The sequence below is a fragment of the Ascaphus truei genome, chromosome 2 (assembly GCF_040206685.1).
Source record: "Ascaphus truei isolate aAscTru1 chromosome 2, aAscTru1.hap1, whole genome shotgun sequence".
NCBI lineage: Eukaryota > Metazoa > Chordata > Amphibia > Anura > Ascaphidae > Ascaphus > Ascaphus truei.
In genome coordinates, this window is record NC_134484.1 from 194578412 (window position 1) to 194720788 (window position 142377).

At 43.5% G+C, this 142377-nt stretch overlaps 3 protein-coding genes across 6 annotated transcripts; 1 reads left to right on the forward strand and 2 right to left on the reverse strand.

The window, feature by feature from the left end:
* Window positions 1-24699: 24699 nt before the first annotated feature.
* On the reverse strand, window positions 24700-29722 carry LOC142487064 (tubulin beta-2B chain). The gene is made up of 4 exons (XM_075585754.1): window positions 29418-29722; window positions 27340-27448; window positions 26591-26701; window positions 24700-26075 (listed from the first exon to the last, which is right to left on the reverse strand). The coding sequence occupies exons 1-4, from the start codon at window positions 29472-29474 to the stop codon at window positions 25015-25017; spliced, it is 1338 nt and encodes a 445-aa protein (XP_075441869.1). The 5' UTR covers window positions 29475-29722; the 3' UTR covers window positions 24700-25014.
* A 36085-nt stretch (window positions 29723-65807) lies between these two features.
* ACD (ACD shelterin complex subunit and telomerase recruitment factor) lies at window positions 65808-106580 on the reverse strand. 4 transcript variants are annotated; one of them, XM_075585755.1, is made up of 15 exons: window positions 106241-106580; window positions 104075-104199; window positions 99266-99390; window positions 96732-96822; window positions 96003-96082; window positions 90483-90527; window positions 88286-88341; window positions 87131-87291; window positions 86292-86370; window positions 84554-84631; window positions 81297-81422; window positions 75100-75144; window positions 72941-73956; window positions 69041-69120; window positions 65808-67823 (listed from the first exon to the last, which is right to left on the reverse strand). In XM_075585755.1, the coding sequence occupies exons 2-15, from the start codon at window positions 104180-104182 to the stop codon at window positions 67757-67759; spliced, it is 2157 nt and encodes a 718-aa protein (XP_075441870.1). In that variant the 5' UTR covers window positions 104183-104199; window positions 106241-106580; the 3' UTR covers window positions 65808-67756. The 4 variants fall into 4 exon arrangements, with proteins under 4 accessions (XP_075441870.1, XP_075441872.1, XP_075441871.1 ...); XM_075585757.1 differs by lacking the exon at window positions 75100-75144 and having other exon boundaries at window positions 81354-81422; window positions 106241-106579; XM_075585756.1 differs by lacking the exon at window positions 75100-75144 and having other exon boundaries at window positions 106241-106577.
* Window positions 106323-118932, forward strand: PSMG4 (proteasome assembly chaperone 4). The gene is made up of 3 exons (XM_075585760.1): window positions 106323-106818; window positions 114978-115053; window positions 118291-118932. The coding sequence occupies exons 1-3, from the start codon at window positions 106657-106659 to the stop codon at window positions 118410-118412; spliced, it is 360 nt and encodes a 119-aa protein (XP_075441875.1). The 5' UTR covers window positions 106323-106656; the 3' UTR covers window positions 118413-118932.
* Window positions 118933-142377: the final 23445 nt, after the last annotated feature.

Below are 142377 nucleotides of genomic sequence, written 5' to 3' on the forward strand. Positions count from 1 at the left end.
ATAAAAGAAAACCAACTAACAATAGTGTGTGCAGTGTTACAGCAGATAGGACAATGGGCTGACACAGTGGGACAAGTGGTTCTTATCTGCCATCAAATTCTATGTTTCTAAGGTTGTCCTAACCTGCGGATTCAGGCAAAATGTGCACGGCTGTTATATAAGGGTCAATGTTGTTACTCTCTTTTGAAGAATATTTTTTGCTTATGCCTGTTCAGTGCGTCATTTACAGCTCTGTATAGTGACGCTTACATTTCTTTTCATGTTGTAACATTTCCGAGATATTTGATTGTGGTTCTAGATATTTGGGGAAACAAAACAATGGCCGCCGTTTTCTCCATAAGAAATAATGTTTTATTACTTCATTTTTATCATTTGAATTCCAAGGAGACATCTTTTAAATGTTTATGTTTTATTTATAACAAGTTTTATTTATTTTTTTCTAATACTTTGCCAGCACCTTAATGTCACGTAAAATATCTCTCTAGGGAGATTGTATGCTTGCCATTTTAAAATATTGCACAAAGTGATTGTAAGTAGTGAGGAAATGCTGATAAAACCTGACGTGTCCCTTCTCTTGTTATTGTCCCACCAGTTTGGTTGAAAAAAAAAACAAATTCAGTATATCCCAGGATATTGCCCAGGGAGACTCTCTGCTGGGGTGTGGCAGCAGCATCGCACCGTCAGGAATATCCCAGGTATGTGCTTTGGGGCAATGGCTATTACTACACAGCTTAATATTGGCACAGGGAAAGGTACAGCTCAAACTAACATTGTATTAGGGTCACAATTGCCACACACTTGATTCACAGTTGGGATTGGGAAAATAGAGGAAATGGGATTTCCACTTTTGATCCGTTTCAGTTACTCAATGGATTTAGAAAGACCCGCAGCAGGAGACGTTGTTCAGTAACATGGTAAAAACATGTGTTCCTCATTAGTAGCACTAATACTAGTGTAACGGTGTTTCCCCACCCGATGGGAGATTCTGCCATTACAGCGTGTGTTGTGCATGCTACCTGTTGGTAAGCAGGAGGGCTGAGTCGTCCGCCGATGTTTGTGGGGACACAAGACAGGTTTCTGGGGTACATACCCAGCATGGTTCTCTAGCAGTGCAGCCCCTCCATCTGTCACAGGCTCCAGATGTATGGAAACAATCCCTCTCCTTCCCCAGTAAGATCACACACCAGGCAGGAGGTTTATGAAACAGGAACGGTTTATTCTGTTCAGATCAATGCAGTCACAGCAGGCCTCTGCCTATGCAGTCTCTGGTGGTGTATCTAGCTGTAGGATGGTCCCTGGACCTGTACTACGGGTCAAGGGCCCGTGACATCACGTGACCACGCAGCGTCATTTGACGCACGTTGCCATGATGATGCGGCACGTCACATGACTCCGCGGCTTCATTTGACGCCACATTGTCATGGTGACGTGAGCAGAAGCCAAATGAATGCCAGTAAGTACAGGTTGCAGAGGCCTCGCGCGGTCCCCTGGCATTTAATTTAAATTCCTCGGGAAAGAGCGCGGTGCTTCTGCAACCGCCTGAGCCCCCCCACAAAAATCCTGCACCCCCCACAAAAATCCTGCACCCCACAGTTTGCGAACCGCTGACTTAAGGGGTCTGCGCTTTTGCAACAGACAGAAAAATGAGCAGATTCGTGTTTTTTTTTTTTAATGTATCAATTCTGTTTTTGTATGTAGTATTAACAGCCATTACATTAGTCTTGGTATATATGTATTTGTTTATTACTGTTTGTACTGTATACTAGGGGAATGATTATGATTTATATCTCATTGATTTTCCAGAGTTACTTTTTGGGCACTGCGCAGGAAGAACTCAGTGTGGTGAAAGAAGTAAGCCGCTTCTTGAGTATATGTAACAATTACATATTGGAGCAGAATGAAAAAATAAAGAAACTGGAGGAAGAAAACAAAGAGCAGAAGACCCAGATTCGGGAATTGCTGGCAATTCAAATGTCCTTGATGACAAAAAGCAAAGAGCTACAGATTGCTCTAGTCAGCAAGGATAAGGCTGCTGACACTCTGGTAACAAAAGAGCGAGAATATCAGTGGCAGCTCAGTCTCTCCTCGTTGCAGAGGGATTTAGTTCAAGAGAGAGTGGCCAGGAACAAGGAGAGAGAGCAGTACGAAGCGGCACAATTCAAGCTGCTCACAGACATAAAGGTCCTGCAGGCCCAATTGCTGGAAGAGCAAGTTGATGCTGTAAACCTGCACAGGGAGATGGACAAATTAGTTGTGTCACAAAATAAGTTATTGATTTATAAACCCTTCCCCCCCATTGTGAGAGACCTTGTCCGACTACCTAATTATCTTCCTGAATTTATAAAGTTATTTTGGCCTCCCCCAAAAACCTAATTCAGGACTGTATGTTACACAAGGTTGGGGATGATGTACAAGACAATGTTGGAGCTGGGAGTGTTATTTTATATTGTGTGTCTTAGTGCTAATATATCATGTGCATTGCTGTAATGTTTGCATGGTGTGTCAGATCACACTGTGGGGAGTGTCGTTAGGGAGCAGTTACATGACACATTAAAATAGGATTATAAATATTACTATGTGTCACTTTGTCACTTTTCACTCGCATCACAAAATCCTGCAATCCTGAGACGGTATAAACTTCCCTGGGTAGCAATCTGCATTAAATCTAAAAGCAACTCTTACATCTGATGGAAAGCAACTAGAACACGGTGTGGAGACTATAATAATCTATTCGTAAAGCGCCAACATATTCCACAGTGCGGTACAATGGGGGTACAGAGTTACGTAAATTACATACTCTAAACAGAATGACATACAGAATGAGGACAAACACAAACAGAAGGTAATGAGGGCCCTGCTCATGAGAGCTTACAATCTAGGTTCAAAACAAACGTGTTTATATTGATACATCACCCCCCACAGTGTAAGATATGAACTAATGACACTAAATAAATTTTTTACGTGTACAATACCTGTGCCAAATAATTTAAACAGAAAATCCATCTTGGGGGAATCCTCAACTCACTCAGCATTTAGATTTTTTGGACAGTTTTGGTTGAATCTGATTGTATATTATTTGCTGTAGATTGCTTTTTTTAAAACTTGCATTAATGTATTACTTTTTTATTTTATTAACTGACAACATTGAATGAGCGTTAGTTATATGACTAGATTTGCAAAAGCGAGTATTCTATGTGCTGAAAAGTATGAAGGAAGAGAGTTGGCTGACATCTACATGGGATTTTGTATCTTAATCAGTCCATTGAAAATAGTAATACGCATGGAATACGCACTTTCATTAGTAAAGTTAGTCTGGGCCTTTAAGATGTTGGCCTTGAATATTCATTTTGATCTTCTGCAAATCACTTAATCTCTTTATTGCTTAAAACCCCTGTCAGTAACAGTCATTATATCATTATTCCTTTCCAGTATCTCCCATTTGGACATTGTTATGTGCACCCGAGTTCTGGAAATGTTTTACTAGTATTTATTCATAGCAGGAATGCCTCTAAAATATCATTCTAAAGAAATAACTTTGAAATCTGTGTATTAATCTCGTGGGACTAAACTGGTCCATCAGCTTTCATTTACCTGGCCCATCACTCTCACTGCCTATAGGCTCCGGGGATATTATAGTCCAACATCTAGAATGATGACAGACTTATAATATCTGCTGAATAAAATCCTGTAGATGTAATGCACATTTTTGGCCTCCATTGGAAAAAGGACGTTGCAGCTTTCGCTGCCAGTGGAGAATGTGATCATTTTGTAAAGTTTTGCAGTGCAATACATTATCTGGCTTTCCAATTTTTTGCATCGTTAGGCGATATTGTAAACTAGATGAACCATCATTTTAGCAAATGTAATTAAGATAACACATTTTTTAATGGTCTACTTGCCCATTTGAACATCTATTGCTAACATTCAGATCAGTTTTCCTTGATAACCAAAGGGGGAAACCTTTAAAATAAACTTTATTTTACTAGCTTTTTTTATCCAGCTTTCAACTAGCAAGGCATAGCTGCGCACATTGAGAAATCCTTCTTATTTATTTTCATTGAGTGATTCAATAATTGAGCCCATTATAAAACTCTATTCCGTATTGTCACTTGTACTTCCTTAGATAGACAGAGAAGAAAGGCCTTCTGAATTAAAATGGGAAATACGAGTCAAATCCCTGACATGCAAGGTAAGATACAATGGACCATATTTAATACTTACTACTTAGAAGTACCATATCAGCTATTTACTAGAATGGACTATAAGTCCATTAACAAACTACAATCTTAAATCTTAGACCAGAGATGGCAAACGTTTTTAGAGCCAAATGCGAGAATGCTTATATAATAGTAATTTCCCCTCACAACAGGGCATTACTGGCCAATAATGCCCTTGTTGGGTTAAAGTCCCTCGACTTCGTCTCAGGCCTTCAACTCGTCTATCCAGCGCATTATTAGCCAGTAATGCCCTGTTGTTTAGGGATTATTACTTAAATAACGCACCGTTATGCTACAATGTTAATGAGATGTAGATTGGGTGTTTTTTTTAAATATAATTAACTAAGAAAGTACATGTGATTTTTTTTCTACATTTATTTTGAAAGGTGAAAGCATATGAAGAATTGCTTCAGATAGCTAACCGGAGGCTGGAGATACTAGAGCAAGATCTTGCAAGGTAGGTTTGTCTGTAGCATTCAGTAAGATTTCTAGTATAAGGTCTCCTTTACGGGAATAATTTACACTGTGTGTGTGTTCACCAAAGAGACAGAGAGAGAGACAGAGAGACAGAGAGACAGAGAGACAGAGAGACAGAGAGACAGAGAGACAGAGAGACAGAGAGACAGAGAGACAGAGAGACAGAGAGACAGAGAGACAGAGAGACAGAGAGACAGAGAGACAGAGAGACAGAGAGACAGAGAGAGAGAGAGAGAGACAGAGAGACAGAGAGACACAGAGACACAGAGACAGAGAGACAGAGAGACACAGAGACACAGAGACACAGAGACACAGAGACAGAGAGACAGAGAGACAGAGAGACAGAGAGACAGAGAGACAGAGAGACACAGAGACACAGAGACACAGAGACACAGAGACAGAGAGACAGAGAGACAGAGAGACAGAGAGACAGAGAGACAGAGAGACAGAGAGACAGAGAGACAGAGAGACAGAGAGACAGAGAGACAGAGAGACAGAGAGACACCGAGACAGAGGTACTCCTGCTACAGCTATAATCTAATGAGTGGATAATACATGGCGGGTGGGGTGCACAGGGAAGTAATTAAATGACATAAGCACAGAGAGAGAAGGAAGTCTCCCTCTGTGCTTACTGTATATTTTCCACATATACTTTGTGCTCAGTTATGTGTATTAATTAAAATTATGAATTCATTACGGATAATCATCATGACAAATATTTCTATTCTTCTAAACCAGGAATGCACAACTCCAGTCCTCAAGGGCCACCAAAAAGGTCAGGTTCCAAATATAAGGACCAGAGGTGAAAGAACCTGCTCAGCTATATACCCCATCTCAGCCATAGCTGAGTAGGTGTGAAGGTCGGGTCCAGATACTCCTGACAAAGTCTGTCACCAGCCCCATCGGAGACTTAAGATTTAGTACCAGTCCCGGGGAAAGCGTCATCCTGGTTGCCAAGTGGCTGCTACCGGAACCAGGAAGTGATGTCAAAGGAAGAGATATTCCCGACCCGCAGGATTCACCTCTGATTTAGTACTTTGATTGTTTTTTTTCAACTTAAAATTTTTATTTTGTATTTTGTTCAGTACATAATATACATACAGTAGAAAATCTCTCGGCAGCGTACCGTAACAGTTTACTGCATGTGACAATCCTTTTTGTAAATTGGTGGATGTCTTTGGACAAACTGGGAAGACCGACAGACATACTGGGGAGGGGATCTCCGGCTAGGAGCCGGGGGGGGGGGGGGAAGACAGACAAGGGGAGTGGAAAAAGGAAAGAGAGAGTGGAGGGGGGGGGGGGAGTGAGTATGGGAGTTAGGGGGTCAACCTTCCGTGGGTCCGCTTCTGCCTCCCCCATGCTGGTTCTCTGCGTCTGAGGACTTTCTGCGTACCCCGTAGGCCGTCTGGTTCGTACCTGATTTGTCTCTCTCATTGTCTTGTGTGTCCCATCCTGGCCATATGGGGTTATGGGGTGGGAGGGAGGGGGAGTAGGGGGGGGGGCGGGGGGTGCCTCTATCTTAGTGTGTTGTAGGTTCCGTCGTTAAGCACTCCCTCAAGGGAGAACGCATTTGTTCCTATTAAAGCCAAATTGAGGACCTCTCCACTCCCCGAATTTCTTTCTGGGCTAACCACGGTGCCCATACTTTTTCAAAATTTTCGCCAGTGTCATTGACTAAGCTTGTTAGCATTTCCATCTGGCATACCGTCCAAATTCTATGTCTAATGTTTGGAATTGAAGGGATTATGTTTTGTTTCCAGCGTGCTGCAGTCTCCCCCCTCATCGCCATAGCAAAGTGAGCTATCAGTTTGTTTTCCCCTTTGGTGAACCCGATTGCTGGCCTGTTCAGGAGGAACAGCCATGGGTCTAATGGGACGGGTTTACCTGTAATTATGTTCAACCAGTCTTTAATTGAGTCCCAGACTGGGACGATTTTGGGGCAGGACCACAGCATGTGCAACAAGTCTGCCTGCTGTCCACATTGTCTCGGGCACAATGGGGAGTAACTGGGCAGAAATTTGGCTAATTTAGCGGGAGTATGGTACCAGCGCATCATTACCTTATATGCGTTCTCCCTTAAGGTTGTACACATAGAACTTTTGGAGGTCGCCGTCACTATCTTTGTCCAGTCCTCTACCTCTAGCTCCTCGCCTAGGTCTGTTTCCCATTGGGTCATATATCTGGTTTTGTCTCTCACTGTCATGCTAGAACCGGTCACTTCTTTATACATCTGCGATGTAAGTCTCACCGTGGATGTCCCTGATCGACAGAGCTTTTCGAAATTTGTCATAGGGGACTTTGGCTGAACTTTTTGATAGAACGCCCTGATCTGGAGGTACCTAAAGATCTCGGCATTAGGAATATGGTGGTCGGATTTGACTATTTCGAAAAATTTTATGCCCTGTCTCCCCTCCAGATCCACCAATCGCTTTATGTTGTTTTGTTTCCAGATAGAGAAATCTGTGCTGGATTGACCCGGAGCAAAGAGGGGGTTATTCCAAATTGGTGTCATACCCGATGCCCTGCTAGTCAGGCCACACTTCAGCCTGGCGCCTGCCCAGATAGACAGCGAGTTGGTCATTGAGGATAACGGCAGTTTGGTGCTATTGCGCACCTTCTTGGGGTACCAGATCAGATGCTCTAGTTCCAATGGGGAGCATGCCTCTCGCTCTAACGCGACCCATCTTTTAGAGTCGGGGTTAGTGTGCCATTGCACAATTTGACATAATTGAGCCGCTCGGTAGTATGATAACAAACAAGGTACCGCTAGTCCTCCCGCCCCTGTTTGTGTGCGCATTATCTGTTTGCTCACTCTCGCCTTTTTGCCTCCCCAGATAAACTTATCTATTTCAGTTTGGAGGGAGAGAGTTTCCTTCAAATTTAATGGCACTGGGAGCGTTTGAAAAAGATACAAGAGGCGAGGGAGCAAATTCATTTTTACGCATTGGATTTTACCAATCCATGAGATCTTGTTTTTAGCCCACTTATGGAGATCCTCTCTCAGGGTCCGCATCAGTTGCGGGTAATTGGCGTGGCCGATGGTATTGTATGTCCGTGTGATATTGACTCCCAGGTATTTGATTTGTTGCTTCTGCCAGCGGAAATTGAAGTTAAGGGCAATTAATTTTTCTACGTGTTTGGGGAGATTTATGTTAATGGCCTCCGATTTGCTCTGATTTATTTTGAACCCGGAGACCCTATTGAACCGTCCCAATACTTCAAACAGGTTCGGAAGAGAGGTGAGGGGCCTGGATACTGTCAGGAACTCGTCATCCGCATAGAGTGCCACCTTATGCGTCTGGTTTCCGATGGCAATACCTGAAATATCTTTGCTATCCCGGATCTGGGCCGCCAGCGGCTCCATACACAGTGCAAAGAGGAGGGGGGAGAGCGGGCATCCCTGTCGCGTACCACTCTTAATTTGAAAGGGGTCGGAAGCGAATCCCTGGTGGGTCACCCTAGCCGACGGGGTCGAATATAGTGCGAATATAGCTTTTATTAATTTGTTGCCCATTCCGAACGCTCCAAGCGTGGCCTCCAAGTATGGCCAGTCTATCCTATCAAACGCTTTTTCCGCATCCAGACTGAGCGCCATAACTGGTATATCGTTGTGATTGGCTATTTCTATCAGATCAATAATCCGTCGGGTATTATCCGATGCTTGTCGACCCTGGATAAACCCGACTTGATCTGGGTGCACCAGTCTGGGTAGGATTAGACTCACTCTATTGGCCAGTAATTTGGAATAGATTTTGATGTCCGAATTAATGAGGGATATAGGTCTGTAGCTCTTACAGTCCTGCGGGTCTTTCCCTGTTTTGTGTATTACTGAGATGGACGCTTGGAGCATTTGGCTAGGGAATGGGGATCCGTTCAACACTTGGTTAAACATACGTAGTAAATAAGGGGCCAATTGTTTCCTAAACTTTTTGTAGTAAAGATTTGAGTACCCGTCGGGGCCCGGGGCTTTAGATTAGAGGGTTTCAGGTTTTTCATAACCTCCGATAATTCCTCCATTGTAAAATCTCTGCCCATCACCTCTCTGTCCAACTCGCCCAAACAGGGTATATTTGAACTTGCTAGAAAATTCTCTAGGGCCACCTTGTTCGCTGGTGATCTGGTTACTTTATCCCCGTCGTATAACTTTGCGTAGAAATCTTTAAATTCCCGTACAATTTGCTTGGGGTTGGCAGTAATTTCCCCTGATTCGCGTCGTAACGCTTGGATACTATAATTGTGCAATTTGGAGTTAATCATATTGGCTAATAAGGTATCTGGTTTGTTTGCTTTCTCGAAAAATCTTCTCTTTGACCAACTTAACGCTTTCTCAGCCTGGGAGGTGAGCAGAAGATTCAGCTTAGTCTGGGTGTCTTTAATTTGTTGCAGGGTCTCTGCATTAGGTGACTGCCTATGCTGTTCCCAGTGCTGTTTTAGTTCTGTTTGCACCTTAATAATTTTTGCGTTACGCTCCTTTTTCTTACGGGCTCCCATACTAATCAAAACCCCCCTCAGTGTTGCTTTATGTGCCTCCCAGAGGGTTATATGTGAGTCAACGCTGTCTTTATTTTCACTGAAGAAGTATTTAATCTCCTCTTTGATCTTTCTCTCAAGGTCTGGGATCTTTAGGAGGGAGTCGTTTAGTTTCCAATTTGCTCTTGGCCTTTCCAGCCCTATCTGCGCGCACCTTAGCTCGATCGGCGCATGGTCCGACCATGAAATATCATGGATCCCCGTGTGGGTGACCGCGGAGACCAGTCTGCTAGAGATAAAGAAGTAATCGATTCTGCTGAATGAGTCGTGTGGGTGTGAATAGAAAGTGTAGAGTTTTTCCAGTGGGTGGATTTCTCTCCATGCGTCTATTAGTTGTAGGTCTTTCAGACCTTGTTCTAGTGCGGAAGGTCGGGGGTTGGTTCTGCGCTTGTGGGGACCTGAGCGATCTAGGGTTGTGTTCATAGCCACGTTGAAGTCCCCGCCTAGGATTAGGGCTCCTTCGCTAAATTTTTTTATAACGCCGAATGTCTTCGTAAAGAATTCTGCTTCATGGGTGTTAGGGGCATACAGCGTGGCTATTGTTATGGGGAGCATATTGATGGATCCCATGAGCATCAGGAACCTTCCCTCTTGGTCTTTCTTTACCTTATCCACCACTAGGCCTACTCTATTATGGACTAGGATTGCTACCCCCCTTTTCTTTTCTGGGGCGGAGGATAGAAATACTTGATTATATTGTTTATCAAAATATTTGGGAGCACTAGTGGTACTGAAATGTGTTTCCTGGAGTAGGATGAAGTCCGCTCCCTTTTTTTTGTAGTCAGTGAGTGCTATCCTTCGTTTGCATGGGGAGTTGAGACCCTTAGTGTTGTGGGATATAAAGGTTAAAGGCATGTTGGTGTGGGGAACTGACCTTGTTTTCCTAATGTTGCTCTTGGATGTGTCGGGCCGCTACGGTGCCGCTTCTGTTCCTCTGCAGTACTCAGCTCTGTGCAGGGCTTCAGCGGGGGGCCACTCGTGTAGGAGATAATGTGGGGGAGGGTGGACACAGTAGGTACTTGGGACACATAAGGGAAAAGAAAAAACACGTAAACAACACATATCAACTGGGGAGATTGATCAGCGGCATAGGACCGCCGTCTCTCCCTTGCCTGTGGGACTGCGGATCTCTGGAACACGCCCTCCATCTCCTTCCTCCTCCAAAGGGCCGTGTTGCCCCGCCTCGTCCCCAGGACTTCCTCGGGTTCTAGGGCAACCGCCCCAGCCCAAGGGTAGACACGCATGACGACTGTAGGACCGCCGTCTCAGCCGATGAACAAGTAACTTTGTTAGTCCAAACCTGACTTTTAAACAACCTGCATACTTAAGAAATTGCATGTAACCTAAAACTCTGACCTTCTATCAGTAACTTTCATCAACTTGTCCCCCCTTCCTCTGTAGCCCCTTTCCAATTTGCCTCTTGTACTGCCTATTCGGCCCAAACTTTCTGCCAAATCCCGTGATTATTCACCCGGTTTCTTTACCTCGTGATTTAGCCTGAGTTCAGCTTAGCTGCCCTAAGCTTAACTTAATCTCCCCACCTGAAGTGTCTGTGCGTCAGGGCACCCTCCTATGTCTTTCTGCCTGTTTTTGTCTTTTGTTTTCGTTTTCCCCTCCCAGAGCTCCGTTTTGGGGCTTCCAACTCCCGCCCCCCCGGTCTCTCCGTCGGCCCATGTCTACATTCACTATTGCCCCTTGCCTCTCGCTATTGCTGTGTGTGCCCCTGCTTCAGGGGGTGTTCCCGCCTTTATCTCCCTCTCCCCTCACTTAGAGGGCTTCCGTTACTGTTGTGAAGGTGTCTGTGGGAGGAGCAGAGGTGTCAGCGTGAGCAGGGGTGTTTGCCGTGCGCCTAAGAGGTGTCCTCAAGGGACTCGCCCGCAGGAGTATCCGCGGGAGGGGTGCCAGCGGGGGACGTAGGGGTGTCAGCGCGAGGGGTCAAGGTGTCAAAGGGACGTCTGCGGGAGGGGCGGGAGTATCGGTGAGCGAAGCGCCAGTGGGAGCGTTAGGGGTGTCAGCGCAAGGATCAGGGGCGGCCGCGGAAGCGGGGGTGTCAGTGTATGGGGTGCCCGCCCGCGTGGTGGCTTCTGCTGCACTCTGTGCTGTCCGTTTGTCCCACCTCCTAGGGCCCTGCTTCTCTCTGTCTACGTGCGCTCTATTAGTGTGTCCTCCTGCGCCGTTTCCCTTCGGCGCCTTGTAGTGTTTGGTCCCCTCCGGGGTTGCCTTCCGGATCCCGCCTCTTCCTGCCCGTCCCGACCTCCGCCATCTTGGATGTGGCATCTCTCCTGCGCCCCTCGCGCGTGAAGTGCAGTCTCCTCCCTGCTGACGTCATCCGCGGCCGCTCCTCCTCAGTTGGGCACCAGAGCTGATCCAAGATGGCTGCCAGTCTCCCTCCGCTGCCGTCAGTGGATCAGGTGAGTGGTGCATCAAGTCCAAAGGGCCTTGGCTCTTCTGGGCTCCGGGGGGGGATGCCGTGGGGGGGGGGAGGGGGTGTAGCTATACGGGGGGGTCTCAGAGGGGCTACTACGGGTATTTTTAGGCGAGCGGAGAGCGGGGGGCAGGGGGGGGGTCAACACAAACTGTGAGAGAACTCAGTCTCGTTAGTGGATCGATTGCCGTGGACTGCGGGCATGATTTTTCTTGTTGGGTCTTCCCGCCTCCCGCCATGTTGGGTCCGGCGCTATTCTGTTTCCCGCCACTTCCTCTGTAATTTTGTCCTGCAAGCCCAGTTTAGTGAGGAAGGCTCCGCCATCTTCAGCTTTTTTTATCGTTGTAGATGCCCCGTTTCTGGATACGAGGAGCCCAAAGGGGAAAATCCAGCGATATTTAACCCCTTCATCTCTGAGGATCTTGGTAATTGGGGTAAGTTGTTTTCTTTTTAATAACGTGGTGGGGGAGATGTCCTGAAAAACTTGAATTTTTTGTGATTCAAAAGAAGGATTATTGCGGGTCAGCTGGGTAAATAGTTCTTTTATTTTGAAATAATGGAAGCGGGCGATGATATCCCGCGGGGGGTCTCCCTGCTGTGGCCTGGATCTCAGGGCTCTGTGACACCGGTCCAGATGCAGCTCCTGGGTCGTCTTATCCGGCATCAATTGGGTTAGCCACCGGCCCACAAAGTCCTCCGGGTCAAGTTCCTCTTCTGAGACCCCCCTAATCCTCACATTATTCCGACGCTCTCGGTTTTCAGCATCTTCCTGCTTGTCTAAGAGGTCTTGGATAGTGTCCTTTACTTGGGCTAGTTGTTTGTCAGTTCTGTGGAGGGACTTTACTGTGGTGTCCAGCTTCCTCTCTAGGGAGTCCGTTCTGGCGCCAATGCTGCTTATGTCCGCTCTCAGGGACGCCACTTCAGCCTGCAGGCATCTTTTAATATCTGTGCAGAACTCCTGCATATCGCGTCTCCGCATGATTCTGTTCCCGCTATCCTCATCTCCCTCTCCCTCTGCCTCTGAGTCGGACCCGCTTGGCGGGGGGCCCTCTTGGCTGCGGGCGCGTGGTTGATCTCCCTTGCCATAGTAATCAGTCATTACTGTGGAGGGGCGCTTTGATCTTGTCCCTTTTGACATCTTGACTGTGTCCGGGGGCTCTGTGGTCAGTTTTCAGTGAAATCCGCCAGGTTTGGATGTGTTTATTTATTGATAATCGTCGGCTGGAAACGGAGCTGAATGTTCAAGCAGCCATTCAGTCCGTTGTCGCGCATGCGCCTCCACTTTGATTGTTTTTAAAGAATTATATAGCTGTAAGCCTCAAATTTGGAGTGATTAGTATCTGTTTATAAATTACCTCTTTTAAGTACCATCTGTACTAATATGGTCTTTTTCTGGGATCGCCGGAACGAGTGCACGACACTGTCATCTACAGCTGCCACAGTTTTGTACATGCCCCAGTACTCTGCTGGTTTGTGAGTATAACATTTGGAGGGTTATACCCACAAAGTATCCAGATATCCCAGCAATACTACTCTGTGTCAGTTTCTCTCATCGGTACATTTCCCCGCTCCCCTGATTTCTGGATACCAGTCAGGAAACATATCTTGTTTCAGGGTCTGAGTGGAGGAGCATATATTTTTTTTGCATAGCTTATCGAACATATTTATTATTGTATTTTCTTATCACAAGTGTGTTTATACTGTTAAACACTCTCATATATGTGAGGGACACTACAGTACATATCACCATCATTTGTGCACAAAAATCCTCAGATTGAAGGACTCTTATTTAATCACTTATCATTTATTACTAGCGAGCGCCACTTTTGATTTTTTTTGTACACATGACGTACACTTCTGCCTCATCAATTTGTACTGTGCGTGCTGGTGCCTTGGGCATTCTACACGATACCTGATCTGACCAGCTCTGTGTCACACAGACTATCTCTGCAGCCATGCTCTGCCCAGTCCCCCTGACACCAGCCATCAGGATCCAGTCTCTGCCTCAGAGCCCACCATCACCCGGTGCCTTACACAGGAGGAAGATAAAGGGGTCCAAATATTCAATCAACGTGGGTTCTAATGAGATCCCGGAATAGGACCATAGTAGTGACGAAAGAGGAATACTTCATTTGGGGTTTCTGCCCTTCCCACTCCCAAAACTGTCTGGTTCCAGATTGAGATTGATTTTCTTTGGTACACTAAGACAGTCAAAAGCAGTACATCATATTTGTTAATGGTATTATGCAAGAATATAATTTTTACATACGGCTTACTTACTTTCGCTGTTTTTAGTCTACCTGTACCTCTGTGTCTGGGGGATACCTGGAGCATCGGTGGTCACCATGACAACTGAACGCTATAAGACTCCACCTCCGGGCACCATGACGTAACCCCGGAAGAAGCCGTTGAGTCGGTGAAACAGCTGTAGGGCAAGTCGTTTGCAGGAGGGACCGACATTATCAGGGGAGATTGTTTCAGCGTGCCCTCAGGACTCGGTCTCCCTCTGATATGCGGCTAATACATACTATTCTATACTGACCAGCTAAAGTTACTATAGTGGATACTTAGCACTTCAGCGTTTTTGTGCGCATAGCTAGAGGCTATGAGATAGATTCACAGCTGCAGCATTGAACGCTCTCAATGAGGGCTCTGATCAGCAAGGAAAGCATAAGCTAATTATAAAAAAAATCATGAAACTGAGAGTCCTGAACTAGTGCTGCACAGCTGAAGCAGAATTGATGCAATGGAAGTGTCAATGTGCTGAATCATATGGAGTGATAAGGGATACGTCCGGGTGCAACATGAGTCAACATGATTGTTATTCGGGTGACAGTGTCCGCTCTGAAGTCCACTAAATAAATGAACAGAGTCCAACAATAAATCCAGATTTGTAGGAAATCTGGACACAGTCCAGTATGAATTCAGGGACAGCCCGAACAACCACCCCCTCCACAATCACAATCACTGATATCCCCTGTTAAACCAGACTAGTGTATGATAAAGAGCACAAAAGCTTATTGGACATTTGAAACTGAACAGTATATGTGCGTGTGTAGCAATGCTGCTTAGTACTCATTGCACCGATCTGAGGACCTACGATCCCGGCTCCGTGGGTGTGCTGTCTCCGGAAAATTGATTGAAGATGGATGACCTGGATTGCAGGAGAAAGGAGAACAATGCTCCAAATGCACAAAATGGGGATTCAGACAGATATGCTGATAAAACAGGTGAGTTTATTCTCAGGACGGAATCACTAGCAACATAATAGTCACACAAAGATAATCTTCGTACGCGTTTCACGCTCTATGCGCTTTATCAAAGAGTGACAGACCTCAATGATGGGTGTGCTATTTGTGCGCTCCAAACTGATCCGTCGGACATCCGCCCCACAGAACCGGACCAATCAGAACGCCACCAGGGAAAACTCAGGTGTGTCATATTGAGTCCAGTGATTGCTGGAAATGAACGTCGGACCTATCAAGAGTGCAGAAAACAGCACGCCTAAATCCTGAATAACAGAAGTTAAAAGGATACTTCAAACAATACAACAGAAGACAGGGGTGCCCAATGCTACATCAAATTGACAAAACATATATGGTAATGAGTATAAAGTTTAAATACTTGAATAATAATAGTAATTACTTGGTTTTTTAGTTAAACCCTTTGGCCAAAGCGTCGTAAGCCTGCATACCAACGTCAAGGTAAACCAAAAATGCAGGTCCTAACGCTAAAACTGTGAACCCTTCCTGTTACCTCTGCAGTTCTTTCCCCTCATACAGAGGTAACAGGAAGGGTTCACAGTTTTAGTAGCACTCATTTTGGCATAAATATATATTCATGATGTGGTGGATGTAGGAGTTTGAGCTATCTGGGAATATGTGTGTACTTCAAATAATAACAAGGTATCCAAACACAATATAAAAATAATAATAACAATGAAACATGAATAACAATAACAGACACAAATGTTGCAGAATGCTGACTGAAGTTGTGCACAATCAATAACATAATAGTGTAATGCAATTAAATAATATATAGCTAAATGTGTGTGTTAACTATTCAATATAACCATATAAGCTAAATAGTAATACAATAATAATACTATAGTAACGAAATAAACATAATCAATAAATAAATATACCTTATTGGAACAAAGTTAATTTATACAGGAATACACAACACAAAAGGAAAATAAAATAAAAAATCCTAATATAGATAAACGACATCCAAAAATAATGAAAAGAAATCTAGACATAAATATACATGATAGTGATATATAAATGTTAATCTAAATTGATAAGAAATGATACAGCTCCCAATCTACATTAAGGTGTATGGTCTGGAGAAGGACTTCTCTGTCCTGAAACGTCCCGTTTATGCATATACCCGCTCTGGTGCTTTAAATACAAAGTAAGTTCACTTACAGAAAGCCTCCTGTGTGCTTCTGCCATCACTCAAATTTCTTCATGTCCACTTGGATCCAGCTTTGAGATTCCGGGATCAGCGGAGGGTGAGCACCAGAGAGGGAAATATTGATATACTGTATTTTTAATAAAAAACGGTGTGCCACTTCTCCAACCCCCTTCTCTATACAATGAAACAGATAATAAACTAAATGGAATAGATGAGGATATAAGGTGGTATGGAGGTAGAATGGGGGCAAGTGCAAGTTTGACAAGCAGTGAGATACCCATAGTAAATAGAGATAATACTAGAAAACTTCTAAAGACTAAACCAAGTGGGAGCAGAAAGGAAGGAGCAGAAAAGATAATAGTACAGGCTGAAAAAACAAACTTAAATGCATGCTTGCTAATGCAAGAAGCCTGACAGATAAAATGGGGGAGCTTGAATTAATAGCTACAAGGGAGCAGTATGATATCATAGGCATTACTGAAACATGGTGGGGTGAAACTCATGACTGGACAGTTAATTTAGAGGGTTATCCTCTTTTTCGGAAGGATCGAACAAATAGAAGGGGAGGTGGAGTATGTCTATATGTTAAACCAGATCTAAAACCTATTATAAGGGATGATGTCTATGAAGGGAATGATGAAAATGTAGAGACCTTGTGGATAGAAATTAGCAGTGGAGGTAAAAGTATAAAGAAAATGTTTGAGGGAATATGCTATAAACCACCAAATATCTGTGAGATTGAGGAAGCTAAAATACTTTTGCAAATGGAGAAGGCATCAAAACTGGGTCATGTTTGCATAATGGGGGATTTTAATTATCCAGACATAGACTGTGGCAATGAGATTAGCGTTACAACAAAAGGAAACAGGTTTTTGGGGGTGCTTAAAGATACTTATAGGCTAAAGCAGTAACATTCAGGGCATTATTGAAAAGCCTGCTCTCTGATTGGTTAAAATTCCGGGCTTTATCCACAGTAATGCCCTGAAAAAAGCAGTTTGCAAAGTGCAGTTTTCAATCTGTTTATTTCTAGCCAATCAGCTTTCAGAACAGCTGAGACAGGGCAGGGGATTGGTTTGAATTAAGTAGCAGCTCTGAGACATGGCATGGGATTGGTCAAAAACTATCAGCCACAGTTTGACTCCTCCCCATCCCGAGCTGACTGAGATTTTCTGAGCAGATTCAGTTGAATGGGGGGCGGGGGGGGGGAGTCTGCAAATAAGTAAGTGTGTTGTGTGTAGAGGTGTTGTGTGTAGAGGTGTTGTGTGTAGAGGTGTTGTGTGTAGAGGTGTTGTGTGTAGAGGTGTTGTGTTGTGTGTTGAGGTGGGGGGGGGGGAGAGTGCAAAGTTTAGTAAGTGGCTGCATTTTTTATTGTGGTTGCTGTGTGTGTGTGTGTGTGTGTGTGTTGTATGTGTAGCAGCAGTTTGTGTGAGTGTAGAGCTGGTGTGTGTGTGTGTGTGTGTGTGTGTGTGTGTGTGTGTGTGTGTGTGTGTGTGTGTGTGTGTGTGTGTCAGTAGCAGTGTTTATGGGTGTAGCATGTGTGTGTAGCAGCAGAGTTTGTGTGTGTGTAGAGCTGCTGTGTGTGTAGAGCTGCTGCTGTGTGTGTAGAGGTGCTGTGTTGGGAGAGATAGAGTGTAGGGGAGAGAGAGAGATTGTGCGGGAGAGAGAGTGTGGGAGAGAGAGAGAGTGTGGGAGAGAGAGAGAGTGTGGGAGAGAGAGAGAGTGTGGGGGAGAGAGAGTGTTGGGGAGAGAGAGAGAGTGTGGGGGAGAGAGAGTGTTGGAGAGAGAGAGTGTGGGGAGTGTCGGGGAAAGAGAGAGAGAGAGTGTGGGGGAGAGAGAGAGAGTGTGTGGGGGAGAGAGAGAGTAAGGAAGAGGGAGAGTGTGTGGGGGAGAGAGAGAGTGAGGAAGAGGGAGAGTGTGGGGGGGGGAGAGAGAGAGAGAGTGTGGGGGGAGAGAGAGAGAGAGAGTGTGGGGGGAGAGAGAGAGAGAGAGTGTGGGGGGAGAGACAGAGAGAGAGTGTGGGGGGAGAGAGAGAGAGTGTGGGGGAGAGAGAGAGTGTGGGGGAGAGAGAGAGAGAGAGAGAGAGAGAGAGAGAGAGAGAGAGAGAGAGAGAGAGAGAGAGAGAGAGAGAGAGAGAGAGAGAGAGAGAGAGAGAGAGAGAGAGAGAGAGGGGGGGGAGAGAGAGTGTGGGGAGAGAGAGTGTGGGGGAGAGAGTGTGGGGGAGAGAGAGAGAATGTGGGGGAGAGAGAGAGTGTGGGGGGAGAGAGAGTGTGGGGGAGACAGAGGAGAGAAACGGTGGATGACACACACAGAGGGTGGGTTATACACAGAGAGAGAGAGAGAGGCTGGGTGAGTGGCTGGCTGGGTGAGTGGCTGGCTGGGGCAGGGGTGACTGGGTGGGTGAGTGACTGATACTGACTGGGGCAGGGGTGACTGACACTGACTGGGGCAGGGGTGACTGACACTGACTGGGGCAGGGGTGACACACTGACTGGGGCAGGGGTGACTGACACTGACTGGGGCAGGGGTGACTGACACTGACTGGGGCAGGGGTGACTGACACTGACTGGGGCAGGGGTGACTGACACTGACTTTGCAGGGGTGACTCACACTGACTGGGGCAGGGGTGACTGACACTGACTGGGGCAGGGGTGACTGACACTGACTGGGGCAGGGGTGACTGACACTGACTGGGGCAGGGGTGACTGACACTGACTGGGGCAGGGGTGACTGACACTGACTGGGCAGGGGTGACTGACACTGACTGGGGCAGGGGTGACACACTGACTGGGGCAGGGGTGACTGACACTGACTGGGGCAGGGGTGACTGACACTGACTGGGGCAGGGGTGACTGACACTGACTGGGGCAGGGGTGACTGACACTGACTGGGGCAGGGGTGACTGACACTGACTGGGGCAGGGGTGACTGACACTGACTGGGGCAGGGGTGACTGACACTGACTTTGCAGGGGTGACTCACACTGACTGGGGCAGGGGTGACTGACACTGACTGGGGCAGGGGTGACTGACACTGACTGGGGCAGGGGTGACTGACACTGACTGGGGCAGGGGTGACTGACACTGACTGGGCAGGGGTGACTGACACTGACTGGGGCAGGGGTGACTGACACTGACTGGGGCAGGGGTGACTGACACTGACTGGGGCAGGGGTGACTGACACTGACTGGGGCAGGGGTGACAGACACTGACTGGGGCAGGGGTGACAGACACTGACTGGGGCAGAGGTGACTGACACTGACTGGGGGTGGGGGGGGTGACTGACACTGACTGGGGCAGGGGTGACTGACACTGACTGGGGCAGGGGTGACTGACACTGACTGGGGCAGGGGTGACACACTGACTGGGGCAGGGGTGACTGACACTGACTGGGGCAGGGGTGACTGACACTGACTGGGGCAGGGGTGACTGACACTGACTGGGGCAGGGGTGACTGACACTGACTTTGCAGGGGTGACTCACACTGACTGGGGCAGGGGTGACTGACACTGACTGGGGCAGGGGTGACTGACACTGACTGGGGCAGGGGTGACTGACACTGACTGGGGCAGGGGTGACTGACACTGACTGGGGCAGGGGTGACTGACACTGACTGGGCAGGGGTGACTGACACTGACTGGGGCAGGGGTGACACACTGACTGGGGCAGGGGTGACTGACACTGACTGGGGCAGGGGTGACTGACACTGACTGGGGCAGGGGTGACTGACACTGACTGGGGCAGGGGTGACTGACACTGACTGGGGCAGGGGTGACTGACACTGACTGGGGCAGGGGTGACTGACACTGACTGGGGCAGGGGTGACTGACACTGACTTTGCAGGGGTGACTCACACTGACTGGGGCAGGGGTGACTGACACTGACTGGGGCAGGGGTGACTGACACTGACTGGGGCAGGGGTGACTGACACTGACTGGGGCAGGGGTGACTGACACTGACTGGGCAGGGGTGACTGACACTGACTGGGGCAGGGGTGACTGACACTGACTGGGGCAGGGGTGACTGACACTGACTGGGGCAGGGGTGACTGACACTGACTGGGGCAGGGGTGACAGACACTGACTGGGGCAGGGGTGACAGACACTGACTGGGGCAGAGGTGACTGACACTGACTGGGGGTGGGGGGGGTGACTGACACTGACTGGGGCAGGGGTGACTGACACTGACTGGGGCAGGGGTGACTGACACTGACTGGGGCAGGGGTGACTGACACTGACTGGGGCAGGGGTGACTGACAGACTAGGGCAGGGGTGACTGACACTGACTGGGGGTGGGGGTGTGACTGACACTGACTGGGGCAAGGGTGACTCACACTGACTCGGGCAGGGGTGACTGACACTGACTGGGGCAGGGGTGACTGACACTGACTGGGGCAGGGGTGACTCACACTGACTGGGGCAGGGGTGACTGACACTGACTGGGGCAGGGGTGACTCACACTGACTGTGACCATATCCAACCCCGCGTGGGGATCGGCAGGAAGTCGGGGTAAGCGGGGACAGGGACAGAAGGGGGGACACCCCCCTACCATCCCCTGCCCCACGCGGGGATCAGCAGGAAGACGGGGTAAGCGGGGACAGGGACAGAAGGGGGGTCCCCCCCCTACCATCTCCTGCCCCGCGCGGGAAGCGGGGAGGAGGCTTGCAGGAGGCAGGGAAGGATCAGAGGGGCCGCAGCATGCAGAGATTGGAGAGTTCTTACTCTCCAATATATCTCCGGCCAGAAAGAATGGCCGCTCGTTGGGGGAGGGCTCATATAGAGCCTGGCTGCGCGCCCACAAAGCCTGGGAGCGCGCGCCAATCAGCAATCAGGTAGGTGGAGTTTTTATTTTTTTTATTTTTTAGCGCGAGCGCGGGAAATTTAAAAAAACAAGCACGTTTTCTGCTTGGGCCAATATTTACCCGCCCGGGGGTTAAATCCACACGCCCCGGGCGTGTAAATGTATTGGATTGTCGAACACGGACTATGGGGACATAGTATATGGCTCGGCACCTCAAACCCACCTTTGCAAACTTGACACCCTCTACAATTCAATTTGTCGTTTTGTTCTCCAATGCAACTACAACACACATCACTGCGAAATGCTCAAAGAACTAGATTGGTCATCACTAGAGTCTAGGCGCAAAGTTCACCTTTCCTGTCTTGCCTTTAAATTCTTCATGGGCAAGCTACCCAGCTACCTGAACAAGCTCCTCACCTCTACCACATGCAGCACCTATCACCTGAGATCTGACTCCAAAAGACTATTCATGGTCCCAAGGCTCAACAAAGTATCCGGCCGCTCCCCCTTCTCCTTCCGTGCACCCCAAAACTGGAACAACCTACGAGACTCTCATATCCACCACCAGCTTAAGTTCTTTCAAATCTAAGGCTGTCTCACACTTTAATCTGGTCTGTAACTGTTTCATTCGCCCATAATATATATTTTCTTTAACTGTGCACGCAATGTCTTGTATATAATGTATACCCTGCTCATTTATGTAACTGTATTTGTAACCATGTATTATTTGTTTGTGCCCAGGACATACTTGAAAACGAGAGGTAACTCTCAATGTATTACTTCCTGGTAAAACATTTTATAAATAAATAAACTAACAACCCGTTTGTACAATAAGCGTGAGCAGTGGCACGTAACCTGGTTTCTGCTTCTATCCACAGCAGTTATTGGGATATTGAGTTGAAGACTATACTCTTCAAGGAAAAGGGTAGGGAAAAAAATGCTGATGCTCAGCAAATGGTGAATAAAGCGCTGGACGTAATTCAATGAGATTAAAACATTGTTTTATTCAGCATAATGCACACATGCTAAAAAATCCTCTGACACGTATCACACCTCTGAAGGTGCTTTATCGAAGAGTATAATATTCAAGGCACAATTTTCTAGTGATAGACTTCTACCGTTACCACCCCTGAGAGTTTGTATAATTTAATTTGAAACAGTATTTTCTGTGTTTATATAATGTACATGTAGAGTTAGTATTTATTCTAAAAAAAAAAGTGCATCATGGCAGCTCTTCTAGAGCCCATACCCTTTGGCACTACTGATCATGTGACGTTACTGAGCTATTACATACTGGTTCCAGTGACCTTAATGATTGGGGTCTCCCCATATTTAGTTCATGATCATTGCTCCTGCAGAGCGCTGGTTGCAAATGACTCCACACTGTACAGTGTACATGTTAAGGGCACAGAAGGTGGTGTGTTTTGTCTTTTTTTTTTTTTTTTTTTTACATTTATGTGTGGTATCTGGAAGTGGTATATTTTATTGCTTCTCTTCACTTAAACCACCAGAGCAGGTGGTGTAATTAAAGTATAAATTAGCAGACCCAGAGAACTGCCATGTGCGAGACATGGAGTATGTATAGCTTTTACAAATTCAAAGATAAACATTGGATTTTCTAATACACAGCAATCTGTGACATCATTTAGAAATGTTGATAATGCTCAGCGGGGTCAGGATTAAGCTTTATTGACAGATCTGTCCATAATGTTCCCGTAACCTAATTTTTATGTTTCCTTTGTTACATATTTTTCAACAAACAATAAAATAAGCAAATTGATATAGTATTAATCTACATTATTTCACCAAGATGCTAAAAGTTCAAAACATTAGGCTGAGCTAACTGTCTTTGTACTTAACTATATAGTTATCATTTTCATACATATTTTTTTTGGAAAAGTTGGACCTCTGAGTTAACAATCTGTATTGCTGGTATATTTTAATTTATTTTTTACATATAATATTCTGGTGAGGGCGCTACCAGAACACAACCCCCTTGGACTTACCTTGGTAAGAGGCTCAGTTCAATCAGTATTTCACTCTGTTCTCCAAGAACAAAAATAACCTCCCATGAATGAGTTGCAAGTGAGTTAATCGGTAATGACAATGTCGCCATGATGTGCATTTTCATTACCCATTTGCTGGTGCCAACTTCGCCCCCATCAGTCTATAGAGGTAGATGGACACATGACCACAGGCTCCATGCAGGTAAAAAGCAGAAGAGATTTGTTCTGGAAAACCCTGGTTTCAGGTAATAAGTCTTCCAATTTTTACATACGTAATTGAACCAAAAAAAAAAAAAGTGTGCAAAGTGGGCCTTTTTGTACTTACATAAATGGATTGGGGGGATTGGGTGGGCTTTCAGCTAGCACATTCCTATTTTCCCCGTAGAAATCTGTTACCAGAGATTTCCTGATACTAAAGGCGATGAATTTATCCAACTGTTTTTCTCTGGTCCCAAAAATCTACTTTAACCTATTCTATGGTCATGTCACATAGGGCTTGTCATGCTGGCAAATCAGTTCACTTGGCATCACTTTTAGCATCATGTTCTCATTGCTGTCCTGTGTGCATTTTTTTTGTTATATGTGCCAGATGGCAGGCACAACCTACAATATACTGAAGTTTTATTTTTTTCTGCTGAAAAGCTGCAATGTTCCCCAAAGTTTGTTTTCTTACCTTAGAATGGGGTTGGCCCCAAAGAACAGAACTGTGATGCGCGGTTGCCGGTAAGTGAGGTCCACAGAGGGTAGAGGACCAACGATCGTCTGATGAACCCACAGGTTCAGGAAACGGGGTGGGGGGGAGAGAGATCACTAACTTTGGTATTACCAGAGGTCTTATTTTACTATGGTAACAAAAGTCTGTCATATAAACCACCAATAATTAAAACTTTAGTAAAAGGCATATCATGTTTTTATAGTCCAAAAGATTCTGTGCCACCTATTTGTTTCATACTACCCAATTTGTTCAGCTTTTTAACCTGAACCAAAAAAAAAAAAATCTTTGAGGAATTCATCTTGGAAAAAGTATATTTAAGAGTGACAAAATATAAACTGTTAAAAAAGGTTAAGAAACTTTTCCAATAAGAGTGTAGATATTTTTTTTCTAATCCCATGACATTTATATAAAAACAGCCTTTAATCACTTCCCATTGTTGGACACTTCAAAAAGATACCAAATGCCAAAAAGAAAAGTTGATTACAGAATAGTTAATATTTGAACTGAAGAATTTTTTCTACCTTACATTTTTACTCTTCAAAAAAAAAAAAAAAAAAATATAAGTAAAAACCCTAACCTACATTCCCCACCCCTACCCTTTTATTTTCAATGGACCTCGTAAAATACAAACCTCATTCCTAGTCTTCAGCCCATGGGAATACAGTGTGTTTTAGAAGTCACCAGGGCTTAATTGGGCTTCTTGTCATAACCTGTAAGGTTGAGTGCATATTAGGCTAAGATTATTGCAGGCACATTAGAGCGCATGGCGTCGTGCACACCTGTCGCTTGAGTGATGGGTGCCCTATGTTGGAGGCGATGGGGAGGCATGGCAGATACGTCACCAGGCTTGTTTGCCTTCATTGGCTGAACCGCTCGTGTGACGCAGCAGTTTCACAGAGACCGCGCAGAAAAAAAAAAAAGTGGTCTTTTGAAAAATCTGCCGCACGTCGCTCTGCATTGTGCAATATGGACGGCCCATATCACCTGCTGTTTGTGCAGCGCGTGGCATTGCACGCGCCTACCACCTCTATAATGCTGGCCTTAACCAAAATTAACGTGTCAGGAGTGAAATTTTTTTTACTAAGAAGCCTGATAAATAAAACAGACAACACTGGGCGCACAAATACTTTTTTTTATGATTTCATTCAATGAAAAAAAAAAAAAAAAAAACAACATCTAGGAACAGTTCAAATAATTTCTACCGCCCTCGTCAACTCCGTGTGTGGGTCTTTTGATCGATTAGAGATTCTAAAACAACAACTGTTACTTTGACAATGTTAATGTTACCAAAAAAAAAAAAAAAAAAGAACGGATTCTGCCATCATGGACAATAGAAAATGAGAAAGGCATGCTTCAACACAACTGTGAACAGACGTACTGGCTATTTAAGAACTGTGCCCTTATTTTCTAAAAATGCTATAAAGCCTTTGTCATCAAGCTTCATCCTCTCCTTCTTCCTCTTCAAACTCGCCTTGCTCATCAGCTGTGGCATCTTGATACTGCTGGTATTCGGATACCAGGTCGTTCATGTTGCTTTCAGCTTCAGTGAACTCCATCTCGTCCATGCCCTCACCAGTGTACCAATGCAAGAAAGCTTTACGGCGGAACATGGCTGTGAACTGCTCGGAGATTCTCTTGAAAAGCTCCTGAATGGCGGTGCTGTTGCCAATAAACGTGGCAGACATTTTGAGGCCTCGTGGTGGAATGTCACACACTGCTGTCTTCACATTGTTAGGGATCCATTCGACAAAGTAGCTGCTGTTCTTGTTTTGGACATTGAGCATCTGCTCATCTACCTCCTTCATGGACATTCGTCCTCGGAAGATGGCTGCCACTGTGAGGTAGCGCCCGTGGCGAGGATCACATGCTGCCATCATGTTCTTGGAATCAAACATTTGCTGCGTCAGTTCTGGCACCGTCAGGGCACGGTACTGCTGGCTGCCACGGCTCGTTAACGGTGCAAAACCAGGCATAAAGAAGTGCAGTCTTGGGAAAGGCACCATGTTAACTGCCAGTTTTCTTAGATCAGCATTTAGCTGGCCGGGGAAGCGAAGGCAGGTTGTTACCCCACTCATAGTGGCAGATACCAGATGATTGAGGTCACCATAGGTTGGCGTAGTTAACTTTAAAGTGCGGAAGCAGATGTCATAGAGGGCCTCATTGTCTATACAGTAGGTTTCATCTGTATTTTCCACCAACTGGTGGACAGAGAGAGTAGCATTGTATGGCTCAACCACAGTATCCGAGACCTTGGGTGATGGCATCACACTGAATGTATTCATGATTCGGTCTGGGTACTCCTCCCTAATCTTACTGATGAGGAGGGTTCCCATACCAGACCCGGTGCCACCACCCAGGGAATGAGTTAACTGAAAACCTTGTAGGCAGTCGCAGCTTTCGGCTTCCTTCCTCACCACATCTAGAACGGAATCCACCAGCTCAGCTCCTTCTGTGTAATGCCCTTTGGCCCAGTTGTTTCCAGCACCACTCTGACCTGGAGATACACAACATTACAAAATAAAGTGCTAAATTACCACAAAATAAGAACCACATATTTAGTATAGAATGGTAGAGTTTAGCCAGTGAATTTACATGGCAACTATAACAGGTAAATTGTTACTGGTATTTCTTTCTCTGTCTTCCCCCCTACCCCCCAGAGGATATGGTCATGGCAACTGATCAGTCTGTAGATTTTGTAGTTGCCTGGGATACACATTCAGTGCCTACATTTTCTAAATGATCATTTTACATTTATCCTCATTATCTACTGTACAGTATGAAAAACAAATTATGGTGCTATGGATTTTTTGTTGAAACATGTTATGATCTAAATGTATTTAGACAAGATATTTATACCAGCTAATATTCACTGTTAAATTAAAGTTTAAATGAATATATTTAACAAATTGAAAAATGGTCAGTTAGCCCTGAATCATTTCTAATGATCTTGGGATTCTATATTCCCAGTGCTCGACTTGTATAAGGCAATATAAAAACAAAGGCACATACCAAAAACAAAGTTGTCGGGTCTAAAAATCTGTCCAAATGGACCAGATCTGACAGAGTCCATTGTGCCTGGCTCCAAGTCCACAAGGATAGCGCGGGGTACAAACTTGTTACCTGTGGGTAGAACAAAAGCCATCGTTAGAACCCTGCTGTCAGACACTTCAGAACTACTGTGCTTGAAACGGTCTTCAAATAAAATGTGGGAATCTACTAAGCTCAAACAATGAAACGTAGAATGTTCTCTTCATTGACTAGTCCTTAAAATATAAATAAAAAGTGCATGATAATCAGTGTACATTTCAGTTTAAAGCCGAATTAAAAAAAAAAAAATCTAATATATAAATATATTTTTTCCCCCATTCAATATGTCATCAATACACTCTGCACACTGACAAGTGATTAGGCAAGTTGCAGATTGATCCGTTCTCCTGTAATCGATCGCTTGCTCTGGTTATTTAATTCAGTTCTTGCACAGCATTGTGGGCAATGTAGTCCAGTAATATGTGACTGGGCAGTTACTAGATACAATTGGTGCACTGCTAGAGAGGGCGGGGCTCAAGAGCCAGAGCCTTTCAGAAGGGGCTGTCACTTTGGAAATGCTTCCTACATTTAAAACGTCTTGAAAACATTTTTAAATGCTACAAGTATTTTCTCTTGGTACAGAACTGATATAGATAGAAAAAAAAAATAGTAGGATATTGCTTGAACTGCTGCTTTAAGATATCGTCTAATGTTAATTAAAATAAAATTACCAGTGGCTTCATTGTAATACACATTGATCCTTTCTAGTTGCAAGTCACTGTCTCCGTGGTAACTGCCTGTAGGATCAATTCCGTGTTCATCGCTGATAACCTCCCAAAACTGCCAAAGACAAAAACGAATATATTTATTGAATAAAATTAGACAACTGAATTGCATTTATTTACAAAAATGTTTGCAGGTCTCTTTCATTTGAATTAACAAGTCTAGTCCCTTGCTAAATCAGGAAAAGCAGCAGACATTCAGTAGTAAACAATTTTATTTAACAAAGAAAATTACATAAATGTATACATACTGTACATATTGCTAATGCAGATATGATTGAACATTTAGCCAAACATGAAATTACTTTGCTACTACAATACTGCAGAGTACCACACCCTGAGCAATAGTCTGCAGCAGTGACGTCTGAAGAACATGGATGTGACTTGCATCTAATGCCATGCATAAATGCATATCATGACATGTAATATATTGAATTATATCATGATAAACCTACAGTATCAACTGAAAGCTTATTATGGTACAATTAAAATGGGAATTATCTTTGTCGTACGACACAAAGGACAAGAAGATGGTAATACTGCAGTGTACCCATTGCGTAAAATGAAGTACTGAGCGTACATAACAATTGAAAGGGACCAATTTTTTTGTTTTTTTCATTAATATCGTGTTCTCAATAGCATACTTAAGGTCTCTGTAGAGCCGCAACACTGCAAGCTTTGCTCACATTCATACAACCACAATGAATGTGAAGAATTAACTGCTGGGTAGGGTTACATCCTTTGTGAGCGCTGGGATCTCAGATAACAATAACTGCACAGCACCCAGTGAAAGTGTTCTGTATATCCATCCTCTTGTATTAAAAACTACTACAACGTTCAGCAATAGCAACAATGAGAATGAAACAAAATTGCTTTCCAAGACAACACCCTGGAAACATGCTCATCTCTTCGGAGCAAGTAACCTGCTTCCCATTGTCTGTTGGCAGTCACAGCTATACAGTACTCGGTTTTACAATAGGGGGTTGTCCTCCCTGATTCCGCAGTATATGTTGGCACCTTGCAAATAAAATAATCAATCTTCAACTGTTAGCACAAAAAGCCATCCCAGAGACCCACTAAGGCGTGGCACACCTCCCCCGCAGCCAGTGATGGAGGGCACCTGTCAGAAGGACCCCACCCACTGCCTCTACTGCATGGACCAGCATGCAGCTCCATGTCCACTAACAAAGGGAGACCCTGTGGGAGGGGAAAACACCATGCTTCGTGGTCTATGAACAAGTGGAAGGAAGGCAGTGATCCCCAGTCCACCATCACATTGCTGCATTATATGTTTGACCAACACGTACCAGCTGTCTCTGATAAGCAATTTGTACTGTTGGGAGATCTGCTTAAGTAAAATATGCTCAGATCACGTTTAACCCATTCGCTGCCAGATGGGTTTGCCATGTTCATTTTAGGCGATTCTATCACAGGGCTGCCGGCACCAAAGATTAGCAGGTGCGGTTTTATTGCATACAGTTAATTAAAAAAACACAGCCGCCAACATTATGCAAAATAAATAAATAAATATATATATATATATATATATATATATATATATATATATATATATATATATATATATATATATATATATATAAAAAAAATAATAATAAATGATCGACTAGATGCACGGCAATGAATTATTCATACGCAGCTCTCCCACGGTGCAGCCATAGCAACAATGAAGAGGTCTAGTCAAGGGTGCAGCACACATGGGCTGAGGTGACAAGACAGTGTGCAGGGTTTAAATACCCAGAGACATTGTAATAAGGGGCAGAAGTGATCATCTGTAGCACAAAAGGTTTATGTCAGATCGACCCCAAGCAGCAACCACTTTACATGCGAAATCAGTAACATACAATGTCAAAATATATACACCCAGCCCCCCCACCCCCCTAATACCACCCCCAGCAACTGCACGTGTGCAGCAGGTGAAACCCCAGCATAGAAAAGCCTTCAGTGGCCTGCGTGGTGTCCATGTTTATTAAGCACATTACATTGCGGTCTGAGCATTTAATCCTTACCTTAGCCCCGATCTGGTTACCGCACTGGCCGGCCTGGAGATGCACAATTTCACGCATGGTTGCAGTGTAAAGGTGGGTGTGGGTGGGTGGGTGTGTGTGTGGGTGCGTGGGGGGCGCTGCAGTTCTCTTCAGTGGCGGTGTCCTGCGTGGGTGCTGCAGCCTCTGCCCTGTGCTCACTCTCCCCGTCCTGGTCCCTGATAATGTGCGGCAGGCTGGGCTGGCAGGGCGGCTTTATCCCCCCTCTTTATACGTGAATAGGCTGGACCCTCCCACTGCTGCTTTCCTGAGTACGCAGGGCCAGGTCTCCTATTCACTTCCACTGGGTGATGTAATGGGGGATGGGGCATAGGGGTGTGGTCATAGTGGAGATTGGAGCCAATAGGAGAGCAAGAAAGGGGGTGGGGTGCTGCATTGTCTCCCCATCAGACAAGAGTGAATATGGGGGGGGGGGGGGGGGGGGTGGCAGAGGTGATGGGTAATAAGCAAGGAGGGACGTACTATGGGGACCATCAAATGCTAAACTTAATCCAGGGTTGACGAATACAAAAATCAAGATACAATAATGTGTCTTTCTTCAAACTAGCAGTGGAGTGATCAGCACATTATTAATTAGCACTGGTTACATGTGAGATGTAGGGCATTTGTGTTAAAGGTATTGATGTATTGCACCCATCCCCCCACTGCTCCCACCCTCTCCATCACTTTGTGCTAAGGATCAATGGGAGGGGGAGGGGGAGGCTGGAAGGTGCCAGGTCTGCAGCAAGGAAAGGGAGGCATGGGTGAGATATACTGTTCCCACTGCAGCTCACAACACTGCTCATTCTGATACAAACAGCAAGGGGTCCAGGGGAGTTTTGCTTCCGTTTAAGGGGTATTCCAGAGCAAGTGGATCCCTCTTATTTTTGAGGCATACATACATTTGATGTAAGAAAACCCCTCAAATATGTTGGGTATTTCTCCTTTCCTTGCTGCAAAACCCCTCCCACCCAGACTCCCCCTCCCCCCAAGACTCCCCCTCCCCCCAAAAAAAGGTTGCCAGGATAAAACCAGAATACAAAGCAATGGAATTATATATAATTAAGAAGCACTTTTGTACCCAGTGATGCATTAACTATTTCCTCTGTTACATGCACAGCTGCCGGGGTGTAGAGACCCAAATGAATGAAATTTGGCAGTTTTCGAGCTAAAAAGGATTTTTTTCTTTTTTCTTTTTTTTTAAACTAGTTTACTGTCAGATGGTCTTGCAATGTACGCCACACTCACCTCTGGCAGCGAGGGGGTTAATGGTAAACAGACAAAAAAAAAAAAACAGATCAAAGCATATTGAAATTCCCCCAAATCCAACATTTTATATATATTAACCCTTTCCAGTGCACTTGGTCTCGTTTCACCAATAAATGGTCGGAGTTGACCTTCATATTATATGTGTGCGTGTATAACCTCCTCTCTTTGTATTCGGATATTGAGGTGATCCTGCCACAGAGGTGGCTGCACCACCAACGGGATATTTATTATACGCCCTTTTTTCACAGAAGGAGTACAAGGCAAGTGTATCTTTTTTTTTTTTAATCCTTTATTTTACTATGTATATATTTTTTACTATGTATATTATGCTGCATAAAAACCGGTGTGTCTTTAACTTTGTCTCAACATTTCCTTCCAATGAAGGTTTTAGTTGCATCATTTGGCAAGAATATGATAAGATTGCCTGCTTGAGACTTGAAGGTCTATGGATGTGGTGTAGGCACAGGTGGAGCATAAGGAAACGCACAGAAAGAGTAGTGGATCCATAGAAAAGCCTTCCCGCAGGTGTGGTGGAGGTTAATACAGTAACATATTTCAATACTGTTTGGATTGCCCATGGGTATACTAAATATGAAAGCAGGTTAGGAAACAAGTGGAGGCTTCAAAGCAGGTAGAAAAATGAGCAGATGGGTTGAGACAAGTGCATCATGCTCAATTTCCAGAGGTCTATGATACCACTTTTACAGAACAATCAGTGAGACTTTATAGGCCAGGAGTGGGGTGCCTGTGTTCATTTTTTAATGTAATATATGTAGTCTACAGAAATACACAGCATTAATGCAATATACAATAAAGGGTTTGTCAACTAGTTTGCTTATTTAAATACTTGCATCCTGTTTCTAGTTTGCTGATTAAGAGCAATCTAAGCAATATCTTACTTGTGTGGTCTTTAGTATTCGATGCCCCTTTTTTATTTTAACATTCAATTCTTAATGCCTTTTTAATGTTTTAATATACTGAGCACCTTTTTGATTTCTATAACAAGCTTTAGCCACCTCCCCAGCAGTGCAAGATCTTTGTAACACTTTCCTTTTTGTGATAATTTGTTGCCAATATTCCCAGCAGTTTGAGCTGTAAACTGTAACAATAGTTATTTTAGTAATATAAGAATACATTGTAGCTGCTGTGTTATACTGACTGAAGAATTGATTTGAAACTGAAAGGCAGCCATTTAGTGAACCCTGGGAAACAGGATTTTGCTGATCAATCACTGGAGAACTAATTGATCTGCAGTTTAGGTAATTAGTTTTCAATAAAGGTAATCAAAGGCTGAATATATTAAAATAAAAAATACATTTTTGTTTGAAGATGCTTAGATTGCCTCTTCAAGCCCTTCAGTAGTACATGGGCCTGTCACATTGTTATGAGAGCAACATGGATTAGACTATGAAACGTGACAAAAAATTCCTTTAGGATTTGTGTTTCTTAATTTATGTGTGCTCATTCATTGCACTTGTAATTCACATAGAAGACACACTATCCTAAGATAATTCAATCTTTTTTTATGAAGGTGGGTGGGGTTGCAATTACGATGGTGGGCAAAAAAGTATTTGCTTGTGACGTCGTTATTAGCTACACCCGATGCTTGCAATGCATTGATAGGCCATGGGGAGCTTCCTGTGATATTGCCACAAGACATTGCAAGGCTTCTTTGCTGGCGGCCATCTTAGTATCCAAGACCCTCCTAGAAACATTTTTTAAATGATCTTTAAAATGGTGGGTTTCTCATCTTGGTCAACAACAGCAAAAATCCACAAGTACCACATAGAATCGAAATGGCCTAGAATTGTTCTAAATAAGCCAATATAAAAAGGATAGTTTCTATCAATCTGTGTGATGTGTATTGTTTTGCAATCTAAGTAATCCAGTTACTATGGAGGCAGACATGTCACTTTGCCCCTAATTCAATATCCTGTGAAGCTGTTTTTCCCCCCCGCAGTTCTAGAGAAGATTTTAGTCTCGTTCATCTGAACGGATCAGATCTCTTCTCCAGCATTGGGAAGCAGCTTCACATCATGTTGAATAGAGGCCTTTGTGGGAATGATCATTCTTGCTTAAGCGGCAGCTTTCTGCTGACACGCAGACGGCTTTCTTCCTGCTCCCTGTGCTGCAGCAGAGGAGGGGCACGAGACACAAAGCCACAGGAGATGATAATGAGATGCAGCACACACTGCAACATGAGAACGCTGCACTTCTTGGAAAGAGAGAGTTATTGGAAGTGAATCCTCACTCCTGCAGGAACATGGAAACTCGCCTTCAAAGGGAGGGGATGGAAGCACTGGCAAAATGGTTGTGAATTGGGATTCTGGCCACCATTAACCATTTCGCTGACTGAGGGGCCAGCGATACATTGTAAAGGATACCCAATGCGTTGCTGGGCCTTCGGGCAGTGAAAGGGTTGCAGACACTTGCAACCCCCTGCACAGCACTTCAAAGCAGGGCTTGTGTTGCATCATGTCGACACTGTGCTTAATGAGGAAGAAGAAATCCACTCCCAGCAGCAAACTGTGCTGTTTAATTCAGAAATAGATGTTTTCTTTTGGTAACTGCTTGTCCCACAATTCAGAAATCTATTTTTAATGTTTGTGCCATTTTCCATTTGTGAGGTGTAGCCCCAGAAACGGGATCAACAGGGATGTAACCCGATATGTTACTAAATAATTGTTCTGTTGAATGTTCGGTTCTTTAAAAAAAAAATAAAAAAAAAAGGACCAAATGATAAAAATTTGAAATAAATTAATTACCTGCACAACGGTGCTATGCCTAAAATGTTAATTTTGTGGGCTGCATTCTTATATTGTCCCCTAAGTCCACATTAATAACCAGACAAGAGCTCAGCCCAGAGGTGGGATCACGGATAGTGCTTGAATGTGTTTAAAATATATAAGCTGCAGGCAATAGTGTCAGGAGCTGTGATTTATTAGGTGTAACCCGACTTGCCTGGCACTAAAGGAGGTTACATGTGCCGATTTTATATACATGAATTAGCTCAGTCTCTGTTACTGTAATGGGTGCTCACCACAAACAGGACGGGACCGCGAGGCTGAGGTGGGGATGTTGGTATACACCGACCTACAACCGCGAAACCGCATCCGGAGTGCAGAGTGGTAGTCGTGTAGCCGGGTCAGGGTAGGAGAGGTCGGGATGGTCGTGGTACTCGCCGTGGTCTAGGATAGGAGATGTTGGGTGGTCGTTGTGCGAAGCTGGGGTCCAGGAGTAGAGAAGGTGGGAGTCCAAATGCAGGCCAAAGTCAAAGGACAGAGAGGCAGAGGTCCAGGTACAATCCGAGGTCAGGGTACTACGAGAGGCAACAGGCAGAAAAAGCAAGGAAAGGCAGCAGGGTGCTTGAGGCAAGCACTATGTCACAATAACAAAGGTTATGCTCAGCCAACTTGCAGCAGGGATGGCTGAGCATATAAAGGACTGATAGCCAATGGCAGGACTGCACAAAGCTGTAGGCAATGAATGATCAGACATATTTTGTCCACTGGTAAGCAGGGGCAGAGGCGGGTGTGGAGTAATTGTTGATAGCATTAACACTAAGCGTGTCCCTGGTAACGCAATGCCGGCACGTAGTTACCTGAGCGTGAGGAACGTTCTCCATGATGTCAAGGGTCGGGGGGCGGAGCCTAAGCCTGAACCTGGTAGGGATAGCGCGGCGCTTGCGCGTAGCTTCCGTGTGAGACGCGTCGCCAGAGACGTCACGGGGTGCGTCACGAGGGCGGAGCCTAAGCCTGATCCGTACGGTGTCCTTCAGCATGGCAGCACGGCGCCTGTGTGCAACCTCACTGTGAGGCGCGTCACCTGTCTCGTCACGGGGGCGAGGCCAAAGCCCAATCCTTACAGTTACCTTGTCAGGGTGCTGGATCCGTGCAGGCCGGGCATGTATGCGGGTGGAATAAAGAGGGGTACCAGGAACTTTTGTAGTACAAAAAAATGAGCCCTTATTAAACATCCATTGAGACGGCTCTTCACTGTTGTATCATCCAGTTTATGTACATTGGCTTTATACTTTTGCATTGGCTGTACTGTTATATTCTGCTTCCTTAGATGTACTTATCTTAATATCCTAAGGAGGATATTATGACACTTGACTTTACTCGGTTTAACTGACTTGTCCCCATTCTGTATAAAGTCTGTTATGCTCCGTCACTAAGGAGCCCCTTGCAGGCCTTTGCCGTCTGATCCCTATTGAGGGCTCAGTGTCCCGATTTTGTATTATAACTGCCACTTCTGAGCAGACTGGTATTGAGGCCGATATGAAACTGCCAGTTGGGGTGGTCCTGTCACACCCTGGCATCCTTCTCTTGGGGTCCTGGGTAGGGTGTGTTCCTTCTTTGTTGTGAAGTGCTGTGTTCACCTTGGCCATCTCTGCGGGTAGTCTCTGAAAGGACCTCACCCACTCCAGCGTACATCTGTGTTGCCCCAAAGGCACACAGCCTGATGGGGCCCCCCCAAGAACTGCTCCCCTCTGCACAGGACCAGCGTGCTAAGGGTTAACATGTGCTTGTTCTTTGTTGAATCGGCAACCCCACCCACTGGAATGTTAATGAGCCATGGGGACACAAAGAAAAGATCTTGTTGTTCACAGACGCATCAGATTCAACCTCACCCACTCCAGCGTACATCTGCGTTGCCCCAAAGGTGCACAGCCGAAGGGCAGCCAAAGGGCGTGAGCCGTTTGCTGCCGTTCGCTGATGTTAGAAATAGAGCAGCTTTAACATAAACTATCTGAAACTCACAAGCCCGTTATCCCCTGTACCCAATTTTCCTACTTTATCTGTCCATGAAGTGACTTTATAACCCTGTTCTTTTATTGTAACCATGTATTTTTTATAACTCTGTGCCCAGGACATACTTGAAAACGAGAGGTATCTCTCAATGTATTACTTCCTGGTAAATAAAGGAGGTTCCAGGGCACTACGGATTTTCAAAAAAGGATTTCATAGAAGAGGAACAACGTTTCAACCACCACACGTGGTCTTTCTCAAGTGAAGATAACTTAATGCTAATAGAACCACTACTTATAGCCCATACCCCAGGTGCAGTCATTCAAATTCATACGGTTTCTCTTCCTGATGGCCATCTGTACTGCGCATGCGCGCGCATGCGCAGGACGTCATATCCTGTGGAAGTCCCGCCCTCTTTATTTTTTTATTTTTTTTGGTCCGGTCTTCTGTTGCTTTTTTTCACTCTGGAGATCTCGGCATCCCACCCAGGCGCATGCGCGAGCGCACATCCGAACTCCCTCCTTCTGCTAATGACGTCATGCTGTAGAGATATACCCGTCTGTTCCACGATGTTCTGCTGCATCTCATATCCATTGCGAATGACAATAATGGTCCTGAACTACTTCTTGCGCAATAAAGTCTCTTGTTACTCCTTTTGCACCATGTCTGGACTCTGTTTGGGGTGTGGATAGCAGGCTTGTAGTGGAACATAAGGGATAAAGCAAAAGATAAGCCATCAGTGTAAGCCCAGTAGAAAGTGACAATCACTATATTTCAAGCATAAACCAAAACCATAAAATAGTGAGGAAAAAAGGCAAAGGGTGACTAATGGAGGTAATTAGTAATTACTACTAATTAGTAATTAGTAAATTAGTAAAACCTCCTTTATTTGTCTGCATTGGAGTTTGTCACTGCCAGGAACTCTCCTTTTCCAGGTGCACCGGTAAACAGCAAGTATCCTTTGTATTTATACTTATACAGTGGTGTGCAGCATTATCTTTGTTCATATGATTACTTCCTGGTAAAACATTTTTATAAATAAATAAATAAAACTACAGCACAATAAATTGGGACAGATCCTTCTTCTATATACTCAGGAACATATCTACAAAATATAAAGGGGGCCCCTCCAACTATTATTGTCTGATCTCCCACTATTAGAGAGGGTTGGGGTTCCTTACAATTCATCTGATCTCATGCTATTAGAGAGGGTTGGGGTTCCTTACAATGCATCTGATCTAAGACACGCTATTAGAGAGTGTTGGGGTATATTACAATGCATCTGATCGCAGACACAATTAGAAAGGGTTAGGGTTCCTTACAATGTATCTGATCTCAAAAACGGTATTAGAGAGGGTTCGAGTTCCTTACAATGCATCTGATCTCAGACACGCTATTAGAGAGGGTTGGGGTTCCGCAGAATTTCACAATATAATTATACGGTTCCTTAATCAATCAAAAAAAGGCTGGAAATCACTGATCTAAGTTAGTTGTAGAGCGAGATGTGAAAAGAGTGGATTTTCTTACATCACTGGAACAATTCAGGAAGTTGCTCCTTCCAAAGTAGATGAGGTGAAAAAAGACTATCATGTTCAACCTTATTTGCAAGTAGAAGAAAAAGTGAAACTGCTTTTTATATAATTTCATTTTAAGAACTCAATTAAACAGAAGTTATACTTCAGATAGAAATAGGAGATAAATGTGTTTATCTTTGTGTAAAATTAATCAATAACATTTCAGTGAACAAAAAATTGAAACTTTATAGCACATTTACAGGTCACCAACTAATACACCTGATCCTGTATGTATCACTAGCACCAACATTGAGTATCAACCCAACTGCATCACAGTACCTATCTGAAACGTATATTACACCTAATAGGTCAATGTGGATACTATATTCATGTAGACCCTACTTACTGTATTCAGCTATCACTACTTAGAAGCCACCCAATCTGGGGATTTTAATATTATTGTGTACTATATATATATATATATATATATATATATATATATATATATATATATATTATTTTTTTTTAATTTTTTTTTTTCATCGCTGTTATTTACATTTTTCATTTCAAACTTTTTTATTGTTTTTCACAGGGTTTTACAATTTGGTAAATGAAAAACATTTTAGACTGGGTAGCTTGATAGCCAATTTTGTGCCATGAGACAGTTGTGTGCACTTAAGCCAAACATACAGTATATCTTCTTAATCAAACAGTTCTTAAACCAAGGACCCTTTCACCTACTTGCTTTTAAAAATACATTTTGAAAAACCCTTTGAATCTTGATAGAGGGAGAGAAGAGCAAATAGAAGAAAAAGAGGGGGATAGAGGAGGTGTATCGGAGGGGGAGAGTATTCATGGGGCTGGGATAGTGGGGAGAGGGGGGGAAGAGGACGAGGGGACCATTATCTCCCCCTGCCTCATCCCCAATTCCCCCGCCAGGCCTTCAAATTCAGTTTTTCTTATTTTGGTATCTTGGTCCTCTCTTTTATTTTTAATCCTGGGGCCTTGGTTCCCAGATTTTATCAAATTGTTCCATTTTTTTGACTCAGTTGTGCCGATAGTTTCTCCATGAGTCTGACCTCATTCACTCTTTTAATTACAGTGCATTTGGATGGGGCGTTAATTTTATTCCAAGCCGCAACTATGGAACAGCGTGCCGCTGTCAGGATGAATGAGGCTAGTTTTCTTATGGGAGTCTGAAGTTCCTCTATTGGTTTGGCCAACAAAAAGGTCAGATTCGGCTGTATCCTCACTTCTGCAAGCTCTTGAATCATACTTTGGATCATAAGCCAACATTTTTGGATCTGCGGACAAGTCCACCAGATATGTACCATATCTCCTCTCAGGCCACACCCTCTCCAACATAGATCGGGATTTCATGGGAAGATATGGCTCAGCCTACTTGGGGTTAAGTACTATTGAAATATAATTTTATATATATTTTCTTTTGTCGTTGTGCAAATTGATGTTTTAGCTGCCGATTCCCAGATATCCTCCCAGTCATCTCTTCCTATTTCTATAATGAGGTCCTCTGCCCATTTCAACATATAATTATGATTAGTGGTCTCCGCTGATGATACTATCCCTTTGTTTATTTCTGAGATCAGACCCTTCTGGTAGGAACACTTTCGCACAACTTTTCAAATTTTGTTAAGTTGGGGAAATTTGCTCTTTGTGAGATTGCCTGCAGGAAGTGTCTGATCTGGAGGTAGTTGAAGATCTGTAAATTCTGAGTCTAGTATTTCTTTTGAAGGTCCTGATAAGACAGGATCTTGCCTTTTTCTACCAGATCGGCTGCTATGTTTATATTTAAATCTCTAAATTGTTTGAAATCTTTTGAAGAGCAACCAGGGGGAAACTCTGGGTTTCTAAATATGGGGGTTAAAAGAGTTGGAAATGAGGCCAGATTATATTTCCTTTTGTTTTTGTACCATATCTTCCAAGTGCACCTCATCGTTCCCAAGTCAAGCCCATCTGCCAGCTTCTCTCCTCCCTGTTGGGACCACAGTGCCGTCGAGAGAGAAAGAGGGCTCGCATAGAAGGATTCAATCCCTAGCCAGCAGCATGTTGCTGGATCATTATTCCACATTATTACTTGTTTTAGTTGGGCCGCGTGGTAATGTTTAATGATATCCGGGACTCCCATGCCTCTGCCTCTGCTTACTCTTGGTGCGAGCACTATCGATCTTGCCACTCTCAGCCTTTTATCTTTCCGTATAAATTGGAAAATCCGGTTCTGGATATTTTTAAGCTTAGGCAGAGGAATAGTTATCGGCAGGGTTTGGAAGAAATACAGAAGTCCTTGGAAGAATATTCATCTTAACTGAGGCTATTCTTCCTAGCCAAGATATCTTGTATTTATTCCAATTCTGTAAATCCTTTTTTATTTTTTCAAAAAGAGGAGGAAAGTTACTTTGATAAAGAGATTGATATGAGCTTGCTATCTGTATTCCAAGATATTTGATATTTGAAGAGCTCTATTTATAATTGAAGTTTGCTTGTAGCGGCTTAATTTCTTGTGCCGGAAGGGACAGGTTCGAGGTCTCTGAATTATCATTGTTAATTTTGTAACCTGAGACTTTGCCGAATTGGTCTAGTTGAGATTGTAAATTAGGAAGGGATGTCAACGTTAGTATGATCTCATCTGCAAATAAAGAAATGTTGTAACTTGTCCCCCAATCTCGATTCCTTTTATATTGATTTCTTCTCTGATTATTGCTGCAAAGGGCTCAATTGACAATGCAAAAAAGAGCGGAGACAAAGGACAGCCTTGTCTGGTACCATTTTTAATTTTTATGAGGCTTGAGTCTCCTCCCGGGAGCTTGACATATGCTGTGGGCGTTCTATAAAGAGCTCTAACACCCTCTAGGAACGGGCCCGAAAATCCAAATTTTATCATTGTTTGATCTAAAAATGCCCACTTTAATCTATCAAACGCCTTTTCCGCGTCTAAACTTAATAGAATAGCCTTCGTACCGGTCAGGTGTATATGGTCAATAATATTTATGATCTTTCGGGTGTTGTCCAAGGCCTGTCTGCCAGTGACAAAACTTACTTGATCTATATGAATCAGGCTTGGCAAAATCGAATTAAGCCTGTTCGCCCAAATTTTACTATAAATTTTCAGCTCTGAATTACCTTGAGAAAGCGCTCTGTGAAGCGTGAAACATTGGTAGGGCTCTCCATTGCCCTGTTTTTCCGTGACCAATAAATAATCTTTTTATGGGATATGCACCCTCCTTTCTACTTTTTTGATATCTACAGTAGTGCTCTTCCAGTTTTTCTCCTTCTCTACTAGCCTACCCCTTGACGGAAGTACACCTGGGGACCCCTCACCTTTGGATCGCATGGACTGTGCAGCGTGAGTCAATTGCTTGCTAAATGTTTTCCTGTTTAGGACTTTATTTAGACAATTGGTACGTTATAGGGTGTTATTATGCTCAATCTTCCTGGTGTTATTGTTAACAACTGCGTCACTTATTAGTGAGTTTACCATCCGGGACTGCAACCCAGTACCTGTCTTCTATCAAGTTTATGTTTAGGGGTCCCCTCCTACAAGTATCTGGTTATTCATTCATTCATTTATACTACTGCTTTGGTCTTTAGCATTATGCAGTCACATGGTCTGAATTAAGAATGGATATAGGCCTATAGTTGCCACATTGAAGCGGATCCCTTCCCTCTTTGTGTGTAATAGCCAAATTGGCCATGGACATTGAGGTTGGGATAGCTACTCCTTCCAGAAATGAGTTAAAAGCTTCAAGAATAAATGGGGATAGCACCACTTTGCATTTCTTATAGTACAGGTTGGAAAAAACGTCCGGGCCTGGTGTTTTATTTATTTTTAATTGTTTGATAGCGTCTGAAAGTTCTTCCTGTGTAATTCTCTTATTTAGTCTTTGAGAATCTTCCTGCATTAGTACGGGGAGATTTCACTTTTTAAGATACTCAGATATTGCCTTGGACCCTGTGTGGGGACCTTGAGAATAATTTAAGTTAAATAATTTAGTGTAGAAATTCTTGGGCTATTTCCTTTTCGTCATGTGTTTTTAGTCCTGATTTGGTTCGTATCATGGAGATTTGGTTTTTGATCCTTAGACCTCTAAGTTTGTTTGCCAATAGCCAGTCTGCCTTGTTGCCCTTATCGTAGTAGCGTTGGTTTGTCCACCTTAGGCTCTCTCTACTTCGTCTAGTTGGATCTGTTTAAGTTCATTCCTGGTTTTGTCTAAAAGTTTAAGAAGTTTTTTTGAGGGGTTGCTTTTATATTGTTGTTCCAACGAGCTAAGTTTATCAGAACGATCTTTATAATGTTTTTGTTTATTTTTTTTCTTGTATGACGCTATGGATATTAGGTCCCCTCTAATTGACGCCTTATGGGCTTCCCATAGCGTAGTCGAAGAGGTCACGGAGCCCTTATTTATTGAAAAGTAGTCTAAGTTTTTGCTTAATTGTGCTCTCTACATCTGGCGAATTCAGTAGAGAACCATTTAGTTTCCAATTATAGCGATTTATTTTTACCGAAGGGGAGAGAGGGCACTAACTCGACAGGGGCATGGTCTGGCCAGGATATTGAACCTATATTCGACTGGGAGGATGCCTGGAGAATATCTTTGGTACCCAGAAAATAGTAAATCCTAGAGTAGGTCTGATGTGGAGCTGAGAAGAACGTATAATCACGCTGACCCTGGTGTTGTGCTCTCCAGATATCGGTTAATATCTCCCTGAATTTTTTTTGCAGTTCTCTGGGTCAACCTGGAGTGGGAGACCCCCGGGGTATTCGACCTGTCCTAGTCGGGAACACTTACCGTGTTCATGTCTCCTGCTATAATTGCTGTTATTTACATTTAATAACATTTTATTATTTTGCGTCTAATATTTAGTGTGCCATTTTGTGCCATTTTGAGGGAGTTATTTGTTATCCCCCCCTAATGGGACATATGATTCCTTCGTCTATTATAAGTCTACTAGCACTATTGACTCTGAATGCAGTAAGTTTGGGATCTTGTGTAAACAGAATGTTTTACACCTTTGTTGCTCTAATGCAGGGGTGCACAAACTATTGGCGCTGCACCCCCCCCCTGCCTACTCCTCCCGGTGCTCATGCCCCCCCAACCTTTCATTTTGGCGTGCGGGGGTCATGTGATGTCACTCCATGACCTTGCGGCGTCATTTGATGCCGTGTTGCCATGGTGACACGTCGCCGAAGATGCGGCTGGCAGCAGGTAAGTAAGTTACAGAGGCCTCACGCCTCCCCCAGGCATTTAATTTAAATGCCGTGGTGAAGAACGTGGGGCCTCTGTAACCGCCCATGCCCACCCAGTAAAATCTCCCGCCCCCCCTGGGGAGCACGCCACCCAGTTTGCGTCCTGCTGCTCTAATGTGTATATATCCCAGTGCACTGTAGTCATGACTATACATTGGTACTAGGTAGATCATTGAATCATTCAATAGTTTCTACATGGAAATGGTAGAATGCAATGTAGCTTTTCTGTCTGTGGGTTTCCTATATAGATCACTATGTAGTATATATTGTTGCAGACGTAATAATACATCCAAGAATGCAATCTGTGTCGATAATTCTAAAATAAACATGCATTTTAGTGTAAAACGGAGTATCAATAATAAATCGTTTTTCAAAATCTGCCATATACAAATTAGCATACGAAGGTGCCACATTGCTGCCCATGGCTGTACCTGTCTTTTGCAAATAGTATGTGTTTTCAAATTTAAAGAAATGTTTGTGCAAAATTAAACGTAACAATAGCAGAATGTAGTTCGCTGGTATATTACCTTTGTGAAAATTCGTAAGAAATGTCTTAACAGCCAACCCATCTTCATGTGGGATGACGGTATAGAGATTTGTAACATCCTTTGTCAGAAGAAGTAACTCTTTCCCCTGTGTGGGTACTGCTCTAATCTTAGTGCGGAAATCAAAAGTGTCCTTAATATACGTTCTACTCTAAAATACCTTTTTTATTGTAGATTTATCGATGACGTGAACTTTTTATGGGAAGGAGTAGTGAAGAACTTATTATTTTCTTCTATCTGGATGGCCTAGAAACCACAGTTCGATTTACCAAATCCTGGATCATTCAACAGATTGCATTCTTGGATGTATTAAGTCTGTATTAAGTCACATACATCACAGACAGACACACTACATGATATGAAGACCGAATTCTTGGCAACGGGACATAAGTAAGACATTTTTTGTAAAACAGTATTGGTTAAACTTTTGATAGCTCCCAGTGAACAGAATAGGATTACGTTTGTTATCAAATTCACTACAGCAAGCAATTATGTCAAACAAACCATCCGTAGACACTGGCAAGTGCTCCAAAGTGATGATGTATTAGGGGACATACTGTATGTAAGACCCTGCCCCGATTTACATTCAACAGGGGCTCAAATCCTGGAGACAGGCTCAGACATGCTGATAATAAGTGCAATTATGTCACACCACATTTTCTTAGTACACCAAAACTAGAATGCTACAGATGATGCTTTAACTGTTCTGTTTGCAATAGTTTGAACACAGGTGATACATTCAGACAACGAAGAATTGATGAGACATTCTCCATTAAATCAAGAGTTACCTGCATGAGCACGTTATCTATTTATTCACATGTCGTATGGACTTTGCTATGTAGGTGTAGCACCTTCACCCCCACCCTATGTGAGATTGGGTCGCTACCTGTATGTTTCCTGGTGCAGTGCATGCCTGTGAGGCAACAGCAGGGCTCTGAGTTGTTCTGTGATGGTGTGGGGAGAATCAGGGCAGGCTTTCAGGTTTCTTCATTCTCTTCGGCAGCACCTCCAGCCAAAAAGGATCCTGTATCTGCAGGATGGACCATGCTGACACTTCTTTAATCTTGGCAGGGAATCACACAAGCATATGGTTCCATGGATGTTTATTGCATATTCTAGATCTTACAGCATGCCTTGCTTCCCCTGGAAGGTTACCTTAAGGCTTGAGGCCCATCTAAGTTCCCTTCTGGTGCTCCTCCTGTATCCACTTGACGGATACAGGGTAGATGTTGTCACTCCGCAAGGGGAGGAAAGAGACACAATGATTTATGGGAGAGTGCCAGTATATACCCCTGCGTGTTGGGTTTGTAACCCTGCCCCATAACAGGGCAGGTCTGATACTGACAGATGTCACATAAACCTCACTTGACCCAGGCTGTATACTCCTTCAGGCTGACACCCTCAGGTTGTTGCTAGGCTCGTCCTTGGATACAGTTAGTGTAGCCATGGCTGCAATAGCAAACTAGGCCTTCATGAGGAATTAACCCCTCCAGTGCCTGTCCCTAGCAGGACGTATACTGGTTGAGACCAAACGAAGAGGTAGCAGCCGGAGGCTATGCTACATAGGTAAGACTAATCGTATGCTCAAGACAACATTTATAAAGTATAAAAGCAAAATAGGACGTGGAGAGGAAGAGACCACCATAGTTCAACATTGTAAGGATTGCAGACACACATTTGCCTCTCTTAAAGTAATGGGTATTGAACACATTAATAAAACAATATCGTTTGGATCAGGATACCATGCTACTACGCAGAGAGGCATTCTGGATTTACACTCTGGAAACTGTATCTCCAAAGGGTTTAAATGACAATCTACATTTAGGATGCTTCTTGGATCATCGATAAAATTAGTTTTCTGATTCCCTTTACAGATATAATATGATTAATGTCACTGCTGCTCTTCTTGGTGACCTATTTACCCTCAAGTATCTCAATATATTCTCTATACGGTGTTGAGAATAACTTTGAAATATATTCGTTTTTTTCATGGTTTCCATTAGAGAATGTTGGTTATTTATTTTTTATCACATTTGGTGTACGAGTAGAAATTCTGATTCTCATTCTCTGTGGAATCCTAACTTATGATGTTCTTCCACCTCCGTTTTCACATGTTTACATGTGGATGCACTGAGGAACATTACCTATACCCTAACAAATGAATACTTAAGCGATTTGACTACTATGGATATATATCCAGGAACGTTTAGAAGGACAACGGGTTCCCATGGAGACCAAGGATGGCGTCAATAAACCTGATTTGGTTGATTCAACTGCGCAGGACTGAAATGGATGCCATCGCTGGATTCTCATGGATATAGGAGTCTCTACTAAACATGTGCAATCAATACTCCTTCAGCACACTGATAAGATGACATCTGACTCTCGCTATAGTGGGATGTCTGTCACGGTGACATTGTGGCAGGCTGTATGTTACACACATAAATATATAAAAGATAATATATATTTATAACTGGGTCTGAACTGGGACGAGACTTAGATATGATAAAATATAATTTATTCCTTGATAAAGGTGAACACACAAAATGTACAAATAACAGGCAAAATATAGACACTTACTTAAAATGGAAATGATGAAGCAGCCATATCTGGACTGGCAGTTCATACAGCACTCTTCATAGTCATCAAGACACCAAAGACATGAAAGACCTCTGGCAGGAAGACAGTGCATAGCGTTTCTCTCAGCAATCAAGATGGTATAGAACAGACAAAGGATAAAGGGTTGACCACAGATTATATACCTTTTGTGGTCCTATCCTTAACCTTAAGTACAGGTGATTGGGTTTCAATTACCTCCAGCCACTCACTAACCTGGGAACACATTTGGATCCATGCCCCCCTGCTAGTCGGTACATGCGCAGTAGAGCTCTGGGGTCTCATTTCTAGAACCCCTCCTCTACATCAGGAACGCCAGCTAGTCTACCAGTTTGGGGTCCTGGCAGGATATTCTTTGTTTGTGAGGTGTGAAATGGAACACTTGAAGACTGCTCTGGTTTGAGTAATCTCCGCCCTCATGCAAACAGTGGAGGTGACAAAATCCTTTGAAACATACTCAAGTCCTAGACATTGGGTCGCCTTTCTGGCCATATGCTACCCTGGTATGCAAAGGAATTTCCTCTGGGTTTTACCCATACCTTGAAACACAGTATGATAGATAAAACATGAACATATCAAAATATCTGGTTCCGTTAGGTCCAGCAGGTCCAAACTTCCCAGTTCTCAATGCCGGAACAGGGACACCCTATGGTCCAATTTGCGACGTGCTACGACCTTCGGAACCGGAGATACACAAATACACTTAAAACCGTTTCACATTTTAATACACAAATCTCCGCTGTAAATTAAATCACGGTTTTTCACTAAATCCCCATTGAAAACAACGGGCTTCGCCGCCATAGACTTTCAATGGCAAACCGCCGCCGTTGGCAGCTATGGGAATCCCCGCCATAGACTTTCAACGTGGCGATGCCGCCGTTGAAGTCAATGGGGTTTTCCCGCCGTAGCCGGTCAATGGGGTTTGGCCGCCATTGGAGTCTATGGGAAAAGTCCCGAACCTTCAATGGGGTCCATACTCCGTCGGGTTGGTCCAAGCGGGTCAAGGATGGTTCTGCAGCGATGCCGGAGCAGTGGCTACAGATACCCCAAACCCTGATCCGCTGGGCCCTCCGGAACCGGAGCTATGGATTACCAATTTTCAGCTTTTCACACTTAGCCGTTTTCTTGAGCTGTTTCTGCCGCCGCCATTGGAACCTATGGCGCGGCCCGCTCTTCTCGGTTCGACCCTTATCGGGGGTCCAGGATACGGGGACCCGGTTGTGGTCGAGTGGGGGGGAGGTCTAGGAACTAGGGACAGAAAGAATTTTATTTCTAGATGCCCTAGAACTGTTTATTCCCACGCCACTTGTCATTGAACTTGGCTAATCAGTGATCAAAGCTCTCCTATTGAAAATGTATCTGCTTTGCGGTTAAGCGGTTTGGACGGCAGCCAACTCGTTCCTGGAAAGGTCTTTCGAGGATTCTCCATTGAAGTCAATGAGCCCATTGACTTTCAATGGGAAACCGCCGCTCTCCCTATCGGACGCCATCTGCTGGTCTTCTCAGGAACAGGACTCGACAGCAAGATTCGCCATTGAAATACATGGAGTTCCAATGGCGGCCTATGGGAGCCTGCAAAATGGTGCCTGAAAAGGCGGGAAAATTACACAAAGGGCTATAATCGCTATACAACTATTAACCCTTGTGCTCCCGGATGGATCCCAGTGTGTGTGTGATGCAGACACTGATATAACAATAAAACAGGGGACCAGTGGAATATACATTTTCAGGTTATGACAAGGGTTAAATCACATGTTTGGGCCTCAGCCCAGTTAACCCCTTGTCTCCCTGGTGAGGTTAGAGGGTAGCCAATTGGGGTGTAACCCCTTTAATCCTGGGCCAAATCCTCCCCACCGTCACAATGTCCTTCTGTGCATGGGCATTCAACAAGAAATGGATTGAAAGAAACATAAGATTACGTCAGACTCTCGCGATAACAGGATCAGGTGGCATGAAGCTTGGACACCCTGAAAATAGGATGTAAGGGGCGACGCTGTGATTATGCATCTATTCATGAGATTACAATTAGGAGATGATTCAAGACACCTGACACGGATTATCGGATGCACCTGGACTATTAGTTAAATCACCTAGACTGTTTATATTGCCCGGACTATATAGAGTGGGCCCTTATGGTCCTGACACAGGCCATTCCTTTATTTGGCTTCAATAAAATATTGCATTTATAAAATCCATGGAGCCTCTACTCTTCCTATTTTTGTGGTTATTTAAGATTACACCTTTTGTAGCTAATCACATTAATTTTATTCAGTTGATATGGATTAATTACCTATCACCAATACATTGTTTTAATTTCTCATTAACTGAGTATATTGATTTAAGTACATTTTATCTCACATTTATTTATACATTTTAAGATACAAATATATTATTTATTCGTGTTCTGTTTAGTCTGCACTCGATCACATCATAATTTTTGATTTGACTTCGATGAGGTTCTGTGTTCTTTGCTTCAGTTGTTAATAGCTGTTTTTTATGTTTATTATTACTATATTGTTTCAAGGTTTGTCAGTATTAGCTACATTTGTGTTAAAAAAAAACTGATTGCCTTATTGGATACACTGGTCCAAGGATCAGTATAAATATTAGTATAAATATTAGAGCTCTACTTCTATTGACATTACCCCTGATGAAGCATGTTTGTGCAGAAACGCGTTGAGGTCATCACTTTTTCAATTCCATCATCATGCAGGAGCGTCCGGGCATCAGATCAGCTTGGAGACGCCAAGCATCAGATCAGCTGTTGAGCTGTTCAGACGTGCGGGTTTTATGGATCCCTAGTGCTGCGAGCTGAGCATCCGTTGAGACGCCAACGAGTGGGTCAGCTGTTGTACTGTATGGTCTTCAGGGATCTTAGGTGCTGCGATCTATGTTTCCGGGTCCTAGCAGAATTTCATCTTTGCACTTTCCAGCTCTCACTGGGATACGTGGAGCCCTCTTTTACTTTTTTAATTGTAAGTCCATAGCTGTATGTGTGTTTTTTATATTACACTAATTGCCATTCACTTCTGGTACACTGTGTCTTTTCTGTTGTTGTTTTGAAGATCCGGTTGGATTGTTGGGTAGAAGAATGGAGCACCCACTGTAGACTCATGCTGCAAAGAAGTGGATAATTTCAAAACTATTATCACCTTTGAACTGATTGCATTATATGACCGTCTGCACGACTGGAACTTTTTCTCTGTATTAATTTATATAACATTATCTATAATTGTCCTGATTATTTACATACACTTTTAATCGCTCAAAACGTTTTCTTACAGAAACTATTACTTAAAATAGTCAATGGAAAACAGCCTCATTCAGACTCCAAATACCCTAGAATTCCAAATAGGAATAATGTGACCCTGTAAATTACTGTTCTTGTTTATATAATGATACTGAATATATAAATCAAGTCAACTCTCTACCTTAGCTCCTAATCTAAATCACCTTAAAGACAAGCGGCCTCATTCCCTAAACTGTGCAATCTGTTTAGTGCACACTAACGCCAGCTTCTTGTGTGATTTAATACATGAGGAACCAAAAAGAAAAAAAAAATGAATTAGCTTGCGTTTGTTTTTTTATCAGACTCAACAGACAAGCAAATTCATATATAGAGAAACACACATATCGGGTGCTGATGTTCTAGTGATTATGTCTGGTAGAGTGTGAATTGAGTACTGTATGTCATGTAGGTTCATGGTCCGCACAATAGATGCTACCATTCCCTCTTCTTCTTTTTTATTTTTAATAGAATTACTTATTTTCCCAGTGAGTTTCACTATGTGGTTTATGGCTTTTGACAAATTGGAAGATTGTGGGAAAACTGGCACACATCACAATGATTTAGTGGGGCACACTCAATAATTATTCTAGTTCTAATTACAAATTGCAAATGCAGTTGAATATCAGCAACATCAATAAGGATGCAAATCTTTTATTATGTTATAAAAAAAAAAAAGAAAACTAAAAAGTGGGTTATTTATATCTTCTGTTGTGGTATAAACCTGCTGTGCTACTGTTGTACACATGTATATTTTTGTATATATTACGCCAGCAATGTAAGCAGCGCTTCGCAAAAGAGACGATTGATTACAGAGAATTATAATGCAATAAAGGCAACAAATATAAAGCCAGACAATAGATTAGGAGATCCCGGACTCAGAGAGTTTATAATGTAGGTGAGCCAGCAACGCATGTCCTTGCAACACAACACAGGCCCTTCCATCTGAAACAGATTGACGATGATCTAACCATGAAGCCTCTCGGGAAACATTCTTGGCGTATCTGTTACAGTGCTCAATCCCTGGCGTTGACGTGAAGCTCTGCTGCTGTCATTGTCTGTCTGGCACATGGCTGTCACTTTAGGTTTTGCATCTTCTCAGTGCACCCTGGTTTTCACCCTCTGTTCACTGCACCTGACTCTCACACCATCTTGTACTTACTGCTTTTGTTTGATGACTTGGAGATATTACACAGAGTTTTATTCTTTGTGTTCTTTTTTTTAAATCTTCGAATGAGCTCAAATCAGAGATGCATCTTTCTGAGCAACTTAGATAGTAAGCCCTTTGGAGCAGTCTCATTTGTACACTGTTGGCACTATATAAATAAGAATATACATACAGTACAATGAGGGAATACTGGAAAATAATTGCCTTGTTTCTGTAACTAGACACACAGCAGAGCTTTCTATATTATCAGAAGAATACAAGCAAAGTAAGCCACAGGTGCATCACAGTTAGTCAGGGATAGTCCAGTCAGACCTCCAGTTGCCACCTTTAATGTGTAATGCTCAATTACTTTTGTTTGCCTGATTTTATTATTTCCATTTTAATGTTTTTTTTTAAACGTTAAACTGAGTGATGTCTTAAAATCCTTGCTTATCTCTTTACCACAAGCGACAGAGAAGCCCAATGCTACATCCAATATGATAAAAATACACAGTAAAATACTTATATATTCTCTTGAAAAAGGGTCATTTAGTTTAACCATTTGGCCAAAGCATTGTAAGCCTGTGAGCCACGACAAGGCAGACACCTGTTCACAGATCCTAACACAGTGTGTGTTTGTTATCTCTTTATCAACTATCCGTGGATTTGTATCCAATCTTATACAGTATATACTTTTGATGTAGTGTATACATTTTTATTTTTTTTACAACTAAAGAAATAATATCAACAACTTAATAATAATAATAATAAAACAATAATTGCTGTTCCCTCATTGAAACAAGACTATGAAATCCAATTGTATAAAATAGCACAAAATCACAAATTAAGTTTCATGTGTCATTTTACCAAAGAGGAAGGGGACCCTGGGGATTATTATATTTGATGACTTTAAAGTAGGCAACAATGTAACAAGGCAGTGGGTGAGGCCAGCACGATGCTTTAGGCTGCGTCCATAGAACGTGGAGCAGCGCTGAGCCGCGCGGACGCTGATGCTCACCTGATCAACCATGAGCGATTTCATGCCCATGCAGGCGAGCCAGCGTCCGCGATCGGGAGGCGGGGGAGGCGGGGCAGTGATGTCGCTGGGCCAATTGCCAGCGACGCACCGATGTCAACGTCACGGCGCCGTGACGTTGACGCTGCTTCGCGCTGATTGGATGTTTTTAGCTGACGGTGCGGAAAAACAGCTTGGCTGTCGGCTGAAAAATCCAACTCCTGAGCACGCCTGCGGACGCTCGCGTGAGCCCCCTCTAAAGACATCCTCATTGAGGATGCCGGGGCTCTGCGCTGCTTGTTCTTCTATGGATGTGGCCTTAGTCTGTGGGGAGAAATATGACAACTTCAAAGACACAGGTTGTGATGATACTGTACAGATCATGGCTCAGACTTCACCTAGTGTATCTCTAGTGAATGTGAACCAGGCTGGACCTGTCCACAGAAAAGCAACTAAAAAGTGCACAGTGCGAGGAAAGGCTAAAGAACACACGTATATCCTGGGAGAGTGATTTAATAGAGCCTGCCAAAGATGTTGGGGCGTACAGTAGGTACAGGGCGGTAGCATTTGTATAAGGGGAAAAGACAAGTAAAATATGTACATAATATTGGGATTGATAGAAGGGAAAAACAGACAGAGATCTACATAGAATTTGACGGCAGATGCAAACCCCTTGGCCAACTTAGTAAGCCCATTTTTCCATCTACTGTTAAACCTCAGACCCTATTTGATCCTGTACTTTCTTTAGTATTTAGGATAACCTTATGTCCATCCAGTGGCGGATTTCAAAAACGCCGCCCGATGGCACTTGCATATGCCGCCGCCTCCTTTCTGCCGCCCTCCTCCTCCCGATTTGCAGCGGACGTCACCAAAGTGATGTCACACGGCGTCCCGTTGCCATGGTAATGCGACGTCATGATGTCACATTGCTATGGCAACAACACGCCATGTGACACCACGTGTGTGACATCAGCGGTGTCATTTGACGCTGCAAATCGGAATGAGGAGCAGGGTGGAAGGAAGGAGGCTGCCGGCTTATGTAAGGGCCATCCCATCACTCCCGATAGACCAGAGAGTGCGGCAAATGTATGTGACATTTTTGCTGCCCCAAAATGTTGCCGCACTGGGCCTAATGGGAAACCTGCCACTGTGCCCATCCCAAGCCTGGTTAAATTCCCTAACTGTATTATGTTTCTTCTTTCCAATGTTATTGAAATGCAGAGCACATTTCTATGTGGTCATTGCCAATAATCCTACTGCAGAGGTAACATGACTAATACTTCAAGATATCTGGATGACTCAAGGCAGCTTCCTGCTATCCGCAAAAAACAACCCTTCTATTTTGTTTTTCAGGCAGATGAACCAATTAGTACTTCAGGGAAACAATGCCCGAGCCTGAAATACCCTCATTACACAAAATTCAAGGCTCACTACATTTATACTTCACATTGTATTTGTATTATTTTTTTTTGCAGTTTTCTACTGACGTGCAAATTTTATTTAAAAAATCTTCCCATCGTAATGTAGATTTCAAATGTCGAAAGATACATTGTACTAGCAAAGCGGAAAATAATATATTGCTGTGCAATGCATTGCCTGCCGCATTGGAAGCAAAGGGGTTATAAAAAAAAACAACCACCAACACATGCAACAAAACCATTTTTAATGAGTTAACCCCCATCTGGATTACCTTCCCTTAACTTGAGGGGAATCCCTAACAGTGCAATACCGTATGCATAGTATAATTCCCTAACAATCTAAACGGGCACTATTATTTGTAATGCTATATTGCCCCGTAATGCTTTGGGGCACCATGTGAGAGCTATTTCACTTTTAGTTCCCATTATGGAAAGTGGATCACAACATGCAACTGTCCCCCGGGTAGGGTTAGAAAACATTACCACGTCATGAAAACAGAGGGGGGGAAATCCCGCTTACGCCATAAACACCATTAGCAAAAATCAATGGAAGAATCTTTTAACTCACTGAAGGATCAGTTTAAACCTATACACTTATTAACCCCTTGCAGGTCATAGAAGCCTTTCACAAAACAAAAGATATAGCGCACAGCCAAGAGAGGGGGTCAAAACGCAGTATAAAAAATGAATCCTTTATTGGTCCATTAAAAAAAACGGAGGTAATATAGACCTCCTACGCGTTTCGTGCACGTTGCACTTTATTTCCGTGATAAAGTGTAACGCGTAGGAGGTCTATTTTACCTCTGTTTTTTTAATGGACCAATAAAGGATTCATTTTTTATACTGCTTTTTGACCCACTCTGTTGGCTGTGCGCTATATCTTTTGTTTTGTGCTTTCTGACTCTCTACCAGTAGCAGCATGCCTGACAAAGGACACAGGATAGGGGGCATTCTAGATATGCGAGTATAAACCTTTATTCAAATATTCATGTGGTTCAATAGAGGTCCAGGGACTATCCTAATGAGGTTCTTAGGAGTGGGTTTTAACCCCCTTACTCTGTTCCTCCTGAAAATATTGTCTCTTTCAAGGACTTCATACCACCTGGCAGTTGCTTTATCACTATCAGCCCCTTATCTGTGCCTTTGAGTAATGTTGGTTATTGCAAACATATGTGCTATATGTATCCGGTGCGTATATCACGAACATTTCTTCTAAATAGAAGCCTTTCAACCTGTGGCGTTGTCGTTACCTAGCACTGACTGTGTGAAGTCCACTTTCCTGAGTGGCGTTATAATCATGCATTCTCTCTGGGTCACTACATACTATAGGCCTATGTGGACTACCTTGCCCAATATCATTATTCTGTAATGCAGTATATATATGAATAAGCCATGGATGGGGCAGAGGGGCTTGGGAGTTCTCAGATTCCCCCTGCTGATTACTGGTGTAGTGTTACAAGGGCTACACATTAGCTGCAAGGATAGTATGTGTGGGAGAGGGGAGGACAGCTACTAAATAATTTAAGGTCAATAGTAAATGCATTTATACTTTGTCAAATTGAAGTGATTTAACCCGTAGTATTTTTTTTTGTTTTAACCACATTTATTTATTTATTTGTCACGTGTAATGGCTTTTTAGTTTTTGAATAATTCATTTTTTAAGTGTCATGTACAGAATGATGCTGGTTCTAGGGCTGAATCCTTGTTGGCGACGTGCACAATATAGTGCAGTGTATGAATAGCTTAGGTATAGCCGTGCAGTTAACCCTTTTCATTGTTAAAGGCATTAGTGACAAAATAAATCTGTCCACTGTCCCTCAGACAGTGATACGATTAAGCACCAATCCTTGCCAGAAGCCTATATGAGTTTAACTCCTATAATGTTAATATCTTGCCCCCTCAGCATGTTCTGAACAAAAAACAAAAAATCGTGTTACAAATGATGATTTTCTTAATAATCTCTAGTAGCTGAAGTTACCATGGTAACCTTCAGACTGCAATGGCGAGAGCTTCCTTTTAATCTCCCAGACACATAATATTTCAAACGCTTATATCTCCTGAACAGAGGGTCCAATTTTTTTTTTTAATTAAAAGCAGCTGAGGAAAGGGCACAAATACAATTGCTAATAGTAAGTAAAAATAAATAAAATTCAAGTAAAAATGGCGCTCAGCACAGACTGCTGCTTTTAAAGGGTGGACGTTGCTTGAGGCATCAGTCTCAAAAAAGTGTGTTCTTAGAAACTTTCCCATCTTTGTAACACTTAGATTGCACAGTTCCAGATGCAGTGGCCGTTATTCGAACACTTCACGCGGTGTATACCTCGGAATACCCATGTTATGGCGTGTGATTTCTTCCAACCGTACCGCCTTAAGACGCGAGTGCATAAAATGGCATTTTAGAGTTTTGGTTTTTAAACACCTGAAACTGACACAGTAGCGCAGAAGCACAGTACTGTACACATTGCAATTCATTCATTTCATTGCACCCAAAGAAACAGAATCCATGAAATTCAACAAAGCAATCGCGATAAGCGCGTGTGCCTGGGGTGATTGGCGGCGTTAATTCCGCGTGGAGTACAGCAGCGCACACGAAACCGGCGCCGTGATTTGTTCGAATAACGGCCGCTGCATCTGTAGATTATGTGCTCTCACCATGCCTTCGAATTTTATACGAAGATCTGCACATACTGTTAACTCTAAATAAACATGTTATATTAGGAAAGAGAAAGAAGCGCGAGCACCTACCGTAACTACTAATATAACATAAAATACATATCAATATCAATATCCTTAAAGTGACAGAAAATGTGTACGTACAGATATTGGTGAACAACTGTCCAGTTCCCGATGGTTATTTGAACAGAATGGTTTCCGATCTCTGGTGGTAGTCGCAATCAAAAGGTGTTTAGTCACGCTGCCCGAGTCCTGAAAAGAGGGATTTCCAAGTCCCTCCAAGAGAATGGGTAGCAAAAAGATGGCCATTCTCTGGCGCGTGGACCATATGGATAAAAACGAAAAGGAGAAAAAACAGTGGTGTAGCTCTGAACCGAATATCACAATTTCCAACTGATAATGTAAAAACTGGCACGTGTGTGTGTGTGTGTGTGTGTGTGTGTGTGTGTGTGTGTGTGTGTGTGTGTGTGTGTATGTATGTATATATATATATATATATATATATATATATATATATATATACAGTGTATATATATAAAATATTTATTTATTTAGGTAGAAAATATCCTGTCTATATCAGGAGAGACTGTTCATCCAAACTTTCCCTAAAGTAACTTGTATTTAGGATGAATCCTTATTAAAGATAGATAAAGAGTGCCATGGCATAATAACGTTTTATTAAAACAATTCTAAATAAAAAATATGAATGTTTCACTCACAAATGCCTCTCTCTTGTGTTTTGAGCATTTAAAATACAAGGCTTTTCAGCACATGGGTGATCCCTGTTGCTTCTCTCTTGGTTATTTACGTTACCGGAGTTGATGGGATTCAGTGCGGTGTCCTCTGGAGTCCAGTGACGTCCACCCCACTGGATCGAAATGATGGAACTGTCTGTTTTGCCTCTCCACTTAACCCTAAGTGGGTGGTAGCCAGGAACAAGTTAGTTGGATGACCGTATCCCTTCACGAAAGTTAAAGTCTGTGGCATAGCTCTGCTGTAACAAGTGCCATGCAGGGTAAGCACGTGCGTACATGGTGCTTAGCGAAACACCTATGGTGGCCTTTGCTGGTCAACCCAACGCATTTCGCCACTAGGTTCCTCCGGGGTAATGACGTGAGATCTCCCTGTCTTTAAATACCGGCTTTAATATGATTATTTACGGTATTAATCCAGGTGAGTGGTTTAGTTCACGTATTGAGACAGCCGTTCATTAATTAAACACAGTCATTAGGAGAATTAGGAGAATGACTGTGTAGGGAGCAGCAGTTAGCTTCTACTTCTTCACCCTTCCCTCCAACCTTCTGCTTCTCATTTGTAGCCAATGTTCTTAAAAATAAAAAGTTTATTCCCTTGAAATAAAATGTGGCCATTAACCCATTATGGTATGCCTATCTTAATTCGAAAGATATGATTGGGGGAAATTGATATATGTTTAATACATATATTTAAAAAGATCTAATGAAGATAACCACGTAAAAAAGTTTTTCTGAACAGGGAAGTTTCAAAATACATCAAGGATGTTGGCGGTTTTAGTTGCCATCTTTAACGCTTCCATGTTCTAAATTCGTACCTAGAAGAATATCATTTCATTTTTCTTTCAACACATCAAAGAGAAGTAGACTCAGAATTATTGTTAGTACAATTCTCCTATCATTACATTTCTACATCTTTAAACAATGTAACTTGTAGATTAATTCCATCTTTTCATTTATTAATAAGCTCTTTATACTATAAATGTTGATCAGTTTGTCTTTCAATTCTGGCCAGTGCTTTCATTCTGAGAATTGCAGCAAAGAGATCTTACAGAAAAAGGATATTTGCCACAAAGTTGAATTGATGTTAAATTACATAAACTACATCGTCTCAAAGAGATTATGGTGCAATATGGGTTCTATTGGGAAGATGAACGAATTTGGGGTACTTAGACTTAGATTTTATATTTTATAAAAAGGGGAAAAAACACAACGTAACCTCTTTCCTTAACAGAACATAAGTTTTTAGATTTTAACCCATTAATGCTATTTATTGTTGCATAAATCTCTATTATAATAATCTCTATTATTATAATCTCAGAAATATGGGTAAAGCCAATGTATAATTACAACTAATTACATAAACAGATGCAAGTGTCAGAAGAGACACATTTAATAGTCATGCAGATACAAATGAAGTAGATATAGATAACTTGGCCATACCTTTCAGTAGTGATGGACTGCATCAGTAATACCAGCAAACACATTGCTTGTGAATGTATTTCTTGGCACAGTACAGACCACTACTATATACATAGCCAGCAACCCATAGAGAGCCTGCAGTCCCTAATGATATTCACTTAGTGAGAGCTAAACAATGATGGGAGTAGGCCCAATGCATTGGAGATAGGCATCCCTGTGTAATAGACAGGAGAATGCTGATAATGTCGAATCTTTCTTCATTGTGTTGCAACGTTCCATTCACTGAGAAAGAAAAACATCTTTTAATGGCAATTGCAGCGTTTTGTTGTTTGTTCTAACACGTTTTAGGCCCTTCTTATAGAGACCATGGTTAAATTGTGTATTACATTTGTAATGCGGGGCTCAAGAAATTGTCAAGGCATTTGAGATTGTTACTACAACAATACATTATATGACTTTTTCTGTAAATAAGGTGAGTTTATGATCACCAGTCTGGTTTGGTCCTTGGATTAACATGTTCCTCCCCTATTAGGAAGAGATTGGGCCCCTTTTAAAGCAGCAAAACATGAAATCTTATGGGTTCTTTAAAAAGAGAAATCAGATCTGTAGTTTTGGATAGTCACTTTTTTGTTTTTTTGTTTTTATGCAACTCTTAATTCCACTTTTAATAAGTTTTAATGTAATGAGCATCCTTTGATTTTCCATAGCGGGTTTCAACCAACCTCCCAAGCAATGCGGGATCTTTGTAACACTTTCCTGTTTGGGATAATTTGTTGCAAATGTTCCCAGTAGTTTGAGCTGTAAACTGTAACAATTGATAACGTTACCTTAGTAATATCAGGATACATTGCAGCTGTTGAGTTGCACTAAGTGAAGTAGCTATTATGTTATGCACACAATAAGGATTTTGACAGATTTATAACAGGAGCCTTAAACGATTGCCAGTTTAGGTAAGAATGTAGAATTCTACATTGCCATGTGCCTTACAAATAATAATAATAATAATAATAATAATAATAAAGTTGGAAAGTAGTACTGCTGCTTAAACCAACCATTGTTATTAATATTGTTGTTAAAGCAGTAATCCCCATAGAGGCCAATAAGAGTTAAACTCATATAATACTAGTATCTGGCCCTGAGCATTTTCTTTTTTAAAGCAGCAGTCTAAGTCTTTTTTTTAATTTTATTTATTTTTCCCTTTAATATGTGCAATAAACTAAATGGCTGTCAGTGCAACAGAAGAGGACCAAAGATGCAACGTTCTGTGGGGAAGATCATGTGACCAGGCAGTCACTATATACAATTGGTGCACTGCTAAGAGAGAGGGCAGGGCTCAAAAGAGGTTGTGTCCGAGCCTATTTCAGAAGAGGAAGGGGATGTGACTTTGTAAATGGTTGCCATAGAAACATAATGCTTGTTACATTATAATACTGGTACATAAAAAATGGCATTCAGAGTTTTTTTTACAAGTATTTTTTCATAGTACAGAACTGATTTTATAAATAAAAAAAAACACATGAGGATATTGCTTGGTCTGCCTTTTTAAATGCTAAAAATCATTATTTTCTTAATCTCTAGCATCTAAGGTTGCAGTGGTAACCTCAGAGTGTACTGGGCTTTGGAGGAAATACATACTAAACTCCCGGATACCTAGGGAGAGATTCACTATGATCTGTTATGGGTTAATGCACCTGATCATTGTCAAGTTAATGCCAGATCGGGTGTGTTGCCCCACAACAGACCTTAGTGTTTCACCCCCCCAATATTTCATCATTCAAATATGTGTAACCTGCATAATATTTAAACAGCTCCTATTTCCTGAAGAAGAAAAAACACCAGCTTTTAAAAATAAAAACATCCCCTGAAAGGGGATAGAGAACAGACTCTTCAAGACAATTACTCCTCTACACCTCCTACAGGTTTGTTATTCGTCTACCAGGAAACGATGATCTATAAAACCCATACAAAACAGAGTAATCCATGCAGAGAAATACTCTGGCTAGAGGGGTTGTGGGGGAAGTGACCAAATCAGTCATTTTAGGCATTTGAGACAAATAAAAAAGCAGACACTGTAGGCGAAGGTAGCTGCTTCTTAGAAAAACACTTTTAGCTTTGATAAAGTCTCTCAAGTCAGTAAAAAATAAAAACATTGATGTCAAAGGGATGATTCAATCTGTCTAAAGAAGCTAATTATAATGTTGTTGTTTTTTTAAAATGTTGCTTAAATAAATAAAAATATATACATATGTTGTTTTTGCCTGCAATGCTGGACTGCCTCCTAAAATAAGAAAGCTGCAAATTGTATTATTTAAAGGAAATAAATGAGCCTCTTATGTTTAGCAAATTGCCAATTAAACATTCCATAAGTCCTATGTTCTTTCTGGACATATATATATTTTTAAGTGTTGTTTGTTAATGTAAATTATTGTTTGTTTCCATTGACCTATTGGAGGACAACCCATCAAACATTTCCCATATTGACTACTGTAGCAAATGTGCTGTGAAATACTGATTATCACTGTGAAAGAGAAAGGGGTTTAGTGGCAATTAGCATAATTAAAGCCAGGACATCTGGATCACACTGTGGCATGACAAATCCAGAGCGCCCTGGGGCTTCAATCTTTAAGTGGACACTGTGCTCCTGCTCCCTGTGTCACTCACTAGAGTCACGAGGACTCGGAGAACGACTGTGTAGGGAGCAGCAGGAAGCGTCTACTTCTCCACCCCTCCCTCCAGCCTTCTGCTACTCATTTTTAGCCATTATGCTAAGTAAAAAAAGTCCAACTGTCCAAAAATATAATATGGAAGTAGTGCACCTGCTAGGTAGACTATGGGCCACAAATACATTTCACTTGTTCATGGAAACTGAAATACTAATATTGCACATCAGTCTTGTGTTGTTGATTCCATGACAAAGGATAACATGGTTTTCATTTATCCATGAACTTATCCAGTACTGGAAGGGCCAGCAGCAAACCGTTTTACAGGACAAGACGAAATGGGATCGGGTTTCCCTTGGGAAGAGGGATTGATGCGTAGCAGATGGGCCCTATGTGGATAGATGCAGAATAATGGGGCCAACTCCTGGCCACATATAATGCACTCAAAACTCCAGAAGCTACCAAAAGGCTAGGCTGAAAGGGTTTATGGAGCAGCACCCAGTGGTATAGATTTCTACAAATAACTGGCCTAAATAACCAAGAGGTAGTACTGTACATACAGACAGGAACTGAAGGCACATCCCGTGCGTGGCAACGTCATTTAGTAATATTACTATGATTGTCAAACACTCTGCTTATAATTCATCTCCCTAGTGGCTAGAGATCTGGTATGAAGCAAAGCAGAAAAAAATAAGCACTCACAACAACATCCGGTATCTTGCCATAGGTGCACGTTGCTCCAATTAAGGAGAAAGCTAGCACCAGAAATTAAGTTAAGACGACAATCCACTGGACTTAAATCAAAATAATACGTTTATTATAGATCAAAACATTATGGATGTTTGGTTCCACTATAAGACACTTGGCAAAAGTTTTCTACTGGGACTGAAAATGTTGATAATGTTTTGATCTACCAAACCAACACCACAGATATACTCGTTCAACCTCTAAATATCAATTATGAATGACTATAGGAAGGTTGGTAAACAAGGGGAAATAAAGAATACAATCACCTAAAGTGTAGATTACAGACCCTAAATGTGTGCATTCATTACCCAAAGGAGATATGGATTCATGAATAGGGCATGTAGAAATAATGGACAGATATAGATAAATAACATAAATTAAGACCAGAAATGTGGGAATTCCAACAAAGTCACCCACTATTGTCATGAAGGAAAAAATGTCAGGGGTGGCCCCTAGGCTAATAGTGTTGTGCTCAATGTGTATTAATGTAATTAACAATGGATCAGAGCCTAGTTCTATATTAGGTGAAAAATTAGTTGTCCTTCATTAACAAGTAATGTGCTGAATGATAATAAAAACTAGAAGTGTATTCATTTTATGAAATAAATCGACATGGAACAGAAGTGATCTTATGTGCAGTGAATTCTAAAAAAAAAAAGGGGGGGGGGGTTTATAGAAACAGTCCTTAATTCAGGCCTTTTAACAGTAGCAATATGTAGGTAAATTGTATCAGGGAAATAAGGTAGATCTACATTGTATTGTAGTAATCACAGTAGGTCAACTCAGTGTCCACTCCCCCTATATAGCTAGATTAAGCAGGAGTTATTGAACGTATTAATAGTTGAAGACTTCGATACAGATGGAATTAAAGGGATACACCAATATGCTCGAATCCCTAAATATAACTGTGCCTTCAGGACTAGCTATTTATTGTCTAATATTGCTAAAACTTGTATCACACGATCCAGGGGGAGCATAAGGGAAAAAACACAAAGAGAAAAAACTCTAAGTGCAGATGTAGGTACAGTGCTGGGAATATTCCTATTCAATCTTGGCTCCTATGTCTATCCTACTCACAAGAGATGGGCGTTTTTCAGGCAATGTAGATCAATATACGGGTAAGGTAGTAACCGATGGCCTCCGTCACTTAGGGGATACACCTCAACGAGAGAGGGAGAAAAACACACATAGCACAGATCTGGCAAAAAAGCTTCATTTATCGATAAAGCCTATAAAATGCACACTTACAGTGTAAACAAGTTATAACAGCATTGTAGCTATAAAAGCTAGATGATGTAGCTTGGACAAAAGCCCACACCGTCTCTCACCGCACCACCTCCCTCTGGAGCTCCGGTTGCAGTCACCTGATCCCACTACCGTTTGTAGGAGACGCTGCTCAGCTTCCGGTCGCGGGATGATGTCGTCACTTCCGGCCGCGATGTCACAATGGGCACAAGGTGTAAGGTGTAGAGCACAGGGGCGCCTTCCTCCACAGCTACGTCACGGAAACTGCAGACAGCCACTTACTTCTTTGCTTTGCAGACTTTACCTACCCCCCCCCCCCCCCAATTCAACTGAATCTCCTCAGAAAATCTCAGTCAGCTTGGGAGGGGGAGGAGTCAACCCAGGGCTGATACGTCCTGACCAATCCCCTGCCCTGTCTCAGAGCTGTTACTTCAATCAGACAAATCCCCTGCCCTGTCTCAGCTGTTCTGAAAGCTGATTGGCTGGAAATAAACAGATTGAAAACTACACATTCTGCTGCTTAAATTCCAGGCATTACTGATTGGTTAAATTTCTGGGCATTATCCAATCAGAGATCAGGGTTTTCAATAATGCCCTGAATTTTACTGCTTTAGCCTATAATGTGTAATAAAACATATTTTATTATGAGTTGTGCATTTACTATAAATGTTTATTCAGCCAGCCCGGGCATATATGAAGGTGCTGGGAAGTCTGAATAGACATCGTAGTTCAAAGGGGAGACGGGATGTTGAGAGGTGTCGGGGTGCTAAGTGGCCGGGGCAGGGCGGAGTACTGAGTCAGGAGAACAGAGACCCCCTGTGGGGAGGACACTATGGTCTGTCAGACTTAGTGGAGCCTGCCCACTAGGTGGCAATGGGTTGACTGGGGGAAGCGGCAGAATGTCGGCGCGTTTCCCATTGGTCAATTCGTATGTCCCACCCACAGGGCATCCCGAACCGACTTGGCATGCCCCCTCCTCTGACATCAGCCAAAGGACGAGCCCCTATTCCTATTGGCTGACGGGGAGGTATTCCTACACTCTGGTCGCTCCTCCTTCTTCCATGCTGAACATAGAACAGCGGTAGGTATGTAAGGAGAAGCCTGAGTCAGAGAACCAGACGATCCCGTGATGCAAAGGCGGACTTTTCAAAGTTCCTCTGTTATGAATAGCAGAGCAACCTGCTTAATTTTTGGAGCTAAGAAAGCCTGTCTAGCTGAAGCTAAGTTAGATGCGAGGTCCACGTTCTCATTTTAGAACGTAGCGGTCGAGACTAGAGCTTCTAGCCAAAAAGAGGACCAGGAAGCCCGGGTGGATATCCCGATCATGGTAATCCTTCCGAAGCAGGCGCCCTGTACCTATTTTAACTCAGATTTCACCAGCGCCCCAGTAAGTGTGTATATTTCCTGTATCTTTGTATTTCACTGTGTGTACGCAGGTTTACCCGAATAAACCTAATTTTATTCCACTACTGTGTTTTGCCTAGTGAATGATCCCGGTATAAATTTGTCAAAGGTCCTGGTCTCCCGTGACACTGATAATTAGGGTTTCTGATCGACCCACATGTTCTAATATGCGTCTTCGGAATTGGCGGTGGGGTTTTGCCGGCGACGCAAACTTCCATGTAAATTACCCAGTAGTCTGACAGTTCATGAATTTCCGTATGTCGTACTGTTGCGTATTATTCCAGTTATAGAATGTTTTTGTTAGTAAGATAACACTGTGCATTTGCCGCATATGAAGGATCCTAATGTTTTTGTAGGGATCCAAGTCTCAGACTATGAGACTATGAACCAATCAATTCTTAAGGTTCCTGGCTTTTCGATGTCAGTGGATGTTTAAGAAAGATTTTGAGATCCTTAACCTCCAGAAATTGTCAGTGCTTTTTCAAGATCTGATGTAACTGGTCCTATTAAAGAAAATATTCTTACAGAAGACCCACGAACACCGGAGCAATTCTTCAGCTGGTTTTACTACGTAGCAGGATGCACGTTATACCCGGAGGTATGCTCCCATAACAAAAGAAAGGATATGATAAGAGAGATACCCTATTCCCTCGATTCTAAGAGGCACCCTTGATTTAATAAATTAAATACATTTGGGGGAAAAACCCCACTATATTAAATGTGCAGTTTTTTTTTTTTTTTTTAAATAGACAATAGCATACATTTATCTACACAAGAGAGGGGAAGACACAGAATGGGGAGAGAGACCGTACTGGATGAGCGGAGAGAGAATGGATGGATGGGGGGGGAGGAGGGGGGAAGGAGAAGAGAATGGGGTAAGGGGGAAGAGAATGGAGGGAAGGGGGGGGATAGAATGGAAGGATAAACACACACAGACAAACGGGGAGGGGGAGGGCTCGTGGTGCCGGCAGCTGCACCGCTGAAATTATCTGTGTGTCACAAGTGGGCCAGCACTTCAACCCAGCAAGCAAGCAACATCAACTGTGAGGGTGAGGGGGGACCGTGGTTCAAGCAGTCGACCACCGCGCCTTTTGGTAAAACGCTGAAAGCTGCATTGCCCTCCTTTGCTTCAGCGCCCCCTAGAAGGTTGTTGTTTGGTTTTTTTTAAACATCGATTCTAAGACGCATCCCTATTTCAGACATGTGAAAATGGGGAAAAAGGTGCGTCTTGAATCGAGAAAATACGGTAGTATACTTGTATAATGATAACAGTATATTATTACTGTATAAGTCAGAAATATCTCCTGTTGTCCTATCTCATTCAGGCACTCGGTTTCTTCTTGATAAGTTAAATGTATATATCTACAGTATATATATATATATATATATATATATATAATAAGGTGTGTGTGTATGTGTACTGTATATACATAAATGTGCACGCACACACACAGTGGGATAGGACGAGAAAATAGCTAGAACATTGACAGTCAGTGATTTTGATTTACTCTCCGTGCTGCTTCTGACCATTGCAGTGTTCTTGATCTGCCTGGCCGGGCGCTGCTGCTGCTGCTGAACTGGCAGTGGTACCAATGTGGCAAATCTAGTAATGGAATGGCAGTGGCTGCTGGCCTCAGTGGCCTGGGCTGCACATTGGCAGTGTCTGGCACGCTAGGGGCAGAGAATGAGAGAAACTCAATGTGTATAAGTTTAAACCGGTGTTGTACCGGGTAACGGGTACCCGGCCAAAATAAATAGTTCTACCCGGCCGGCACTTACCTGCAGGGTGGAGTAAGACCGCGGCGACATCTATGAAGAGCAGCAGAGGTCCTGTGGCGGTGGCAGCATCAGAAGTGTCTTCTGCCGGCGTGGGAGCTGCAGATAAGCAGTGTGAGCCGAGGAACCATGTGACCGGAGCAGGAGCGTTCCTATTGGACACACAGCTGTCCAATAGGAACGCTCCTGCTCCGGTCACATGGTTCCCCGGCTCACACTGCTTACCTGCTGCTGCACTGTGTAATGGATTCCTGCAGGTCCCACGCCGGCTGAAGACACTTCTGATGCTGCCACAAGTAAGTGAAGTGATTATTTTCAGCTATACTGACATTACCCGGCCCCGGGTCCACTTCTCAGTTGCCGGGACCGGGTTGTTGAAAATGTGCCGGGTAACGCTGGATATCGGGTAATTCCGAGTACTCGGTACATGACTAGTTTAAACCTCCTTACAGCAGCAGTTCAAGCTGCCGCTTTTTTATTTTTTATTGTATTTTTGCCCCCTTTAATATGTGCATCAATACAATCCACACAATAAGTAATTAGCTAAGTTGCCGATCAACGAAGATTCGGCTCAGGGTTCACCAAATGGCTGTAAGCGCAGAAGAAGAGGACCAAAGATGCAAAGTTCTGTGCGGAAGATCATGTCACCCGGCAGTCACTAGATACAATTGGCGCACTGCTAGAGAGAGGACAGGGCTCAAAAAGGGATGTGCCAGAGCCTGTTTCAGAAGAGGAAGGGGATGAGATTTATAAATGGCTGCTATAGAAATAAAAAAAATGATTGTTACATTATTAAACATAAAAAATGTAATGGAGTTGTTCTTAAACAAAAAAAATGCAAGTATTTTCTAATAACACAGAACTGTTTTATTAAAAAATACACAAACAAGGATATTGCTTGGTCTGCAGCTTTAAAATAAACAGTGTTATTATATTATTAAATATGAATATACGGCTATATAATTTATATAATAGACAGACATAGTACAGAAGTCTAGCCACAGCCCAGGGAGTGGACTGGACACACAGACTGGGGTCTGTCCAGTCAGCCACAAGTTATTGGTTAAGCTCCAAGTTTTATTAAGTAAATAATGTACAAATGTTTGAGCTATAACAGTACAACAGCAGCAGCCCTAACCAACCCACAGCCAAACCCTACGTACAACACAATGGATTAAACCTGAGGCTGGACCACTATTTATATACTCCGCCTCCCATAATAATTCCATTTGCTGATGCGGACCCCAAATGTCAGATGGATTTTCAGTCAAAAAAAAAAAAAGCCAATCTGCCCTTTGAGACTGATCCGCGGCAGATTCGGATTTAAGTGAATATTTTGCCCAAATCTACTGATCTACTGATGACAAAGGCGCCTTTCTGCTGCTTAGCAAAAAAAAATATAGGGAAAATATTAGAAGATAAGTACTTATTTGTCTTGCTTCGCATCAAAATGCCAAAATATAAATACGAACACAATTATCTCAATACAGTATTAAGCAAATAGTTGACCCCAACCACTATGTAAAGAGATGGCTATTTTTCACTATTATGTAATCATTCTGATGAACCATATTTGATTTACAACAAAATTAACATCACACAGAATAATGGCCGATCCTTTACCAAACATTGTCATATGCAAATAAATAAATGGAGCAAACACTTGCATTATTTTTCTAACTTTTATGACATTTAACTTTTTTGCCACCACGTATTGTGTTACATACTCTCTAAAACTAAGGCCCAGATCCACATAAGGGTGCTAAGCTTTAGGATGCCTTTACTCCCGTTCACAAGAGTATGAAGTGTTCACATGGCAATCTCTGCTGCTCCACTTCAACATACCATGCAGACTTAAAACACCTTTACCATAGAAGCATGCATTACCATCAGCTTCTTTGATAGGGTCGTTCGAAGTTCAGTGATGTCACACAGCAGGAGGGGCTTAGCAGCCATTTTAATTTTATTTAAAAAAATAAATAAAAACACAACATTAAATATATACAGTGACCAGGGTGGAAAACTACAGAGGTGGAGACTCTGAAAAGGAGAACACGACAAACAAGTGTTTTTCCCCCAGCCCCGGTGTAGCCCTTCTGTCAGAGGATCAATAAAGTGAAAAGAGGAGGCACTTTGACTATAGATGGAAAGGACAATTCTTGCTCAACAGTGACATCACGTAAAGAGGCGTGGCCCCTCCCCCCCCCAAAGAATCTCGGATTACCATGTTCACCAAGTAACCAGAATTATTATCTTATCACTTAAAACGGTGTCAATTTTACAGACACTAATTATATAAACATATCATTTAAACATGGCCCCTGCCACTCCTATAATTGCGAGAAAAACTTGTAATTTGATCCATTTCCCAATACTTTGTTAATCAGGAGGCCAACGCAGTATTAGTAAGTGATGTCCATGAAAAGGGAACCCACCATTTCCAGGCACATTGGTTTCCGATTCCTACTATTACTTCTACTCTATGTCCTGCAATTTCTCACATAAATCAACCTACCCAGGGGTAGCTGAAACCCCGTATGCAATTCCCCGCCTGCTCTTTGGATTTATCGATCCTAACAGTGTACTTCCTAGGCCATACTGGTGCATCCATGTGTTCCATGTTTCCAAATGTTCTGAGGAACAGTGTCATATATAATGAGGCATCAGCCTGAGGGACTGAATTCCAACTAAAAAAGTCTTACTCCTTCCTGCCTCAGATTTCCGTCCCCTGCATTGTTACTGGTGCAGGACCTGGGTGCGGCAGGGGCTTTGTTGATCAAGATTGGAAAGAAAACCAAAAACAAGTTTAAAAAAAGTCTATTTAAAGAGCATCTTCTTCAGGTTCAGAAAGAATCTTTAGAGACCATTCATAGAATTCTTTTGGCAACCTGTACAGAAAAATAAATGAAAAGACATTCAATATGCCACACTAATTATGCCAACGATTCAGACTGTTTTTCGTGTGTATAAATACTCCAAGCCTTGTAGTTACACGTTTCACACACTTGCCAAAACTGTTAGAATACCAATAAATCATATGCCAGGTGACACGTAACTTAGGGTAAAGTCTTCTGCTCAAAACAATCTTTCCCAAACTTCTACTCGAGCCACCAGCCTCACCAGGTTTTAGATGGGCGAATGGACCTCATTTGCCTCAGAATAACGTATTGGATGGATATTCTGGCCTGGCTCGAGGCCCTGAGGAGAGGTTTTAGATCCAGTATAGCAATCACAAAAGTGGACTCTGAGGAAAGTGCTAGAACACAACGCTTTGTACTGTGCCCGGGGCTTCATCTAAAAAATATCCATATTCGGGCATCTATGACATGGAGAACGAATTGACTGGCAGCTATACAGTTCTTTAGGTAATTAGAGATTGCCCACATGAAACTATTGAATTAAAAAAATTTAAAAAATTAAAAAAAGACTAAACTGCAGCTTTAAAGCCCTGCTTGCTGAGCCTGAGCACCTACTTTATTTGGAGGTATCTCCGGAAGCAGGGGATTCCCGGAACTGAAATTAACAGGGTTCAGCTCCAGAGACCCCTGCTTCAATGCTTCATTAAAACAACTGAAATAAAATGTGTCATTTTGAATTGCTCCTTTAATAGTTGAATAAAAAAATGGCAAAAGCAAAAAAAATAAAAAAAATACAATATCCTGCCAATTGTGGGGTCCCGGGAGCTTTGAGTGACTCGGTTCAGCTTCAGAGGACCAACTGGTTAATATAACTGGGAAAAAAATATTCGATTGGGGGGAAAGGAGAGTATTGCTGCATTAAACGCAAATAAAAGAACAAGTGAAAAACAAATACGGTGAATTGCAGCTTTATGTCAGAGCAACCTCACGGACGCTGCCAATTAGATGTATCTTGTCCATTCTTCATCTTGGTTCAAAAAATATAAAACCGATGAAATATTTAACATGCTTTGTTGCAAAAATGTGGCAGCTGTATGTATAATTATGTAAAATATCATATGCTTATACTGCATTGCTAAAACTTGATAATTTCTTGAACACAAAATAAATAATTTAAATGATTTCCAGAGCAGTCTACAAGGTTGGTTTGTTAACATGCATCGTTAAACTTAAAGGATAACACTAACCTTATGGCATTCACTCGGGCACAGAGATCCGGAGAAGGCGGCTTGTACTTGTATTGGAACAGACTCCCATCATAATGCCTCTGTACAGACAGAAAAGAGCAGAGTTTAAGGTGTTACTGCCAAATCCATGTCCACGGTGGATAGCAACTGTCAGGACTCCAGCAATTAGTACAAGAAGAAGGAAGATATATGCATATCCCGCAGGGTTTTCTGTACTGAAGTATTGCGTAGAGAAGGGTTAGCAGGATTACAGAGAGCCGAAGAGAACCAGCAGACACATAGCCGACAAATCATCGGCTATCATCTTCTGATCATGGAAAATATGAAATGGACTGTAAGTCCATAAGTATGGATAAGCAAGTATAGATATAGGATAAAGTATCTGTTGTCTAAATTTAGCATTGGTTGAGCTTGATGGACGTACGTCTTTTTTCAACCTCATCTACTATGTAACTATGACTGGACTGCACTCAGCAACACGTTGTGATCATTTACTGACATTGTATAAAATAAGGACACCACACAGAGATTCAAGCATCCTTTAACGATATTTTTTGTTTTAATATATGCAGCCTTTGATTACATTTATTTAAAATTAAAATGAATTACGTAAGCTGCTAATCGATTTGTTCTTCTGTATCAATCAAAGATCATGCTTCCCAAGGTTCACTAAATGTATGCTTTCCAGTTTCAAGCAATCCCTTAGCAGCTACAATGTATTCTTATATTACTAAGGTAACACTGTTAGTGTTACAGTTTGCAGCTCAAACTGCTGGGAATATTGGCAACACATTAGGACCAACAGGAAAGTGTTGCAAAGATCTTGCACTGCTGGGGAGGTGGGCTACAGCCTGCTATAGAAATCAAAGGATGCTCAGTATATTAAAACTCATTAAAAAGGAAATCCAAGCTGGCGGATTCAATGCTATAAAAAAAAAAATGTCATTGAAATAAATGTCGTTTTGAATTGCTCCTTTAAAGAATTGAAAAAAAAGTAGTATTATCTAATACAACAAAACTAATTTATTTACAAAAGCACATGTAAGATATTGCATGGATTTCTCCTTTAAGTCATTTATTTTCTGTGAAAAAAATAAATGTAAACTTATTAAAATACTGTAAACTTATGTCCAGCTTGTTGTTGTTTTGTATGAGTAATAATGGCAAACAACACACAGAACCTCAGCAAGCTCATTTTAGGAACCCCTAAGCCCCCACAAAATATATATGTATATAAGTGTCAAAAAGGAGAGCTATTGAGCGTGGGAAATGTATACTACAAGCAACAGAGAAGCCCAATGCTACATCCAATATGACAAAAATACACAGTAAAATACTTATATATTCTCTTGAAAAACGGTAATTTAGTTTAACCCTTTGGCCAAAGCATTGTAAGCCTGCGAGCCACGACAAGGCAGACCCAGTTCACAGGTCCTAACACTACCAGATAAAATACTAATATACCTCTATTAGGATTAAAATTTAATTAGGAGGGAGAAAGACCAACATTGAATCTCTATCCTGTAGAATGAAAAAGACCTGCTGACTTGGGAAGTGGGGAGGGGTGAGCTTAAAACCCTGGGAAGGATATACATTTGCCACGCTCAATAGCTCTCCTTTTTGACACTTATATACATATATATATATTTTGTGGGGGCTCTGGGGTTCCCGAAAAGAGCTTGCTGGGGTTTCTGTGTGTTGTTTGTTAACTTATTTTCAGCTGTTGGATGTTAGTGGCCCCTCTGTCGCTTGTTGAGTAATAATGGCAGCATAATTCGTTTATACAACAGCAGCAGCACAAATGTGTAGATCAGTGGTTTTCAACCTTTTTTTGCTAAGCTGCTGCTTAGCTCGGGAGACGCTGGGTTACTGCTATGTGGGAGTGCCGCCGCCCCCTCCCCCCCCCCCGTGGTCCTGGGACAGCTGGGAGAGTAGTCCCGGCTCTCCTCCCCTGGCGGCCACGGAACCCGATAATGCTCGCGAAACCCCGGTTGAAAACCACTGGTGTAGATAAACAATATGGCTGTATGTACAAGAGTTTACCAACAATCTTATCACAAAGGTCCTTAAAAGCACCGTAATGCATTTAATTTCTACAGAAACATTATTGACCAAAAAACATTTTTAAATACTTATGTTTCACCGATTATTTTTTCTACCAATTGCAATCAATCACCTATTATGATTTGTGTCTCTTCTGTACTATGGAAGTTACCAGAATACCAGCCAACTCCTTCCATGCTAAGCAACATAGTTATGGCACATCTGGGATGGATATCTCAATCGCCTAAATGTGACATACAGATGTAGCAAGACTTTAACGTCTTCGGTGCTACAATCGCTCGCTGTCACATGACCACGGCGGTCACGGCACCGAAGGAGTAACGCTGTGGGCGGGGGGGGCATTCAGAAGCATGGACTCCCAGCGGCGCCTTCGCGGAAGACATTGTCCCCGGCACCGTGGACTTTCGCTTGTTTGCCTGCTGCGCTGGGACAGTAAATCTTGTTACATCTGTAGGTTGAATTTGATGGATATATGAATTTTTTCAACCTAATCTACAATGTACTTTATATTCAAGAGGAATGTGCTTCGTTTAATATACTACAGCCCTCTTGCCTGGGTAGTCACAGCAAGTAAAGCCCTTCACATAAGTGTTTTACTTTTATTAGCTCATCATTGACATGGTCATTGAGCTGAATAATCTGAATGAGCACAGACTTGCCCGTACAAGACATTCAGATCAGGCATTTATTAACTTTTCTTTTTTATCTTGCATATTTTAAAACTTGCTCATATTGTCCACCGAAGTAATTACTGATGGAAAGACAGCCCGCCTACCACGGTTTGACTGAATTCTCCCAACTCCTCAAAGCATAAATACTAGTTGGCTTAAGTTAAATATCAATGTGCAGTAGTCTTATGGTAAATTCTCAAATAAAAACCCCTTAATACAGGATAATTTGCCTTTTTTTCTGGCATTATTATATATTACTCTTTATGTGCATGCTTTAAATGATTGAAGTCTGATGAAGTCCTGTTACTGGGGTAAAGTGGTAAAGGCACTGATCAAACAACTATTGAAAACATCAGGAGATTTGTGTTCCATGCAACCCTTCCAGTGCCAACACATCTAGTGCAGTTTTTTTTTTCAACCAGGGATCCTAGGAACCCTTGGGTTTCCCGGGCATCCCTAAAAGGATCCCTGTCATTTTCTGGTCATTTGAAAATTGTATCAAATACAGAAGAATTTATAATGCATCTGATCACAGAGTTGCTATTAGAGATGGTTTTGGGGGTTCCTCAGAATTTCACTTAGGGTTCCTTAACCAAAAAAGGTTGGAAACCACTGATCTAGTGCCAGAGAAAATGTCAGCATTAGGGCCATTATGATCACGGATTATTATCACATAGCTGTCTCCGCCCCTCATCCATTCACTATCCTAATACTGAATAAAACAGCAGTCCTTCTCTCCTGTTCAGATCTTAGACAACAGTGAACAGGTGATCGAATGCTACAAAATGCATGTGCTGTTCTGCAAACCTGCCACGTTTCATGTAGTTCCACAGTTATTCTTGAGCTATGGTATAACCTGCTTAGAAAAGCAACATGAAGCCGGCACCCTGAAAAAGCAGGGGACATAAAGCAATTTTGTGTGACTATATAAAAGACACATGAAGGGACAATGTGGTCCCAGGAGGTTGCTCATTCACAGAATTAAAACATCTGGCAATTAAATTAAAAGTGCCGGATCTCATGCAATATTCAATGTGGCTATATCCTTATAGGAGGATATCCAAATCTGTCCAATGAAAGCTGCCCATTGGGTGGGGATGGGGTGGAGAAATAACCTGTATTTTTTTTTTCAAAGCGCAAAAGGCAATAAGAAGTATTTGCTCACCATTTCCTTGGCTCTGTTCGGCTCTATAACCAGCAGTGTATTTTTCTCCTTGGCCTGCCATGTAGGTGATTGTCTTTGTGCAGCTGGGGCAGATACTTCCGCGAGGTTCGCTCTGCTGGTTGTGGCTCTCTCTGTAGCAGACAGCATCTCCTCTGAAACTTTGCTCTTTGGCAGCTTTTCTTTCATCACAAACTCTAAACTGGGTTTATGGCGGACTGGCCTCTTTTTGGACAGACCCCCTCCACACACTTTGGGACCCTCCACGTCAGGCTCCTTATCTACCCCATCTTGTTTCCCTTGTTCTTTTTCAACTTCTGTATCGGGCACTGGTGCGTTATTTTCCTCTGAAAATTGATTATTGTCACTCTCCTTCTGCTCGCCCACCCCTCCTCGAGCAGGCTCCGCCAGTTCTTCCACATTGTCTACGTCAGACAGTGTTGTGTCTGAATCTTCAGAAACATACTTCCTTTTTGTTGCTTTCTGCTTTCTCATTTCATATTTCCTGTTGCTTTCATGCTCTTCCTGGCTGTCCTTGGCCGGGAAGACAAGGCACCTCTCCGAACCAGACCGGACAATTGGACTTAACTGGACACGGCTGCCCGAAGACAGCCTACTCCGGGGGGAGCTCTGTAAACGATTCGGGCTCAAGGAACACAGTGAAGACTTGTTAAGAGGCAGCAGTTTCAATGCGGTAGAGCTGGCATCTGATTTTCTTCTTGTTTGGTCATTAGTGAGGTCAGTGTGGTTACCGGAGGCCTCCCCCCAACTAGTCACGTTCTTGCACATGATACCATCAGGGTCTTCTGCTGGCTCTTGGATGGCAGACGTGTCGGAATGTTGGCTTCTGTCTGAGAATATGAGAGGAGAGATCTCATCCTGGCTTTCAGGTACACTCTGAATAGTGGGCACAGCCAGAAGAGACATAGATAAATCTGGGGTGCTGCTGTCTGGGTCTGCAATAACCTCTTCATCACTGCTCTGGTGGGCTACAGGACAGGAAGCCTTTGTCTGAGAAGCTAAAACAGCAAAGCAAGGAAACAAAAACAGATCAAGCAGGTACACTCATACCCATTGACAGAAAAAAAGTGCTCAAATGTCATGATTTTACCTACAGTACAATATACATACAATATGGAGTTTTAGATCAAGGCAGGCAGGCACTTCAATATACATTTCAAAGGTATAGATATATAGCAAACAATAAAAAGTAAGCTGGGTTTAAGGCTACGGCCCCCCCTGTCTGCGCAGCACACGCGCCTGCCAGGCGTGCAGCCGAGTTCCCCAGTCTGCAATGAGCTACAGGGGGGCGTGACGGGGATCCGCGAACATGACATCACCCAGCAAGTTCGCCCTCATTGGCTCAACCACCGGGGGGCGTGGCCTAGCGCTCCGTCGCTAGTATTCATCACAATTTTCTTGTCTGCAGGAAAAACTGGCCGTGCGGCGACCACCCCTTGCAGTGGCCCGGACCCCATTGAGGGGCAGCTTTTGTCCCCGCAGCGCCCCGCCAAAGCGGGCGCTGCAGCTGCAAGTAGGGACCTAGCCTAAGGCAGCAATTTTTGTTCGTTTGTTTTCAGGATAGGGACAAGTTGAGCCGCATAAAAAGTCACCTGTTTAGTTTAAATTAGACTGGGGATTTTGTCACAGATCTCTATATATTCATGTTCCATTAGTTTACCAAATGTGTCAATGTAATGGCCTTTGGAATGATGAGGAAAGAAAGTAGAATTAGGTTCGAAACCTGAATGAACTCCAGAGAATTTGTCTTTTTCTTTGTTTCCTTGTAGTATAACTAAATCCTAAAGGGCGTCTTCTTTATTTATAAGAACATTTATATAGTGCCCTGGAGGGCGCTGTACATTAGTTAGTAAAACAAAGCTGTAGTTACATATAGATTAGATTATGGAGTAATTGTTTAATGTCATTGTGGTGGGCAAGGGTGGGGTACATTATGGTCGGGCTATGGGTTAGGTGCATTGAGAGCTTGCTTGGTTGGTGGGCAGGGGGTTAGGTCTCTGGATTTAGTCTTGTCGGTGGCATGCTGATGGGTCTGACAGGGGGGACAGTGGAGGCAATTAGATCGGTGAGGGTAGGGGAATGTCCTAGTTGACGGCCATTTAAATCCCTTTAAAAAACCAGGAAGTATTTCAGGAACCTACGGGTCTCCGAGTTGAAAATGGCGCGATTCAGCTCCGGAGGACCCCCTGTAAAAGAAAAAGGGGGTCAAAGAGGTGGGATTGCTATTATACGGTAAGGTTGTAGAATCTCAAAAATGATCTCCACCCCAACCCCTGCAGCGTTTGATCTCCTTCATTAGGTTACAAAACATGTCACAAGTAATCCCTTTGAATCCTCTATTTAAGAATACTGGTGCAATGAAACCATTTTGTAGGATAATTTTCTTATATTTACTTTTTCTATTGGTTTTATATTTGTTCTCTATATCATCGATGGTGGGAGTTTTCTTATTATGCTTTGTTGTACAGCTTGCGTGTACTGATTGATCTGTGTGGTTGATTGAAGTGCTGTTGGTTAAAGTATGTGCAGTTAGAACCAGAAGGAAAGGGAAGTACTGGGTATACTAGCAGGGGTGGCTGTTTTTGGGGAGTGTGCAGTGGGTTAATCTATTTTTAAAGTGTGCTGTAATTTGAAGCCTGTAACTTTTTTCCCCCCCTTTCTCCTGCCTGAGGCAGAGTGGGTGTGGTTGGTTAATTGGCTGGCCTAACATACCTGCAGTGGGTGGGGTTAGTTAATTGATAACCTAACACACCTGGTGGGTGTCCGTATTTAAACAGAGGCTTCTAACGAATCCTGAGCTTGCGTGTACTGATTGATCTGTGTGGTTGATTGAAGTGCTGGTTGGTTAAAGTGTGTGCAGTTAGAACCAGAAGCAGTTTGAATAAGGAAGCAGTTAAACAAGGTATAGTTTATTGAAGTACAGTTTACTGTTAGTACTTCTAAACTTCATAGTTGCTAGAATGAGCAGGATTGAAAATGCCACTCAATGCACATCTTGCCACATGTATGTGCACTTGGAGCAGCTGTTCCAAGGAGCATACCGCTGTGAAAAGTGTGAGCAGGTGGTCTCTTTAGAGTCAGAGATTGCTGATCTGAAGAGGCAACTTGCAATATTGAGGGACATTGGCAATCTTGAAAGGGAATTAGAGCTCACTGAGCAGGCCCTTGCTTCGACTAGTGGTGCAGATGGTGGCGCTTTTAGTGAGGAGCAGGTAGGTAGCTTAGTTGCTGTTAGTGAGGAGCAGGTGGGTAGCTGGGTGACAGTTAGAAGGGGAAGCAGGGGCAATAGGGAGAGGCAGGTCGTTTCTGAGCTGACACATCCCAATAGATTTGCCATCTTGAGTGAAGATATTGGGAATGTTGGGGCAGAAATGGTAAGGCTGGGGGATACTAATTCCTCTAGCAGCCAGGGGAATAGTTCCTCCAGCACAGTGGGGACTCAGGATGTTCAGATGCAAAGAAAGATTGTGGTGGAAGGGGACTCCATTATTAGGAAGGTAGATAGGGCAATCTGTTGCCAGGACCGCATGAACCGAACAGTTTGTTGTCTCCCGGGTGCTCGGGTTCGGCACATTGCGGATCGGGTAGACAGATTGTTGGGGGGGGGGCTGGGATTGACCCGGCGGTCTTGGTACATGTTGACACCAATGACAAAGTTAGAGAAAGATGGAGGGTCCTAAAAAATGATCACAGGGATCTAGGCCAAAAGCTTAAGGCAAGGACCTCCAAGGTAGTATTTTCTGAAATACTACCAGTGCCATGCGCTACCGCAGGGAGACAGTCAGAGATCAGGGAGGTTAATGCATGGCTAAGAAAGTGGTGTAGGAAGGAGGGGTTTGGGTTTTTAGAGCACTGGGACTCCTTTTCTGAGAGGTGCCATCTATATTCTAGGGACGGATTGCACCTCAATGTAGAGGGATCTTCTGTGCAAAGGGGGAGAATGCTAAAAAGGTTGGAGGAGATTTTAAACTAGGATGGAGGGGAATGAAACAGATGATGAACATAGAGGCGGATACAAGGTGGTATGGAGGTAGAATGGGGGCAAGTGCAAGTTTGACAAGCAGTGAGATACCCATAGTAAATAGAGATAATACTAGAAAACTTCTAAAGACTAAACCAAGTGGGAGCAGAAAGGAAGGAGCAGATAAGATAATAGTACAGACTGAAAAAAAAGTTAAATGCATGCTTGCTAATGCAAGAAGCCTGACAGATAAAATGGGGGAGCTTGAATTAATAGCTGCAAGGGAGCAGTATGATATCATAGGCATTACTGAAACATGCTGGGATGAAACTCATGACTGGACAGTTAATTTAAAGGGGTATTCTCTTTTTCGGAAGGATCGAACAAATAGAAGGGGAGGTGGAGTATGTCTATATGTTAAACCAGATCTAAAACCTATTATAAGGGATGATGTCTATGAAGGGAATGATGAAAATGTAGAGACCTTGTGGATAGAAATTAGCAGTGGAGGTAAAAGTATAAAGAAAATGTTTGTGGGAATATGCTATAAACCACCAAATATCTGTGAGATTGAGGAAGCTAAAATACATTTGCAAATGGAGAAGGCATCAAAACAGGGTCATGTTTGCATAATGGGGGATTTTAATTATCCAGACATAGACTGGGGCAATGAGATTAGCGTTACAACAAAAGGAAACAGGTTTTTGGGGGTGCTTAAAGATAATTATATGACCCAAATTATTGAGGAACCAACCAGGAGAGGGGCAGTTCTGGATTTGGTCATATCAAACAATGTAGAAGTAATAACAAATATTCAAGTCCTGGAACATTTGGGTAAGTGATCATAACATGGTCTCATTTGAAATAAATTATCAAAAAACAGATTACTTGGGTTCAACAAAGACTTTAAACTTTAGAAAGGCAGACTTTAATAAATTGAGGTCTAATCTAGTAGTACTACAATGGGATGATGTTTTTGCAGGGAAAAATGTAGAAGATAAATGGGCAGTCTTTAAAACATTGTTAGAAAAGCACACTTATCAGTGTATACCCTTGGGTAATAAGTATAAAAGAAATAAGTCAAAACCAATGTGGCTAATAAACAGGTAGGGGAGGAAATGGACAAGAAGAGGAAGGCGTTTAGATTCTTTAAGTCAGAAGGGACAGAGACATCGTATCAGAATTATAAGGAATGTAACAAAAATTGCAAAGGGGCAATTAAATGAGCAAAAATGGATAATCAAAAAAGGATTGCAATAGAAAGTAAGGTCAACCCTAAAAAGTTCTTTAAGTACCTTAATAACAAAAAAATGAGAAAAGAAAATATAGGACCCTTTCAGTGTGAAATGGGTAGGCAGATTATTGGAGATAAGGAGAAAGCAGAGGTATTAAACAAATTCTTTGCCTCTGTGTTTACCAGGGAAGAATCAAGTTCAATAGTAGCGCCACAGGAGGAAGCCACAACCTCCATATTAATGACCAATTGGTTAACTGAGGAAGAAGTTCATAAGCGACTTGAAAAAATTAAAGTAAATAAGGCACCTGGCCCCGATGGCATACATCCAAGAGTTCTCAAGGAGTTAAGCTCAGTAATAGCAAAACCATTATATTTAATATTCAAGGACTCCATTTCCACAGGCTCAGTACCACAAGATTGGCGTAAAGCAGATGTGGTGCCTATATTTAAAAAGGGAGCTAGATCACACCCGGGGAATTACAGACCTGTAAGCCTGACCTCAATAGTAGGGAAACTACTTGAAGGTTTAATACAGGATAATATTCAGGAATACCTAATGGAAATTTTTTTTATTAGTAATAGTCAGCATGGATTTATGAAGGATAGATCTTGCCAAACTAACCTTATTTGTTTCTTTGAGGAGGTAAGTAGGAATTTAGACCAGGATAATGCAGTTGATGTGGTCTACTTAGATTTTGCAAAGGCTTTTGATACGGTTTCACACAAGAGGTTGGTGTACAAAATAAAGAAAATTGGACTCAGCAATAATATATGCACCTGGATTGAAAACTGGTTAAAGGACAGACAACAGAGGGTTGTCATAAATGGAACTTTTTCAGGTTGGGCTAAAGTCGTGAGTGGAGTACCTCAAGGATCGGTACTGGGACCCCTGCTTTTTAACTTGTTTATTAATGACCTTGAGGTTGGGATCGAGAGCAAAGTCTCCATCTTTGCTGATGATACTAAATTGTGTAAGGTAATAGAATCAGAGCAGGATGTAATTTCTCTTCAGAAGGACTTGGAGAGACTGGAAACGTGGGCAGGTAAATGGCAAATGAGGTTTAATACAGATAAATGTAAGGTTATGCATTTGGGATGCAAGAATAAAAAGGCGACTTACAAATTAAATGGAGATATATTGGGGGAATCCTTGATGGAGAAGGATTTAGGAGTGCTTGAGAAGAGCCACCAAATTAATAAAGGGGATGGACATTCTAACTTATGAGGAGAGGCTAGCTAAATTAGATTTATTCACATTAGAAAAGAGGCGTCTAAGAGGGATATGATAACTATATACAAATATATTCAAGGACAATACAAGGAGCTTTCAACAGAACTATTCATCCCACGGGCAGTACAAAGGACTCGGGGCCATCCCTTAAGGTTGGAGGAAAGGAAATTTCACCAGCAACAAAGTAAAGGGTTCTTTACAGTAAGGACAGTTAAAATGTGGCATTCATTACCCATGGAGACTGTGATGGCAGATACAATAGATTTGTTCAAAAAAAGGTTGGACATCTTTTTAGATGGGAAAGGTATAGAGGGATATACCAAATAAGTATACATGGGAAGGATGTTGATCCAGGGATTAATCCTTTTGCCAATTCTTGGAGTCAGGAAGGAATTAATTTTTCCCCTTAATGGGGTTTTTTGTTTGCCTTCCTCTGGATCAATAAGTAAGTATAGATCTAGAATAAAGTATCGGTTGTCTAAATTTAGCATAGGTTGAACTTGATGGACGTACGTCTTTTTTCAACCTCATCTACTATGTAACTATGTAACTATGTTGTGCTGTTATTCTAAATACAATTTTCAATATCATTTTTGTCTCTCTACTTATTTCTTTTTCTGGCAACTTAACGCCCTTTTATTATATGCATCATTATTTTTGAAAACTCAGTTTGATAAACACTGCTGTTGTGTGTTGGAAACTTCGAAATCAATGAAGGGTAACAGAGCGGGACAGAAATGCCAGTGATCCATAATTATCATCGTAAATGGATTATGAATAAAGTTAGAAATTAAATCATTAACCACCCTGTGCTTCCCTTTCACATACTCTATTGCCTTCGCCTCCTGCGTTTGCCAAAAACCTAAAGAGCTCATCTTCAACCTTCCTCACGTTTAATCTGTGTTAATGCAAAGGTTCTTCAACCACAACTACAATGATGTTGGAAACATTTGCGTTCGTTTGCAAAACTGACCTATTTTTTACATTTGTTGCTCACAAAAGCTTGGCGAAGTCTCACCATGCACAAATATTTGCCAAGCCTTGCCAAGTCTTTTTTGCATCGGAAATTCACAAAAACACACTTAATTACGACAAAAACACTCTAAATGTACGGATATCTAGTTTCCTTTCTTGTCTTATTTGGAAATACATAACTATCATGACGAGACCAGATGATGCAGGGAGTTATAGTATATAGATTATAAAAATGATAACAATTGTTATTTTTGTTTCCATATAAATGTATATTTATTTATTCAGAAATGAAGAAGTCTCAGATATCAGGATGGTGTCTTTTTTGTTTTGTGGCAATATCTGGTGTTTTTGCAAGGCTCTAAGATAATATATGACCAGTGGGGAGGGGTTGTGGGAGTGTAGGGGTATAGTAGTTATTGATAAGTAATTTTTTTCCCATGAATGATTGTATTTATATTGTTTCATGTTATTAAAAAACTAAGAAAAAGATTACAAATTAATAAATAAAAAGTCACCAGAAAAAATTGCTGCCCTTCTAAAATGTACTTGAATTTCACATACAACAGAAAATGGCAGTGGCATATGCCCTTTTTTGGGTAATTTTTGGTGAAAGATGTGTTGTTTTGCACAAATATTGCAGAAACAGGTGGAAATGTCACTGATATTTTGCGAATGCCAGAGCAAATAATTTTTTTGTGAAAATGCGAAAAATTGCAACAATTCCTGCAAACCGAACTGCAATAGGATCACTTGTCATTAAAAGATCCCATTGACTGTAATGGATAAATACTTAAGGTTCAACAAGCAGTTGCACACGAGCTCTGCTTTGTGATGCAGGATCCCATGTCAGTGTTATAATTAAGAGGGGAAAGTTTGAAGGCGTATTTTCAGCGGTACATGGACAACAGCTGTGCTCCGCTATGAAGTGACTCACCAGACGACGAGCTCACACTGAGGCAAAGTGACTGCAGATTGTTCCAAGGATTCTCACCCTGTGCTGCTGGAATGTGATCCGAAGGCTCCTCGCACATGGATGACATTGCTGTGCTGGGTGATATCTCTGCAACAGGCGGAAGCGTTAGATCAGGGAAGTCATTCGAGAGCAAATCACTGAGAGAGATGGGGGATCAATGAAGAAATAACTAAAAACACAGACTCTCTATTAAATAAGACGTGTTCCCAGCTGGGCCGAACAGTTACATAAGGACTTCAATCAAACAGACAGGCATCCTAATAACCTGTAAAATACAGTCCTAATAACCTGGAAAATACAGTCCGATTCATCTTGGTTTACACTTCCTGAGAAAGTAATGGCTTGGGCCTGCAGAAATGACACCGTAGAAATTCTGGACTCCAGTAATACATATTTATTCTGATGGGCTTTTAAGAGGAATGAAAGCGCGGGTTTATCAAAATGGAAGCTTTTATAGTCAATTCAGATTGTTTTAGCCCGCTTGCTGCTCTCCGGCTATTGACATCTTGACGCTATAGGACTTATGTATTTCTGTATGGAGATTGGTATGTGTGCAGGTCATGTAACAACATGCACATTCTCTGTTCTTATTTATCCTGGTGAAACAAAGGCTCGCCTTTATCTTGATTGAACATTTGCCCATAATGGTCATGCAATTAACAAAGGATATATTGGATATGATTAACTTGAACACCATAGATACAGCAATAGAACATTCCCATTGTAAGATTATTAACACAGCAGCGTGTATCTTTGGAGATACCTGGCACCTGTAACTTACGATACAGATAAATAGCAATCTATATGCATGTGCATGTGTATATGTGTAGTTGTGTTATTCTCAGAAGAGCATATTCACTCCCACGTGCTGGCTGCTCTCAAACAATAGGTTTTGAAACCAGTGCATGGTCAAAACAAGTTAATGCAACAGAACTAGAGGGGCATAGGCACCGCAGGCAGTGAGCAAGGTCACTGCAAGAGAATTCATATTTACATAAATGTAAAAAGATGTGCTACGTACTATTCTTATCCAAATTAAATTGGCTGATATCTTCAATGATACGCACAAGGCCTACTGTACAAGCGTATGGCTTGCACACCTGTAACCCTGCATTTCCAAACTTTTACAATATTTGAGTGTACAATTCAGAACCCAAATTTCTAACACGTTTCCTTAATCATCTCTTTAGCTATGTCTGAGAAAACGAATAAATCACAAAAGGAAATGTAACACAATTAGACAAAGGCTCGTCACATCTCCCAAAAGTTGATGCCAAGTTATAGATATATCAAAACGTTGTGAGTTAAATAATCTCGTAAATCTTATAAATACAAGTTACGTGCATCAGCATTGTGAATCTGCGTCAGTATGGCCAGGAAGTCAAAATGTATAACAGTTCAGTTCCTGCACAGTTAATACTGCTATATATAGTCTAGGCTCAACATATGGCAATATTTAGCAAGTGGTACTATTTCATAAGACACCTTCCAGTGCTGGAAGAAAACCTAAAGCGTTCAGCTACAAACACGCATCACTTTAGCGGTGTGCACTACTTTTTATCTGTGTTAATGCAAAGGCGCTCCAACCATATGTGCAATAATGATCAGAAATGTGCAAAACTGGCTGTTAGGTGTCTGCCGGCGCAGGAAGGTGTCTGCCGGCGCAGGAAGTTGTCTGCCGGCGCAGGAAGGTGTCATAGCATCGATGAGCAAATATAGCCTAAATTAGTCTATTGGCGGACGTTCCTGTGAATATTCCTATGCATGCAATAATCCTCTTCAACTGGCGGCCCAGTGGGCCAGATCCCGCCCGTGCAAGGCTTTGGGTGTGGCCTTTGGACTTTCTGTCCCCGACTAATTTTCCACCAGTTTCTTAAGCATCTAAATGCAGTTTTGCACACTGAAACTCACTTGTAATTTAAGTTAATGTAAATGGGTGTGGCACAGATGTTATAAATGCTTGGAAAATGTAAAAATATAATTATTTTTCACATATCAAATGAAGTTACAATAAGCGTGGTCCTTCTGCACGTAAATGTTTTCTGATCCGGCCCTTTGGAAAACTAGAGCCCTGGTATAGTCCTGCATAAAGATTCCCAATAAGTGAGGCAGAACAGAACTCAGCCCTTTTAGCTTGAACCTGTTATCAAACAAACATTATGTCAGAGTGTTTGTCAGGACTTTGTTCCTATGTTCTATTAACCTAATAAATCTTTGAAAGAATTTCCTGTGTCCCATGCTGCATCGGTGGGGCTGTGCCCCGGTTCCTATTTGGATTTTGTTTGCTGTTATCAAACAGGTTATAATGTACAGTATTTGACTACAAAGTGACTACCACAAAAATGTTTAACCTATAGTACATCTATTTATTCTGTGCATATAATGCAGGATTAATGCATAGCATTGAGAATTTGCTACTTAATTAGTCTATGAGATGTGTACCCTTAATTAGTCTCTGAGATGTGTCTCTGTCTCAATAATTGTCTCTGAGATGTGTACCCTCACATACAGCTTCATCTGTATGGCAACAGTATTTTGGTAGACGGCCATGAGAGACTTATGTCGACCTTTAGTAACTTTTTCACAGACATAGAAAGATATGACATGCTGTATATCATCTTTTGATACATGTTTATGTTCAGCTCTGATTATCAATATTATTCAATCAATACTGAATTTATTCTGAGTAAAGCTTTGTTTGCCATTTTTTTGAGAGTGACGATTGTCTTATATACATTTCAAAAAATGTAATCAGTTTAACCAAAGATATGTCAACAAGAATATGTGCCGCTTCTAAATAAGCAACCCTCAAGTGTAATATGTAATTTTTTTTATACACAAACACTGTAATTAGTCTCTTGTGTACAATACATCAGGGATACAGATGCTCACAACTTTATACTGCCTAGTTCCAAAGCTGGATGCCCTTACTATACCTGTGTGAAGTCACTATACCCATTTGAAGTCACGATAACCGTGTGAAGTCACTATACCCCTGTGAAGTCACTATACCCCTGTGAAGTCACTATACCCGTGTGAAGTCACTATACCCGTGTGAAGTCACTATACCCCTGTGAAGTCACTATACCCGTGTGAAGTCACTATACCCCTGTGAAGTCACTATACCCCTGTGAAGTCACTATACCCTGTGAAGTCACTATACCCCTGTGAAGTCACTATACCCGTGTGAAGTGTCTTGGACATAATGTAATACTCACGAGAAAGCTCCTTGTTGGTATGAACATCATCAAGGGGATCTTTGGTGTCACTGGTCACATCAATGTCAATCCTGAACTCTGAAAGGACATATCTCAGATTGCTTAAAAATGAGCACAATGCGGACGTATTTTAGAGAGCACACTAAGGCACCGTTGTATAAAAAAAAACATTAGTGGCTATTAAAATCATGCTGTGCTCATCTTAAATGGATACAGGTGGTTGGAAGGGAGCCACAGTCGCAGGAACATCCAAAAAATAAAAGGAAATATAATAGTGCAATATGTTGTGATAAAGCGAATTTTGAGATGTCTTGGCTCTATAGAGTGTCTACTTACAATAAGTAGGTGTATAAAAAGCGTATTGCAAAGTAAGGTGGTGTGTAGCAGGCTGCAGAGACAGGATCCTCGCGAGTTTGAGGTGAAGGAGATCTCACTCAGGTACACATGCCACAGGAAAAGATACAGAAAAGACCATAGTACAGATCGGACAAAATCAGTTTGTATTAAAAGCAGGGTAAAAGTTGTACTTACAATAAGTACATAAACAATGTACACGTAGCGTTTACTTTAGAGGTGAAACCGGCGTCTATGTGGGTAGCCTCTAGCTGCTGCAACTCCCAGTCCTCCTCGTCGGATCGCGATGACTGGCGTCTGACGTCACTACCGGCGCAAGGGTGACGGCTTCCGATCCGGAACACAGAGGTTGGCAGACAGCAGGGGGACCGCAGACTAGGCTCCTTCTCCTTCTGGGCAGCTGTGCAGGCTGCAGGAATAGGCTCAACGCGTTTCGCTGTGTTACACCACAGCTTCCTCAGGAGCAAGTCCTTGCTCCTGAGGAAGCTGTGGTGTAACACAGCGAAACGCGTTGAGCCTATTCCTGCAGCCTGCACAGCTGCCCAGAAGGAGAAGGAGCCTAGTCTGCGGTCCCCCTGCTGTCTGCCAACCTCTGTGTTCCGGATCGGAAGCCGTCACCCTTGCGCCGGTAGTGACGTCAGACGCCAGTCATCGCGATCCGACGAGGAGGACTGGGAGTTGCAGCAGCTAGAGGCTACCCACATAGACGCCGGTTTCACCTCTAAAGTAAACGCTACGTGTACATTGTTTATGTACTTATTGTAAGTACAACTTTTACCCTGCTTTTAATACAAACTGATTTTGTCCGATCTGTACTATGGTCTTTTCTGTATCTTTTCCTGTGGCATGTGTACCTGAGTGAGATCTCCTTCACCTCAAACTCGCGAGGATCCTGTCTCTGCAGCCTGCTACACACCACCTTACTTTGCAATACGCTTTTTATACACCTACTTATTGTAAGTAGACACTCTATAGAGCCAAGACATCTCAAAATTCGCTTTATCACAACATATTGCACTATTATATTTCCTTTTATTTTTTGGATGTTCCTGCGACTGTGGCTCCCTTCCAACCACCTGTATCCATTCCATTTGAGGGGGATCTGTACATATCCCCCACAGGAAGGTTGAGACATCGTTTAAGTTACTTATATATTTTTTCCTGTGTGAATCTATCATTATACCACTGCACTTTTATTTAGCGCCTATCTAAATCATTCTGGTTTCATCACTGTGCTCATCTTAAAACAGAAATCCCAGGTCTACTCAAAAAAATAAAAATATAGACACACAACACTTGTGTATACTTCTGTCTATATATGTATGTATAGGCATGCTTATACACACAAGACGTTGAAATATGAGCTCCACCCCACTTACTGTACCTGTAATCTGATCCAGAGCTGCTTCCTCATCTGGCGGAATAAGAAGCAAATTCAGAGGGACAGAAAAAGTATTGGTATTCTGTAAGAAATTAAATACATTATTTGCATGGTTTAATAAAAAAACACTAAAAATGCTATTTATTAACGTAATTTTTTTCTCTTCAAATTACCAACAAATACGGACACACAATTGATGCGACGTGTGTAATTATGAGAGAGAGAGAGAGAGAGAGAGAGAGAGAGAGAGAGAGAGAGAGTGAGAGAGAGATCTCCGCAGCACTCGCCTACAGATAATCAAAAATCGGATTTATATTTACAATATGGCAGATAACATGGACAAAATGGGTGAGGTTTCAGAAGACAATAGTCCTTTGTCAAGCTCTTTTCCTCAGGACCGGCTGGTGAGCCCGGCCCCTCTGTGTGCACCCCATGGGAAGCCAAGTATTAACTTTTCTATGTATTCGCGTGCACCAGGCATTATTATTTATATGTAGTATAGATATAAATATGTATTCATATAGTGCTAGCCTTTAACATACAAAACACTGTAAAATACGAGACAGAATGAAGAAAGCGGCAACAAATGTAAAAGTACAACATGGAGAGAAAGGACCCCCCGCACAGAAGAGCGTACAATTGAATCCAAGAATATGATGACCTGTAAGTAGGTATATAAAGTATGGCTGTAATAATTATAGTTGGTTGACAGATAATGAGCTTTTTTTTCCCCTTCTCTAGAAGATACATTAAAGTACGAAGTAGGATCCACTTCCCACAGCTTCCCAGTTGCGACAAGGCACGCGGGCCAAGTCCAGAAACACCCATAGTGGTTTTCTTACCTTGCCCTTGTGCTTCTTTCTCTCTGCCCCCCATTTCGTGATGGCTTGTGGTGCGTCTTGGGGGGCAGCCAGCTGGAGATCCAAACACTGCTCAGCTAAGGATGTTAAAGTACTGAGCTTTTCCTCCCCCACTATAGCCAGTAACTGAGTAAGAGATACATCTAATTAAACAAAAACAAAAAAAGGGGGGGGGAACAAGGATAAAAGAGGAAGTAATAAGGCAGTTAGACATTAAGATTGGGGTAATATCTACAGTCCTACGAACAGTAGAAATCCATCTCCCCTACGCTTCATGTTTCCGAGGAGTTTCCTGCGTGACAACAATAAACGAACATGCTCTTTTTCGTCCCATATCCTGTATGCTTGGTGCTAATGGGGATGTTGGCACAGGAATCAGGATCCTTCTATTCCAAATCAAATTCAAATGCAGCAAAAACCTGGCTCATCACCCACAGACAGTCCTAGCTATAGACACAATGGCATTTTCATCATTACTTCACTATGTGGGTGCTATAGATGGCGGCACCCAACAAGAAATGTGTGCTTAATTTCCCTTATTTATTGGTTTTTAACTGTAAATTGTACATTATTGGCTGATAGTGTTTTTCTGAGAGCCTAGGCTATGACATACTGTATGGTTTTTTTTGGGGGGGGGGGGGGGGTCTCATTAATTTACTGAAAAACGCAGAGTTCAACTAGTCAGACTAAGGTCTCTGAATCCCATGGTGACTTTGCCACGTTAACTGCTAGGGCGCTTGTGATGTTCAATCTTGTTCACTCCTCCAGCCTAGAGACAGATTGTACCCTCTGAAGGATGGGGGGATTTAGGCTCATATTTAATGCAGTACTTTACCATAAGACACCTTCCGGCACTATCTTATGAATAGCATTGCTTTGTAAACATGGACCCTATTGTTTACCCCGTCTGTTATCCTCTGTAATGCTACACTGTGACTATGTGCAGGGCCTGTCCTACTAAGATTATTCTTATGGATGGATAACAGTGGGTAAGCATACGGTACAAGTGACGTGTGAAATATAGGAATAGTCATGGCTTCCTGAGAAAGAAGCAAAATATATGCAAGTATTGAGAGAAGGAGTTTCCTTCACTAATAACCTGTGATGGGAACAGGCTGCTGTAACATTACATTTTACCTGATGAGTTCATGTCAGGCGACGCGTCCTTCGCAGCAAGTTCAGCCATGTAATTCCTGAGACAGAGAGGGGATTTTTACTACTATACAATGTACAGGACGTATACAAGGGCTTACTCAGGAAAAGGACTGTAAGTGACACGCTTCTGCAAGAAAGCACAAATGGCATTCCTATATACATTGCCTTTAAACGATAGTAAGAATGGAAGTATTGAGATCACAGTATACAAATACATAACATTTGGCTCAAAGACTACGGGCTTGTTGCTAGCAGAACCGTGCTCCATTATCCTTGTAGGAAATGTGTTCATAAAGCCATTACATCATTTATGAGCGAAGTGTGTCACATATGATGTTAGGAGAAAGCAAAAGACGGCTACATTAAAAGTCTGAATTGTCCTTTCCATGAGTAGGTTATTATGGATAACTAGCACCACCATCTCACTCACTACGACAGAATCACCTGTTTTACTTTGTATGCCATCAAAATGATACTACACTACCCTGCTACAACAAAGAATAAGAGATAAATTGGGTTATGTCCATAAATATGCTGCTTTAACCATATAGGTACTAATGTAGGGATGGCCAACTCCAGTCCTCAAGCGCCACCAACAGGTCAGGTTGTAAAGATATCCCTGCTTCAGCACAGGTGGGTTAGTCCTTAAAACCCGACTTGTTGGTGGGCCTTGGAAACTGGAGTTGACCACCCCTGTCCTAGAGAGATATATACGATGCATTGTGTTGTGGGTACCTCTAGTAGCAGTAAGAGGAACACTGCAGAATACATGTTTGCCTAATTTATCTCCTGGCATAATTATGTATTTTGACGTTTCAAAAAGAAGACCTCGAGCTTCGCTCTAGTCCCTTCAACTAAAGATGAATACTGCGTGGAAATCACTTTTGTTTTCGGTTTTCTTCCCAGGCAGCTTCAACTCCAGTTCTGTCTTTGTTTGTTGACAACGCAACCAGTACAGCTACGAAAGCAGGATGGGGTGTGGAGGCAGACGCTGGCAGGATAAGAGAAGGCATAGTGGCTGACAACTTATGTACGACCCTACAGTAGGTAACAAGCTACAAGCTGACAATATTGCGATCAATCCATTGGAAACGAGCAGATAAATGAAAAGGCAGAGGGGAGTGTAATTAGACTGAATACCCCTTCATATGCCTCATACTGGGTTATCTGACCTTCAACACATACTTCAGTCTGACTTTTTGAGACTCAAAAACTGGATTTCCCAAAACAAACTGTTTTTAAACACAGACAAGACTGTAACAATGGTATTTGGGACCAAGACTAAATTTTTAAAGCTTCCAGCGACTGAGCTCCTGATTAGAACCAACGCTAACACCACCCTAACCCCTGTCACTAGTTTTAAATACCTGGGCTTATGGTTTGACTCCCACTTAACATTCGGGATGCACATTGATACGCTGACAACTAAGACCTATGCCAAACTAGGGGTACTTTACAGGAACAAATCCTCCCTAAGTCTCCTGGTCAGAAAGCGTATCGCACAGCAGATGCTAATGCCAATTATTGACTATGGAGACATAGTATATGGCTCGGCACCTCAAACCCACCTTAGCAAACTTGACACCCTCTACAATTCAATTTGTCGTTTTGTTCTCCAATGCAACTACAACACACATCACTGTGAAATTCTCAAAGAACTAGATCACTAGGTCATCACTTGTGTAGGCGCAAAGTTCACCTTTCCTGTCTTGCCTTTAAATTCTTTATGGGCAAGCTACCCAGCTACCAGAACAAGCTCCTCACCCCTACCACATGCAGCACTTATCACCTGAGATCAGACTCCAAAAGACTGTTCATGGTCCCAAGGCTCAACAAAGTATCCGGCCGTTCCTCCTTCTCTTACCATGCACCCCAAAACTGGAACAACCTACCAGACTCTCACATCCACCACCAGTTTAAGTTCTTTCAAATCTAAGGCTGTCTCACATTTTAATCTGGTCTGTAACTGTTTCATACGCCCATAATATATATTTTCTTTAACTGTGCATGCAATGTCTTGTATATAATGTATACCCTGTTCATCATTTATGTAACTGTATTTGTAACCATGTATTATTTGTCTTAACTCTGTGCCCAGGACATACTTGAAAACGAGAGGTAACTCTCAATGTATTACTTCCTGGTAAAATATTTTATAAATAAATAAATATGCACTTACTGCCACAGTTCCTTAATCTTCTTCCTCACTGTAGGGTCCATGTTACTGAAAGGAGAACACCGCAGGTTATTCTATACCAGACAATCTTTGGAAAGACTTAGAACAGCAGCATTCCTCTTCTTGTAACTATACTACACATTTTGTCTGTGCCCTTAGATAAGGAAGAGGCTTGTTACCCCGATCCCAGCCAACTGCAAGCAGAGAAATCCCATGTAACAGAGACTGGCACTTTTCACTTTGTTGTATGATGCAGAATTGCTTGAGCAGTCTTTCCCAGGAAAGGTAGTGTTGGGAATTTGACCGCTGCTCAATTTTAAATTACGAGACTAGTACAAATGTAACATTTACAATGATTTCATTTAAACTATCTAACAAGCTTGCACTGTGCCAGCGTCCTATAGGACGCATTTATCTAGCAATCGGCTGGCATTTATGCTGTTTCTTCATAAACAAAACACTGCAAAAGGCAGCATACAGCAGAGTCGCTGGCACATTGAATTTGAATAAATATAATGTTCTTTGATTTTCTGGATCTTGTGAAAGGGATTCGGCCTAAAACGAAAACTGTATGTCATTTTTTATATATATATATATATATATATATATATATATATATATATATATATATATATATATATATATATACATACATATACACACACACACACACACACCACCACTATTAAGGTTATGGTGGGTAAAAAAAGTGACTAAAACCCTCCACAGTAAAGCAACTGTAAATATTCCTGTATATTCATTTGCATGTCTTAGACAGGTCTGCAACCCTGTCTTTCACCATTATCACCCAGCAAACAGCACTTCCACTGCAGCAAGGGATTCTGGGAAATGACATGCAAATGAGCACACAGTGCCACTTTTTATCTCATGCTCACATTACATGAGCAACCCTTAGCCAATACATGCTGCTTTAAACACAGCTTTTAAGCAAGGACTTGGGAGATGCAAAGTCAGTTAACCCACTCACAGACATGTTTCAACCTTGATGGGTCTCATCAGTGTGAGGCTGGTTGCTGACATTTGCTCAAATGAGATAAGAGTCGGTAATCACCACACTTATTAAGGTTATGGTGGATAAAAAAAGTGACTAAAACCCTCCACAGTAAAGCATAAAGCAACTGTAAATATTCCTGTATATTCAAGCCAGCCTCACACTGATGATACCCATCAAGGTTGAAACACGTCTGTGAGTGGGTTAACTGACTTTGCATCTCCCAAGTCCTTGCTTAAAAACTGTGTTTACAGCAGCATGCATTGGCTAAGGGTTTCTCATGTAATGTGAGCATGAGATAAAAGGTGGCACTGTGTGCTCATTTGCATGTCATTTCCCAGAATCCCTTGCTGCAGTGGAAGTGCTGTTTGCTGGGTGATAATGGTGAAAGACAGGGTTGCAGACCTGTCTAAGACATGCAAATGAATATACAGGAATATTTACAGTTGATAGATATATATATATACTAGCTGAGAGCCCCGGCGTTGCCCGGGATGTTTGTGGTGTGGGTGTGGCATTTGGGTGGGGAGTGGTCCACGCGGCCCATGTGCGGTGGTAGTGCTGCTGTGGCTGTACTGATGGTGATTGTATTGGTGTGCTGATTTGGGAGGGTTTGGTGCTGATGTGGGGGTGCGGATGTGGGTGTGCCGATGGGGGAGGTGCAAAGGTGGCGATGTGTGGGTGCTGATGGTGTTGATGGGGGCTGGGAATGGTGGGGAGCCGAGAATGCCAGTGTGCTGGGGGGCATGGGATACCGGTGTGCTGATGTGGTCGTGCTGGGGTGTGTGTGTGTATACATGTTTGTGTGTATACATTGTATGTGTGTGTGTGTATACATGTGTGTGTGTGTGTATGTGTACGTGTGTGTGTATACACGTGTGTGTATGTGTATACACGTGTGTATACACGTGTGTGTGTATACACGTATGTGTGTGTATACACGTGTGTGTGTGTATACACGTGTGTGTGTGTGTATACACGTGTGTGTGTATACACATGTGTGTGTGTGTATACACGTGTGTGTATACACATGTGTGTGTGTATACATTGTGTGTATGTATATATTGTGTGTGTGTATACGTGTGTGTGTATACACATGTATGTATACACGTGTATACATGTTTGTGTGTGTGTATACATGTTTGTGTGTATACATTGTATGTGTGTGTGTGTGTATAAGTGTGTGTGTGTGTGTGTGTGTGTACATTTGTGTGTGTGTACACATGTTTGTGTGTGTATACACATGTGTGTGTATACACATGTTTGTGTGTGTATACACATAAGTGTGTATACACATGTGTGTGTGTGTGTATACGTGTGTGTGTGTGTATACATGTGTGTGTGTGTATACATGTGTATGTGTGTATACATGCGTGTGTGTGTATACATGTGTGTGTATACACATGTGTGTGTGTATACACATGTGTGTGTGTACACATGTGTGTGTATACACATGTGTGTGTATACACATGTGTGTGTGTGTGTACACATGTGTGTGTGTGTGTGTACACATGTGTGTGTGTACACATGTGTGTGTGTGTACACATGTGTGTGTGTATACACATGTGTGTGTATACACATGTGTGTGTGTATACACATGTGTGTGTGTGTATACACATGTGTGTGTATACGTGTGTGTGTGTGTGTATACATGTGTGTGTGTATACATGTGTGTGTGTGTATACATTATGTGTATGTATACCTGTGTGTATACGTGTGTGAGTGTATACGTGTGTGTGTATGTGTACATGTGTGTGTGTGTATGTCTCCATGTGTGTGTGTGTATGTCTCCATGTGTGTGTGTGTATGTCTCCATGTGTGTGTGTGTATGTCTCCATGTGTGTGTGTACGTGTACATGTGTGTGAGTATACGTGTACATGTGTGTGTGTGTACGTGTCTACGTGTACATGTGTGTGTGTGTACGTGTACATGTGTGTGTGTGTGTGTGTACGTGTCTACGTGTACATGTGTGTGTGTGTCTACGTGTACATGTGTGTGTGTCTACGTGTACGTGTGTGTGTCTACGTGCGTGTGTGTACGTGTGTGTGTGTGTACGTGTGTGTGTGTGTGTGTGTGTGTACGTGTGTGTCTACGTGTGTGTCTACGTGTGTGTCTACGTGTGTGTCTATGTGTGTGTGTGTCTACGTGTGTGTGTTTGTGTATACGTGTGTGTGTTTGTGTCTACGTGTGTGTGTTTGTGTATACGTGTGTGTGTTTGTGTATACGTGTGTGTGTGTGTATACGTGTGTGTGTATACGTGTGTGTGTGTGTGTATACGTGTGTGTGTGTCTGCGTCTGTGTGTGTCTACGTGTGTGTGTGTGTGTGTCTACGTGTGTGTGTTTGTGTCCCTGTGTGTCCTTTGGCCCGTGACTCCGCCTCAGGGAAGGGGGGGGGTGGGGGGGAGGTGATGGGAAGGGGGGGGGGGTGGGGGGGAGGTGGTGGGAAGGAGGGGGGGGAAGGGGAGGTGGGGGGGAGGTGGTGGGAAGGGGGGGGGTGGGGGGGAGGTGGTGGGAAGGGGGGGGAGGTGGTGGGAAGGGGGGGGGGAGTGGGGGGAAGGTGGTGGGAAGGGGGGGGAGGTGGTGGGAAGGGGGGTGGGGGAGGTGGGAAGGGGGGTGGAGGTGGTGAGGAGGTGGTGGGAGGTTGTAAGGGGGGAGTGAAGGGAAGGTGAAGGGGGGAGTGAAGGGAAGGTGAAGGGGGGGTGAAGGTGGGGGTGGAGGGGAGGTTAAGGGGGGGGTGGAGGGGAGGTGAAGGGGGGGGGGGTGGAGGGGAGGTGAAGGGGGGGGGGGTGGAGGGGAGGTGAAGGGGGGGGGGGTGGAGGGGAGGTGAAGGGGGGTGGAGGGGAGGTGAAGGGGGGGGTGGAGGGGAGGTGAAGGGGGGTGGGTGGAGGGGAGGTGAAGGGGAGGTGAAGGGGGGGGTGGAGGGAGGTGGAAGGGAAGGGAAGTGGAGTGAGGGGAGGTGAGGGGTGGGTGAGGGGAGGTGAGGTGAAGGGGGGTGAGGGGAGGTGAAGGGGGGTGAGGGGAGGTGAAGGCCGCTCCCTCACCCGTCCGGCCGCTCCCACGTGGATCTGAGGCGGGAGGCAGCTTGTTGTGGCCGCTCCCCCGCTGTGTCCCGGGCGCTTGCTCGCTCCGCTGACTGTAGCGGCGCCGGGGGGGGGGGGGGGGTTGGAGGGGAGGTGATTTGAAGGGGGGTGAGGGGAGGTGAAGGCCGCTCACTCACCCGTCCGGCCGCTCCCACGTGGAACTGAGGCGGGAGGCAGCTTGTTGTGGTCGCTCCCCCGCTGTGTCCCGGGCACTCGCTCCTCCGCTGACTGTAGCGGCGCCGGGGGGGGGGGGGGGTGGGTTTGAAAGCGCGGGAGACACGGGGAGAGGAGGAGGTGCGCGCGGGTGTGGAGGCTGATTTCGGGGAGGAAGAGGCGGAGGCTCCGGCGGGTATGTGAGCCCCCCCCCCCCCCGGGTTATACATGCTGCTAATGTACACCCCCCCCCTACTGTGTGTGTGTGTGTGTCCCTGTGTGTGTGTCCCTGTGTGTGTGTGTGTCCGTGTGTCCGTGTGTCCGTGTGTGTGTGTGTGTGTGTGTCCCTGTGTGTGTCCCTGTGTGTGTGTTTGTGTCCCTGTGTGTCCTTTGGGCCGTCACTCCGCCTCAGGCCAATGAGAGGTGTGCGGGGGCGCCCCAAGGGACCAATGAGATTTCCCCTAGGGACACCGGACATCCAGCAGGCAGGCAGGCATGCATGCATGCAGGCAGGCAGGCATACAGTGCTTTCACTAATATAGTATAAGAGATATATATATATATATATATATATATATATATATATATATATATATATATATATATATATATATATATATATATATATATATATATATATATATATATATATATATATATATATATACACACAGTGGTCGACAAATCACCAAAAATCTACTCGCCACCTAGTACCACACGTGTGCTGCTTGGGCCAATAGGAGCTCGCCACGATGTTAAATCCACTCGCCCGGGGCGTGCAAATGTATAGGTTTGTCGAACACTGTATATATATATATATATATATATATATATACAGTGGTTGACAAATCACCAAAAAATCTACTCGCCACACAAAAAAATCTACTCGCCACCTAGTACCAAACGTGTGCTGCTTGGGCCAATATTTACTCGCCCGGGGGTTAAATCCACTCGCCCGGGGCGAGCAAATGTATAGGTTTGTCGAACACTGTGTATATATATATTAATTTTTACTTCATCATTCCACAACTACAGATGGGATTTTCCACATACACAGAAATGAGTGCTAGCTTTGAAAGCACACTTACATTTATGATACTCATGGCAGATACATACTACACTTCCCTCATTTATAATTAACTTCATACTACATTCCCCTGCTGCATGATTCAAAGTTGTGCTTATGGCTCGGTTTGTAGGGTATTAGCACACAGTAAAACATGCTATTGCAGCACAAACCTGATGATTTCACATTTGCAGACAATAACATCGCTTACCAGTTCAATAGATCAACTGTGTTTGTTTCCATGGGCAGTATGCTGAAATGCTGAACTCTTAAGTAGAATTCACAATTTTTCTGAAATCAAAAATACACGTCATTTTTTTAGGGAGACACAGGAAAATCCCCTCTTGGTAAACATGTACACACTGCCATTATCACGAGAAGAAACAGCGGCCACGAGGGAGAAAAATACAGGCAGCAAACTCAAGCTAGTAACATGATTAAATGACATTAGACGAGCACTGCAGAAAGCATAAGGCTGCGGCCATAGTGAACGCTGGAGAGGGCGCAAGCGTTCACTCGGCTTCTCCCTGCCGCCTGCTGCGGGAGAGATCCGTGGCCCGCATGCAGAGGACACGGGGAGGCGTGTCGGGGGGCGCGGCCGTGACGTCGCGGAGCTGGTTCGCCCTCATTGGGCGAACCGTGCGTGAAAACAGGTTTTTCTGTTTCCTCCTGCATCGCCGGCGCCTCTGCTCCCGCGCGCTCTGTGGACAGCCTCATAGAGGCACAGCTATGTGATCGCACCGCGCGCGCCCCCGCGATCACCATGGCCGCAGCCCAAGATGACATTAGCATCCTTTTTTATGTTTAGTGATGGAATAAGGCCGGTATGTTAGAATCTACAACGTACTTTATGCCGTGCAAGATCACCTTGTAAAAGATGTGAAACACATAGAAAATAAGTCTAGTGAGCAAAAGCGCCCTCCCCTGGGTAAACACTTACTAAGTCTTCCACTTCTGTGAAACGGACGGTGAAGTCTTTCAAGATGATAATTTTGTTTTTGATATCAGCTAATGTGAAGTGCTCATCTTCCCTGAGGAAAGGACAGAGAAACACTCAAACCGGTCTCAATCACAAAGCAGCGACCAGCAGACAGGTGAGCTATTTCACAGGACAAACGAGTGATTATTCGATGATTGTTGTGTGTGTCGTGGTTGTGTAGCGCTTTGTCGGTCAGAGGCAGCAAAGTGGTTAACAGCATGGCCCAAACCATAGCATAAGGCTTCAGCCAGGGTGGCGCTGAGCGGGCGGGCGCGCTCACGCTGGCCGCGATGAAACACATTGAGGCAATGTGTGTGGCCAGCATGAGCAAGCGCCTGCTCGGCGCTTAGCTGCTTGCAGAGCAAGCAAATTTGAATTTGCCGCCCGCAAGCGCGTCACGTGAGCGGTTCGCCCAATGGGGGCGAACAAGCTCAGTGACGTCATTGCCGCGCCCCCGAATCGCCCCCCCCCCCCACGCACACCTAGCCGGCCACAAATCTCCCGGCAGAGCTGGAGCGTGAAGTCACTGCGCATGAGCGCCAGCATGCTCGCTCCCTGCTTGGCTGCAGCCTTGGAAGAAGAGCATGTGAAAGGTGAGCCCTGCATGTTTGAGGGATGAAAGAAGAGATGCTTGATAGTGATCAGATCCAAACTCAGAGGAGTTTTACACAGCCAGATGTTCCTGCGCGCGGTTACAGACTTCCAGGATATGAAGTGGCTACAGACAGCTGGAGATGAGGCTGGACAAAAACTTCATACAAGTTTCCTGTGTAACCCGCAGCATTGTGGCGATCTCTGAATATAGAAACCACAAGCAACTGTGTATTCTTCCCCTGGGGAAGCATAGCTGTCACAGCACTACACTGAAGAGGCACATAGACCATGGGGTGAACAAGCAGGGAGCTCTAGCGTTATATTTAGTGTTTTGCCTCAATGTCTCCAAGGCCCAACTATGGCTAAAAATCTCTTATAAAATAAAATGATTTCCATGCCCTTTACCCCGAACAGTCCAACAAATATTGCAAAGTGTATGCTGGCAATTGTATTTATAATGGAACAGCTACAACATGAATCAAATGCTATTGCTTTTAAACGTATATTTGAATAGTTTTGAAGGGGGAAAAAAAAAAGAGAACATTAGGTGTCAAGCAATGTGGATCCTTAAAACACCTTCCAGACCATTGACCTGACTTGGCTGTAAGGTACCGTATGGCATAAGACTGCTTAGTAAATATGGGCCATAGTCGTATACATCTGCATTGTATGTTCGGTATGAACTGATCGTTTTGCAGATCTTGCACTCCTGCATATGAGGCTCTAGTTTGGATCTGATCATCATGTAGTAGCAAATCAGCACTACAAACACACAGGTGTGAGGTGTACAAAGTGGATAAAAACGGCAGTGGTCACTAAACCAGAAGGAAAGGTTTATTTGGAAGTTGGCCCAGGCAGGATGCATGGAAACGTGGAATCTAAAAGCATATTATGAAAGGAGGCTCTTGCTCGATTTTTTAAAAATATTTTATATTACAGTTCAGTGCAGTATATACAGGTTATGCCATCGGATCCGTTATTTGGAGCTGCATTGCATACTTTGCAGCTGACTTCTTTGAATGATAAAATGCATGTTATGGGCAACAGAGAAAGCGAACAATGCATGTGCTACCCAAAACAAAAGCTTTGAGTGGTGCAAAATGGTGGCCATCGGGGTGTAAACAAAAACAGGTTTATAGCAGATCCCTGCATGAGACCAAACTGCAGACTTACTCCATAACAGAGGTCACACTGAACACATTGTTGGGAGATATGGAAACCTTTCCTACGTGATTGTGCCAGTTAACCAAATGCAGACATCTTTTCTATGTTGCTGATGGTGCTGGCATGCTGGGGAGACAATTTACTTTGTGAAGTCTCCAGCCGAGTAAAAACCAAATGTGCTAGGCCAGGCACTCAGTATCTACAAATAACATGCACACTGCCCATGTCAACAAATATATATGTAAATGGAGTAGTTCAGTACTTAAAAAACTGCCTTCTTTGTGGCACTGGAGGGCTGAATATTATACCACTGCGGTAGAAAGTGGCGAAGGGACTTAAATCCTACCGTTCATCCTGGGCATGTGTACATTTTAACACGTTACTATATATCCTTTCAAGGCAAGCATTCTGCGTGCCAAAAAGAGTTATGGTGACTAGAAAGGTGACAAAAACCCTGAAAAACGGTACAGTAAAAAACAAAAAAGTTATCTAATTTACATGGCATTACCCATAATCCCTAGCTGCGCTGGAAGCAATGTCTGATAAGAGGTAATCGGGAAAGACGGGGTTGCAGACCCGTCAGCCATGTGGATGTGCTCACAAATGGTATTTTTAGTTGCTGAACTAAGTACAGCAAACCATACACAGGCAGAGTCATGTGAAAATCCTTGTGATATTAGTTATGAAAAACTAACATAATATGTGCATCAAGCACTTGTTTCCTGCCAATGTCATACCTTTCCAGTGCCTCCTTGGCTTCCATTGTGATGATACCTCTAATGTAGTACTTCCGATCAGAAATGTGCACCACAGCCGCTGGACACTGAGAGTCCTCTGAGGGGCTATGTGGCATCTTCACAAACTAAAAACATGAGGAAACATGGACCGGATGTTCACTGCAATAATTCAGAAACTAGGCCCCAAACATGAAAATGTAATTCGGCATATTTGGTGTGAAATGGAGAATTTTATAATGAAGTGTGTGATCAAGATAAAAAAATATTAAGAAGAAAAAAAAGAAAAGAAGAGCTTGGAAATTATTCTCAATAAATTCTAATTTAAGTGATATAAATCTTCTAATTAAAATACACGGACTAGAAAATAGCCTTTCTGAGATGTTATAATACATTAAAAATGTCATTCAGAGTTGTTTTTCTGTTTTTTTTAAATGCTACAAGTATTTTCTCATAGTACAGAACTGATTTATTAAAAAAAAAAAAAAAAAAAAAAACACACACGTAGGATATTGCTTGGTCTGCAGCTTCAAGTGATTCTGCTGCTAACTTTAAGAACATTGCTGCTATATACTAACTTGGATTAGAGACTGTAACAAATAGCTGACCGTTTTTTAACCTAGAGACAATCAGAATAGACACCTGCCCATTAACATTGTAGCAGACTCCATTACCTTTAGGCTTTGGTCCCGCTGCGTCCAGCGGCGCGCGCGCGCGCGTTCCTCACCAGCAGGGGTATCCTTCCGAGCCGGTCCCAGTCCCCCCTCGCTGCACGGCTCACAACGCGCTGTGACGTGTCAGCCGCCAGGGGATGCAAGAGAATTGAGATCCCTAGCGTTGACGCGTCACGTGGTGCGTTGGGGGGGCCTATCAGCGGCGGGGCGGGAGCTGTCAGAGCTTCCCCCGCCTCCAAAAGGTAGGAGGGGGGAGTGTGTGTGTGTATATATATGTATTGTGTGTTTTTGCTGCCCGCTAGCCGATTGACCAAAAAGGTCGGAAGGTCCCCGCGTGCCCCCCTTCACCCGATCCCCGCGACTGCTGCTGGCAGGGAGGTGGGAGCGGGGTCAATCGTTGGTTGTTTTGGCTCCCCCCCTCTGCCTCCGATCCCTGTGGCTGCTGCCCCGGGCTGCAGGTAGGCGTGGGGGGGGGGGAGGGTTTAGGGTTGGCGGGCCCCATACTTGCCCGCTCTGGGCGTGTTGAGAGTGCAGGGAGAAAGCTGGGGAGGGACTGACGGAGAGAGGTGGCTGGAGGGCTTGAGTTGGTGGCTGGCGCTGCATTGGTGGTTCAGCGGGTGGCGCGGGGAGGTGTCCTCCAGCCCCCGATCACTAACGTGCCTCCATGGGGGGAGCTGTGGAGGGGCCAGCTTGTGGGCGCGGCGCTCCCGCACGGCGCCGCCTCCCCCTCTTGCCCCCGTTTTACCACGCCCACTCCCGCTCCCTACAGACCGCATATCGCGGTCAAGTGCCTCTCCACGCGCCGCCTGTCTGCAGTGCGGGCGCGTGGTCTGAGGCAGCGGGACCTTAGCCTAATACAGCAAACCTTAAATCTTGGTGAACAATAAACTCAGATCCTTTGTAATACTATATGGCTACAGATCTCTGCACCTAAGACGGGGATCTGCTTATTGACAATGGGTTTGTTGCCACCAACATAGAGAAGACCACATTATATGTGCATCCTACTGCATGTTCCTTTACGGCACCTCCAAATTTGCATTTTGCACATATAAACGTTTCTGAGATCAGAGTAAGAGCTCCAACAACCCGTATTTTGTACACCACCATAGATTTGTAAGTCTTTTTAATATTGGAGGTATCTTGTTAATCATGACTCATTGGTCTTAAGAACATTGGATTAACGGCTAATTTTAGTTTACTTTTCTTCACAATGCAAATAACTTTCCCCGGGGCTTACATACGTGTGCAGCTTTAAGGCTAGCCCTTTTTCCTTATCTGTTTTAGAATTTAGACTCCTGCTAGCACCACCCCTCCTATACGTTAATGCTTTCATTTTAAGTTGAGCAGGCTAGTCTAGCTAGTATAATTACATAATACTTCCGGCCAGAAATTAAAAGAGCAGTTCATGCAATATCCTATGTGCGTTTTTTGTAAATAAATAAGTTCTGTAGTATTAGATAATATATATATTTTTTATTTATTTATTCAACTCTTAATGCCATTTTTTATGAGTTTTAAAGATGCAATGCAATCATGCGATGTTTTTTTTTTGGCAAACGTTTTAATATTTGCAGAGCCGAACCCCGTTCATTTCAGCTGCGGGGACCCAATACTTCCGGAGATACTTACCTCAGAATTAGGTGCTGGTAGCAGCTCTCCTGGCTGTGAGGGTTCACGATATGTCAGCTGTTTAAAGATCTCGGGCTCTGTGGGCAAATAGGAAGCTGTGACATCCTCGGTGCAGCTTCCTATTGGACCATGTGACACGGGAGCTTTAAACTTTTAAGTCCTACTTGGCTTCCAGTCCCCTATATCGGAGATCTGCATCTCCAGAAGTAAAAGGGGTCCCGGGAGCTGAAATTACTGGTGTTCAGCTCTGGTGACCCCCTGCTTCAATGATTATATATATATATATATATATATATATAGAGGTATCAGTACCGTGTTAGCCGAGCTTCAATAATCAAAAAATAAATAGATGATACCGTTCTGTGGCTAAATCTCATCCACACCGGGGGAAGGACCAGCACAGATAACATTCCAAGAGACACTGTTTTTAAGTAATCCTTGCTTCATTCATTGTAACATCGCCGGAAGAGATCAGTGTATCTCGAAAGCTCGCACAAATAAAAGCATTTCGTTAGCCACAGAACGGTATCATCTATTTATTTTTTGATTATTGAAGCTCGGCTAACACGGTACTGATACCTCTACATGTATATATATATGTACATGTATATATATATAAAAAGGAAAAAAGAGGAGAGAGCGCACGCCCATAGCGTATAAAAGTATATTTAATGAAGGGGAGGGGGGAGGGAGGGGTAAAAAACGCACTTACAAGAAGTACAATAAAATCAAGCATATGTGATAATAATCACCACCATCCGGTCTAACTGCAAGCTCTTGGGGCAGTCCCAGGCTCCGTTGGTGAAGGAGCAGCGTCTCAGCAGATTTCCAGGACTGATGTAAGTCATCCGGTCAAAATGCAGACTTTGGGGGCATTCCCAGGCTCCGTTGGCAAACGAGCAGCGTACCAGCAGTTTCCCAGGGCTGGTGTGCTGTGAATAGTCCCAGACAAAAAGTTCCGTATAGGTAGTGCCTGCAGCACTAGCGCTAGGATCAGTCCGCTCCTGCGCTGGATGTAGACTTCAATGTCAGTGCGTCTGCTCGTTTGCCAACGGAGCCTGGGAATGCCCCCAAAGTCTGCATTTTGACCGGATGACTTACATCAGTCCTGGAAATCTGCTGAGACGCTGCTCCTACACCAACGGAGCCTGGGACTGCCCCAAGAGCTTGCAGTTAGACCGGATGGTGGTGATTATTATCACATATGCTTGATTTTATTGTACTTCTTGTAAGTGCGTTTTTTACCCCTCCCTCCCCCCTCCTCTTCATTAAATATACTTTTATACGCTATGGGCGTGCGCTCTCTCCTCTTTTTTCCTTTTTAGATATCCTGTGGACGTGGTAGGTCCACAATGAGAGCTGCCGGAGACCCTACATACCAGCACCCATATTCATCATCGGAACTATTTGAGGACTGGTTTATCCTTTCATTTGCTTTTTTTCATGTATTGTTGTTGTATGTTTGTTATGGGCCTATCTTATGGTTATAGGTCTGTATACCTTTACAATATTGCTTAGACTATTTAGGTTATACATCAGATATTTCTACATAGACATACATAGTTTATATGTTCCTTTAAGGCGCAGCTTTTTTCCTTCTGTATGTATATGTATATATATATATATATATATATATATATATATATATATATATATATATATATATATATATATATATATATATATATATATATGAAACCAGGTGTCCCACCAAGGAGACAAAAAACAGCACTCAAGGTATATTGCAAAAGTGTATTTGAAAAAAAGCAGGCACATATAAATCCAACGTTTCGGTCCTGTATAGGACCGAAACGTTGGATTTATATGTGCCTGCTTTTTTTCAAATACACTTTTGCAATATACCTTGAGTGCTGTTTTTTGTCTCCTTGGTGGGACACCTGGTTTTCTGTTATTTTTGTTGAACAAGCACCTATTTCTTTGGAGCCTTTGAAGTGCCTGCTGTTATCTTTATCTATATATATATATATATATATATATTAAATCACTGGCTTGAATTGCTCCTTTAATATCCTGAGCATCCTTTAATTTCTATAACAAGCTTTAGCACACCTCTCTAGCAGTGCAAGATCTTCGTAACACTTCCCGGTTTGTGATAATGTGTTCCCAATTTTCCCAGCAGTTTGAGCTGCAAACTGTAACAATAGATAATGTTACCGTAGTAACATAGGAACACATTGTAGCTGCTGTGTTACACTGACTGAAAGATTGATTGAAACTGAAAGGCAGACATTTAGTGAAGCAGGATTTTGCTGATCAATCACGGGAGAACAAATCGATCGGCAGCTTAGGTAATTACTTTTCTATTACAGGTAATCAAAGGCTGCATATATTTAAAAGACAACTTTTTTGTTTTAAGTGCTGCTCGGACTGCCTCTTTAAGGAAGCAGCTGATGATCAGGGGAGGGGGTCCATTTAATAAATCAGCACCATCATGAGCACCGGCAACACTCGCCATTGTTACTTTTCTGCACAGACCCAGATTTACCTCTACCACCTGGGCAGGAACAGGCTTGTGCTTCACATTAGCCATCTCATATTTGAAAAGAACGTCAAGTATCCAAGGGTGGCCGATAGAGGACCGGTACCCAGCCATCTCTCCTCGCCTGCTTCCTGGAATCACAAAAGATGATGAATTGTAGGACCGCCAGCATGCACTGCCTGTGTCGCCCTTGCTACTTGGAGGCCTGCTTCTCTGCTTTTAGGCTAATTATTAACACAGCATTTACAATTTCAGCCAGCTTCACCGTTAGAATGAGAGCACTTACATTCTGTATAATGGATGCTCTCTGAGCTATGGATTCATTGTTCCTGTAAAAAATATATGTATAGAGAGCTACGCTTTCTTTGCCCTACATAATAAGTATCTTAGAGAAAGCCATCATCTTACAAGATGGGTCCAACCCATCAGCAAGATCTGGAGTAGCTTACTACAAAAAAAGGTTAAACTAGTTTTATCTTTAAAAAATAAAAAAAAAAGGCATTAATCACATTGTGAGAAATGTAACTTCTGACATAATTGAAGACAATGACAATACAACACAATGGGGCCTATGCAGAGAGCAGCGAATTTTAAAAATGGCGAATTTAGTAAAAAGTAGCTTTTTTGGAGAGTTTTATTCTCCATATGCAGAAAAGTGCGAATTCTGCTATGTTTAACATGGATGCGTGTGGCGAGTTTAAATTGGCGAGATGCACGCTTCAGAAACGTGTAAAAACAAATTCGCGCCTTTTTTTTCCCTTTGCAATGGCCGCGAGCGGCAGCTTCTTGCCAATTTTTTCTGGCGAGGCAAAAAGGAGACAATCGCGCCATTTTATTGGCGCGAACAGCCGCTAGATGCCGTTCGCGGCTCTCTGCATTAGGATATTTTTAAAACTGGCGAGATTGAGGTTCTCGCCAGCCGCGAGGCGAGTTTTACAAATAGAAAAGAAAAATTGGCGCGTTTTTCGGAACTCGCCATTTTCTGCTGTTTTCTGCGCGATTTTCTCCAAAAAATGGCGAATTTCGAAATAGCGCTGCTCTCTGCATAGGCCCCAATATATAAATCCTCCCCTTACTTAGCTGGCAATGACTGCAGCCCCCCTCCTATTATTAGGATTTGGAGAGTGCTGGTTAGGGTGGCAGGTTAGGATTACATTGACAGGGTTAGCATGACATATTAGGGTAAGGGTTAGCATGACATATTAGGTTAAGGTAAGGGTTAGAATGGCATATTAGGGTATGGGTTAGAATGGCATATTAGGGTATGGGTTAGAATGACACATTAGGGTAAGGGTTAGCATGGCATGTTAGGGCTGCAATGGCATAGCAGGGTAAGGGTTAGCATGGCATATTAGGGTAAGGGTTAAACTGACATATTAGGGTAAAGGTTAGACTGACATATTAAGGTAAGGGTTAGCATGGCATATTAGGGTAAGTGTTAGCATGGCATTATAGGGTAAGGGTTTGAATAACATATTAGGGTAAGTGTTAGCATGGCATTATAGGGTAAGGGTTTGAATGACATATTAGGGTAAGGGTTAGAATGGCATTATAGGGTAAGGGTTTGAATGACATATAGAGGGTAAGTGTTAGCATGGCATTATAGGGTAAGGGTCTGAATGACATATTAGGGTAAGTGTTAGCATGGCATTATAGGGTAAGGGTTTGAATGACATATTAGGGTAAGTGGTAGCATGGCATTATAGGGTAAGGGTTTGAATGACATATTAGGGTAAGAGTTAGCATGTCATATTAGGTTAAGGATTAGACTGATATATTAGGGTAAAGGTTGGGCTTATAAATCCCTTATTTAACCGGCTTGTCTGTAAATAGCCTCTACTTTATGTTAAACTATACAATGTGTTTATGCAGAGATCAACAGCATTAACGTAGCCACCAACTGCATTTTTTTTGTTTATTGCACACAAAACAAGCATATGTCAAATGTATTTCCTTCTCTGCTTTGCAAACAAATGAGCTTCTTCCGTTTTGCTTACGGCACCAATATTTATGTAAAGGAGGACATTGTGCCGGCTTGCGCTATATACCTCTGCCGGCGAGTTCACGTTATAAACCCAACTCTACCGAACACGGATTGATTTATGTGCTATAATAGTGTTAGCAGCAGGAGAGATAATGCGAGCCTGCCCCCTCTCCCCGGCGCCAGAATACCTCCTCTGCGGCTCGAACCCGCGGCCACTCAGAGCAGGTGCGCGCTCATCTGCTTTGACGTCACAATGTGCGAGCCGACACAACGTTCGCAGCGGCCGGAACCTCAACAGAACGCGAGCGGGCGGGGCGAGTGGACCTGACTCATCCGTGCAGCCACGCCCCCCTCAGCACACGTCACCGTCACGGCGCCCGGCTTCGAAACCAAATCGGCGTTTCTGTGTTATACCAGTGTTCATGATACCTGTTCCCTTTCAGGAAACACCGCCTTTATCTGAGAGAATGAGACCTGCCCCGGTCAAAAATGGCTGCCAGCACAAGATGGACGTATGTGTGATGGAACAGGAAGCGAGACGTCATCTCCTGCAGCGAGGCTTGGAACGCAGGGGGTGGAACGCTGAGCCCGTCTGTTGCAGAGCATGGAGCGCGCGGCCCGCAGCATCTCTCTTCACAACTTCTGCGAGAGCATCTGTGACCAGCAGGTCCACTTCCACGTGATGGGCATGGAGGACTGCTTCTTCCTGTGGGTCGGGTTTTCACCCAGTCTGTGTAATCTGGCGGTGGCCATGTGCAGCAGATTTGTGAGTTGCTTCTCAGGTTATTTTTTTTGGTCCCCATGATTACCCAAACGGTGTATATGTATGTAAGTCTTTATTTATATAGCATGTATGAAAGGAAAACATCTGGGCACTGCTGATTTCTGCATAGAAAATGTATTAGCCAATACTTTATTTATATAGCGCCATTAATGTACGTAGCACTTTACAGTAGTAATATACGTGACAATCATATAAATAACAGTTCATGGGAATAAGTGCTTCAGACATTAAAAGTAACATTTCGAAAGAGGAGTCCCTGCTCCGAGGAGCTTACAATCTAATTGGTAGGTAGGGAGAACGTACAGAGACAGTAGGAGGGAGTTCTGGTAAGTGCGTCTGCAGGGGGCCAAGCTTTATGTATTGTATTGTATGTCTTTATTTATATAGCGCCATAAATGTACATAGCGCTTCACAGTAGTAATACATGTGGTAATCAAATAAATAACAGATAATATAAATAACAGATCATGGGAATAAGTGTTTTAGACATAAATGTAACATTAAGGAAGAGTCCCTGCCCCGAGGAGCTTACAGTCTAATTGGTAGGTTGGGAGAATGTACAGAGACAGTAGGAGGGAGTTCTGGTGAGTGCGTCTGCAGGGGGCCAAGCATTATGTATCGTGTGTTCAGAAATCCACAGTGCTATTCATATGCTTCTCTAAACAAGTGTGTCTTAAGTTGGGTCTTAAAGGTGGAAAGAGAGGGTGCTAGTCGGGTACTGAGGGGAAGGGCATTCCAGAGGTGTGGGGCAGTCAGTGAAAAATGTTTAAGGCGGGAGAGGGCTTTGGATACAAAGGGGGTAGAAAGAAGGCATCCTTGAGCAGAACGCAAGAGTCTGGATGGTGCATAACGAGAAATTAGGGCTGAGATGTAAGGAGGGGCAGAAGAGTGTAAAGCTTTAAAAGTGAGGAGAAGAATGGAGTGTGAGATGCGGGATTTGATCGGAAGCCAGGAGAGGGATTTCATGAGGGGAGATGCTAAGACAGATCTAGGAAAGAGTATCGTGACTCTGGCAGCAGCATTTAGTATAGATTGTAGGGGTGAGAGGCAGGAAGGCCGGACAGCAGGAGGTTACAGTTATCAAGACGAGAGAGAATGAGGGCCTCAGTCAGAGTTTTAGCAGTCGAGCAACAGAGGAAAGGGCGTATCTTTGTTATATTGCGGAGGAAAAGCGACAGGTTTTAGAAATTTTTGGAATGTGAGGGGCGTATGTGAGAGAGGAGTCGAGTGTGACCCCTAGGCAGCGTGCTTGGGCTACTGGGTGAATGATCGTAGTTCCAACAGTAATGTGGAAGGAGGTAGTAGGGCCAGGTTTGGGAGGAAGTATGAGGAGCTCTGTTTTTGCCATGTTGAGTTTAAGGCAGTGGAGGGCCATCCAGGATGATATAGCAGAGAGACATTCAGAAACTGTGGTTTGTACAGCAGGTGTAAGGTCGGGTGTTGAAAAGTATATTTGTGTGTCGACAGCATAGAGGTGATAATTAAACCCAAAAGATGTTATTAGGTCACCTAGAGAGAGTGTGTACAGAGAAAAGAGAAGAGGTCCCAGGACAGAGCCCTGGGGTACCCCCACAGAGAGATCAATAGAGGAGGAGGAGGTGTTAGCAGAAGAGACACTGAAAGTACGATGGGAGAGGTAGGATGAGATCCAGGATAGAGCTTTGTTCTGAAAACCAAGAGTATGGAAAATGTGAAGAAGAGGGTGGTCCACGGTGTCAAATGCTGCAGAGAGGTCGAGTAATATGAGCAGAGTGTAACGACCTCTGTCTATGTATCATGTGTCTAGTATAATCCACGGTGTTACTCGTATGCTTCTTTATGCAAGTGGGTCTTAAAGGTGGATAGAGAGGGGGGTATTGAGGGAAGGACATTCCAGAGGTGTGGGGTAGTCGGTGAGAGGTTTAAGGTGAGAGAGGGCTTTAGATACAAAAGGAGTAGAGAGAAGACATCCTTGAGCAAGAGTCGGGATGGTGCAAAGTGAGAAATTAGGGCTGAGATGTAAGGAGGGGCAGAAGAGTTAATAAAAAATGCACAAATGCGCACCAGGGATTAGTGGAAGGTAATTTATTAAAAATACACACAAACTCTGAGGGGATCCAACCCCACCTCAGAACAGCTGTGCAGCTGGACGGCTAAGTACTACCCAGGAGAACACCTGATGGTGACTAAACCCTAAGCTGCACAGTATACAAATACAGTAAAATTTATATAAAAACACATGAAAGAAAAAAACAAACATGAAAACAACCTATCAACAGATTTGTATAGAAACCGCCATAAGGTTGGGCACTGGCAAGGGGAAACGGACACTCACACTGAGACAGTCAGCAGACTTGCGGTGGCTGCACAGGATCCGGATCTCAGCACCGCGGAGATGGAAAAAACCGCTGCTGTCTCCTGCAGGCTCCGTCTCAGCTTACCAGCATACACGCGCAGGATGCTGAGACGGAGCCTGCAGGAGACAGCAGCGGTTTTTTCCATCTCCGCGGTGCTGAGATCCGGATCCTGTGCAGCCACCGCGAGTCTGCTGACTGTCTCAGTGTGAGTGTCCGTTTCCCCTTGCCAGTGCCCAACCTTATGGCGGTTTCTATACAAATCTGTTGATAGGTTGTTTTCATGTTTGTTTTTTTCTTTCATGTGTTTTTATATAAATTTTATTGTATTTGTATACTGTGCAGCTTAGGGTTTAGTCACCATCAGGTGTTCTCCTGGGTAGTACTTAGCCGTCCAGCTGCACAGCTGTTCTGAGGTGGGGTTGGATCCCCTCAGAGTTTGTGTGTATTTTTAATAAATTACCTTCCACTAATCCCTGGTGCGCATTTGTGCATTTTTTATTATCTTGTATTTCAGGGTGCCCTCCCCCCTTTTTAAGGGGGGTTCACCTAGATTTGAGAGTTTCTGGGGAGACGCTTTATGTACATGCTGCAAAGGGATCATCCACACCATCATACAGCACGAGCGCTGAATATCCTGTTTTTTCTACCTTCAGGGGCAGAAGAGTGTAAACTTTAAAAGTGAGGAGGAGAATAGAGTGTGAGCTGCGGGATTTGATAGGAAGCCAGGAGAGTGATTTAATAATAATAATAGCATGTTCTTGTATAGCACTGCTAGTTTTACGCAGCGCTTTACAGAGACATTTTGCAGGCTCATTTCAGCAGGGGAGACGCTGAGACAGATTTAGGAAAGAGGAGAGTGATTCTGGCAGCAGCGTTTAGAATAGATTGTTGGGGAGACAGGCGAGAGGCAGGAAGGCCGAACAGCAGGAGGTTACATTAATCGAGACGGGAGAGAATGAGGGCCTGAGTCAAAGTTTTAGTAGTCGGGTAACAGAGGAACGGGCGTATCTTTGTTATATTGCGGAGGAAAAAGCGACAGGTTTTAGATACTTTTTGAATGTGAGGGGAGAATGTGAGAGAGGAGTCGAGTGTGACCCCTTGGCAGCGTGCTTGGGCTACTGGGTGAATGATGGAAGTTCCAACAGTAATGTGGAAGGAGGTAGTAGGGCCAGGTTTGGGAGGAAGTATAAGGAGCTCTGTTTTAGCCATGTTAAGTTTAAGTCGACGGAGGGCCATCCAGGATGATATAGCCCAGAGACATTCAGAAACTTTGGTCTGTACAGCAGGTGTAAGGTCAGGGGTTGAAGTGTTGTGTGTGTGTGTGTGTGTGTGTATGTATTAGCCCCCTTTCCCCGTGTATAATGGAAAGTACTTGCACGGCTTACAGGAGGTCTGATCCTCCACTGCTGGGAGCCTGGGGTGGTCACGTTCATTGGTATACCGTTCCTCCACCTGAGAGAGATCCCAACGCAGTAGGTTAACCCCTCACAGGAACCCACAGTAAAGAATAAGAGTACACACACACACACACACACACACTATGGCTAACTATATTTACTGCATGTAAAACAGAAGGGAAGCCGAGCACACCAAAAGAAATGCAATAATTTATAAAAAGTTAATTTAATTGACTGATTACAGTCACAAACCATCGATGGTTTGTGACTGTAATCAGTCAATTAAATGAACTTTTTATAAATGATTGCATTTCTTTTGGTTTGCTCAGCTTCCCTTCTGTTCTATATGCAGTTACCCTGACTAGGTTTTTTCTGCTTGCACCACCCACCACTATTCCTGTTTGTTGCTCTTGTTCTCATAGAGTTGGGACATCCCAAGTTGCATTTATCTTGACTCTTGTGTGTTTAGCTTTTATAACTATATTTACTGATAAACACACTATACAGGGCCACCCAAGGCCGTACCCCCACTATCTGACCACCTTATCCACACCCCGGTGAGGTTTCCCCAAAGTCATGAGGGTGACCTGGGCACTTAACCACCCGGTGTCCACAAGACAGGCCCACCCCAAAGTGTGTGAGAAATAGCGCTACCCCCTATGTGTGTGGCCCTTGGTGCACTTGCAGATACCTTCATGGTCTTAGGCCAGACCAGGCCGACTTGGCTAATGAATCAGCCGACCGCAAGGTGGTCCCACGCCGCGGGCTTCTGGATCCTTCCTCGTGCTTGACCTCAGGCGTCCGCCTCTAGAGTGTGTCACTTTTAAGTGTCTCTGATGAATTGAATGCCCGGCTGTTTCTTTAGGCACACTCAGGATTTATAACGGGAGCACTAAACCATTGCCAGCTTAGGTAAGAATGTAGAATTAGACATTGTCACATGTTTTACATATCTGAGACATCAATAAAAAAAAAGTGGGGGGGGGGGTACTATTGCTACTTTCAGATGCAGTTTCCATAATCCGTATGGCGTACCTGCAATGCCTCTACTGCAGATGGTATAAATGTGAGAGGGATAGGATAAAATGTGGGAAAGCTATCCCTATAAACAATATTTCCAACTTTTGCTGATGGCTCAATTTAGCAAGGTAAGCGCAAGCTCTCTAGTTGGCTGACGAGTGGAGGACCAGCGCTGACTGAGTGACGCCAGCTGAAAAATTCCGACGTACTTTTCGCGTGAGTACAAGCTCTGTTGAGAACGCGTGTAATCGTGCAAAACGTATGTCTGAATCTTCAGAAGGGGCATTGTAGGTACTCTGCACTGATTTATTAAAACTGCATCTTAATTAGTAAGCCTGTGCTTGCTGCCAGGCGATTTGTTATATAGCATACAGATTAAGCTAATTGAGCTATTTCTAATAACTGTGGATACTTACTTTCAACACACGGGCATCCAAACTTTAACCTTAGAAACAAGAGTTGACATCACTTTTACTGTGGATACAATTGCCGTTTGGCTCTTTGCTATAATATATATATATATATATATATATATATATATATATATATATATATATATATATATATATATATATATACACTATTTCCAGGCTGAACGCATGGAGTTGACGGCTTTTATTAAATTCACTGTACGTTATGAGCACTTTTGAGTTTGACATTTATTTTGTAGTAAAATAAAAAAAAAATCAATGATTAAATATGAATTTTCATGATGTTATTCTCTCTCTCTCTCTCTCTCTCTCTCTCTCTCTCTCTCTCTCTCTCTCTCTCTCTCTCTCTCTCTCTCTCTCTCTCTCTCTCTCTCTCTCTCTCTCTCTCTCTCGTAACAAAATGTGCTAAAACAGGATCTCAACCTATGTTTATAACGATCTTCTTCTTTCCTCCTCATTTATCTACCTCGATCGCCCAAGAATGTGTAGTCATACTGTCATGGTATTGATTTCATTTAATTAGGGTCTTTCAATCACCCGCAGTTTGGGGTGATTTCCTCTCTTATGTGGCTATTTGACCCTTATTGTACCTACCTCTAACTAATCGGAAGTTGAACAAGTATTTTCGTGCTTTCTATTTGATACAAAAATTAAATTAAGAAGGCATTCGCAGGTCTTAAAAAGTAGAGACGGTTTCATGCAAAATATTGATGTTACAGTTTTATCAAGAAACTGTTGTGCGTGAAACTTTTGTGTTTTTTTTCTTCTAATTTTTAAGACATGTGCGTTTTTTTTTGTTTTTATAAATGCTCCGTTCCAGAGATACAAGTTTGACATTGTGTTCTGGATGTTAAAACGGATCTCTTCCCCAGAGCCCAGCGCATTGTAAAAAAAATCAATTACCAAAATCCTGGTTTTTATACCTATCTAACCTCCTCTTTAAAAAAAAAAAAATTAAGAGCAGAACATGCTCTGGGGGCTAAGATACTAACATTTATGAGGTGACCTCGTAGGCTTCTGGGGGTGATTACGGTTTTAAGTGATGAGGTTAATACTCTGAGCATGTTCTCAAGATGCGCAGTCTGTATAAATGATGAAATTGTTTGTGGACTGTAATAGAGAAAGCTAATGTTTGTGGCTCCCTCTAGTGGATCTCTGGCAAACTTTACACACTGAAATGATACATCACTGGCTGCTCCTATTCTTAATATAATCATTCTTGTACAACCATACAATGTTTCCAGCTTTCACAAAGACTATTGAAGGTACAATGTGCTTTAAATAGCTTGCAGTGCCATTTTTGGTGTCTGAGGTGCAAGTTGATCCTGTGGCTACATCAGCTTACTTTCTATATTCTAAAAAGTAAACAAAGGCTGGGAGATGATAGGAGAAGGACATTTGATGGGTGAGTATGGGGTTTAGTATGACATGAACAAATAAAAGGGGGTGATGGGACGGGGGAACTTTCTGCTGTCCGGCCTTCCTGCCTCTCACCTGTCTCCCCTACAATCTATCCTAAACGCTGCTGCCAGAATCATGTTACTCTCTCCTAAATCTCCATGGGGCAGGGACTCCTTTTCCTAATGTTACTTTTGACTGAAGCGCTTATTCCCATTATGTGTTTTACGATGTCATGTGTATTACTGCTGTGAAGCGCTACATGAATAAAGATATACATACAGGAGGGGGCTTTAGTCTGTCATGATTAAAAAAGGGGAGGGGGGTTTACGGTGGGCGTTGTCTCATACTCTGCCAATGTAAGGGATGTGTTCAGTTTGAAGAAAAAGACGACTGTCAAGTATGGTGTACTAAAAAGTGTTATCGTGGAGATAGGGATAACAGCCAAAACATTAATAAAGATACATCTCAAAATCTTGCGCCTTTATTTTTCTGCAATAATATTAATACCCAGAGAGATTTTAGTGACTACATTTAGAAACCATTGCTAAGCGAGCAGAGGTTGCTGTAGGCTAAAAGTTTTATTTATAAAATTATTTTACCAGTAAACAAATACATAAAAGTATGTCCTGGGTACAAAATAAGTTGACATTACAAGTTGGTTACAAACATGTTTTAAAGTAAGAAATGACTGGAGTCTTACGTTTTATACAGGAGGAGGATTTGAGGGTAAATTGTCCTGCACTGGGATGATCGATACGAGAAGGAAGAGCGACCAGGCTCTTTATTGAACCGTGGGACTATAATCAGGTTTCTGGAGGCAGATCTATGGAGATAAGTGCTGTGTAATGTAGGGGTGAGAAGCCTGCTCAGATGGTTGGGTAACTTGTCCAGAAAGTACTTGAATGTAAGACAGATGCAGTCAATATGAATTCTCTCAGAAGTAACATAGTGTAGATGTAAACGCCTAAGGAACCAAATATTGGGATTTCTTAATCCAAAAATACATTTTAATGAGAAGTGTACTTTAAGGTGTTAAACCAGTGATGCTAAAACGTGAGTGACTACCAATGAGCGAGACTCGCTGAAAATGAACGAGACTTCCAATTTGTGCCCAATTTCTGCAATACGAAGAACTCGTGTGGGTTGATGCTTGTACGTCTTAGTTGGCCTATTAAATGCATGTGCACTGTTTTCTTCTGCATTAGAAATAGTAGAGGTGGAGTCTTGCTTTCATGCAACTTATCAACATTATAAAACTGTAAATGTCCCCACTATACACTGAAAGAAGTATAAATGTGATGTCTAACTTGTTTTTATTTTCACACCATTATGACATATGCTTTGCAAATGTGAGACTGGGTTTCTTTTTTGTGTGTGAAGGAAATTCATAACTCGTGTTTTTTGCGCCCATGTTCCATTGAAGCTTTTTATAAGCAAATATAGTCTCTTATAAATACTATAACAAGGACCTGTGTTTTCAGTGGTGACTTGTCACATGTACGTTTGCTCACTTTGTTCTTCATGACGATCAATATTTTCTGTTTCTTTCATTCTAGGACTCTGTCCCATTGTCTACATCCATAATTGGGGACCCATCTGACACCACTTCAAGTTCTTTTGCACAGAGACTAGGTGTGTATAGGTTAACCTTATATTATACTGATGTATAGTCTGTCCCCCTTCATGGCCTATTTCTCCTTCTTGCCCCCTCCTTCCCCCGTTTCCTCCTCCTGCCTTTTTATACGTATTCTCTCTACCTCCCATCTGCCACCTTAGACTTTAAAAAGGTGCTCGGACCCTCAAACCCGCCAAGGCACCTGGACCTGATGGGTTCTCCAACCTTTCTTATAAAAAATACATTGAGCTCCTGGGGCCTCACCTCCTCAGAATGTTCAATGCGGTGCTAGACGGGGCTGCATTCCCAGATCAGATGCTCCAAGCGTCCATCTCAGTAATTTATAAGCCTGGGAAAGACCCATTAGATTGCTCAAGTTACAGGCCCATTTCGCTCATTAACACCGATATCAAAATATATGCTAAATTGCTGGCCAATCGATTAAGTCACATCCTGCCCAGACTCATACATCCAGATCAAGTCGGGTTTATTAAGGGTCGACAAGCCGCAGACAACACACGACGGATCATTGATCTGATAGATATAGCCAATACACGTAAGATCCCAGTTATGATGTTGAGTCTAGATGCTGAAAAAGCTTTCGACAGGATTGACTGGCCATATCTGAGGGCCACGCTTGGAGAGTTTGGGATGGGAGCGCGGGTGATCAATGCTATCCTGTCACTATACCAGGGACCGGCAGCCAGGGTGCTCTTTACGCAGATGATGTCTTGCTCACAATCTCAAGGCCGCTCACTTCCTTACCGAACCTATTCAACTTGCTAGGGAAATTTAAGGATATATCAGGCTGTAAGATCAACCAATCTAAGTCTGAAGCCCTGAATATATGCCTCCCGAAAGAGACAGAAAAGTTGATACAGCTCAATTTCAACTTTAATTGGCCGAAGAAAGGGGTGAAATACCTAGGGGTTATAATCCCCAAAGATTACAATAGTATCTACCAGGCGAACTTCCCCAAACTGATCCGCGATCTGAAGGAAGAGCTGAGAAAGTGGGCGTCTTTTAAAATCTCATGGATCGGGCGGATACATAGTATAAAGATGACTCTCCTCCCACGCATACTATATTTGTTCCAGACATTACCGGTGCCACTCAGACTGACGGATATACTCTCACTTCAGTCTGCTATATCCAAATTCATATGGGAAGGAAAAAAACCGAGAGTAAAGGATATGATTCTAAAAAAGCCAACATTGGAAGGGGGCCTGGCGGTACCTTGTCTGCTATCTTATTACAAAGCGGCACAATTAAGCCAAATCTCCCAATGGCACGTAAACTCGGATTCGAAAAGGTGGGTTGCATTGGAAAGTGAAGCTTGCTCCCCAATAGAGTTAAAAAGCTTGATATGGTTACCCAAAACAGCCTTGAAGCTGCTGAATAAGCCGCTGGCCTCAGTGGCGAACTCGCTGGCTATCTGGGAGGCCAATAAAAGTAAATGTAATCTGCTATCTAGAGGATCTCTGATGACTCCATTATGGGGCAACCCGGATTTTGCTCCAGGCCTGTACAGAAAGGAATTTTCAATTTGGAAGCAATTAGGCATACATAGACTAGAGGGGAGCAAAGATATGAAGCCCTTTGCACAAATTAGAGAGGAATCAAACATCCCCCCCTCAGAAATATTTAGATTTCTCCAACTGCGAGCATTTTACATTAGCGTTACCCCACGACCCCCACTAACCAAGTTTGAAAAGCTCTGTCTGATTGAGACGGATACCAGGGGACTCATATCGTTGTTGTACAAAGAGGTGATTGGTTCAGGAGTACAAGCTGACCACAAATTGAGGTATATGGATCAGTGGGAGAGAGATCTAGGTGAAGTTCTAGAGACTGAAGAGTGGGCTAGAATAATTACGGCATCTGCCAAGAGCTCTATATGTACAACTTTAAGGGAAAACGCATATAAAGTTTTAATGCGATGGTATCACACTCCCTTGAAATTATCTAAATTCGTACCAGGGTACTCCCCCCTGTGCCCTAGACAGTGCGGAGCAACGGCTGATTTGCTACATATGCTGTGGTCTTGCCCGAGGATTAGACCGCTTTGGCGAAAAATCAGAGATTGGCTTGAGAAGATTCTAAATCTTAAAATTTCCATGGACCCGTGGCGGTTTCTGCTGAACAGACCGTCCTTGGGGTGGACTAAATCAAGTAATAAACTAGTTGCTTATTTCGCAACAGCTACTCGGTGCGAGATCGCAGCATTATGGAAGCAACCCGAAATTCCCCTAATTCCCAAGATTCGGAACAGAATTTGGTTTGTATGCCAGATGGAGAAACTAACAAGTCTAGTTAATGACACTGGCGAAATTTATCTAAAAACCTGGACACCTTGGTTGGACCAGAGAGACATCCCGGGAGTAGGAAGAGATACTATCCTGCTTTGATAGTAATAGATGCGTTTTCCCTTGAATAACGCTGAGTGTAGGAATCACGCAGAACACATATTGCCAAGAACACCCTCGGCAGGCTCGTGAAGTGGGTATCTAAGACATCGGGTGGATAGGTTCCCCTAGAGGGGCTAAGGATATAACAACCTTTAGGAGTTGAAACTCCACGATTCTATTAGTCCTAGTGGGGTTGACTCCCGCACCACACCACCATCCCCCTCCCCCCTTCCCTGTCCCCTCTCTCCCCTACATCCCCCCCCCTTTATTTTCTTTTTATTTTTCTGTTAGCTGTATCCCAATACCTGTTTGTGAGAAATGTTAGTTTGTAACACAATTCCTTTGCACAATGTATGATGAAGATTTTGTTGTACATGTTCTTTGCTGAAAAACTCAATAAAACCAAAGTTATAAAAAAAAAAAAAAAAAAAAAGGTGCTCGGACATGTAAAGGTGGTAGCTGTATAAAAGGATTTGCTGACCATAAGTAACAGACAGGATTATGAGTGACTTACTCGCAGAATGGTTGAATGGGTCATAAAAGGTTGCGTGGACTATACAATGGTGATGATACCTAGTGTAATATTCAATCTTTGGTGCTGTTGGCCCTCTGTGATTTTGTTTGGACAGATAATTGGATGTGCCGGGTCACTATTGTGCATACCATAAATATGCAAGGATCAGGCTAATTTGTTATGAGGGAACATTGTTACTCCAGACATTCAATAAATACTGCCTTAAACGGTCATGTTACTTTTGAAAAGAGCCATTAATTAAGAGATCATGATTACCAGTCAAGGTAAAAACAATCAAAACATGCTTAATGGGTTGTGTTCTTTTCTTGCAGCCATGAAGACAAAAAAGCAAGTGTTTGTAAGTTACAATATTACAAGTAAAGACCTCAAGCTTCTGCTTCTTATAGAAGGAAGAGTCAAGGAGGAGATGGAAACCTTTCCTGAAAAGTTTTGATGGGCATTAATAAAGACATTTTGTTTGTGTGTCCCCCTCCCCCCCTTTATGTGAAGCAGAAGGAAGCAAAGCACTTCAGGTATACGACGATCAGATGACCTGATTGGTTCCAAATTAGCCTCATCAGCAGGTCACTAGTGACGAGAGGCTGAGAGAACGTGACATACTCATTTCCAAGTCCTGATGCACAGGACATATAAAGTGCTGAAGGAAAGTAATATGCCTTTATTATCACACTATCAAACAGAAAATTATTCTGAAGTGTAATGAGGATAAAGCATATTTCACCCACCGAAAAACAAGGCAAGGTGCCAGGAGTGTGGTTTTTAGTCCGTTGTACTTATTTTTTTTTTTTTTTTCCTTCTTATACAGAGCAGTTGTGCAAATACTAAAGAATTTGAGGAGAAATCCTTGTTTTCAGAGAAATGTTTTATGCATAACAACAAAGTATTTGCATTCTGTGTTCATTACCTTCTGCAAGCAATGGTTCAGCATTAAAACTGCAATTATTTGTAACACACCCACTTATCAGTCATCTTCAGGATTTCTAGGAAAGGCAACGCCTGGTATAGTAGTTTATAGTGTTCATGGTGGCAGCTGCTGACCAGTAGAGATGGGCGAAACTGTCACAATCCGTTTTGCTGAATTTCCCGAGCTTAACATTCAAAATCCATTGATGGATTGTTCCAGTTTCAAGCCACGCGGATTAATCAAAAACAAACCTTGGATACAATCCGCAGGTGGATTTTACCAACCCAATCTGCAGATTCCGCAATTCACATGTGGATTATAAAATGCAATTTGTCGATTTTTGCATTTTTAAAATTCACCAGCGGAATCTGTGGAGTGGATTGTCGGTGATGAGGAAAAATCCGGAAAAGACGAGTCGCCATTTTTTTGAGACTGGACCAAAAGAACTGGCGGATCCAAGGCCGCAGAAAAATTCTCCCATCTCTCCTTACTGGGGAAAGTAGAGAGAGGTTTATCGTCGTTGTTACTTTTCTGAAAGCACTCCTCAGACCATTGCAGGACATGAGACTATACAGCCTTAGATACTGTGGGTCACCACCTTTTTCACATCCTCCATACTCTTCGTATCTGTAACAGAGCTCTATTTTTGATTTCCTCTTAGGCCACGCTTATAATCCCGACGTGTCGTGTCAAAACAAGTTGATTTAATCCGTCGCATGCGCCTATAGTGGACACAACACAGCGACCAAAATTGCTGAAGTCAATGGAAAAAAATTTTTTCCCGGCGACCGCCACGTGACAGCAGCACGTGAGCGGTTCAGCCAATGAGGGCGAACCGCTCACGGTGACGCCCCCCCATCTTTGTCGCCGTCTCTTGTCTTTTACACTATAAGCAGAAATCGATATTACGTCGATGGATGTCGTCACGCCGTAGCTGGGACTATAAGCGCGGCCTTACTTCTCCCATCATACTTTCAGTATCTCGTTTGCCAACACCACCGCCTCGTGTGGGTGTACTCCTGGGTTCTGTCCTGGGACCTCTTCTTTTCTCTTTACACACTCTTACTAGGGTTCAAATATCACCTCTATCCTGATGACAAATTTACCTTTCAACCCCTGACCTTACACCTGCTATACAGACCAAAGTCTCCGAATGTCTTTCTGCTATATCAACCTGGATGGCCCTCTGCTGACTCAAACGTAACGTGTCTAAGACTGTTGGGACTTCTACATTACTGCTGGCAGTACTATCATATGTAAAACAAAAATTGTGAGGCGCTTCCAAGAAAGGTGTGATAAATAAATATATAAATATAGTGATAAATATAAATATATATAGTGATTGATATCAACAGTGCTCAAAAATAATGATGGTAAAATTCGCTGCTCAACCCTCTTAGGAGAAGATCCGGTTTCTCCTCTCGACTGTTTGGAAGAAGCTTGTGGGGAGCGCAGATTTTCACCATATGAAAGGAAGAGAATATATAATAGTGTAATATGTCCAAACACCTGTGGCAATATGTATGGGGATCGAGATTAAGAACTCACATTCTCCCAGTTAAAATACAGCATTGGAAGACAATCTGAAGACTCTGTGGTTTGCAGGGGGATCTTGCTTAGTGTACTCACCCTAGTGTCAGTGGAACAAGCCCTCGATGGAAACAGAGACAACTCTAGTGCAACATTGTATGTTCACTCATAGTATATTCAATAAAAGCAGTGGTAATTTGCACTTACATTAGCACCATGTGCATAGACACATAAAAATCAAAGCGCAGCAGCAGTATACACCATCTACCCCTCTCCCAGGATCGTGTCGCGTCACTTCCGGTCCGTCGCGTCACTTCCGGTTTCGCGATCGATCTTGAAATGATTCACATGGGTTCTGGGGCATGGGGGGCACACTCTGGGTTGCTGTTGGTTCACTCTACGCGTTTCGCTGGCGTGGGAGCTTCGTCAGGAGTCCGATAGTACTATCATATACCTAGTGTCACAAGCACGCTGCCTAGGGGGTCACATTTGACTCCTCCCTCCCATTCACAATGTGGCTAAAACCTGTCTTTTACATCTGTCTTTTACATTGCAAAGATATGCCCTTTCCTCTGTTGCTCTACTGCTAAAACTAACATAGGCCCTTATTCTTTCTCGTCTCGACTATTGTAACTTTCTACTGTCTGGCCTTCCTGCCTCACACCTGTCTTCCTTACAATCTATCCTAAACGCTGCTGCTAGAATTATTTTACTCTCTCCTAGATCTGTCTCGGCGTCTCTCCTGCTGAAATCCCTCTCCTGGCTTCCAATTAAACTCTGTATCACTTATAAAATTCTCCCTTTTAGGGCTATACACTCTTCCCCACCCCTCTCTTCTGAAAACCTGACCTGTTGGTACCTCATTGGGGACTGGAGTTGGCTACCCCTGCTATAGAGAATGGCTTAGCCTGGTGCAGGGGTGCTCAACTCCAGTTCTCAAGGTTTTCAGCTTGCCTAGGAGCGGCAATTGCATTTGATAACAGATGGCAGAGCAGGTTCCCAATGGGCAGTGACTGTCTTGTAGTCCTTAGTTATACCAGAGCTACATCAATAGCAGATATGGGGCACATACAGATGTAGCCAACATTATTGCAACCCCGTGTTGCACTGCATCGGGACATACAGAACGCACCAGCAGGAGAAGATGCTATTGTTTTGAATCAGCTGTTCCCGAGTAGGGGCCAAGGTGATTGCTCATTTCAGTTCTCCTCTGTCAAAGCCTTCTTGAAAGGAAGCACAAACATTAAGAAAACAAGGGAGCGAGCCACGGTTGCAATAACGGCTGCATTTGTATCTACCGCTACCATTTTATTCTGTTTCCCAGGGTGTCTGTGATCAAACTTAGATTTCCTTGAGAGATAACTGCTTGTGTGATGGACCCAGGCAAGTGTCTCTTTACCGTCTCCGGAGATGCATCTTTATCAGGGCCATTATACCAAAGACAATGAGCAGTAACTCTGGGAGATTAATGCATCTCCTAAAGAAGCAGTAGGTGTGGATATAGCAGAGTATTTTGTTGATGGTAAAAAAATTAGTTGAAATCCCACCACTACCCGCTCTACCCTTTTCTGGCACATTTTCATTTGGCTGGCTATTAAGAGGATGACCTTTCTGCATGTGGTGTAACATTGCAGAAGTCTCAAGGTGATTGAGTTTCCTGCCACTTGCACACAGCCACCTCACATTTGTTGTCTGGATCAGGGTAGAATATTTTGCAGACAGACTTTTTTTTTTTTTTTACATTTGTCACTGCTAGTCTAATACGCCACTTGACTGGTGGTGGGCGCCTTGCTATAGCCGTACTACAGCAATCATCTTGCTCTTTCTAAATACCTATGGTTTCTATTAGACCCTCTCAGAATCAGGTAATTCACACTGCTTAGCTGTGCCAGAAAGATAGGTCCCTTCTCATGGTTGGGGTTTCCCTAGGTTTAGTGCCATTACTACTACAAACAGCAGAAATAAGCACGTCCGTTACTCTACCTGCTAATTCTGACTTTCCAAATCCAATGGCGGGATTTGCCTTGCTGTCACTTTTGCCACCTGAGCTTTTTTTTAGTCAAGGGAAGTATAGTGCTTGGTGTGGATTAAGTAACGGGTATCTTACAGGGGTACATGTTAATATTCTCTTTTTCCCCACTGTTTAAATGTACTACTTTCGTCGTTCTGTCAGACGTAACTGCAGAAGATGCACTACCAGGAGGCGTTTGCTTACGGCTTACCCTTGGTTTTGGCTTGCCGGCATCCAGATGTGGCCAAGTGGTCAATTGCTGTGTTTCACTGCTTCTATGGGTATCGCCCATCTCAGAAGGAATTAGCAAGATGCTGCTTGGAATTACACCAGTCTGCCGACAAGTACTCTCGAAGGCGTGGTCACGTGATGGCGCAACAGAAAATGCCACAACCGTTTATTCTCCGGTGCTTGAAACAACGAGTGTGGTGGCGTAATATACACGGATCTTAATACTGATTGGATGAAACATCAGCCACATATTAACATGCAGTTCATCGATTGGACAGTGAAATTATCAACTGGATCACCAAATCACAGGAGTCCCAATGTGAATTAAGTAAATGAGTATAATTTGATACGTGTGTATGAATTGATGTCCCATCACACAATCGTAAATACAATTTGAAATAGATACATATGGCAAATGAGACCTCAATGTATAAAGGATGTAAGCAATGTGTCCCAAAGAGAAAAATATTTATGTTTTATTAAAAAGTGGAGCAATATCAATTTGAGAATTTAAGCCTTCTGGGTGTCTGGTTTGATGTTTGAAAATCCAAAATTGTTCCCTTTTTAGGAGTTGTTGGTCTCTAGGACCGAGCCTCATTGAACTTTTTATATGTTCTATGCCCAAAAATGTTAAATGTTTAGGGTCTGAATTATGGAAATCAAGAAAGTGTTGTAATAGATTACTAAATCATCATGATTATCAATCATTTGTATATTTTTCATGTTTACATGTTCCAAAATTCTTCTTGTTTCTTATTGTTTTACCTATGTATCTCTTTCCACAAGTACATTGAAGCAAATAAACATATTTTGTTTGACAATTAATAACTGCATTAATATCAAAATTTGACCTGGAGTCAGTAAATGACTTTGAAGGAATCATATAACTACAAGCCCTGCTTTCATGGCATTTGTGAGAACCTTTCAGTGGGCTATTCAAATGAGAAAATGTACCGCTATTGTTGTTGAAACTTCTAACTTTAGAGAGACTAACAGAGTTGGCAAACATACTGGGAGCGAATAAATGTATTTTTAGGTTGTGAGTTTTTTTATGTATGATTCTGGGTTAAGTGGATATAATTTTATGATATATCATTTTTTTTAATAGGCTCTTCTATGTATATTGACTAAAGGTATTAACCTGAGTGACAAAGGAGATTTTTTTTATAAATCTGGGATGATTTTGTCTGATTCTTAGAACGCCAAACTATAGATATAGTTTGCTCCGGATCTAACATTTACACATGAACAATTTAGAAACTATACCAGTACTGATACTGAGAACAATCCCCAGTGAGGGGAGGTGCACCTCCTAAAGGTGAAAAGTAATAGGAAAACAAGGAGCTGAGAGACAGACACCTTTTTGTAGAAATGCACTCAGGTGGGTTAGTGGGGAGTCTCGAGACCGTCTCAGTGGACAACCTCACTCGTAGAGGCACTCTATATGTCGAGGCCTACTAGACGAGTATCCCACATGATGCAGTTATGAGGACAGCGTCATACATTTTACAGACTAGAGGCACCAACTTCAATGCACATAATTTGTACTGAAACGGCTAGACTTTGTACTGTCAAGGCATTATTTATTTTTTTATTAACAGTATCCACCAGATCTATGGTGCAGCCATGGGCACCACCTGTGCTCCTACTTATGCCAATCTACCTTGGCTGGTGGTAAAAAAACAGTGGTGTTCAATTAGCAGACCGACGAATATACACAATATATTGAGCTTTGAAGTTGATACATCGATGATATTCTGATCTTTTGTCATGGCCCCAAGAATATACTGATGGACTTATTCACCCTGCAAATAAGAACGAACTCAACCTTATGCTGACAAGTGAGATCCAGATGGATTCATTAAACTTCCTTGATCTAACTATATACAGAGATAGTGAGGGGAATCTTCTAACAAAAGCTTTGCAAAAGTAGCCCGAGTCAATAGTCTTGAGATTTGACACCCAGCACCCTCCACACTTGGTTCATAACATACCCATGGGCCAATTCCTACTTTTACGTAGAAACTGCATCACCATACAGGATTTTGAGTACTAAGCAGCAGAAATGACATCCAGATTCTCTGAAAGGGGCTACAGTAAGACTTACCTGAAAAAAGTTGTATAAAAGGGCCAAATCTACAAATCGTCAGGAACTACAGGCCCCTAACAAACGTATCCAAGATCCACCAAAATGTATTAGATTCCTGGGCAACTACAATAACAAATGGTACCAGATCCATTTGATTCTGCAAAAACACTGGCATCTTCTGCTGGACGACGAAGATCTCAGACCGGTCCTTGGATTAAAACCCAGTAGTCAGCGGAAAGGCATGGAACATCAAGGATTATCTGGTCCATAGTCAGTATTTGAGCCCAGTGACCACAACATGGCTCCCAAACAAACCTCAAGGCTGGAAGGTGCAAAGCCTGCTCCTTCATGATGCCAGCCAAAAAATCCAGAACTGGAATAATTCAAAACAATTTGAGATCTGCCACTTTATTAACTGCCAGATCATGGGGGATAGATATGCGCAGAGAAGAAAAAATGTCCTCCGGCACGTTGACTTTAGTATATACGTTTTATATAGTCCAGATGAAAATAAAAGAAGATGACAGTATTTCAGTAAACGTTAATTACCCCTTTAAAGTTCATACATTCAAATTCATGCACTTACAATTTTTGGTTGGCTTATGGCTACCCGGAGTATCAGAGGTTAATCAAGACAGGCTAGGTCTCCAATTTAGGCAATTGTGTTCCCTAAGATAGGGAGAACTGGGGCTCAAAAAAATATGGGATTCACTATAAAAGAAAACTGTTATGAACAAAAACCCAGTATCCTTTCTATAATCCTTTCTATAATGCAATGTGGTACAAAGTAGGAAAAACCCTTTTGCAAGCCTTGACAATAATAATAATTAGAGTGTACTTATAGAGGATTTAGCATTGAACTGCGGTCCCAGGACCATATGTATATCCAAACGCATAGAAATAAACCTCTAGTACAGTACAACAATCCAGCAATAAATGGAATGATACTCACAAATAGATGAAAATGATTTGTCACTCCGTAGTGCGAACCACAACAACAGGAGTTTCTTCACTTGCAGAGTAAAGATCATTTTTGCATCTTTGTTGTTTGTGTGAAGAGCGTCGGAGAGTAGTGAACAACAGAGAAGGATTAGGCATAAAGCCAAAAAACGCTGCTCCACCAAAATGAAAGAGTGAAGAGGCCGATAATAAAAAAACGATTTATTATGCCAAAAGTAGGAAAGAGTTACACTGACATGTTTCGCCCAAACTGGCTTTATCAAAGTGCAACTTTGCAACTCCGAAACATGCCAGTGGAACTCTTTCCTATTTTTGGCATACTAAATCGTTTTTTATCATCACTCTCTTCGCTCTTTCATTTTGGTGGAGCAGTGTTTTTTGGCTTTATGCCTAATCTTCCTCTATAGGTCTCCTATATAAGTAGAGTATGCAATGGAAACAAAAGGGAAAAAGATAATGGCACAATACATTTATTACAAAAGACTTGGTTTAGAACAATATTGTACTTACAGCCAGTATAATCAATAGTGTTTTTGGATAGCTTCCCAGCGCGTGGCAGTAGGCTCTCCGCTTTGGTGATAGTCCTGCTCACATCCCAAATATTGCGGAGTCCACAATCCTCCCGTTGTGCATCTGCTGTGCCCATCGCCTCCGAATTTCTTGAGAGAAGACACTGCACCTCTCCTCTCCAGTGCCTTGCACATGGTCAGGGGTGCCGGGAGGAGATATTACAGCAGCAGAGTCTACTCAAGCTCATATTCGCATACGAGTAACCGTAGGGCCAGCAGCTAATCGCCTCAACAGAGGGGAATCCACACCATACATCACGCGTCAAAGGGAGCTACGGTGGTTTAGTAAGTCCAAAAATCTAACGCGTTTTGCTACTGCTTCATCAGAGATACTGCATACACCACGTAAAGGGTACTGGCACCGCATACTGATCCAACGCGAGTGTAGGTAGATATATGACCTACAAACTCTCAACCCTAAATGGCTTAACAAAGGTTTCGTATACTCCTAATTTCTCTGATTTATCTGGATTTATCTTGTCTTTGGCACATAGTTGTATGTGCCTAATGTTCAAACTGCATATTCACTAGAGCCGAGGTGGGTAACCCTGTCGCCAAGAATTGTCCGTGAAAGTGTGGCGGATTTGAGTTTTCCAGCTCCCACAGTAAAATATACTTTTTCCTAACGGCATGTGCTGGTTTCCGCTTTCTGAATGAGTCATTGACGCAACACAGCCATCCAATACTCCCCTCTGCCTTCAGTTGGAGTCTAGACCCGACCTTGAACTATTATGTTTTTATGTGAGCTAAAATTTTTAGTGACGCAAGTAAACGAAAATCCTGGTGTGGCGATTTTCACTTCTCATTCGCCATACCTGTGGCTACATTGAAAAATAGGTTGCCCATCTCTGCACTAGAGTGAGCTGTACCCCTGTCCTGACCTTAGGTCCTCCCCTTAATGGATTCCTTGACCCGCAATCTGTGTTATTTACTCATTTGTCAGACTCACTATACCCATAGTGATCAGTCTTGCCCCCCATAACTATCTGCATAAAATGTTATCCCAAAAGTCTCCGCATTTGTTATGCTATGCATCCAAATAGGGCTATTATGGTACCACTTATCCCCCTAGAATCTATTCCAATCTTACTGTGAATACAATCTCAGCAGTACTTCCTACCAGGAACCTGCCACTCCAGACCTCTGTGGCTTGGCTCTCTGCTGCACCTCCATTAGGATCCTCATCCCTGGCAATGGAAGAGTTACATTTTGTAACTCCGCGCTTTTTGGCACAGTGCATAAGAGGGAGAGTTGGGGGAGGGCAGCGTGCACATCCTTTGACGATGTGTTTACTGCTAAATGGCCGCCAGGGCGCACTTTACCATAGGCAATCTATATGTTCCTGATTCCCCGTTTCCCATATATAGCGGGTGGTTGCTATGGTGACCTATCAATCATAGTGATAGGATGTTGTTCTTTGATTCCATATTTGGATAATGTAATTGATATACTATGATGATGATACCCATATATAGATCTGTAGGCATAAAGAACATATTGAATGCACACTAGAACAATGTTAATAAAATATGAAAATCCAAAAAGGTATCTGGGGCTCAAGAGTGTTCTGACAAGGAAAGAAAATAATTGTGATGACAACAAATTTTCCTCAATAAGTTCTTCTTAAAGATTCTTTTTGAAAGAGTATTCCTTTACAAAGTCATATACAGCATAAGGATATGGGGCTCGTTATAAGCGAAGGTAGCGCCAACTGTCCCTTCTCTCTGTGAGAGTATGCAACATCCAGGACATAAACAAACTCTAGCAAAGTAGTTCTCTCATTTCTAGTTTCCCAACTAAACTAATTTTAAAAGAAAATTCTGTGGTTGAGGTCTCAAAGTTATTAATATCCCGATGGACGCTTCTATAGATGCTTTGAATAGCACAGCTGAACAAGAAGCCCTTAAGGATTTAGTTATACAACTAGAAAACAAAGAAAAAGACCAATTCCCTGGAGTTCATTCAGATTTCAAACCTAATTCTACTTTCGTTCCTCATCATTCCACAGGCCATTACATTGACACATTTGGTAAACTAATGGAACATGAGTTTTAGTAGATCTGTGGATCAAATCAAACAAAATCCCCAGTCTAATTTAATATTTCAGAAAAAAGCACTTCAGAATCTTAAAAATAATTATGATATAATTGTCAAAGAAGCCGATAAAGTCAGAGGTATCGTGTTACTTAACAAAATAGATCATAATGAGACCATCAGACTCCTTTCAGATTCTGTCCTATAAAATATTAAAATTACACCTTACATTACGTTATAATGGACAACTATACCTTTTGTTGACTAAAGAACATAGAGATCACACCCTTGACCTTCAGGAACTAAGATATATATATATATATATATATATATATATATATATTTCATCTTTTTGTTTATTTGTAATTTTTAACAGGGACAGAAAAATAAGAACCATTGGGGTATACAATGCATAAACAAAGACAATATAAAACGTACATTTCGCTTTGTTGTATACTTTGAAGGAGTAAATCATAATACAGACTTTAACAGCGTAAATAAATAAAATTAAGGGGATGGGGTCACCCTCGTTCCTGCCGCTGATCTGATTTTGTTTTGTGAGGGGTGAAGCCGCGCTCTGTTCTTTGTGCCTCGGATCACTCTGTTGGGGGAAGCCCCCTCTAACCTAGAGTAGGGCTATTTCCCTGATTCCTCCTTGTCCACCCTGCGAGACAAACATGGACTCCTAAATCAGGAAGTATATATGGCATTTCTCTCTCAAGAAGGCCGCAAGTTTTTCAATTAAGGAGATGTGCAGCTCCTTCAGCATGGCAAAGGTAGGAGTATCTTGCTTTTTTCAAGACGCCACTATAAAGCATCTGGTGGCTGAAAGAATATGGGTGATCAGCTTGGCAGGAGCTCTTGGGATATCTGGAACTGGTCTGCCCTAAAGGTCCATCCAAGGATCAGGTCTTGGGTTAACTTTAAAAATAACATTTATAAATTGGAACACCTTGCTCCAAAGAGGAACCAGCACCGGGCAAGGCCCACCGTATGTGTGACATTGAGCCGTTCTGACCACATCCTGTGAAGCAGGTTGGAGAGTGGGCGTTGTATATGGCATGAAGCCTGACCGGGGTCATATGTCATCGGAATAATAATTTATATGATTTTTTCTTAACCACAGTGCTGATTAAGCTCTTTGCTGCGGCTTCCCATATGTTTTCCCAATCCTCATCCTCCTCCAGCAATATATATATTTTAATAAGAAAACCTATTATTCCAACTATTTATTACCTTCCCAAATTTCACAAAAATCTCAAGCAATTCTGTGTTACAAATTCTCAGTCAATTTGAATGGAAAATGAATTACAGATAAGTTACTTTAGACGTTCAATTGTTGTATACAAGCATCCCCCATACTTTAGGCTTAGAAACCATAAAAAAAACTCTTTAGACCAAGAAGATTTGTTACCACCACTACTAAGACAGTTCATTCGGAACTGTATACATTTCATGTTACATCATAATTATTTTTGTTTTGACTATTTACTGCCACCACACCAGGTGCACAGTCATGGGCACTCGTTTTCCCCCCTCTTATGCTAACCTCTACATGGGGTGGTGGGAGGATAATAACATCTGGTTATCTGATGTACCTCCTCCACCGGTCTTCCTGTGGAGGAGGTACATCTATGATGTGTTCCTAGTCTGGAGCGGGGAGACGAGTCATCGTTAATTTCTTTTGTTGATTCCCTTAATCAGAATGATCTGCACTGCGGCTACAGCTCCCGTGCTCCAGAGGACAGAAAGTGTCCCAAGAGGATTACATCTGCAGGGCTCCGTGCTTCTGAATGGGAACCAGCAGCGTTAATCCTTTTGGGCCTTCTTCAGGGGGAACATGGCTGGTCAACTCACCTGGAAGAACAGGACCTTTAACACCTATTTATATTTGTACTGGGATCATGCATTAGGCAAAACAAGGTGGTAGAAACCAAATGTAATTTATTTCAGTAAACCTGCATACAACAAGAAGTACACAGTGCACAGATAAAAGCACACTTACTGGGGGCCTGGGGGTGAAATATAGGTTCTACTAGGTGCAGGGCGCCTGCTTCGGTAGGCTTACCCTGACCGGGCTATCCACCTGGCTCTCCTGGTCCTCTTTTCGGCTTGAAATCCTAGCCGCGACCGCTAGGTTCGATTTGTAGAACTTGGCTGCAAAAGACAGGACTTAGGCCTCGGTCCCGCTGCGCTCGTTGGCACGGGCGGCGGGTCGCGAGTTCCCCACCAGCAGGGGAATCCTCGCGAGCCGGTCCCGGTCCCCCCTGGCTGCACAGCTGACTACACGCTGTAGCGCGTCAGCCGCTGGAGACACCAGAGAATGGTGTTTCCTAGCGTTGACGCGTGACGTGTGTGGCTGTGAGCCAATGGGGAGGGGAGGCTTCGGGAGGAGGAGAGGCTTCAGGGAGCGGGGAGGAGTGTGGAGTGAAAGCAGGTGAGTGCCTTTCTCTGTGTGTGTGTCTGAGTGCGTGCCTGTCTGTGTGTGTATGTGTCTGAGTGTGTGAGTGCCTGTCTGTGTGTGTGTGTGTGTGTGCCCGAGTGCGTGAGTGCCTGCCTCTGTCTGTGTGTGTGTATGAGTGCGTGAATGCCTGCCTGTGTGTGCGCGCGTGTGTGTGTATGAGTGCGTGAGTGCCTGCCTGTGTGTGCGCGCGTGTGTGTGTATGAGTGCGTGAGTGCCTGCCTGTGTGTGCGTGTGCGCGTGTATGAATGAGTGCCTGCGTGTGTGTGTTTAAACTTACCTTCCAGCTCCAGCCCGAGTCCGTGGAGGGAGGGGGGGGAGAGTAGCGGGTCCCTCCGCTCAAGCCACGCCCCCCTCCCTGTCAAACCGCCCCCCTCCCGCCCACCTCCCGATCAAACCTCCCACCTCCCGCCCACCTCCCGCTCCGGCTCCCGCTCCCTACAGACCGCAGATCGCGGTCTGTGTATCTCAGCGCACCGCCTGTCAGCAGCGCAGGTGCGCTGACTCTGGGAGCGGGGCCTTAGCCATAGTCTCTGCGAGGCAGACTTCCCTAGCTTCAAAACAAAGCTGGTTGCTCTGCTATTTGCAACAGAGCAACTTTGAAACGACCTCCTTAGCTTCATCGACACAAGTCACTGGATGGTCTGGTTCTCTGCCTCGGCCGTCTCCTCACATACACTCCACTAAGCTATCCTTAGCATGGAGGTAGGAGGAGCGGCCAATCAGAGTGCGGGAACCCTATACCACTAGCCAATAGAAAAAGGGGCTCGTTTCTTGGCTGACGTCAGAGGAGGAGGTGTGTCAAGCAGGCTCGGGATGCCCCGTGGGCGTGACATATGATTTGACCAATGGAAAACGTGCCGACATTCTGCCGCTTCCCCCAGTCAACCCATTGCCACCTACTGGGAAGGCTCCACTGAGTCTGGCAGACCAGAGTGTACTCCCCACAGGGGGTCTCTGTTCTCCGGACTCAGTACTCCGCCCTGCCGCGGCCACTTAGCACCCCGACACCTCTCAGCATCCCAACACGTCTTTGAACTACGGACTCTTTGCAGACATGCGGCACCTTAAGCAGATGCCCTGGCTGACTGCATAGAGACTTATATAAGAAATGTATAAAACACAATAAAACATATTTTAATACATGGGGGACCTTGGGGAGACTCATAGCTGCAAGGGAAATAGGATTGAGATATCTGGGCTCGAAAACCAGGAGTCTGGGGGACACTGGGCAGCCCCGGTGTAATTCACCCCGCGTACCGGCAAATCATGCCTGCTCGCCATGTAGGATTAGGGGGCTACCGGTAGCTCCGGACCCCGATCTCCTGCCAACAAAAGGATTGCATTTCTACCCAAATATCCCACCTAAAACTTACACACAGCAAGTTTCATGAGTCTGGGGGAAAGGGAACATGGAAAGTGGAAAAGCAGGGGTCACTTTAACTTTTCATGCAATTGATAGCTGGCACCTGGCTTGGGGTGCCAGGTAGTTGCCAGGGCCCCATGGGGCCCAAGGGTAACCAGATGGGCTTAACCACAACTTTATTGTGTAGCCTGGTTACCCTTGCTCATCACACCTTCCCCCTAAGACGAAGACTCTGGGGCAGCCACCTCATCTGGTGGTTCCGCAAGCCAGGAATCTCTGGAGGTACGTTGGTCACTGGGGATGTCCTGTCGGGAGAGTCCATCAGCATTGCCATGCTCACTGCCCTTTTGGTGCTGAATTGTAAAATCAAACTCCTGCAGGGCAAGGCTCCAGCGAAGCAACTTTCCGTTCTCCCCCCTCTGTAGCCAACTGAGGGGATTGGGATCTGTGATGATGTAAAAGCTCTACCATACAGGTAGGGCTCGAGCTTCTTAAGTGCCCACACAATTGCGAGGCACTCTTTTTCAATGGTGGCATAAGGCACTTCCCGAGGAAACAGCTTACGACTCAGGTACACGATCGGGTGTTCTCCCCGATCCTCGCCTACCTGGCTCAGTACAGTGCCGACACCATAGTCCGAGGCTTCTGTCTGTACCAGGAATCACTTGCTGTAACTGGGTGCTGCCAGGATGGGAGCACTAGCCAGGGCAGACTTTAGAGCCTGGAATGCCTCCTCACAAGCAGGAGACTAGGTAACCAGAACCGAGAGTTTCGTCTGGGTCAAGACCTCTGCAGTCAGGGGTTTGGCCAGGGCGCTGTACTGGGGGACAAACTTCCTATAGTAGCCAGCGGTGCCTAAGAAATCCATAACTTGCTTCTTTGTTCGGGGCATTGGCCACTCAAGGATTCCTCTATCTTAGCCGGCTATGACTTGAGATGCCCCCGCCTACTCTATGCCCGATGTACAGTACCTCTGCCATCCCGACTAACTTAGATGGTTTGAGTGTCAGCCCTGCTTCCCCGATCCTTTTCAGCACCGCTGCTACATGTACTAGATGTGATTCCCAGGAATTACTAAACACAGCTATGTCAGCCAGGTATGCCCTTGCAAAACTTGACATGCCCTCCAGCAACCTATTGACTAGACTTTGGAAGGTAGCCGGGGCATTCTTCATCCCGAATGGCATAACTAAAAATTCATATAAGCCACTTGGAGTGATGAAAGCTGACTTCTCCTGTGCCTCCTGGGTCAGATGGATTTGCCAGTACCCCCTGGACAAATCCATGGTAGTCAGATACCTTGCCCCCATGAGCTCATCTAACAGCTCGTCCATGCGGGGCATGGGATAGGCATCTGACACCGTCTGAGCGTGGAGCTACCGGTTGTCCACACAGAACCGAGCGGTCCAGTCCTTACGTATCATGACTACAGGGAAGCCCAAGGACGCTGAGACGGTACTATTACCCCTAGGGCCAGCATCTCTTCTACCTTCTCCATGCTCCTCTTCACCTCTGCTGATACCCGATAGGCATTCTTATGCAGAGGTGTCTGATCCCCGGTGTGGACTGGGTGATCAGTGATATGGGTCCTGCCCGGCTTATCCGTGAACAGGACCTTGCATGGTTCTAACATAGCCCGTGCCTGCACCCGCTGGGGTGCCTCTAGCTGGGGACCTATCTCAAGATGCTCAATGGTGCCCCCTTTCCTAGCCTCTCCTAGGAGATCGGGCAGAGCTTTACTCGCCAGGTCCCCCTTCGGCAGGCTACAGATAGCCAGCACTTATGCCGCAATTGGGAAATATTCCTTCAGCATGTTAATGTGATAGGTTCTATGTCTCCCTGTCTCCTGATGTAATTGTACAACATAGGGGCACTCGTTCATCCACTGGATAACCGTATATGGGCCAGCCCAGGCAGCCAGGAGTTTGTTCTGCCGAGTGGGCTTCAGAACAAGCACTTGCTGCCCAGGGATGAACTCTCTATTTTGGGCATTTTGGTCCTTCCAAGTCTTCTGTTGGTCTGAGCATCCCTGAGGTTAGCTTGTGCCAACCCCATGAATCGGTCTAACCGGTCTCTGAGAGTTACTACATACTGTAGCATAGGAGCATTAGTAGTAGTATTCTCCCCTTCCCATCCCTCACGGAACAGGTCAAATGGTCCACGGACCCTGCGACCATATAGGAGCTCAAAAGGTGAGAACCTGATGGACTCTTGCGGTACCTCTCGGTATGCAAACAGCAAATGCTGTAAATGAGCCTCCCAGTCTCCCTGTTCAGCTTCTACATAGGTTCACAGCATCTGCTTCAGGGTACCATTGAATCGCTCACATAGTCCGTTTGTCTGGGGGTGGTAAGGGGCAGTGTGGAGGGTTGTCACCCCGCACGCCTTCCAGAGACAGTGGAGCAACTCAGACATGAATTGCCTCCCCTGATCGGTTAGAATCTCGCTAGGGAACCCTACTCTGGAAAAAATCTGTATCAGAGCTGCTGCTACCTTAGTAGCGTCAATTGAGGACAGCGCCACAACCTCAGGTTATTGGTCACAAAATCGACCACCGTGAGGATGTAGCGCTTCCTCATCCAGCTAGGAACCATAAGGGGTCCCACAATGTCGACTGCTACCCTCTGGAAAGGTTCACTGATCACCAGTAGTGGTCTCAGGGGGACCCTCACACGGTCACCCAACTTGCCTACTCACTGTCAGGCATCAGAGGAGCTGCAAAAATCTGCCACTACCGTGGATGCCCCCGGCCAGTAGAAATGCTGCAATAGCTTGGTTCTAGTGCGGGTGACTCCCTGATGTCCCGCTAGTGGGATGGAGTGGGCTACCTCCAATAACTGCTGCCTATACTCCCTGGGTACCACGAGCTGTCTCCTCCCTGTTCATACTCTGTCTGGAGCATCAGGGGCTTGCTCTCTGTACAGCAGCCCACAATGCCAGAGATACCGATCCGACCCACTCTCAGAGGAAGACACGGACGCCTGAAGTCTCATGCCCTCTAAGCTGGAATTGAACTGCACAGCTTCTCTGAACCGTGCCCCTAGCTCCGGTCACTCATCCACAGTCACTAAGTCAGGGGATGGGGAAACAAGTACATCGGAAGGGAGGTCAGGACACAGTATAGACTCAGTCTGGCTTACCTGCCCGGTCTCCGCGGGGACCTCAGGATTCGTTGGTCCCAAATGCAGGGGGATGGTGATATCCTCAGTGGGCAGTGGTACCAAAGGCTCCCATGCCTGGGCAAGTGCCCAACTTTGGCACCTGGTGACTGCAAACACAGGAGCATCTTCATCCACAAAAGAACAGATGAGCAGTCCCAGGTCGTTACTGTGACAGTGAGGGGGTAACTGGGCTCAATAATAAAGGACAAGCCCGTCTGGTTACCCCTGATCCATGTTTTGGGGTCCTAGAGAGTCAGCTCTTGGACCCAGGGTCTGCATATGTATTACCAGGTGTAAATGTAAAATATGCGACATTAGAGATTTTTGGTGTTTTTACCTTTCCAGGGGTGCTGGGAGCAGGAGATTGCTAGGCTAGGAGGTTCAGGGTTAGTTTTGTGGAGAAAGTCTTGTCAGATTGTGACTATGTAGCGAGGTCACCGAGTTACGGAGTAACCCAAAGATGTACCCGGGAATCAGGTTGGATTCCTGGGTGCATTGAAGCACAGTGCTCCGGTCAAAATCCTACCCTGGAAAGGTTCTTGCAACTCACCGCCAGGGTTCCCTGCTTCAGCACAAACGGGAAAGGTAAAAAGGGGCATAGGGGATCAAGGTACCCCTGCAACGTACACGGGGTCCCTAGTATTAGGGGAATGCCTGTTATATGCTCAGGTCACTATGTATCGGTATAGGGGTTCAGGGGGTGCCCCAGCTATGTGATAAAGATGCGAGGCTTTTATTTGTGTGCTAAATGTAAAGTCAGGTTTCTACAGTGTGGCAGGGATAAGGCCAGTAAGAGTAGAGAGGATATATTCTTATTCTAGCCTTGACACCAGAAAGGGGGACTTAGAGATTTTAACACAAAACACAGTGTAACAGTATATTTTATTAAAGGGTACATTTAACAAAGGGGTATATGCTTTGTGCACAGTAAAATGAGGCACAGGGATGGAAAGTGTCCCTGTAGCTGCGGGGATCCTTAGGTAACATAGGGGTGTATGCAATCCCCAGAACGGTACCGGGCTCCCTAGTATCAGAGGTCAGGGGGTACTCCAGCTAGGTCAGGCCTGCACAACCCCAGTCCTCGAGGGACGCAAACAGGCCAGGTTTTGCAGGATATCCCTACTTCAGCACAGCTGGCTCAATTAGTGGCTCAGTCATACTGAGTCACTAATTGAGTCAGCTGTGCTGAAGAAGGGATATCCTGACAATCTGTCCTGTTGGTGGCCCTCGGGGACTGGAGTTGTGCAGGCCTGAGCTACGTGATAAAGCTGAGAGGTTTATATTAAAATGTAGGTCAGGTTTTGCAGAGAGTAAGGTATATTTTATTAGCAAAGTGTATTGCAACATATGCTTGTGCATTGTACCAAGCGGGTGCCACTCTGTCTCACTCAGAGGTCTGGACTTGAAAGGCTAGGGGTGTGAGAGCCATTTGTTCAGGATGGCTCAGTAGTGGCCACATCCTCAGATCAAGGGACCTGATTCACACCTCAAGCTGGTCTACTCAGACCGGCCAGAGACCTGTCACCGTGGGTGGCCGGAATGGAACAGAGGGCAGAAGGACCATATGTCACCTGCCCCTGTGGACAGTCAGAGGTTTCAGAGACCCCATTTAGTTGTCTCAGATTGGTTGCTAGGGAAATCTCTTAGGCCCCTGATAGGGAGAGGTTTTTTTTTTTTGAGAGGTTTTAAAAACTCTTACGCAGATCAAATCTGGCAGTTCTCTAAGTCCTCTGAGAGTTCTCCAAATCTCTCCAAAAGGTTTTTAAAGTGTTTCCAGCGAGAAAGAGGAAGGGCTCTGCTTCAGCACAGTCTGCCTGGAATCTTTGCAGTTACAACACTATTGAGGGTAAACTTCTGGACGTTAAGTCCCTGCACCTTGGAAAGAATAGTTGTGTTACCCCAGTCCCAAGTAACTGTGCTTTTCTCTGTATTTTGTGTAACATAGTGGGTTTGCCTATTTTAAGGGAATAAATAAAAATTTATTTCATCAACTCGTTTTGCTCAATTAAATGATCCTGGTTATAAATTTGTAATTACCTGGTCTCCCGTGACAGTTACAGAGTAGCACCTCGCTATCCAACCCTGGCAAGACACCCACATCCCTCACTCCTCGACCAGCACCCCAGTCGAGAAACACCCGGGTGACCTGGATTGACCTAGGGTCCCCCGTCTGGCATAGTGACTTGCATATCATACAGATTTGACTCTAAGAGAGTCAAAAAGAAACCCCACGGAGTTGCACTCAATGCCAGTGTAAATATTGATTTATGGCAGAGGGTAACCAATCAATCAATACCTCCTTCTGGTCAATCTCTTAACCCTAGTGGGATCAGTATTAAAAAACAAAATAATAAAATGTTATTGCATCAGTATATATTTACACAATAACAATGAACAATTAAAAATAACATTTCACGTAGTGGAGTAGAGTGTAGAGTATATATATCTTGTTAGTTAGTTCTGTCCTTTTGTATAATACTATTAGACAGTAATCTCCAAAAATAGTCGTAGGAGTAGCAGTAATTCGCACATAGGTATTTTGGCAATATGGGAGCTTAATATATAAAATCAAAGGTTGGTACTAGCTGCGGTGAATGTGATTGGTCCGTGGCCAGCCCGACTGTCATTGCCCAAGAGGTACGCCCCACTGTGACACACACCGCCCACACGACTATCATTGGCCAAAACTTACAGTGACATCACTGACACACACCTACTTCACTGTCACACACTTGCACTGACAGCATACCCCCAAAGAAGCCCTGCAGAGTCCTTGCTAAGTTCATCTCACACTCTCACCCCTGTGTACACACACACACACACACACACACACACACACACACACACACTTTACATATTAATATGCCCACTTTCAAATTCCCCTTCCTACATATTAATATACACACACACACACACACACACTTCCCTCCCCGGCGCTCACTTCCCTCCCCGGCGCTCACTTCCCTCCCTCCCGGCAAGGGGACAGGCAGTGGCCAGGCAGCCTCCGGAAGGACCCCCTTCCTCCTGCAGCTGCTCCCACCAGATGTCGCTCTCTCTTTCCTCAGGCTATGGCGTCGTTTGCAATACTGAGGCGGTCTGTGTGGGGGAGGGGGGGACAGTGTGTGTGGGGGGGAAGGGGGGGGAAGGGGGGACAGTGTGGGGGAGGGGGGACAGTGTGTGTGTGGGGGGGGGGGGGGACAGTGTGTGGGTGTGGGGGAGGGGGGCAGTGTGTGTGTGTGTGTGTGTGTGTGAGAGAGGGGCGGACAGTGTGTGGGGGAGGGGGGACAGTGTGTGTGGGGGGAGGGGGGGACAGTGTGTGTGTGTGGGGGAGAGGGGGACAGTGTGTGTGTGGGGGAGGGGGGGACAGTGTGTGTGTGTGGGGGAGAGGGGGACAGTGTGTGTGGGGGAGGGGGGGACAGTGTGTGTGGGGGAGGGGGGGACAGTGTGTGTGTGGGGGGGACAGTGTGTGTGTGGGGGGGGGCAGTGTGTGGGTGTGGGGGAGGGGGGCAGTGTGTGGGTGTGGGGGAGGGGGGCAGTGTGTGTGTGTGTGTGTGTGTGAGAGAGGGGCGGACAGTGTGTGGGGGAGGGCGGACAGTGTGTGTGGGGGGAGGGGGGGACAGTGTGTGTGTGTGGGGGAGAGGGGGACAGTGTGTGTGTGGGGGAGGGGGGGACAGTGTGTGTGTGTGGGGGAGAGGGGGACAGTGTGTGTGGGGGAGGGGGGGACAGTGTGTGTGTGTGTGTGTGGGGGGGACAGTGTGTGTGGGGGGGGGGGGACAGTGTGACTCCCAGGCAACGCCGGGTCTCTCAGCTAGTACACTATATACGCAATATATGTATGTCACGATCAGTGGCTATGTATCACAATAATGTAATGCAAGTGGACAATACAGCCTTGGATGTAAATAGACATATAAATATCCTTATAAGGGAGTGGATACTGCAATGTAGTATGCAAAGCACATAGTCAAGTGAAATGTGGTCAAGTATCCTTTGATGTCTCTTCAATATAGAACACATCTAATAATTCCTTGAGGATATTGGGCAATAAGCATCAGTAGAGCAACATCCAAAAGTATCACATTGTGTTGATATATCTTTGTTGATAAAAAAAATATTGGTTGCAATGCCTGGCTATACTACTTGTTTCAGCTTTATTTAAAGTGTCATTGTCATGTTCCAATATTCTTCTTTGCAGCTTCCTCTGTCCTTCCTACATATATCTTTGGACGGTTACTTTATCATGTACACTGGTGTGTACTTTCCTAAAATATTGTCAGGACCCAGGGCACACGCCGGTGTCGACACGGGTCTCCCTTACCTACCCGACCACCCGCTGCCAGGCTCCAACCACCGGCAGACCCCGAATCCAGAGCCACGCTCCCCAGCCGTCCAGCTTCAGCAAGACAGGCTATCACCCATTGGCAAATCACAAGCGGCTCCTCGGCTCACCTCCGCCCCACCTCTTCCTCTGATTGGTCTACCTCACTTTATTATTCCTGCAGCTCCTGTGCAACCTCGCTCTGCATAGTTTCGTTTGCCTCGTGCTGTTTGGATCCCATGCCCAGCTCCCTCTTACCTTTCAGATCTTGTTACCGAACCGGCTTGTCTACTTAGCCTCTCTGGCTCCTCGACCCCGGCTACCTCTTGACCTCGCTTACCTCTCGGACCCGGCTCACGGACCTCTACGACTCGGACTTCTACTGCCCTCGACCCTCGGCTTCGGACATCACTACGTTTCCCCTCTCTACGCCCGGATCTGGCAAGTACTACGGCAAGTCCCTTGTACCCTCGGCCTTGGCCACGCTACCAATCCACACCCCGGGCATGCCCTCACTACTACGGGTGCGTGGTCTACTCACTCTCCACCTCAGTACTGGGGTTTAGTCTGGTCTGCGGGCAGCACAGCGTGACAAATATACACTTTAGTGGGGGTATTTTATGCTATAGGAGTGTTTTGTCTTGCCAAGTAAGTCAACAGCTGAAATTAGTGCAAATATTTTTTCGGGAAACAATTACCCATATCTAAATAGCTGGTGGTGTGTACCCTTAAACTATACACTTTTATGGGGGTATTGTTATGCTAAAATCATTTTGCCTTACAAGTGATGGTGAGCACCTTTTGCATTCAGCCATTAAAAATTGAGGTGTGAAGAGCCTATGGCCGAGCTCACACTGGCTGCTACGGCCGCACGCTTCCGTGTGCATCTCCACCGCACGCTCCTGCAGCCCAGCGATCTGTCAGCAAGCAGCAGGAGTTGGGTCGTGGCGATTGGGGGCATGGCGGGGGGCGTGACGAACAAGTCACGGAGCTGGTTCGCCTTTATTGGCTGAACCAACTCACGTGACGTGACTGCAGCCCGAAATGTCAATTTGGGTTGTGGCGGCAAAATATCGCAGCATCCATGCTAGACTTTGCCGCCACAAGCAGTTTCTAGTGTGACAACTGTCGTCCACTAGCCTCAGAAAGTGCCGAACGTACGCGCGCGCACGCAGACTTACTAATTTGGGGCACCTATTTGCCAAAATACTATGGAAAGGTATACATATCTCGTATCAGTGGACCCATGGCGATAAAATATAGTATTCTTTTCCATGATTACACTGAACAAGTGCACAGCAAATACAAATACCACTTATGAGCACTTTCACGTCTCAAACAGGTCCACAAACCTGCTTCTCTCCATGATCTCTTACCATACGACTGCAGCAAGGGATTGTGGATAATAACATGCAAATTACGGGTCAGCGTGTCACTTTTTGCTTCATCTCCATTTTAACATGGGCCCCTATAAGCTTATATCTGCCGCATTACACAGCTTTTTTTTTTTTTTTTTTTTAGCACAGCCTGGGTTAAGAAGTGTATTGCCAGTAAACCTACTCAGATCGCTGTTTTTACCTTTTGGGTTTCATCAGCGTGAAGCTGGTAGTGGCTAAAACCAGACCCAAAGTTATGGTGAGTTTAAAAAAAAAAAGAAAAAAGTTACAAAACCCTGCACCATACAGCACATACAAATACCACTTATGAGAACATTCACAGGTCTCAGACTAAACATGTTGGAAGTTTGGCTGCAAAGTGTCAAGTTAGTGGTCTTGACAGTCTCCGAAATGAACAAAGCATACAACAAAAATTCCCAGTCAGACTTGTGTGTGGAAACATCCGTTATCCAGATCTAAAATCATTTGGATATTTGTTTGCAGAAATATACACCCTTTTATGGGTGGATTTTTATGCTAGAGGGTCGGTTTGCAATTTTCAATGAGGGCGTTTTGGGTGCAGCCAGGAAAAATTCAGGTGCGAAGAGCCTTATGCATTCTTACTAACTGGGATTTTTTGGCAAAATTGAATGTAAAGCTATATATATTTGGTATCAATGTAGTCAGGTTGTATTTAATGTCAAAGATAATACTGAGTAGGTTCGAGAAATTGATGCAAAGTATGAAGTTGATATTATTCTCAAATTTACAGTGCATTTAACAAAGATTTAGCCGGCACTTTTTGTAGGGAAAGACATGCTACACGCGTTTGTATACCTTGGGGCATGTACTTTCAGAAAGTACTGTATATACTTTTATGGGGGTATTTTCTACTAGGGTATAATGTCGGTAATGATGGTGCGCAACTTTTACATTCAGCCCTTAAAATTTGAGGTCTGAAAAGTCTTTCAAATTTGAGGTCCGTGTTACCAAATAAGTATAGGTTTACATACTTATTTTTGGCTATCACTAATCAGGCGGCACAGGGCAATAATATTTGGTATGAGACGGATATCAATGAAAAGCTGAACCAATGCTGAAAATAAATAAATATATATATATAGTTTTCATGGATGCATATGAAGCAGATCACAGGAAACCTACTTAAACAAATGTATACCTAAAGTTTGAAAAATGTGTGTGGCCACACAAGTGGCAGACACCCTTGGCACGGAAGGGGTTAGGTCTTGGCCCCTGTTGTCATATTAGTCAAAACCACTTCTGCAGTGGAGGGGCTTCGAGAACACGAGCAAATGCAGGATCTCAATGGGAAAAAGATTGCTTCCATGGGAGTTTGAAGAATCTTGGCATCAGGATAAACCAGGTTT

What these genes read in the sequence shown, in the direction of transcription:
- PSMG4 (XM_075585760.1), top strand. Translation starts at nt 106,657, where the DNA reads ATGGAGCGCGCGGCCCGCAGCATCTCTCTTCACAACTTCTGCGAGAGC. An exon ending in TGGCCATGTGCAGCAGATTT is followed by an intron (nt 106,819 to 114,977) that starts GTGAGTTGCTTC and finishes CTTTCATTCTAG; the next exon opens with GACTCTGTCCCATTGTCTAC. An exon ending in TTCTTTTGCACAGAGACTAG is followed by an intron (nt 115,054 to 118,290) that starts GTGTGTATAGGT and finishes CTTTTCTTGCAG; the next exon opens with CCATGAAGACAAAAAAGCAA.
- LOC142487064 (XM_075585754.1), bottom strand. Translation starts at nt 29,474, where the DNA reads ATGCGTGAAATTGTGCATCTCCAGGCCGGCCAGTGCGGTAACCAGATC. An exon ending in GTAACCAGATCGGGGCTAAG is followed by an intron (nt 27,449 to 29,417) that starts GTAAGGATTAAA and finishes TGTCTTTGGCAG; the next exon opens with TTTTGGGAGGTTATCAGCGA. An exon ending in GTATTACAATGAAGCCACTG is followed by an intron (nt 26,702 to 27,339) that starts GTAATTTTATTT and finishes TTCTACCCACAG; the next exon opens with GTAACAAGTTTGTACCCCGC.
- ACD (XM_075585755.1), bottom strand. Translation starts at nt 104,182, where the DNA reads ATGGCTGGGTACCGGTCCTCTATCGGCCACCCTTGGATACTTGACGTT. An exon ending in TTCCTGCCCAGGTGGTAGAG is followed by an intron (nt 99,391 to 104,074) that starts GTAAATCTGGGT and finishes TCATGTTTTTAG; the next exon opens with TTTGTGAAGATGCCACATAG. An exon ending in ACAGTTGATCTATTGAACTG is followed by an intron (nt 90,528 to 96,002) that starts GTAAGCGATGTT and finishes TTCTCCTTTCAG; the next exon opens with TAACATGGACCCTACAGTGA.